The sequence below is a fragment of the Abrus precatorius genome, unplaced genomic scaffold (assembly GCF_003935025.1).
Source record: "Abrus precatorius isolate BTA unplaced genomic scaffold, Abrus_2018 Scaffold8, whole genome shotgun sequence".
Lineage (NCBI taxonomy): Eukaryota > Viridiplantae > Streptophyta > Magnoliopsida > Fabales > Fabaceae > Abrus > Abrus precatorius.
Genome location: NW_020874428.1, coordinates 21,527,483 through 21,632,830, shown reverse-complemented (window position 1 = coordinate 21,632,830; position 105,348 = coordinate 21,527,483). Strand labels below are relative to the sequence as shown.

The window sequence follows — 105,348 nt, the reverse complement described above, 5'->3', positions numbered from 1 at the left end:
AATTCTCGAAATAAGAAATTTGGAAAAGTGTTATTTTGGAAATTTATTTTTAAAATTATATTTTTAAATCAAAAAGCCAAAATAATTTTTAATAAAAAATATTTAACTTATTTTATAAAATATAATTTTAGATTTTTATAAATTATTTATGTTTTAATTACATTTATATAAAAACAATTAATTGTAAAAATTTGAAGAAAATTATTATAAATTAACATAAAAAATTTAATATCATATTAACATAAAATTATTTTTTAATTTGTAATATGTATTTTTTATTGAAAATTCAAGAAGTTAAATAATTTTTTAAAATGTATACTTTGATAAAAAAAAATTTATCATTTAAATATAATTTATATCTTGTTTTATTATTATTTTTGTTTATCTCAAATATTAAATGAGATAGCATAATGTTGTTTATTTTACTATTATAGTATACATTAAATATATAATAAAAAATTATATGATCTTTATTATATTTTATCCTTTTCTAACCCTCATTTAATTATTACCTATCTTACCATATTTATTAAACAATTCTTAAAATGTTCTTATTTAATAACACCTTTAAAAATACTTTATTCAATAATGAGTACTTTTAAATTATATATAAAATTTTATTTTATTTATATATGAAAAAAGGTTTATAAATAAATTTTTAAATAAAAATAGTTTAAAAATAGTTTCTAGTTTATTTTGTAATATAATGCTACTACTTTATAGTAAATTTTTTTATTTTAATTTTTACACATGAAGTAATTTTAGTTAAATTATATACGTTATTCTTATAGTTGGTACATCTATTAATTTGATATTTACACGAGTAAACATTTTTTAAATTATTTTTGTTATTTACAAAAGTGTTGATTGTGTTAAAGGAAAAGATTAAAATGTTAAAAAAAGTACTTATATAAAAAATAAAATAAAATATTTTAATTATAAATATTAATTGATAAATAAATATCAATTATAGATACAAAATATAAATTTTAACTAAAAAAATTAGTAAACTTATTTTAAATAAAAGGCAAAGTACTAAATGAAAAATCACAAAATTTTATGATACTAAAAACTTGTATTTAGGATCGTCTCATATCTAAAAAAAATAAAAATTTATTTCTAATAAAAATGTCTTTTTCAAAGTTCTATAAAAATTAATATACAATAAAATTTATAATAAAGATATTATATCAATATTTTATTTATTCTTTTGAAAGTATGATAAAAAAATATAAATATAAATAAAAAAGTGTTAATTTTATTCATAAAATTGAGTTTAAATAACAAATAATATGAATAGTTTTTCTACATTTTGGTCTCTTTAATCTAATGTCATCAATACATTTATAAATAACAAAGATTAATCTAAAAATATTTATACACGTAAAGATTAAATTATAATTATTTATAAAAATTAAATTAAAAATACGTGCCAAAGATTAAATTTATAATTTTTTACTATAATTAATACGAGCCAAAAGAATAAATAAAAGATGAAAGTTATCAAAGAGGAACTCTAGTGAACTTTCACTCCAACTTCATTCCCACTTAAATGATTACACAAGGAAGATGATGATACCTTTGCATACTATTCCATTGTTTACATTTATCAAACCTTTGGTGATTTTCTTATTCTCCATCACAATTTGCTCACTAGTAACTACCCCAATAAATAAATAACGATATTGGAATTCAATTAACTCACATTCCTTCTTTTTATTTTTTATAATAAAAAAAACAAAAAAAAACATTTTACTTAAATCTCAAATTCTACATTTTACTTAATTCTCAAATTCTACTTTCTTATAATAATCTTTATAATCACTATAAATAATAATCACTTTATTCAAATCTAGTCAACAAATTATCATTTATATTTTATTATGATTCACCATAATTATTAAACACTAAATTATTAATTTTTTTAAATTACTTGAAAGAGTAACAAAAGCATTCTTTTTAGAAAAAAAAATATACTCTTTTTTTTTTTGTTAAAGGAAGGGGCTGAAAGCCCAACAAAACATGTATCATTGATAAATGTATAAAATAAGTGATTTGAGATGGTAACTTGAATACTTTTATGTTAAAAGTTGGATTATTTTGTTAAATTCCCTTCAAACTTGAAACTTTTACAAATACATATATATTTTTAGAAATGAATGCAATTTTAGTGTTTTAATCTCTTTCTAATCTATTTTGTAGCTGGAATCATAAGAGAAACATCACTTAAGGTTGAAAAGATTAGAACAAGACAGAGGAAGAGTAATTGAAGCATAAAGTTGCAGAAAAGTCAACTTCTAGAGGTTTCTCGTTGCAGCGAGAAATACTCGCTGCAGTGAGATTGCGTACTAAAAAGATGATGAATCTGTTCTCATGTCGCTACAGCAAGAAGTGGTCGCTGTAGTGAGAGGCTTTTGTGTCGCTCTAGCGAGAGTTAACGCTACAACGAGAAGAAAACATAATGACTTAATTTATATCTCTATTTCTCGCTACAACGAGGCCATGTCGCTGTAGCGAGAGAAGCTCGAGCAGACTAGTATAAAAAGGCAATTTTTATGTTCAAGTGGGGGGTTACTGTTCCAAAACCATTTTCAGAGGTCTAGAACGGCGCAAGGCAAAGAAAGAGAGTAGGAATACTCAATTTTTTTTTATGTTTTCTCCCTTTTGTATCTCCATTTTTTGTTGATATGGTTGCCATGAGCAGCTAAACCTTGTATGAGATTGAATGTAAATCTTCAAACTTGATGTATTCTCAGTAATCTATATAAATATAATTGTTTCTTCTTCATTTCTAATGATTTGGTGATCTCAATCCGTTTTAATGATTGAATCTAGTTATTTAACGATTTCTGGAGTTCAGATCTAAGTTGTATTTTGGAAGATATTATTTAGATCTAGATCTGATTGTGATTACTCAATAACTGGTTGTTCTAGGAATAGATTTCAAGTTATTGATTGCTTTTAAATCCTGACTTTAATGCTGGATAGTTTATTAACTGTTTGAGGAATCAACATTTGAGAAATTAACTTAGGAATATATTTTCAAGGAATTGAAATATATAACTTTCATATTTTGCATCAGATTTATTAGAAATGGTTGCTATATTTATCATTGGATTACCAGTATATAGAAGGGGAGATAGATGAAATTCAATCCCAGCTTTTTTAACTTGAATTTTACCATATTTTACTTTAGTGCTTTACATTTTAATTGTTGTTTAATATTTCATGAAAATCATTCATCAATTCTATTGTATAAAAGCTCAATTAATTTGTATCTTAGTAATTAATACATTTGAATTGCTCTCTGAGGACGATATTCCAGTACTCTACCGGTTATTACTTGCAATAGACTCGGTACACTTGCCGTGTTTGAAGGAAAAGATCCAACAAGTTTTGGCGTCGTTGCCGGGGAGCAATGTGCAAATTGTATTAGTTTTTAAGTATAATTAGTTGAGTACTGTAAGTAGTTTTAATTAATTTTCATTTATCTTATTACTCTTTGTTGCTAATCTTGTTTCAAGTTCCTTGTTTATGATATTGCGAGGAAAAGTTCCTGCAAAACAATTGCTCTTTGATCCAGAGATTGAAAGAACATCCAGAAGAAATAATAGTACAACAAGGAAGAAAAAGAAGCAAGCACAACAAGGGGCGTTGTCAACTTTACAACCAGTAGAAAATTACTCAGATTCAGAAAAGGAAGAAATGGCAGATCTTGGAGGAAATAACAAAGGTGGCAATGGGAATGGTGGAAATCATGGAGGTAATGAAAGACCAAGAGCAAATCCACCCCCAAGAAGAACTCTTGGTGATTATGCCATGCATCAAGGTTCAAGGCACTATTCAAGTATAGTAGTTCCACCCAATGCAAGGGCTGTAGAAATTAAGTCTGTTTTCTTGAATTTGATAAGTTCACATCAATTCTCAAGAAAGGACCATGAAGACTCATATGCCCATCTTGATACTTTCTATGAGTTGGTATCCTCTATGAGATTTGATGATGATGAGGAAGAGGTAGTATATTTGAAGCTATTTCCATTTTCTTTGATTGGGGAAGCAAAATAATGGTTGAAATCACATCCAAATCAGAGTTTGACAAGCTGGAGTGATGTGGAAAGAAAATTTCTTACTAGGTTCTTTCCACCTTACAAGTATGTTAGTGCAAAATCTGATATCTCCACTTTCAAACAAGGTTAGGATGAAGCATTCAATGAAGCCTGAGAACATTTTCAGTCCTTGCTTAGGAAATGTCCTAATCATGGGTTTGAAGATGTGGATCAGTTGAATATATTTTGTAATGGTCTTCAACTTGACACTAAGATGATTTTGGATGTTGCTGCTGGTGGAACAATGATGCCAGTAGATGCAGAGCAAGGCACAAGAATAATTAATACTCTCTCATCCACTTACAGGCAAGCTCAGCATAATAGGAGGGCAGTGCAGAGAAAAGGAGTTTTAGATTTGAGCATATCAGACGCCATCCTTGCTCAAAACAAAATTTTGACTCAATAGATTGAAGCCCTCACAAAGCAGATGACCAAGTTGCCATAACAGCTTCATTCAGGTCACTCCACAACTAGCCAAGCACTCAAATGTGATTTCTGTGGAGGGGACCATAAAAATGGCAACTGTGCTTACCCAAATTACAATGCAGAGAATGAGGAACTTCATTATATGAGTAACTAGCCTTGGGGAGGTAATTTTTCTAACCCTAACTCTAATTCTTATTCTAACAATTTTTCACAAGGTTGGAGGTAGAACCAAAACCAAGAATATGGGTGGAGACAAGAAGTTGGACCATCCAACAGACCACTTTTTCATCAGCAACCATCATACAACCAACAGCAACAATAGCCACACTTCCTTTCCCTCCAATTCATGAGAGACAATCCAAACTAGAGGACACTTTAGAAAAATTTATGCAGATGTCAATGACCAATCAGAAGAACACTGAGGTGTCCATCAGAAATCTGGAGACACAAGTGGAGCAGTTGGCAAAACAGCTATCAGAACAGCAAACTTCAGGACAATTCTCTGCTAACACACAAACCAATCCAAAGGAGCATTACAAATCAATTACCGCAAGAAGTGGTTAGGAGATTGGAAAATGAATTGGTGGTCATTTAGCAAATAAAGAGGAAAGAGAAGACAAGGAGAAAAAATAGAGTGAAAAAGAAAAGAGTGAAAATGAGGGAGAAGTTGAAAAGAATAATGAGGAAAGTGTACATAGTGAAAAAAAGAAAGAAAAGGAGAAAAAAGAAAGTGAGAAAAAGAAGGATAAGGGTGAGCTTCCACAACTGAATGATCTACCATACCCTAAGATTCCATCCAAGAGAGACAAGGAGAGACAATTTGCCAGATTCATGGACATTTTTAAAAGATTGCAAATCAATATTCCTTTCATGGAGGCTCTGGAGCAGATGCCAACTTATGCTAGATTTATGAAAGAGTTGCTCACAAAAAAAGGAGATTCTCAGAGGAAACTGTGGAGTTAGAAGCATGTTGCAGTGCAATAATTCTGAAATCTCTACCTCAGAAAAAGGGATCCAGGTAGTTTCACAATTCCAGTAACCATAGGTGCATTACCTATGAGAAAGGCCTTGTTGGATTTGGGAGCAAGTATCAACCTGATGCCATTATCCATGCTAAAAAGGATTGAGGAACTGGAAATCAAACCTACAAGAATGACTTTGCAACTAGCAGATAAGTCTATGAAATTTCCTTATGGGGTAGCAGAGGATGTCTTAGTGAAGGTAGATAAATTTGTATTTCCAATTGATTTTGTTATCATGGATATGGAAGAAGATGCAGAAGTTCCTTTGATTTTGGGAAGACCCTTCATGAAGACTGTCAAAGCGATTATTGATGTAGATGATGGTAAACTCAAGGTAAGAGTCCATAATGAAGAAGTTAATTTCAATGTTTTTGAAACTATGCATCACCCCAAAGATAAACAACAATACTTCAGGATGGATGTAATTGATGAACTTTGCATGGTGGAAAAGACACAATTGCATAAGTCCAGTTCATTGAAGAAAACTTTAATTGAAGCTTATCAGAACTTGAATGAAGAAGAGGAAAAAGAGATTGAAGATTGTTTGAAAAATCTTAAATCCTCTAAAGCACTACCTCCATATGAAGCTCACCATGAAAATTTGCCTCAAGAAGAGAAGATAAAGGAGTAGAAGTTAGAGCTGAAAATGCTACCATCACATCTTAAGTATGTGTTTCTGGAAAAAAGAGGAAAGAAACCAGTAGTAATCAGCAGTGCATTATCAGAAAGAGATGAGAAGAAATTGATTTCAATTTTACAAGCAAATGAAGGAGCTATTGGATGGACTTTATCAGATCTTAAAGGTATCAGTCCTTCATATTGCATACATAAGATTCATATGGAAGCAGATTTCAAACCAGTGGCTCAACCTCAGGAGAAAACTGCTTTCACATGTCCATTCGATATTTTTACTTATAGAAAGATGTCATTTGGATTGTGTAATGCACCAACTACTTTCCAAATATGCATGTTGGCTATCTTCTCAAATCTGGTTGAAAAATGCATAGAAGTATTCATGGATGATTTCTTAGTTTTTGGATCATCATTTGAAGATTGCCTAGCAAATTTAGACATTGTACTGAAGTGGTGTGTTGAAACAAATTTGGTACTCAACTGGAAAAAATGTCATTTTATGGTAACTGAAGGTGTAGTGCTGGGTCACAAGATCTCCTCCAAGGGCATTGAAGTTGATAAAGCAAAAATGGAAGTGATTGAGAAACTACCACCACCAATAAATGTAAAAGGAATCAGAAGTTTCCTTGGGCATGCTGGGTTCTACAGGCGGTTCATCAAAGATTTTTCAAAGATTACAAAGTCACTCAGCAACTTACTCAATAATGATACTTCTTTTAATTTTGATGCTGAATGCTTACATGCTTTTGAATTACTTAAGAAAAAATTAATTGCAGCTCCTGTCATAGTCGCCCCTGATTGAAACTTAGATTTTGAATTAATATGTGATGCTAGTGATTATACTATAGGGGCTATAATAGGACAGAGAAAGTATAAAATTTTCCATGCCATTCACTATGCTAGTAAAGTTTTAAATGAAGCACAAGTGAATTATGCCTTTACGCAAAAAGAATTACTAGCAATAATGTATGCATTGGAAAAATTTAGATTTTACTTGATTGGTTCAAAAGTTATAATTTATACTGATCATGCTACAATTAAATATTTGTTAACTAAATCTGATTCAAAGCTAAGACTAATTCGATGGATTTTGTTATTGCAAGAATTTGATCTAGTTATTAAAGACGAAAAAGGTAGTGAAAATTTTGTTGCTGATCATTTATCAAGATTAATGAATCAGGAGGTGACCAGCAAAGAAATAGAGGTGATAGAGGAGTTTCCAGATGAAAAACTCCTCTTGGTGCAAGAAAGACCATGGTTTGCAGATATGGCTAATTACAAAGCAGCAGGCATTGTACCTAAAGACCTTAACTGGCACCAGAAGAAGAAAATTTTCAAGGATGCTCGGTACTACGTCTGGGATGATCCCTATCTTTTCAAGTTGAGAGCTGATAGATTGTTACGAAGATGTGTGGCATCAGATAAAATTCAGAGTATATTGTGGCATTGTTACAATTCTCCTTATGGTGGGCACTTCAATGGAGAGATGGCTGCTGCAAAAGTCCTCCAATCTAGCTTTTATTGGCCCACCCTGTTTAAAGATGCCTACAATTATGTCCAACAATGCAACAATTGTCAAAGATCAGGCAGAATTTCAAGAAGACATGAAATGCCTCTTTCAAGCATTCTGGAAGTTGTAGTCTTTGACTGTTGGGGAATAGACTTTGTAGGACCACTTCCAACTTCATATTCGAATGAGTACATCTTGGTGGCAGTAGACTACGTGTCAAAATAGGTCAAAGCTATCGCATCTCAGAAGGCTGATGCTAAAACTGTAATAAAATTTCTGAAGAAGAACATCTTTTGCAGATTTGGCACACCAAGGGTATTAATTAGTGATGAAGGACATCATTTTTGCGATTCTCAAATGCAGAAAATCCTAGAGCATTATGGGGTAAGGCACAAGGTAGCATCACCCTATCATCCATAGACTAATGGACAAGCAGAGGTGTCAAACAGGGAAATTAAACGCATTCTAGAGAAAACTGTACCATCTACAAGGAAAGATTGATCGTTGAAATTGGATGATGCACTTTGGGCTTATAGGACTGCATTCAAGTTTCCTACATGTCTCTCCCCATTCTAGCTTATTTATGGAAAAGTGTGTCACCTGCCAGTGGAACTTGAGCACAAAGTATTTTGGGCTTTGAAGTTCCTCAATTTTGTTCCAAAGGCTTCAGCTGAAAAGAGAAAGCTTCAATTGCAAGAACTAGAAGAGATGAGACTTACTGCATATGAGTCCTCAAAGCTTTACAAGAAAAAGATGAAGGATTATCATGACAAAAAGATCATTAAGAGAGAATTCAGGCCTGGCCAATATGTATTGCTATTTAATTCCAGGTTAAAGTTGTTCCATGAAAAATTGAAATCAAAATGGTCAGCACTATTTCTTGTGAAGGAGGTCAAGTCTTATGGAGTTATGGAATTGCAAGATCTAGCTACTCAGAGAAGCTAGGTTGTCAATGGACAAAGGCTCAAGCCATATTTAGGTGGTGAAGTGGAGAGACTCACCACTATTATTTCACTGCATGATCCTTAAAGTAACAGGCGTCAAGCTATGAGACGTTAAACAAGTGCTTCTTGGGAGGCAACCCAATATTTGTTTGTGATATTCTACCTTTTATGTTGTTTGTTTGTTTCTTTTTAAGTTCTCACTAGTTGTTTAGGGTGTTAACTTGACATTTTGTGATTTTGTGCCTGATTCACGGTATTCATTTCTATTTTGTTGTGGTGAACTTGAATGTTGTATGTAAAGTGAAATGATTATGAATGACTGAGTGATTAAAGGGTAGGAAAATAAGGGATTATGACAGGGCTAAAAGGTGCTAAACTAAATCTAGGAAAGTGAAACTGTAAGTTTGTCACTACAGTAAAAGAATTTTTGCTGTAGCAAGAGTGGAACGAAAAAAAGGAGTGAAACTGTAAGCTTTTCACTGTAGCGAGACCCTGCTCGCTACAGCTAAAAAACCAGATAAAAATGCACATATTTTTTATATTTTTGCTACAGCGAGAGATCCATTGCTGTAGCAAGAGAGCCTTGTAAATAAACATTGAAACTGTTGCCTTGTCGCTACAGCGACACATGTGTCGCTGTAGCGAGAGTGGCCTGAAATTAAGAGGGGAAGATGTCTTCCTCTCGCTGCAGCGAGAAATAAGTCGCTGTAGCGAGAGGCTCGCGACCTAGTTTTTAAAATGTATAACAGAGGGATATTTCAGCATTTTAAACGAGCCTTCTTCCCCCTAAATCTCTCTAATCCTTTCCCCACCACTAATCGCTCAAGTCTCTCTATTTTTGATTCAAGGTTTTGCACAATGAGTCAAGGGTAATTGTTCTTTTCCTCTCTTGCTGTTATTTTGCCCTTTTTCTTTGTTATTCTTCCCCTAACTCATGAACCCTGGGTTCTTTTGTGTAAAATCATCAGAAATTACTGATTGAAATGCAAATTTAGGGTTGTAAATATGTTGATTTAGTTGTTTTGTTGTTAAATGTGTATTTCTCAAACCTTAGGACCTAAAAATGTGAACTATTGATAGTTATAGTTATAATGTGGTTCTGAACTTGCACGGAAATTAATCACAATTGTAATTTTGGGCATAAAAGTGTAAATTCTCCATGAACCCTAAGTTTTTAGTTAAATTAATCTGAAAAGATGAATTTGAAATGCAGAGAGAAGGTTTGTTAGAAGGAATATTGCTAAGGTTTTGTGAATAATTGATAATGACAGTTCCTTAGGTGTTAAGTTCCCTGAGCTCTTTGATTTTTCTGATTTTGTGAGCCTTAAAATTTGGATTACTAATTAAAGGGAGGTATTTTGGATTGAATGGAATTTTAACATGTTTTGAGCAATAAATGTGCATATAATTTAGTTTAAGCTGAATGTTTATAGTTGATTACAACCTGAGATGCTTTAATTGAAATGTATTGTTTTAACTGTCGAATGGAAGTATTGAGTGAATTTACTGATAATAGAGTAGTTGCTCACATGTAATTGATAATTTTTGATAAGTTATTGAGTTGTGTGGCTGCTGTCTTAGTGATCTTTCAGGAGGATTAAAGTTAGAGCTCACAAAGACCCAGCTCCTCCATCAAAGAAACAAAAAGGAGCTTCCTCTTCACAGCCACCACCATCCGATCCAAGGAAATTCAAAGATAAGGACAGAGACAAATTTAAGGAAATCCAGGATTGGTTGATAATTGAGGAAAGGAGAATTGATTTGAAGGAAGGCGAGCTTGATGACTTCAATAATGAAATTGAGAGGCGCAGATGGAGAATATTGGCTGAGCCAAGAGGATATTATGACCCCGAAATCGTTAAAGAGTTTTATGCCAATACTAAACCAGAGTTTAATTCAAGAAGGATCGATACAAGGTTTAGGGTGAGAGGAGTCTGGGTTAATTATTCCAGAGATGCCATCAATAACTTTTTGGGTAACCCTTTGCAGCCGAAGGAGGGTGAAACATATTTCTTTCATACAAAGCTCACTTCATGCTTTCAGCCATTCAGTGATACTGCCACCGCTCAAGCCTTATGCATTGCAAACAGGAGTTACACTTCAAATCCTGAAGTGAAGACTTTGCAGATCTACAGGAAGAACATGACCACCTTAGCTCAAGTGTGGACCACATTCATATGCCACAACATAGTCCCCAGAGCCCACACTTCATCCATGACCATGAGGTACTGTTACCTTTTATACAACATATTGAGGGGAGGATCTATGGATGTGGCTCGCATCATCACAGATGAAATTTATAGATTTGTGGTTAAGAAGGGAGAGAGTGGTTCACTTGGGTATCCGACGTTGATTACCGCATTATGTCAGGCTCAGGGAGCGAGGGACATTCAATTTGCAGAATCGATTAAGCTTCCCATAACCCTAGCCTATATTCAGAACCATTGCATAGAGGATCAGCCTGCAGCTCCACCATCTCCTCCTCCACCACAGCCACAACCTCAACCTTAGCCTGAAGAGCCACCATTTTAGGAAACACCCAGCAGACCGGAAGACTCAGCATTTGCAGACCGCCTCTACCGTCTAGAGCTCCAACTAGATCATTTGGCTCTCCAGAATTCCGTTATCCACAGGGGCCAAATGCATCAGCAGCATGCTTACCACCATCAAGCTCAGCTACAATATCCGGGCCAGCACATATGGATGAGCTTAGAAGAATTTGAATCATACCAGCAGTGGCCTGGGGACATGCCACATTTCCAGGGGGCAGGCTCATCTGGAGCAGCTGATAAAGATGGAGATGGAAATGGAGATGACGGTGAAGACAGTGGTGCTGAGATGGAAGAAGAGGAATAAAGAGAAATTTTTGTCAGAGAAAGAAAAGAATTCAACAGACACTTTTATGATACTGTTTAGATTTTTGTTTTGTTTATATGTGTTTACGTGGTATTTGACTATTGTTTAATTTCATTTGGTGCTTTAAATTTAGGTATTTCAAGTATATATGGTTATTAGTGGGTTTGAACATGTTTTGATGAGTAATGGATGCAATGATAGTTACATAGTATAGAATTACATGATGAGTACAACTTGGTGGAGTTATTGAAAATTTTATTGTTAGAAAATGATTTAAAAAACTCTTTTTTGTTTTGTTTTTGGAAGTAATACCATTCAATTGTGGAAAGTGGTTTGGAGATACTCAGACAAGTCATGTTCTGAATCTAGGAATTATTATAAAAAAAGAGGTTTTTGTGAATGTGAAAAGTTGAGGTTTGAAGTGAAAGAGAGTTAGGATGTTTTTGTGCATGAAAATGATCAATCAGAAAATTTGAGCAATTCATTTATCTTAATCAAAGAAAAATCATTTCAAACAAAGGAGTGAAAGTGAGAGTGTCGTAAATAAGTGAATAAACTTCACTGAATTTTGACGGTTAACTTTGTTCAAATTTCTAATTGCTATAAAGCACAATTGGTCATAGAGATGATTAGGACATAGTTTGTAAATACATTGTTATAGCTAGAGCCAAAAAACCAACCCATATTCAGGATTTATCCAATCTTTGGAAGCCCTTGAGCCCAAAAGCAATTTTTTTTTGAAAAATGTATGTACCTAAAGCCTTTTCATGAGAATTATTATTTTCCATACCTTTGAGAAGGAGCATTAGGGCATGATAGGTCTTAAATGTTGTTTTTGCAAAAATATGAGTTGGTAAATGAATGATTGAAGTTTTCCTCTAGTAAAAGAAAAGAAGCAATGACAAAAGAAAAGAAAAATGTTGAAATTAGAGGGAAACATCCAAGGGTTAATAAAAATGTGGTGTTAATTAGAGTGAGGAAAAATAGAGATGGAAACTTACTAATGGATGATGATCTTGATTGCATTAATGCTCTAACTCACTTTGAATTCCAGAAAAACAATGAATTATTTGTATTCCTAGCCACATTGCAACCTTTTTGAAAGGCCCTATGATCTTTGTCTTTTGTGTGTACTTAGTTTGATGGGAAGTAAGAGCAAAGTCAAACTTGATGGATTCATTGAAGAGATTGATAGAAACACTAAATTTGTGAGAATGAGAGGATTTTTCTTTTGCTTATTGAATGATGTTACTCTTATTTTCTTGAAAATGAAGTGCACTAATATCCTGATTCTTTTGAATTGATAACCAAAATCCTTGATCACGAACAAATTCCTTTAGTTGAAAAGTTCTGAAAAATCTTAGATGATGAACATGGAAGCAATTATGATTGATTTTATCTCAAATCAATTTCAAAAATTCTTTTTTGTAAAATATTTTTGTGCATTCAATTACTTTGCTTGAGTAACGAAAGCATTCTTTTTAGAAAAAAAAATATACTCTTTTTTTTTTTGTTAAAGGAAGGGGCTGAAAGCCCAACAAAACATGTACCATTAATAAGTGTATAAAATAAGTGGTTTGAGATGGTAACTTGAACACTTTTATGTTAAAAGTTGGATTAGTTTGTTAAATTACCTTCAAACTTGAAACTTTTACAAATACATATATATTTTTAGAAATAAATGCAATTTTAGTATTTTAATCTCTTTTTGATCTATTTTGTAGCTGGAATCAAAAGAAACATCACTTAAGGTTGAAAAGATTAGAAAAAGATAGGGGAGGAGTAATTGAAGCATAAAGTTGCAGAAAAGTCAGCTTTTGGAGGTTTTTCGCTACAGCGAGAAATACTCGTTGCAGTGAGAATGCGTACTGAAAAAATGGTGAATCTGTTATCATATCGCTACAGCGGGAAGTGGTTGCTATAGCGAGAGACTTTTGTGTCGCTCTAGCAAGAGTTAACGCTGCAGCGAGAAAAAAACAGAATGACCTAATTTATATTTCTATTTCTCGCTACAGCAAGGCCATGTCGTTGTAGCAAGAGAAGCTCGAGCAGACCAGTATAAAAGGTAATTTTTATGTTCAAGTTGGGGTTATTGTTCCAAAACCATTTTCAGAGGTCCAGAACGGCGCAAGGCAAAGAAAGAGAGTAAGAATACTCGATTTTTGATGTTTTCTCCCTTTTGTATATCTATTTTTTGTTGATATGGTTGTCATGAGCAGCTAAACCTTGTATAAGATTGAATGTAAATCTTCAAACCTGATGTATTATCAGTAATCTATATAAATATAGCTGTTTCTTCTTCATTTCTAATGATTTGGTGATCTCAATCCATTTTAATGGTTGAATCTAGTTATTTAACGGTTTCTGGAGTTCAGATATGCATTGTATTTGGGAAGATATTATTTAGATCTAGATCTGATTGAGATTACTCAATAACTGGTTGTTCTAGGAATAGATTTCAAGTTGTTGATTGCTTTTAAATCGTGACTTTAATACTGGATAGTTTATTAACTATTTGAGGAATCAACATTTGAGAAATTATCGTAGGAATATATTTTCAAAGAATTGAAATATATAACTTTCGTATTTTGCATCATATTTATTGGAAATGGATGCTATATTTATCACTGGATTACAAGTATATAGAGAGTGAGATAAATAAAATTCAATCTCAGCTTTTTTAACTTGAATTTTACCATATTTTACTTTCATACTTTACATTTTAATTGCTGTTTAATATTTCATGAAAATCATTTACTAATTTTATTGTATATAAGCTCAATTAATTTGTATCTTAGTAATTAATACATATGAATTGCTCTCTGAGGACGATATTCCGGTACTCTACCGGTTATTACTTACACTTGCCGTGTTTGAAGGAAAAGATCAAACAACCATTTAATTAGTGAGGTTTTATAATTTTTTAAAAGTTTAAATATTTTACTTTTCTAAAAATTTCTAATCTTTTCATTTGATCTTTTCTTTTAATTTTTTTAATCTAGTTTCTTAAAGATTATATTTTTTTTAGTTTATTGTAAATGATCTATTAACTTATTTATGTAACTTTAACATGACGTGTTATTAATAATATTATACTATTCATATTTTTAAATAAATCTTAAATTATATAATTAAAAATATGAAATTAAAATGTAAAAATATAAATTAAATTCAATATTATATAGATAAATAATAATAAAATTAAAAAAATTAGAAAATTATTTTTTTAAATGAGAGATCAAATAAAAAGTTATAATTTTTTAAAAATATATGTAGTATTCTTAAATTTTTAATACAGCTCATACGATTTTATCAATGTCAAATATTTGATTTTTTTTTGTTATACATTATAGGTTCAAAGAATTTTTGTTAAATAAATTTATCTTATATATGTGAATGTATTGTGGCCTCAATTTTTATTTAAGTATTTAAATAAATGATGTTTACATAAAACTTGTACGTAATTAAAAAAATTAACTATGACTACTGATCGAAAACTATTTTGGAAATTTATTGAATGAAAGAGTATAAAGATATTGTCATTCTGGTCAAATTCAAACCCCTATTCAAATTTAACAACTTTGACTGCATATTATTTGCCTAATTAATTAATAACAAGTTCCGCAACATGACCGAAGTTGAGGGAATTCAAGGGCTTCATACTCAGTAATAAATCACCTCCTTGGAAAGAAAATTCAAAGCTGTAAGAGATTAAATTAATACTATAATGAGTTCATTTCAACGTTTTATTTTATAGAAGTCAAACCATAGGTTAAAAGTTCCCCAATCTTCCACTTTTATTTTAGCATCACCACGCGGCTTCCAGCTCCTCCCATTCCAACGGTTGCCGGAAAACCTTTTGAACGGTGGTGTTTACCCTCCTTTCTCTCACAATCAACTGGGAATCATTAACCATAGCTCTTTATCTTTCAATCCCCTCCTTTTGGTAAAACCCATATTTCAAGACTTGCTCAATTATTTATTTTTTTGTTTAATTTTTTAGTTTGACACCTTATTTCATTAGTTGGTACTTTCATTTAGCAGAAAGTTACATTTTTTTAACAAAGGGTATGTGGTTCTGTTAAGTTTCAGGTTCTGCTTCTTCACCATATGTTGCTGGCTTGTTGCATTTGCTTTGTGTTGGTTATTGCTTACTAATTTCTTGTAGCATTTATCGATGTTTTGGTCTTGGATTTCTCTGCTGGTGTTATGTTTATCTGCTTGAAACTCTGAACTTTTGATTGACTTTGTAATATTCTTGATTGCAATGTGCTTGTGTTCGAGATCAAGTAAATTGGTTTTCAGTCATGTGGAGTCAATTTGTGTTTAATTTGATACACCCAATTACTTGATTGGATTCCTCAGTTGACCATGCTGCGGGCTCATTTTCTTTTCTTCTTTTTTCATTGAGTTGAATTGAGTATGTTTGCCAATGATAACAGAGCCAGCTCCAAGCCTTAGTAAAAGGGGAGGGTTGTATTATGTAATTGATAGCTAAGATAGAACTTGGTTAAATATTTACGATATGGATAGATGATTTAGACAAGATCAAACAAGAATCCATTGGGTCAAGTACTCAAGTAGGTATAGCACTTACTGAGGAAAGGAAAAGATGATAGTATCTTGCCTACGTTTGGTGTAGAGAAGACCAATAATTGCTTCAAGTAAGAAAACTTGATTGGATGTAAGATAGGTTATAAATAGAGGTTGAGGAGAACCAAGAAAAATCTTTTGCACAGATGGATTTATGCGCTTGTTTTTTCAATTTTCAGATTAGGAAAAAACATTATGATTTTTTTTTATGATCTCCAATGTTTGTAAAAAACTGAATGGTCCATTTAACCCAAGCTACATTTGCAATCTTTCAGAGAGGCAATCTTGTGCATTGATAGTCCCATTTTCATTGAATTCTTTTCACGTCTTCATTGGCTATTTTGTCTTCTGTTAGTATCATACTGATTTATTTTTTCCTCTTTAATTTTATCCATTTGTGCAATTCTCTATGCAGTCCTATAATATAAAAGCTTACCAGTTTCTTATAAAATCAGGTCTTATAGCTTCCTCAAATCTTATTCTATCCTATATAATGCAATATCTGGAGCTATATGCTTGTCCTTTCAGATCTGCATGTGTTAAGGATTCCAAAAACCAATAGTTAGTTACAAGTTAGTCACAATAAATAGTTAGAAGTTAGAACCATTAATTTGTTAGTTAGAGAGGATGGAAGGACAGGGATTTAGCTTTAAATAGGAGGAGCAGAAGGGAGTGGTATTCTGTTTTGTATCAATTGAGAATTGAACATTAGCTCTGTCCTTGAGAGAGGAAATCTTAGAGGAGAGATCATTCTCCTTGTCTTGTTCATTTTCAATCGAGAAATAAAATAATTCTTTTCTCTGTTTTTAGTTTCTGGTTTCCTCATGACATACATTTGAACAAGTTTTTTTTGTTACTGGTGCAGGTCTTATGGAGATATCTTTGTTAAAGGTGCTATCCAATGCGATATCCTCATTTTTGCACTTATCTTTTTCTGGAAAAATGAAATTAGAACCTGTATCAAAGTATTATCAAAAGGCAGAGAGGATTCTTAAATTCTTGCAGTCAATTGTTGATACCACTGTTTTGTCTGATTTAGCTACTGATGAAGTGCTTAGTAAGCTATTCGAGGAACTTGGACTGGCTGTCGATGAGTTGAGGGATCTTATTGAGAACTGGCATCCAATATCTAGCAAATCTTACTTTGTATGTCTCATTATGTGTCTATATTGAACTGGGGGTTTAATTTAACCCATTTTCCACCCTATTTTAGCTCTCAAAACTATATCATGTGTGTGTGTGTATATATATATATATATATCATATTATTACAGTCTTTGTCATTTGCTAAGTTAAGGTCTCCATCTAATTTTAGGACAAAAATATCTTTCTCTATGTTTCTGTTGCAGACTACATGATCATACTTTCTATAGGTGTCCTGTATGGAGGAACACAGTAGTGCAGCCAAGTATTAGTGTGATTTTTCATCTTCTGTCTCCATCTGTCACTTCCTTTCTCTCATCTTCTTTGCTCTTCTGCTCCTCTTCTTTCTACATCATTTGTTCATGTTTCACTCAGTGCTTAATGCTTTTGCTTTGTACTAGATGTTCACCCCCAAGTTCTAGTTTTTTTTTATTGTTTTCTATTTAGCATTACCCTTGTATGCCTTGGTGAGACAAATGTGATGAGGTTAGAGGTGAACAATGTGCTAGTATATTTGCTTGACTTGGATTGTCATCTGGTATAGAAGTATAATTAATATAGTAGTTATCTTGTCTTTTCAGGCGTGCATACCATAGATGTTGTTTGGCTTAATTCTTGGATGTTAAGTATGTGTTGGTTCTCATTCTTTCCTCTTTCTTAATCACTAGGTTATGCAAGTTGATTCCTTGATATTAAGAATTCAGGCTTTGGGGCTCAGTATTTTACAACAGCTGAAGGAATCACCACAATGTCTCCCTGATAATTTGGGACATGAAACCTCATCAGCCATTAAAGAAGCTATTATGGAACAACTGGAAGGTGCAGGACCAAGTTCGGAGGTCCTGGAGAAAATTGCTGAGGAACTCAGCCTACGGTCTAATCGAGAGGTTCTGATTGAGGTTGTAGCCCTTGAAAAATTGAAGGAGAATGCTGAACAAATGGAAAAGACTGCAGAAGTTGAATATATTGATCAAATGATATCTGTTGTAAATCATATGCATCAGCGTCTTGTTATGCTAAAGCAAGCTCAGAGCTCTATCCCAGTGTTGGTACCTGCTGATTTTTGCTGTCCTCTCTCTTTGGAGTTGATGACAGATCCAGTCATTGTAGCATCAGGGCAAACCTATGAGCGGACTTTCATAAAAAAATGGATTGATCTTGGGCTTACTGTTTGTCCAAAGACACGTCAGACTCTGGCTCACACCAACCTAATACCTAATTACACTGTAAAGGCATTAATTGCAAACTGGTGTGAAACAAACAATGTGAAGCTTGTTGATCCCATTAAGTCCACAAACTTAAATCAACCATCTCCCTTGCATGGGTCTGTGGAGTCAGGTTTGACCAAGGAATTGCCTGTTATAACTTCTTTTGGTGGAATCCAACAAGAACAAACATCAACATTGCATCCCCATTCAACTCCTGAAGGTTCCTTAAATGGCATGGTTAATGGGCAGCATGTGGGTTTTGAAAGGATATCACCCACAGTTTCAGATGATGGGTCTGCCAGCTCAGATGAAGGAAGTGTGGATTCAGTTGGCCTATCATTTTCACCATCTAGAAGGGAATCTTCCAACACATTCAGCTCAGAACAATCTCAAACCCATGTTAGAATTGCCTCTGATCCCAGTGCACTGTCCAGTGCAAATTTTACTCAAAGCACACAAGGTGATAACAATGATGCTACTGTGCTGTCATCCAGTTCAGTCCACAGTCGAGATCCTTCTGGGGAATTAAATTCAGGGCCAGATGCTGTTGCCATGTCAACTCAGCGCAAAGAACCTGAGTTTTCACGCCAATTGGTGGTGCCAAGGTCTCAACGCCAAACTGTAAGGCAACGGTCGTCTGAGTGGTTTGCTCATAGCATGGTATCTATTCCTTCTATTGAAACAAGAGCTGATCTATCTGCTGCTGAAACCCAGGTTCAGAAATTAGTAGAACAGTTAAAGAGCAATTCTCTTGATACTAAGAGAGATGCAACAGCAGAACTCCGCCTTCTTGCTAAGTACAATATGGATAATAGAATAGTGATTTCAAATTTTGGTGCCATTAGCTTATTAGTTGATTTACTTCAATCAACTGATATTGCAATCCAGGAAAATTCTGTTACAACACTCCTTAACTTATCAATCAATGATAACAACAAAATTACAATTGCAAATGCTGGTGCCATTGAACCTTTGATTTATGTCCTTAAGACAGGGAGTCCAGAAGCCAAGGAGAACTCAGCTGCCACACTTTTCAGCTTATCGGTTATTGAGGAAAACAAAATCAAGATAGGGAGGTCTGGGGCAATTACACCACTGGTTGATTTATTAGGGAATGGAACTCCTAGGGGGAAGAAAGATGCTGCTACTGCTTTGTTTAATTTGTCAATATTTCATGAAAACAAGGATAGGATTGTGCAAGCCGGTGCTGTGAAGCATCTTGTAGAGTTAATGGACCCTGCAGCTGGAATGGTTGATAAGGCAGTGGCTGTTTTAGCAAATCTTGCCACAATACCAGAAGGGAAGACAGCAATTGGTCAGGAAGGTGGGATTCCTGTTTTGGTTGAGGTCATTGAGTTGGGTTCTGCGAGAGGAAGAGAGAACGCAGCTGCAGCTCTTTTACATCTATGCTCAGATAATCACAGATATTTAAACATGGTGCTGCAAGAAGGAGCTGTGCCCCCTTTAGTAGCATTGTCACAATCAGGCACCCCAAGGGCCAAAGAAAAGGTATGGATTCTTTATGGTTTCATAATTTAGTTTTCTCTTTCTATTTTATTTTGTATTGTTACATAGTTACCGTTTTATTTCTCTATTTAGGCCCTGGCCCTCCTTAATCAATTTAGAAGCCAAAGACATGGTAGTGCTGGAAGGGCTTGATCTCAGATTCCCAACGTCTTGACCCATCCAAAGGTTTTGAATTAACTCTTACAAGACACCGCTGATTTATACATTACATAGTGCACATAATATGTATAAAAGGGTATTTTTTTATGTTCACTCATGCTAGTAATGGGGGAAAACATGTGAGGAGGAGGATTGATTGTCCTTGTGTTAACCCCTCTTTGATGTGAAGAAAAATTATACTTTTAGTCTAACTCTTGTTTAAGAAACAAAAACTTCTGGGTTTTGTTCCTGAGCTAAGGCCAAGCTTTTGTGGACAAATACTTGTATTTGGTTTAATTGGTGATCTCTTAACTGTCCCTTTCAATGAGATAGGGATGTGGATATTGTCTTCATCTTTGGATGGTAGAATAACAAGCAACCATCTCGTAGCTATGCAAAGTTGTTGCCATATATTATTGCACAATGTTTGATGGACTTCTTTTCTAGAAGGAATGGTTGATACTCTGATAGAGTTGGGCGTTTGTTTTTTGTGACCAAATTCTATATTCCTTGCATCTAATTACATTCTCTATTGAGTTTTGGGTCCATCAAGCATACAGAGTATCTTAATTTTTTATCACGTGAATATTTATTTATCATTTCATTTTCTCCACAAAGATGCAAAGGCATTGTAGTGTACTACATGTGTACCTAATATTTTCTCCTGTGAATTTTAAATGTGATGACTATCGACGCTCGTTTGAAATGAAAAGAAAACTTAAAAAAATTAAAATAAATATAAAATTATGATTTTAGAGTTTTTTCTACTTTCGTACTTTCTCTTCAATCAAATAGTATTTGTTTTTTAATGTGGTCTTTCTCTCTATTCAATTTGGTTTGGGAAGAGTTCATATCAATTAAATGCGTTTTAATTCAAATTATTTTGGATGTATAATAACCCATTTTCATCAATTTGATATAGTTTGAAAAATGAAGCAGGAAATAAGCTATTTCTTTAAATCGTGAAAAATAAGCTATTCTGTAATATCAACTGAGAACGTTTGAATTGGCTCAATTCATGTTTAGGAAAGCAACTCAATAAAACTCAAATTCGAGTGGATCATTAGATCAAGGTATATTTCTATTTTCAAAAGAAATTCTATTTGGAAAAAAAATGAAAAATATAATAATCAAAATAAAGTATTAAAAAAATATATTATTAATTGGACTTGGTTTTAAAAATTTCCAATCGCAAGACCCAATATTATACAAATCGGAATTGATATCCTGTCCTGCCAAGAAGAGAAATCGTACAAATCTGTCTTCTTTTTTTAAAATATAGGATTGATTCATCCTAAGTGTGCTCCAACCCTAAATAGTAATTGACAACCTAAATGTGTTGTCTCTATAAATCCACTTAGGATTCTTCTTTGGAGGGGAGCAATTTTTTTACTTTTAAATCAATAGAATTATGTATCCTTTCTTTCTGATAATAAATAATCAATACATCATATTATATTAATTTATCATTTTATTCCTTTAATTTTTAATTTTTTTAAATATTAAATTCAAATTCTTTTATTTAAAATAGAAAGTTATCCACCCCTCATCTTCCCTCCAAAATTTCTTTTCCTAAACAATCCCTCAGACATTAAATAATGAATGTTAAGTAACTTATGTCTAACACTTCTACAAGCACTATAAATAGTTTGTTTTACATTAACCTCCTAGCAAGGGAGACGAAAAAAACAGCATATAATTGCACCTAAGGATTTAGGACTTTAAGAAATGAGGTTCGTGAACGAGTTTTTTTTTTTTTCTTGCAGTTTTGTCATGTATTGCTAAATTATTTTAGCTACAGTTTGATGGATTAGTATTAGACTGTGATGTGATTGACCTATGCTCTTATTAAGTTCTTATTTTAGGTTTAGCAAATCAACTTTTATTTAATGTTTGTAGTTTTGTAGGAAGTATAGCTGGTCATAAATTGAATTGATGGATACTCTTGTCAATAGGGATAGGAATGGATTAAGCCGCTCGTCGAAAACTTATAGTCTAACTTATTTAATATATAATTTGTCTTGATTTATTTATTAAAAAGTTTAAGTTTAAACTTTTGAAAAGACTTATTTAAATAAAAAGGTCAGACTTAAACTTTTAAATTTTTTTTCAGATTTATTAGATCAGCTCAATTAAATAATTATATTATTTTATAATTTATATTTATTTCTAACAATTTAAAATAAATATAATTGTTCAGAAAAATAATATATATATATATATATATATATATATAAAATATGTAATGTATAACATAATTTAGTATTTATATTTTAATAATATAATAATTATAATTATATTATTAGAATATTTAAGATAAATGCACAACTTGAAGTAATCACATTGAAGATTTGATATCTTGCTCAATGACTGATAATTATTTATTGAGTTATACGTTTTAGTCTCATTTTTTATAGTCTCATTTTTTTATTTTTTTTAATAATAAATATCTTAATTGTTAACTTGACATTTATGAAGCTATTTATGTATTATTTTTTTTGCTAAACATAATATTTAAATATAATTATTTATCATATATTTTGTATTTTACTAATAATAGACTTTTTGGCTTGTTAGCTCATTAGTTACTAGTTTATTTGCCTAATGATCCATTAAATTTAAATTATTAGTATTATTTGAAGACTTTATTATTAAATAGGCTACTAAAATAGACTATTGAGCCAGATTAAGTTTCTAAAAAAATATAATCAAACCTAAAAATTTGACCTATATTAGGTTATAGGCCTAAGTTTAGACTTTAATTTTATATAGTAAGTCAGGTTTATTTAACTTTCAATCTAATTTATTTCTATTCCTACTTGTAAATTTAAAAAATATAAGGTGAATTGTACTTCTTATTTAATTGCCTTATCCTTTGAATTAATGACTATATAATTCAATAGTTTTCTAATCTTGTGAATTGTTTGAACCTCATCAATCTTTTTTATATAATTTCAATTAAGGTATTAATTGTGTATTAGATGAGTTATTTTAATAGAATTCAATTTTAAATCATAAATAAATTGCTTAGTTAAATAAATATTGATATCTCAAATGGCAATTTGGTGAAATCTAATCACAATAACTTTGGTGCCTATTAATGTAAATTTTTTTACACTCTCAAGAATATACCATAGATACATTTTTATATTAATTATTAAAAATTAACAAGTTTTTATGATCATATAACAATTTTTGAATAGATGTCAGTGTAAATTTTTTACTCTATTTGTATATTTAAATTAAATTATTTATTTAATTACATTTTTTATTTCGTTTTTTCTTTAGTCATTTAATTATTAAATTTATAATCCTCTTCAATTTTAATAACTTCAAATTAATTTAAATCAGTAAACTAATACATATTAAAATTAATTCTTACAAGAAACAATAATCTACTTACACTGTATTACATTTTTTTGGAATCATTACAACTGTTGTAGGCCTAACAAGACATCCTTAAAGAGACAATACACGTCAAAAACATGCTTTGTAATTATTTCCTTACAATAACTACAATTAAATTCAAATTGAACTTAACAACAAGACAATTTTTCAAGGCGCTAGAAAACACCTCAAAGGATCAACTCACAAAAGAGCGCCCCCCCCCCCCCCCCCTCCCCTTTTTTGGGGTACATGTATCAATAAAAAAACATACCCACATAAACACACATAATTTATAATCCATTTGTTTTATGCCCTCTAATTGGCTCTCCTACAGTGCCTTCTAATCTCTCCTTTTGACCCAGTCAAAGGTTTTATGTTTCCCATCTTAATCATTGCTGTAACAAAGTCAGATGCAAAGGCCCTTGGATTATTGCTGTAAGCTCTAACCAATGAATCAGTAGATCCTCCATTGAAGAGTACTTGATCAGAATGAAGGAGACCCTTTTTGCTAATGAGGTTCTTGTAATAGTTGTTGTCAAAATGGTTTGGAGTTTTGAAGTCTAGCACTGCTACATTATTGTCTTTTATTGAGCCACTAATCCTTGGACAGTTCCTCCTCCTTGCATTAGCAAATAAACTGTTAATGTTTGTGTCATTGTATACACGATCTCTGAAAGTAACACACCTTGCTTTCCCAATTGTGTGGGCTCCTGAAACCACAAAGGAAACATCAAATAAATAGGAGTACTCTAATCTCAAGAACATTTGTGACATAAAATGTTTAACTAGACACTAAATATGAAAGATAATTGAACCTAGTTGAACATTTCTTTTTTATAAATAGAGTATAGTACAATTGATCATGCACTAATAAATTTGATAACAATTTTTTATGTTTGAATTTCACCACATAATACTGGTCAAATAATAAGTATATTTATTAATCTAGTGTATAAATTGAATACGTAACATGAATATACAAATAATGAAACACTCAAGGCAGAGTGATAGGCTGCAAGCTGAAAATGATATATAAATGGTGTGCTTTATTTCTTTGTTTCTTGTTTTTGACTGTGGAAACATTCAAACATGGCCAATCAATAGTTCTTATATTTTCCTAGTTAATTAAACATGCTTGTCTTTTCACTTTACTCTTTCTGTTTAGCAATCACATGGCTTATAGCTGAGAGAAATACACGACATGCAATGTACGTGGTTGTTCAAATGTCACATCCAAGTTCACAGAATCCACCATATGTGTTGAAATGATGAAGGACGATGTTTCTTGAACTATTAAAAGTGGCTTTTTTATATTTTTTTGATTAAGATGTATTATTTTTAGAGATAAATGTGGATATAGAAAAAGAAATAAGTAAGATAATAAAGATAAAAAAATATACAATATTAATTTTTAGTTATTTTAATAACGAAATTAAATTATTAAGGAAAAGCCACTCGATTGTAAAGAGTCGGCCCATCTTCAAAATATATTATTTCAATAATATATTAGTAACAACAAAGACTGTCCCATAATGGATGAAAGAAGATAGATAAAAGCCAAGCTAGAAAAAGAGAAAAGGACATATACCAGACAGGGCAACCATGTCCTTGGCAGAGAGCCCTTGAGCTTGAAACCTTGAGATAAGGTTGCTTAGGGTAGAAAAGGGAGATGGGATCACACCACTGCTTGCATCCTTGAAACTGGCTGTCTTGGAATCCCTTCTTCCAAGTTTAACCTTCCAAAAAGGCCCTCCAAGCTGCATGATAAAATTGAATCAATAAACCAGAAGAATAAATCAATGTTATATATCTATTTAGTGAGAATAGTTTATATTTTAAGACATACTTTTAAAATTTAAACTGTACAATTATACATAAATGATTTAAGTTTAAAAGTCAGTTGATAGGCACGGTATCACTTAAAAAAGTTATATATAAGAAGACCCTTTTGTGAAAGAAACCAGTTTTTTCGAATTTGTTCAGAAATAGTCCTGAAATTCAATGTTTATTATATAATTACATAAACATATACACGTGTGTGTATGTATATGAATATATTGGTTTTGACTCACAATTGCAACAGAGTCACGAGCAGCAATAGCTACAACATCAGCACAAGACACTACTCCGGGGCATACAGCCTCCACCTTAGACTTGATGGCATCGATGACCTCAAAACCTCTCAAAGATTTATTGTTGGGTGGTGCAGTCTTCTCTCCTTTGGAGGAGGAAGTGTCATCAAGCAGTACTGATCCATCACAACCCTGTTTCCAATTATGTAACAACAAATAGTGGTAAGTTGGACACTGAAAATCACTTCAACAAGATGGTGACTCTACTGAAATCCAATTGATAGGCATAAAATATTACTTAGGAGGAACATGCGGATAACTGTATATAAAGTATTAGCAAGTATGTGGATAATTGAACAAGTTGAAAGTATTCATTCTTAAGACAAAATAAAATCAATGTATATCAAGGGGCAATGAGACATTTTGTCATTCAGTCTTTTGCTTAAATGGTATATTAATTGGCATCGTTATGTGTATTGTGTCAAATTAATGTATTGTGCAAAGTAAATTAATGAAAATAAAAATGGCAGTACGAATATATAAGAAAGATTTTACTTGTATATAAAATACTTAATTTGTTTTAAATACAGTGTAATATTATATGATGACTCAAATTCGACTAAGAATATTTAAATATATTATTAAATTCATTCTACTAGATATTCGGACCTATGCTCTTAGGGCCGAAAAACGTGTCCTGAAAAGAAGTGGTGCATGTATGACCATGGAAGCATTTGGATAAGAATATTTTTACTTCATTTTTTTTATTATGCTTGAAAGGTGTCATTATTGGCGAGGTCACATCACCCAATTAGACATGTTGAAAGAGATAGAAACTTATAAAGAAAGGAAAATACGTATAAATATGGTCTAGAACATAACATGTAAAGAGCATAATATTACACTATTAAACACTTGAAATTTAATAAGACGTGTAACATTCTTAGAGGAAGAAATATTATGTGAACGATGTGAAATCTCAACATTGAAAAAATGTTTTGTTTCGATTTATGATCACATGATCTAGCCCATTGGATGCTAAAAAGAACTTCTCTCGATAATAGTATATGGTACGATCAGTTTAGATAAACTATCAAAAAATATTTATTCAAGAAAAAAAATGAATTTCTTTTTATAAATTAACATTAACTTATGTATTTCATTTTTTAATAAAGCTTTTTTATTTAACATTTTTTAAAGTTAAAATGTGTAACTTAATTATATATTTTTTAAAACTAAATTTATTAAATTTTTTATTTCTTTTTTCATAAGTATTTATTAAAAAATGATCTAATCATAAGTTAGCCTATATAACTAAACAAAAGTAATAAAAAACTTTAGAACTTAGGTTAGGAATAATTTACATTGACAAAGCAGTCATGAAAGAAGAGGCGAAGGAGAGATGCTCCCATGCGAGGTTCTTTAGCCACAGCAGATTGAACAACTGATTTTACAGCATAGAAAACCTTGGGACATTTCTTAGCATAGAAGTTCTCAGAGAGTTGAGCCGAAGAACTCCCGATAAGCAAAAACATGCACAAAGCTGTAGAGAAAATGGTTGTTGAAGATGAAGATGAGAAGGGAGAATATCGAGAAGAAGAAAGTGCCATTTTGCCAAGTAAAGATGGATGGTCTTAGAGAGCATGGAGGGAACACGCTACAATATATAGAGAGAAAGTGTGACGCAAAGAGGGTGTGTGAGATGGCAACTCATGCTCACCTAATCATAAAGAACTAGACAAATTAGTGCATGGCACAAAACATTACTCTAAGTCAGGAAAATGTGGATTGAATTGACTGATTGAATGGGATAAATTTTGTAAATTAATAACAACTTGTTTTATATTTTGTAATTTGGGAAACACAAGGTATGGTGAAATGAACTTTATCAGAACATTAGCTTCCATGCATTTGTCATTATTGAAATTGTAGGGTCGACGTTTGTTTGGCTGCTTACGATTAAAGAATATGTCCTTAGGTTGACTATTCAAAAGTTGTAAAAGGACCATGCTATTTGTTTATTATATTATACAACAAAGAGAAATGCTACTTGTATTGCGCAAGATGTGCTATTATATAATATCTAATAAACTAATTGATGAAAATGTGATGATGAACAAAATCGAATCTTAACCAGCTAAGATATATTGTGCCCCACTTATTGGCAAGTTGATTATGAAGATGCCATGCAGGCTCAGGCAAGATAGCCTAGAGAGCTCGACAATTCATGAAGTTACCCTATCAAAATTGCTGCATTTTGTTGTAAGAATAAAAATATATATTCACTGTTGCAGAAGTATTATTTGGGTCTTATCCGCATCAATCATCATCATCATTTAACGTTCATTTCATGAATACATTATAGAAACCAGTGGCGGAGCTTCAATTAAAATCTTAAGGGCATTATAAGTTCATAGAAAGATAATGAAAATTCGTTGCTTGTTCATTGTTTGCATTGTTGTTTCAGTGCTTACACTAAAACACCAGCATCAAGGTGTTGTGGTGCTAATCTTCCAACCATAGCAATCCCACGAAACCTACCACCCATTAGCATCTGTTAATATTCATCTGAGTTTTGCTATGTTACCATTAATTAATTCGCTAGTTTTCTGCCACACGTTTTTATTATTAGAAGTAGAGCATCAGAAATAATTTTGGGTAGCATCTTTGGGTGCATGTGTTAATATTCGCAATTTATTTAAAAGATAGTGACTGATTCATAAGTTTTTTTGAATAAAAAAATTGAGTAGATTACACCGGAAGAAAATCTTCTTCAATGTTTTAAAACAGGTGAAATCAAATACTATCACAAGTTGTTTTTAGAAAGAATAATAATCTAGCTCTTTATATTAAATCATCCATTTTGTCATACACTTCTCTCTCATCTTGATCCTTATGTTTTTTTAATATAAATATTATTGTGAGAAATATTTGTAAAAATAACTACTCTTTTGAAAATATCTTATTTAGTGTATCATATTAATCTTTTCAGTCAATATTTACACGCATAGCTTGAAAGAAAAAATATAAATAAACGATAATTTCACGTATATGCTCTTACAAATTTGCACATTAACCACAATATGTGAATATTGTTCTTTAGAGCGTAATGTTATATTTACAAAGAATAATCTTATAAACACTTTTTATCATTTTTGTTTTTTCTTTATTTCTATCACATTATTTTTATCTCTCATTTCTTCTCTCCCAAACTGTAGAAATTAGAAATATGGTGTGATAATAGAATTATTCTTACCCTCATTATTCACTAGAATAATACCTTCTTTTCTACGTATTGATTCTTATGTAAGATTCACATACATGTTCCCTAAAAGAAAAATATCCTAATCATTAGCAAAAGTTAAAATGATACGTATATTACATAAAAAATTTACCGTGCAAGAATATGGATTATATCTTTAAATGCGTAACATTTTTTGAAATGAAATAATAATGTATCTCTATATACGAAATTAAATCATTTATCACCTTTCTTTTATTCTCAACTACTTTTTTTTCAATGAAAAATATAATATTATTATTTTTTAATTAATCATGTCTCTTGCTTAAATATAACGAAGATTTGGTTTATAATAAACGGATGATCAACAAAAGAGTGATACATCATAAAAAATTAATAATATCAGATTATGAGTTAAATAATAAATACAATATTTTAATATTATCTAATCTCCAATATTTTATATTCCATAGAAATAATGCTCATCTATTGCTTCATTAAATCTCAACAACAACAAAAAACTTACATAACTCTTTAGTTTGTTTTAAAATTTTTGTCTTTTTTAGTTTTAATAAAAAATAAAAGAAAAAAGAAAAAGATAGTGATCAAATATATTTAAGAAAAAAAGAAGTATACAAACGAGTACTAATTCGCCAATTTGGAATGAATAATTCACGAGTTACAGTCAAAGTGGAATAGGAGGCTTTGCAGTGCACGCCACTGTGGTCTGTGGAAACTGTAAAAATAAATAAAGAAAACAAACTCTTCTTCACTCTTTCACGGACCTTAGCAGACATCACTTTTTGCAACCATGCCTGTTTGGGCTCTCTGTTTCTTTTTCTTTTTCTTTTTCGGCAAAAAAAAAATATTGTAATGAAATCCCTTTCTTAAATATTTTTCTTCATTGATGTTAATCTTGATGGCACGTGTCTAGGCTCCATTGCTTTGTAATGAAATACTGCTTTGGTCTTTTATGGAACACAAATGGAATAAAACGTTAAATCAGTAAGCGAAAATTTGACAAGAAAAGAAAGGGAAGCGAGTTAAAAAAATATTACGTACTTACACGTGAAAAAACATCAATCACCACTTTTTCTTTCCTCTCTCTCAGCTGTACTCTGCTATCTCTTTTTCTTCATAAAAGAAAATTCAAAATCAACAAGAAAAACACCTTTTCTGCTTAGATATATAAGGTGTCATCCACGTAGTTTCGTCATCAATAATTAACTAAACAATAATCATTAATGTCAGCATAATATGGAAGGGCTCCGACTCTTTTCGAAGGATACATTATAAGGTTTTGTTATTGTAATCTAAATATCCATTATTTTTTGCTGCAATGAAAACTAAACAAACACAGCCTTATTTGATTATATAAAATTGGCTGCAGTAACGTATGCATGCATCATTGAGTGTCGGCTGAAACAGCAACAAACCTCATCCATAGTTAATAGTTACGTGTCAATTAATTTCTTTAGTTATCCATAATATTGTGACACATGGTTTATATATATATATATATATATATATCCCATCACGCGCGTTTAATAAATATAGGTTTTTGTATGCATACAGTTAATTAGTGTAAACCAAATGAGAATTTAAAATAAAAGATGATATATTTTAAAGTAATGTGCTTCGTGGTTTGCAATAGTCAGCACAGTAGAGTTGTTAGGATAATTAATTATAAGGGTGTTTTTCCCATTTCAATAATATTTATTGTTCCTATTATTTAATTCAGTTAGAAGAATTTTTGCGAGCAATTCCAGTCAAAGAAAGGTAATACAAAAATGATAGCAAGCCTTGACTTTAAAAGATAAGATAGCTGTAGCGTGGACACTAACGTAAATCTGTCTTGCCAATAATATAGTAGAGATAATTTAATTTAATTTAATTTGCGCTTAATACTACGTGTAAAGACATATAACTGCACTTGCATATTATTCTAAACTTTAATTTGATTATTGTATGCTACACACAAACTTTGATATTAGTCTTAATATTTATATGAAGATAATATTTGAAAAATTGGGTACAAATTTACATTTAAATTCTTTTATGTTATTAAATAAATGATATATAATCATGTAATAAAGAGAAAAATTATTTTTTATTAAATTTAATTAAAGAATCAACAATTAATCACAATGAATCTATACTTAATAATATAAGAGGATATAAATTCTGTAAAATTAATATCGAATATGGTGTCTTTATCTTATTATTAGATTTCTGTCTTTATCAAATTAAGGGAAGATGGCTTAATTGGGATCCCTATCTAATACTATATATTTAATACTTGGAGCATTAATGTTGATTTATCATCAAAGAAAATGAAAGTAGGGCAGAAAAATCAAATCTGTAAAGCTTATTTCACGTGAAAATTATGGGTTAGTTAAAAAGTTGCCAGCTCCATATGAATTTGACTAAATTGCACAATAATTTCAAGGAGAAATTGTACCTAATCATGATTTATCATTCCAATTACATTTCTCCCTTTAAATTCTTAATTTTGGGCTATGTAATTCACGCATATATAGGCATACAATTATTAATCAATGGCCTTTTGTCAATCAAAATCTTCATATAAAATGAAATCCGAACAATCAAGCAGTTTCACAAACAATTAATTTAAATTAGTGAGTTTCTTTTACTACAAAGATATTATTTAATTAAAATAAAATTTAAATTATATATATATATATATATATATATTACTTGACAAATCTAAATTTAAGAAATTTTGATCAAATAAAAATATAAATATTTTTGTTATTAATACTAAATTATAAAATATAAAAATTCAACATTTAAATTAAATTTAAATAAAAAATTAAATACAAAATATAAGAAGAATACATAACAAAATAAAAATTATTCCTAAAATTATTCCCATTTATAAATAAGAATTTAAATTCAATATATAGATTTTGATAAATATAAATAGGTTTAAATTACGTTAGCTTAAGCAAGTTGAAAACCAGTTAGTAAATATCAATAATTAACCTTTAATTTGACATTTATATGAGATTAACTCTAATGTATTATTGATGTAAATTTTTTTAATATTATTACAAAAGTCAATAATTTTTATTGACATGAAAATTCATAATAAAATGACTCTAAAAAAATGTTACACCATTAATTCATTCTGTGTAAGTTTTATTTAAATTTTTATAATTGTCTTTATATATAAAGATTAACTCAAAAGTTAGCGTGAAGTATAAAGATAAAAAGAAAGCATTTAAACTTGGTAAAACTCAAATTTGAAGTTAAGTTATTTTAATAAATATATTCAACTGAAACACTTTTTCTCAAACCATATTTATTCAAGAATGACCAACAATATTAAGGAGTACATGCCCTCTCAATTTAAAAAAAAAAAATTTATTATTTTTTATTTTGATCTAATTATTTAAATAATTTTTCCTGTAAAGTAGTACTATATATTACTCCTTCTGGTTTTTTTTATAAAAAATAAAATAGAATATTTTTTTGATTCTTATTATAGAAAATAAATGATAGATTCAAAAAATATTAATTATTAATTTTTTTATATCCTTAGTATCATTAATTATATAAATTACTAATTATAATATTTAATATCATGAATATTTTTAAAATAAAATTTATATTTATAAAAAATATAAATAACTTAATTATTTTTTTATTCTAGAGATTTAATTTTTTATTTCTTGTAAAAAGGATGGAGGTAGTATCTTGCTTTTACTTTCTGAATATGTAGTTTTTATCACATCGTTAATCCATCTGAGCAGAGATTAATGCTGTGTTTGTTTGATCATTTATTTATGACCTGCATGGTTTATGAGAAAACGGAAATTTTTACACGATTTTCAATATATAAAATATCTGTTGAAATGCTGTCTTCTCATGGTATAAAACTCCGTTCCAATTCTCCCAAACAGGCTATCAATCTTGAGTACAAAGGTTACAAAGCCAAAACGTGAAAGCAACAAATTTTTATCCGTATAAACCTCATTATATGTACAAACAAATATACACTAATGCTTTATTAGGACAAGAAGAACGAAAATAGAAAAAGATAGGCAACAATTAATAATTTTTATTCAATTGAAAATAAAAAATAAAAAAAGGGTAAAAAAGGATAAAAATTTATTTTTCTTATTTTTTAATGTAAGTTTTAGTTTTCTTTGCATAAATCCATATTTCTTTCTTATTTTTCTTATCTTGCTGGAGTGCCTTTCTATGTTTCCGTTTGGTCAACTGTGCCAAACAGAACATAGCAGGATATGAATAAAAAGAGCTTTGGCCACCAAAGTTAGGACTCGTAAAAGCATATGATGCTAAAACTCACATGAGATTTAAAAAGGACAAGTTAGTAAAGTTGAAGTCAAATAATTGGAAAGAGAAAAAAAAAAAAAAATCAATTAAGAGGTAAGAAAATATATCGGAGAAAAGGATGAGAGTGACTAAGAACAGTTATACAAGAGGAGCTTTCTTTTATCTTTCCAATAATTTATTTAATAATAATTTTTATTGTAAAAAATACGTTTTAAATAAAAAATATATTTATCATCTTGTAAAAATATTTAATATTTTCTTTATTTACTAATAAAATTATTATAAACATAAAAGTGAAAAGATTTAAAATTATTCACATGAGAGATATTTGCTACTTAAACAATCCACAGTGCAGTGTATGTTCGATACAAAATTTCTATTTAAATCTTTCATCAATTTTATTACATTTTGATTTTGGTTTGAATCACTATTTTAAAACATATTATATTGTTTATCTTGTTTATTTTTATCCAATGCAAAATTTCTATTCTTGCTACTTAAAACTATTATATAAACTTCATTCTTCAAGGACGGTAATTAACTTCACGAGAAGAGGCTGCTTCAATCACATACCAACATTTGCTTTTGTTGAGGCTGAGGAGAAAAGTCCCTCAAACTTGAATTCCAATCAATAAAAAGTTGCTTCAAACGTGGGATTAACTTTAATAATTCTATAAACGCAATCATTGATCGCTTGTCTGCGACAAAGACAATTATTGAACAGATTTGACATTTTAACAAATTACACTTTGGTAGTTTAAAGGAGAGAAAATCCATGGAGAAAGTAATTTGCATCTACCTTTTAGGCATTTCAACATTGAAATAAATAGTTTCAACAATTGTAATAATTAATGTGCTTTTATCATCTAATGCCTCACCTGCATGTGTGGTCATTGTTTTAACAATTTTGTTTAGTCAGGAAGCAAGTAGAGAATAACATATGTGACTAAAATGTGTAATAATGGCAATTTATTTATAAATTCACCATTCTTATCTTGGTCTTCAAGTTTAATTTTTAACAATTCGTCGTATTTGGTTGTCGCATGCCAGAGGGGGTAGAAGAGAAGCAATTGGTTGCTATCACTTCGTTATCGAGGTACCCTTTGGAGTTTGAAAACTTTCACATATTATATGCTTATTCCCTCAATTCAAACAGCACTGTGACAAATTAATGAGCTGGAGATCTGTGCTCTTAATCTAACTCATTTTCATTTACTTTAATTTATTGAAATAAAAAGGGATAGAAAAACAAAGTATTCTACATCTTCGTCCCACTTAGTATAGCATATATATTAATTGATCTACATGACAACTTTCATCATCGTAGTATTAATTAAAAATTGCCTTGGACTATTACCATTCCAATAACAGCAGGCACATGAGGTTGGCCACTTCCACTCTACCAAATACCAACTCTTATATTGCTATTTTCTATTAAAAAAATACATAGATGTTTTCCAAGACTACTGAAAAATAAAGGTCGACCTGCAGTTGTAGACCTAGGTTAATTAGGATAGATATGGATTTGTATGAAGAACTTGGACGCTCATGTGGAAGTTGGAATAATTGTTAACTTAGCAAATTTCAAACCTAGCTATTAAGCTAAGGTTATCTTATTGGAGGAATACATAGATATAATTTTCTTCCTGATTGAATCCAAATAAAAATTTTAAGACTAATTTAATACAGATACTCACTGACATATTAAAAAAAACACTGAATACGTTTCCTAGTTTCATTGTCTGCATTTTATAAAACATCATTTTATTCTAATAGAATTTCTCATTTATTGTTTTTCAAGTCAACATGATATATGTCGATAATATTTAACAACTTAATCATAGGGTAAAAAAAATCATAACTTTAAAGATAAAAGATCAGGTAAAAAAATAATAATTTTACGATAGTTAATTTTTTTAAATTAAAAAATTTAATTAAAATTTAAAATATTTTTTGTTCGTGAATTAAAATTATATTTGAATCATAGCTGTTGTTGGATATGAAGTTTGGGCCCAGTTCTGTAGACAAGACACCTATCTTTTGATCCATGACTTTAGTAATACTATTTCTTCAAATGAGTTCTATTACACACGTACCTGTGATGAACGGAGAGTTCATTTAATGTAAGGAGAATAACTTCAAATAAATAAATATATGTGTAAAAAAGACAATTAAAACTATATTTTAGACATTATCAAATCAATTACTTGTTACAAATTACACATTTAGTGGAGGTTTTGAGTGTCTTTATAGGAAGGGGTGGGGGGCAACCAATGCACACTGTCATATTGGGGAAATTGTCTTCTTAGTATGGTATTTTTTGGGCCATGTCATATTAAGGAAATATTAACTCTTTGATAATGAAAAATGCGAATTTAGCATTATGACCCACTGCAGTAACTCAACACTTTAGTAGTTTGTATTCAAAAGCAAATAACTAGTTCAACCATTAAATAAAATAATAATAATAATAATAGTATAAAATAGATAAATGTATATACTAAAATAGGTATCACTAATATTTTGATGCAGTGGAGGTGTGAGTTTTGGCCCCTTATCATGCATTTGTAGAGTGAAAATTTCTCAACAACACTTTTGATGTATATTTAAGATTTTGTGTTCAAATATACTATATACATATTATTCATATTAAAATGGATAATATACATAGTAACATGAATCGAACCAGTCATAAGTTTGGTTACCAATCTAACTGATCTGCCTAGCTGAATTTAATAACACTAATAATACTTCTTAAATTAAGTACTTTATTCTTTCATACATTGGTTCTATGACTATAATTAATATAATTCAATAAGTCTATGATCGCGTGAATTCTTTCAACCTCATCAGACTTTTTTATTCATGTATGCATCAAGGATTAATTGTATAGGTTTTAGAGGATTTATAAATCAAGAAATCAGATATGAGTTATTTAGATAGAATTCAATATTAAATCATAAATGAATTGCTTTAATGAATAAATATTGATTACGCACATGGAAACTTAATTGGTGAAATCTAGCCACAATATTTTTGCCCATCATTTGATAAAAAGAAATAAGTGTCGAAATAGTTCCTGATTTATTTAATTTCATTACTTAATTGTTGAACCGTTACAACTGTTGCAGGCCTAACAACACATCCTTAAAGAGAATTACATGTCAAAAACATGTTTTGTGATTAATTCCTTACAACAACCCCAGCAAACCTAAAATCAAACTAAACAACAACAAACTTGACAAGGGCGCGAGAAAACAGCTTAACAAATCAATTCATCACTAAAGAACTCCCCCACTTTTGGGTTACATGTGCACCAATAAAAAAACATATCCACACAAACAAAATTTATCAAGACAAAAAAACAAAATATCATAATTATAATCTATTTGTTTTGCCTCATTTAATTGGGTCTCCCACAGTGCCTCCTAATCTCCCCTTTTGACCCAGTTAAAGGTTTGATATTTCCCATCTTAATCATTGCATTAACAAAGTCAGATTCAAAGGCCTTTGGATTATAGCTGTAATGTCTAACCAGTGAATCGGTGGATCCTCCATTGAAGAGTACTTGATCAGAATGAAGGAGACCCTTTTTGTTGACGAGGTTCTTGTAATAACTGTTGTCAAAATGGTTTGGAGTTTTGAAGTCTAGCATCGCTACATTGTTGTCTTTTGGTGAGCCTATTGTTATTGGACAGTTCTTCTTCCTTGCCATAGCAAATAAACTGTTAATGATGGTGTCATTGTATATGCGAGATCGGTAACTTGAACACTTTGCCTTCCCAATTGTATGGGCTCCTGAAACCACAAAGGCAACATCAACTGAATAGGAGTACTCTAATCCAGGCTTGGCAGAAGACCAAGTATACTTGAGACTCCCAATGTTTATAGATAAAAAAAAGTCTAAAAGCTAATATTGATTGTTTTTGTTTATCATTTAAAAATAAATATTATAATATAATACGCATTTTGTTATTTATTATTGTAAATACTGAAAGAAAGCTAAGCAAAGCAACCAACATTGAATTATTATGAATATTAATTACATACTATGCATATAATTCTTATGAAACAATGTCAATAATCATGTTATTTCAGCGTTTAAATCTAAAATTAACAAAATATTACTTAACGTTAACAGTGTTTTGATAAATATTAAATAAATTGACTTTGATATTAATTAAAAAATTCAATAAATTTAATTATAATTATATAGTAAGATATTATGTATCTTAAAAATGCCTAAAATTAAAATCAATTTTAAATAAAATAATTACAATTTTAGTATGTCATTTTAATTAATTTAACAAAATATTTTCAAATTTACTTTAAGCTTAGATATAATTTAAGCCAGCCCCGATATAATCTAATATTAACCTCAATAACATTTGTGACACATATAAGTGTTGACAAGAGACTAAACTTGTTACGCAGTGAAAGCTAGTTGAAAAAGTGTCTTTTTTTGCATACATGCTGTATAATACATTAATTGATGCACTAATAAAATTGATAACTAGTTTAACATTTTTATATTTGAGTTTCACCGTGTAGTACTTGTCAAATAATAAGAGTATTCATCAATCTTGTTTATAATAAACTGAATTTGTGACATAAATATTACAAATAATGAAAGACTCTGGAGGTAGAGTAGCTAGTGGTTAGACTACAAGATGAAAATGATATATAAATGGCGTTCTTCTTCTTTGTTTTTTAACGGTGGAAACATTCAAACATATCCCATCAATAATGCTATCGTTTAATTTTCCTAGTTCGTTAAGCATGCTTTCCTTTTCACTTGGCTCTTTCATGCATGTTTAGAAGTCGCATGGCATTTAGCTGAGAGAGAGCATAACGTCATTAACATGCAATGTATGCGGTTGTTTAAATATCACATCCAGGTCTACAAATCCACAATCAATTGGATTGTGCACAGTCATCTCAATTGTGATTGTTGTACGATAAGGAATCATTTTAGTTGTTCCATTCATCTTTGAGATGTATTAATTTTACATAAAAATATATATAAAAATAAGAGAGAAAAATAATTATACATACGATATCAATTTTGTATTAATGAAAATTAATAATATTGTAAACAATAAATATAGTGAGTGTCATATAATTGAAAAGAGACGAGAGAGAAATGCCAAATTATAAAAAAGAGAAAAAGACATATACCTGATAAGGCAACCATGTCCTTGGCAGAGAGGCCTTGAGCATGAAACCCTGAGATAAGTTGGCTAAGAGTAGAAAAGGGAGATGGAAGCACACCACTGCTTGCATCGTCGAAGCTGGCTGTCTTCGAATCCCTTCTTCCAAGTTTTACCTTCCAAGAGGGCCCCCCAAGCTGCATCATCAAATTGAATAAACCATGTGAATAAATAAATAAATTCAGGTCCCAATTTACCAAATAAAATCATAAATATTTCAGGACCCTTTTATGAGCAACCAATTTTCTGAAATTTGTTTAAGAATTCATTCATATATATAATATATATGTATGTATGTATTAGTTTTGAACTCACAATTACAACAGAGTCACGGGCAGCAATGGCTACAATATCAGCACATGACACTACTCCGGGGCAAAGTGCCTCCACCTTAGACTTGATGGCATCAATAACCTCAAAACCTCTCAAAGAATTTTTGTTGGGTGGAGCAGTCTTCTCTCCTTTGAAGGAGTAAGTGTCATCAAGTAATACTGATCCATCACAACCCTGTTAGCAAGCAATTGGTAAGTTGTATATAGAGAGAGGCACTTTATAGGACAGAACAGTGACTTCACAAAAATTTGATTGACAGACATAAAAAATTACTTTGAAGGAAGCATTTCTTTGCTACATGAGGTACATGTTTAAAGAACACCAAAGTTAAATATAAAGTAGTGGAAGCACTACAAAATATTGATATTTACTGTACTTTAATGTTGGATTAGCTTTGTTAATATATATTTTTTTTAACAAAAATAAAATTGTTTTTATAAACATTTTGAGTTTATACTATGATGTATTATATTGATAAATATTTTTTATGTAAATATACATTCAATATATAAATATCAAGGGGCAATAAGACATTTGTAATTCAAACTGTTATTTCTTGTTAAAAATAGGTTAAATACTCATTTGATTTAAAATTTGATAATTTTTTTTATAAATACAATATAATATTACACGACGACTCAAATTCGACCAATAACATTTGAATATTGTAAAAGTCATTCTACGAGTGGTTCGGGCCTAAGGCATGTTGGCCGAAACACCTATGTCATGAAAACAAGTGGTGCATATATAATGTTAATAACCATGCATGAAAGCATTTGGACAATTACATTTTTACTTCATTTTCTAAATTATGCTTGAAATGTGATATAGGTATTGTCACATCATCCAACAAGACTTGATGAAAGAACCAGAAACTTAGAAAGAATTAAACAAAAATATGTATAAATGGTCAATAACATATGTAACAAAAAGAACATAGTATTACACACTTTGTAATTTAGTAAGATTATCTGTATGCAACGGCTTACGTTCCTAAAGAAAAAGGAATGTGTATGAATGATGTGAAATCTTGTCTTCGAAAATTTTCTTGCCAACGAAAGTTTTATTACAATTTATGACATGAGCTAGTCCACTGGACACTAAAATGAATTATCAGAACAGTAAATGAATAAGTTAGATTCCATTCTCAATGCTTAAATTTGATTTGTGTTAAAAAAAATAATCAAGTTTAACTTATTTATTTAAATAAACTAGGTTTAAAACTTGAGCTTAGCCTGATTAACAATTTTAAAATTTAGTATTTAAAGAATATTTTATGTTAAAAATCAAAGTAAAATAATAATAAAATATAATGTTATACGCATAATGACTTAAGGTTAAAAATAATTTTTTATTAAAAAATAGTATATATATTTCTTTAAAAACTACAGTCACTTATTTAAAATATAACTCTTAAACATTAAAATTAAGTAAATATTGTCAATATTAAATTTGTAAAATTTGAGCTTTAACATATTTAAATAATCAAATTTAACTTAGTCGAGTATTTAATAAATTAAACTGAAATAATTTACGAGCAACTAAAGAAAAGTAAAAATTTAAGGAGTAAAATACGTTGATAAAGCAGTCATGAAAGAGGAGGCGAAGCAGAGACGCTCCCATGCGAGATTCTTTAGCGACAGCAGATTGAACAACTGATTTTACAGCATAAAAAACCTTCGGACATTTCTTAGCATAAAAGTCCTCAGAAAGTGGAGCCGAAGAACTGCCTATAAGCAAAAGCATGCCCAAAGCTATAAAGAAAGTGGTTGTAGATGATGATGTTGAGATGGCAGAATATTGAGAAGAAAGTGCCATTTTGCTTGTAAACTTAATTAGAAGAATATGCGATACAATATAGGGAACATGCTAATCAATTTATAGGGAAGCATGACACAGAAGGACGTTGTGAAATGGCAACTCAAACTCACCTAATCATCAAGAATTAGACAAATTAATGGGGTATTTGAGGTTTAGTTTATATTAAATTTGAGATAAAATATCATCTAATTTTATTATATGATGATTCGTAGGAATGAAATTAATTTTTATATTTACTGGATACGCTAAAAAAACAATAATAATAAGTAGAGTATATGTTTGCTTAATAGGTTTGAATTTGGATATACATAATTATATATCTGTAAAATTTGATACCTACAGATATTATAGTACTTATATCCCTTTACCGTCACTAAAATTAGAAAAATAATTATCTTATAGTTAGATATATAATATATTATAATTTAATATTTTAGATAAATAGTTTTATTAGACTATTTATAAAATAAACTTTATTTTATAATAATATTTATATTTTATCAGTTTGTAAAAAAATATTTAAAGATGTATTTTAATTAAAAAATTGTGAGTAACAAATATGAAATAAGATAAATAATTTTTTAAAATATGTGTATAAGGATAAATACTATAATACTTTATTTAAGCCTTATTTATTATCATTTCTAAAAGTTTGGTTTGAAAAAAATAAAATAAAAGTTAAACAAATTTATTTCAGTTTTTGTTATTTGAATTGGATTGATGGTTTTAGCTTTTGTCTTTTATAGTTTTTTTTTTATGTGACAACACTTTATTTTTAAGCCAATGAAAAAAATGTTTTATCAACTAATTAAAAGTAGAGTTGCAAACTAGTAAAATATGGAATTCATAATACACATATTAAAAGCTTCTTTAGATTATTAAATTTTCTCACAAATTATAACTTTTTAAAATAAAAATATTTTATAAGAAAAAAGCAAAAACATATTTTTAATAAAATAAATTTTAAATTGGTATTTATTGAAATTAAAATAAAATTTTAATATTTTTGCAGTTTATTTTAAACATAAAAATAAAAAATAAAAAATGGATCAAATTAAATAAAAATATAAAATTTAAGATTTTTATTTTCCTATTAATAAAATATTATCACTGGATCTAACTTTTTAAATAATTAAATTTTTATTTAAGAAATAAAAAATACGTAATAGATGATTAAGATTATTATTAACTTGGCGAAGTGAATTAAGTTGATAGCTTGTCATTTGTCCTCAATACTGAAATTCTATGGCAGATATCTGTTTGGCTGTTAGCCTGTTATGATTAAAAAGAATATGTGCCGAGTTTGACTATTCAAAAGTTGCCTAAACCCTGTCCTATTTTTTTATTATATTTATATTATATAACAAAGATAAATTTTGTATAAAATTTAATGGATAATTAATAAAATTTTATAAATAAAATACGGATATTAATATTTATTACTTGACTCGTGATTATATTTTATAAGTAGAATGTAGTTTTTGTAAAATAAATTTTAATTAATTTAATTTTTTATTTGTAATGTTTTTTATTAGGAATTAAATCTTTTTTAATTATATTTTTTAATCAAGTTACATGTTTTAATTTTAACTAATATAACAAATATGATTCACACATATATATACCTAATAAATAAGAATATAAATATTAAAATTACTATTGATACAAATATAAATTTAAGTACAAATATTTTTAAAAAAAATATAATTATAAAGATGAATGTTATAACATTCTGTGGCGTCTAATTCATTACCATTCCTTATCTTAACCGGGTAAGATCTATTATTATACCTACATTTTGGCAAGTTGACGATGAAGATGCCTTAGCTGAGGCAAGAGAGTCAAGAAAGCTCAACAGTTCATAAAGTTACCCAATCAAAAATGCCTGAATCTGATATAATTAATAAGACTACAAATCTTGAGTTTTGTGTTAAGTATTATTATAAATATGTTGTTAAGTGGATCATGATGTAATTTTCAATCAAAATTTACACACTTTTGGATGGAAATAAGAAAAACAATGGTGTAAAGTATGTAAGCTCTAATAAATTACTTCATCAAATTCTCTAAACCTGTAAATTTAACATTCTTATAACAAATTCTTAAATATATACTTTTTATAATTCTTTTTTTTTTTTTCTGTTTTGATCATATTACTTATCTTATTTTATATTTTTTTCTCACTTTTAGCCTAAATTATAAGTATTGCTATAAAAGTGGTGTTAAAATAAAATTTTGCTGTTCACTATAAATGCTATTTTTACATTATCCGTAGTTCTTTTTATAATTATTGATTTGTACTAGAATTCACAAACATGTTCTCTAAAATTTTATTTGCAAGTCTGCAAGGAAAAGAGAGAAAGAGTTTAGAAAAAGAAAGAGAAGAGGGAAAAGAAAAGGAGAAAGAAAGAGATTAAACCATTTCTTTGATTGGATATTTAATATTGAGAGGAGAGGTTAAATGATATTATTATATTTTATATTTTTATAAAAAATAAAAAAATAAATATATTTTTTTAAAAATTAATAATTTTAAAATTAATATTTTTATTTTTTTATATTTTTTTGAAAAAGTTTTCACTTAAAAAATTAATATTTAAAAAATAAATAAAATTCTAATAATGAAAAAAATAAAAAAGTCAGAGAGAAAATTTTATAAAATTTCATATCAAGAGCACTTAAAAACTAACAGTTAAAAAGACTTTGAAAGATTTAAAAAAATCTTTAAAATTTTCTCCTTCTAATTAACAACTCATAAATTAGAGTTAATCTTTCTTTTTTTTTTTTCTTAAACTCAAGTCTTAAACATACTCTAAAAAAAAAAAGTTGTTAACTTTAATTTGTAATATTAAATTTAATAATTAATAAAATTTTATTAAAAAAGTCGTATTGATTGATATGACATGGTAGTGAGCAGTGAATGACTCTTTGTCAAGTGAACATGGGTATGGTTCAAACTTTCTCATGTGTGCCAATTGGATTTTTTTTTGCTATCTAGTCCTTAATGATAATTTTTTTACAGACACTCATGAATAAGAAAACTGCATTTCAATCCTTTTCTTTGATTTGTTAGAGATGTTGTAATGTGGTCTTGGGTGATCGTTAGTGTTCTCTGTGATTGATGGTGGCAGAGAAAGGTATTGCGATGATCTAATGCAAAGGGTACTCCATGAACCATTAAATGATGATTTCAATGCAGCACACACAAAAAACCTTGTGTGTAGTCAAATTCATAAGGGATGGAATTGCAAATCATTATAAAAACCTTATTTTTAAAACTGTAAATGACTAATAAATGGATGCATCCTAACCATTGATTTTAACAAATATGTATCCTACGATGAAATTTACTGGTTCATGCGAGGAACTTTGAACATGGTCCATGTTAGATAAAACCTAACAAAACAATCCAAGTTTAAGAATAGAATGAATGAGAGAAGTGACGTGGGAATGGACGCAGAGGCAAAGGGGTTAGAAGCTTCTCTGCACCAATTGCTTCATCGTCACCACCACAATTCTCTCATCCTTGCCCATCACACAGGTATCTTTCCCCCTCCTTCAAGTTTCGATTTTGTTTCCTTTCCCATTCCTAACACCAAGTTTTTCCATGTGGGTATGCAGAGAAAGCCAAGAAGGATGCAATAAGAAAAGCCGAACGCGTCTCTGATCTGTTGGTGGAAGCCGTCAATGGTGGGGTCCAAGATTCATTCATCAACCAGAAGCGAATTGAGCTCGAAATTCGAACTCTCTCTGCCACCATCACAAGGTTCATGAAGCAAACCGATCAATGGCTTGCTGCCACTCATGCTCTCAACACCGCTCTCAAGGTACTACTACTCACTTCTTATCATTCATATGTGTGTGTACAATGTGCCCCCATTGTTTTTATATCAATCAATGTGTTGTATTTACTGTAATTTGAAATGTGTTTCATTTTAAAATTTAATGTATTTATTATGTGTTGTACATTGACATGGCTTTGGTTAGTTTGTGTGGATTGGGAGGAAAATATAACGAAACAACAACCTAGATTATGATTATTCGGGTGCCATTTATTTGTAAATGATTATTGTTGTTGTGATTTTTTTTATTAGGGTACAGGTTAAGGGCTGTGATTGACATGCCTACTCTTGAATTTATTGTAATTGGGCTGATAAATTGAACTTAAGTAATCCTAGACTGTGATGTTTCTTCTTGCCAAATATTCATTGTGCTTTAGATTAGTGACACTGTTTTTGAGTTTCCTTTTTTCGCATTTTTTAATTTATGAAACATTTGAGAGGTTTGGTTCTATGGTTAGTAAAGGTCCCTGTAATTAAGTTAGTTGTAATTTTAAGGTCGATGGTGGAAATAGGCTTCAATCTGGTAGCAGAGTGACCATACGATAAACAGTTTACTACAATTGTTCTTTTTAGACTCCTTCTGCAGAATCATATGATTGAGTATAAAGATGGCGATGGGAGAAGATTAATGTTTACTGGATGATTGAATTTGGCATATATTATTGTAAGAGTAAATATATAATTTGATCCCCTAGAGTGAAATTTTGTTTATCTTTGATCATTGAAAGTTTCAGTTTAAATAATTTAGTCCCTGAATGTGTTAACTATACTATGGTCTTTTCCCTTACAGAAGATGGAAGCAAATGGAAGTGAAATATAAGAAAAATTAATATATTTAAGATTAGAGCAAACCAAATTATACACATCTACACTTTGAGGAATTTAGTTCTCAAAAAGGACTAAATTGTGAGCAAGTTAACATATTTGATGCCAAGTATACTAACCAAAGCTTTCAGGTTCAAAGGTAAACAGAGTGTCACTTTAAGGTACCAATTTGAATATTTACTCTTATTATAATCTATACTATAATAAGTTCTGTATTTTCTTTGTAGTACCATACCATGTTAATGGTCAAAGTCAAGTCATCTAAATGGTGCTCTATGCTTAACTTATTATTTAGTTATTGTTTTTATAAAATTTTCTTAGCTTATTATTAACTTTCACCTGCCCTCGTAGGAAATTGGAGATTTTGAGAACTGGATGAAGATCCTGGAATATGACTGTAAAAGTATCACTGCAGCTATACAGAACATTCACCAAGAGTGATCTTGTAGCTAGTTTTATTGCACATCACAATGTAATTCTAGTCCCCTTTGATTCATCATTTTTATTCTAGGAATAATACCCAGTATCATGTAGCAGTTTATTAGATGATCATTTGTCTTGTTTTTGCAAAGTAACTGGCTTGAAGTAGCAAAAATATATTGATTAATACAATCTTGATGATAAGTTATGTTTTTTATTATCAAGCTTCATGAAAGTTTAGTTTAAATGCTTTTATACTCACTGTAAAGGAGCACAGGAAAAAAAAAACAGATGCTTTGTCATTGTGCTCTTTCCAGAGTTTGGTGTAACTGGGTAGAGTATTAGTCCCTAATTTTTAGCAATAACTAACTTCCTCAACAATTTCTTTGTTTGGTAAAATTTACCCATGGATTGTTTAAGGGTGTGTTTAGATTAGATTTGCAAAGGAATTTGACCTATGTATTCTCACAATTCCCCCTCTCCCCTTCCCCTCCTTTCCTTTAATGTTTTCTTTGTAACAGATGGACCAAGGTTGTCAAACTTGAGAATCTATATAAACTCGTGGTTCATCAGTGGGGTTGAGTTGTAGTTCAACTTGTAAACTTGTATGAGATTACCGAAAAAAAAATAATATTTAAAAAATCTAATTGGGGGAAATGTTACTACTCAAGCAACATAATTCTGTTCATAACGTAGTTACATAACTTGGTTATTTAACTACAAAAATATTATGTACAATGCATTTAATAAGCTTAACTTTCGTACAACATCCCAAGTTCCCATTGTTTCAAACCATATTAGAAATCAACAAAACAGAATCATCATGCTAATAATTTAACTAAAGGCATAAGAGTTTACATATAAATGAGCACATAAGTGATATAACAGTTTACATATAACACTGATAAGTGATAACAGAACAGACTTGCAGAAAACGATTTGAACTTCAAGAGTCACTGTCTGGATGCCATGAATTTCTGGTTTTCAGAAACCGAACATGTTGAATTCTTTGGTCATGAATGTGCAGCTTTCATCATGTAACAAGCTTGATTTGGACAACCTTGTTTTCCTACTAGAATTGTAAACTTGTACAATTCCACTAGTTATCTTGCATGTTCGACAACTGTGATTTGTACACTTCCACTTTGTTCACTTTCCTTTCACAACTCTTATTTGATAGAAGATCAATCAAATTAACAAGCACGGGCTATTAACCTTAAAAAGTTAAACAGTGATTGTTATATTATTTATATAGGAGGAACAAGAGAGCAAAATAATATTTACATGAAAAGAGCTAAAAGTGTCCACCTAAATCCACCATCTATGACGAGATTGATTACTCGTGTGATTTATGGAATGATGACTGGTTTCTGATGTCGATGTACCGGTAGTTCTTAATTTGGTTTTATGTATCTCTCACAAGAAGAAAAAGAGAACAATTTACGTATCGTGTGTAATTATGAGAGTAAATATTTTTAAGTGATCAGTTTCAACATTATTTGAATAACCCAAGTTTCCTATATTGTCCAATAGGAAATCTTTGATCACTTGTGTCCAAAAGAATTCCAACCAACACTTGTGGGTTTTTTGGTATAGAGAATAGTCTTCCTGAAACAATTAAGATATACAAGTTAATTTTTATTTTACTCAAGAAATTTTACACATTTTACGTACTTTTTTTTTTTTCAATTATAAATAATTATTGAGAAGCTTGTATAAATTATGTTGTGAGCGTGTCTCAAAGCCTGTTCTGTATTTAATTCCGGTAGCTGGTTTGGCAACTATTTCTTCTTTTATTTTTATGCCACATCATAACAGGAGTCACACATGCATATCGAATAGATAATGACAATATACTAACTTTGTTTTAAAAAAAATAAATATAGCCTCGAATTTATTTGTTAAAAGGATTTGGTTTTGGTATAACTCAATGGTGTCGGTTGAATAATATAACATCCATTGATTGGAGTAAGACTCCTTGTCATTGTTGCTGTAATTAATCATCTACAATTTGGGTTAATGCAATGAAAATTAAAGAGCATACTTTATGCATTGGTTTAAAATATAATTAAAATCTCTGTTTGCATTTCATGCCACTTTCTCCATCTTTTAACTTAGAAATTTCCTTACTCAAGCTGGAATGAAGTTCATTGTTGTTATTTGTGAGCATAATCTCAGGCCTATCTCCAAGGTTGCTGTTAATACAAAAAAATAAAAAATAAAAACAAAAATTCCATTCATCAGCATACAAATTAAATTTCTTATGATTAGTTTTATAATTCTTTACAAGAATTATGAGTACAATAATAGGACTTATTCTCGATACAACTACTATTATCATATAAAGTTGACGAATAAGATGAAGATGAATTCATTAAAAACTAGACATGATGGGACAAAAAATTATATCTTATATCTATCGTCCTTAATCGTTTTGTCGGCGGGATGCATTTCTTTCATTATTAAAAACAAAAATATGTCTTGTGGAATCTTGAGTTATATCAACAGTGAACGAACGTGGGTTAACAATGAACTGTTTTAATTAAAGGTTCAGTAATTTATAAAAACAATAAAAATTTTTAAGATTAAATGTCAAAATAATAAATGTATAAAGTACATTTTATATTTATATTAGTTTAAATTTGAACTAATAAAAAAATCATAACTTTTTATGAGTTAATGTTTTAATAAAAATATATTAATTAAATCTTAATTAATATGAGATCAACATCTATAAAATTATGTTCTTTTCTACAAAAATTATGAAGTATAAACAAATTAAAAAAAATTATAAAAATTAGAATTTTAAAATTTATTTTTTCCAAACTCTCTTAGAGTTATGAATAAATTTTAAAAAGTTATATGAAATGAAGATATAATTTACAAAAATTGAAGTTATATGTAAAAAATTATACTCCTTCAAAGTTTACTGTTAAAAAGACTAGAACTTACAGAAATTTAGTGATAATATTTTTAAGATTAGTTGTTAAATAGCTGATATAAAAGATATCTTTTTAAATTAATTTAAATTTTAACTAATGTACAAAGTGTTTTAATATGTAAGATTTTCAGAATTTTGCACCAATAAAACACAAAAAAATCATTAAACAAAATTTGAAAACAATTAACCATTAAGACGATGAACCTTTAAATACATTTTTGAGCTTCTTTTTGCAGTTTGTTACTGTGATTTTTTTCTTCAGCTTCTTAGTTTTAGCTTTTAAAACTGTAAAAAAAACACGGACATACTCATCTTGAACATGGACAAAAATTATCTTTATATTTTTTAGATCAGTTAATTTTATAATTGACATAAATACATTAGCTTTAACTGATTTAAAATGTTTTAACTCACTATAACTTACAATATTAATTGTATTTATATTGAATGTTAACTTATGTAAAATATATTTTTAATTAATATTAAAAGTAATTTCTACACTCGAAAATACACAGTCCGTGTTTATTGTATACTTCTTCAACAACAATGATAGTAAAAATAATCATAACTTAAATGTCCTAATTAAAAAGACTCAATTCTATAGCATGCTATGCATTAGCATTATACTCATAGGATGGGTCATTGAATTGAAGGTAATGATTGATAATTTATTAGTTTAATTATAGTTGGACTTAATAAAAATTAAATATGTAATAAATAATAAATTAATATAAAATTATAAAAAACATAAGTTTGATAAAATTTTAAATTAGCATATAAGAGTTATATTACATGTATTAGATAAATAAATAGTTAAATAAGATTTTTATTTATTCAAAATTATTTTGGAGTAATTTTTTTTAAATATAACACAATTTTAGAAAATAGTTCAGACTGATTTCTTTTAGCTACTTCTTACGTGATCTTTATCAATTTAGTTTTAAATTATTTATTTTATCCAATATTAAAATTAAGATCTTTAGTTAATTTAATTTTGATAAAGCTGGGAGTGAAATTAAAATTTTAAACTGCAGTTTTAATTATATCTTCGAAATAAAAATAAGGTAGTATTTCGACTTTTAGAAAATAAATTTATTATTGTACCCGCGAAAATTAGTACCCCTGATCCCCAACAGAAATGATAGTTAGTGAAAGGAAAGAAAATTAACAAAGAAACACGAAGAAAAACAACTAAGATCTAATCAAATATGCCTTTTGACTATTATTAACTTTGTTTGTTAAATTTGGCCATGTATCCCTACTGTATTATTAGCATGTGTTACATTGACTCATAATCACGAGTAATGAATAGCAACTATGTAATAATGCTCACAACATGAAAGTATTTTAATAATTAAGTTTCTACGTAAACAGATTTACACAAAGAAGAAAAAAATATTTTGCCTTTGGATGCCAGCTCTTTTGCAATATAAAAATGTACTATATAATAATGTAATGAATATCAACTCATCATATAAAAGTTTGAGATTCCTTTCTTCTGTATTTGAAGCAAATGGTTTTCAAGTTGAAGAGAATTGGCTTTGGGCTTCAACATATACGTGGCTTCCCCCTTTTTTATTTGATCTAATAATAACTTATATTTATCAAACTCAAAAAGTTGGCATGTTTTGACCAAAATAAAAAGTTGGCTTGTAATGAACTAAAATATTATACATGTTGATGAAAATAATTGAACTAATGAATAATGAGGCTAGATGGCTAGTGGTTACATTGTACCTTACTCTATAAATCCTCTCTCATGCTAGCAAGCTATGTTGTAACCCACAACACAATATCTTAGCCAGAAGCCTCAAACAAATTAGCATAACAACATGGCTTTTCATAATCTCCAATTATCATTCCCTGTGCTTGTTATTGTAACCTTGGTTACATTAGTGATCCCTAGCAATGCACAACTCTCTCCACATTTCTATGATAAAGTTTGCCCTCAGGCATTGCCAGTCATAAAGTCAGTGGTTCAACAAGCAATTAACCGTGAGCGACGCATGGGAGCATCTCTGTTGCGTTTGCATTTCCATGACTGCTTCGTTAATGTAAGTTGCATTATTGAACATTCTCAATGCTTTCGTTGCTTTCATTGAATATGTAGTACTACTACTACGTACATCAACTTTATCAACAATCACCGTATGTAACTCTTTTTTTTTTTTAATGATATAGATGTGATGTTCATTCAGCTGTATAAGTATAACAGAAATTTCTAACTCTTAAAAACATCTAAAATTCTGCCCATGTTAAATTTATGTACAAAGATACATACTATTTAGACACCATCAAGAGTCATTGTAGTCTAGTTTAATTTCCTACTACATTAAGGTCTCAGAATTATGAATCTATAGTTAGCTATTTGTTCATTCATGTACAACCATGGCTGGAAAAAAATAATTTTAAATTCTTCTATTATAATTTTTTTCTTAATTACTAAATAAAAAATATTAAATATATTTCATGTTTTCAAGATAATAAGTACATATATTTTTCATTTAATATATATTTTATAAAATAATAAAAAGATAATTAAACAGATAACCAAGAGGATATAGAAAATTACAAGAAATAAACAACGTTCAAAGGTGTAACTTTTTGTCTCTCCAACCTGTAAAATAATATTTTTCGACAGTAATTTTTAAATATTTTAAAACTTACACCCATTTTATAATTTTTTATTACATCATTTTTGTTGTGCATTATATATATTCATATATCCCTTTTCATATCACAAAAGTGTGAAATTTCTTTTTATGTTTTTTTTCAAGTTCATTGCATGCATACATCGAAAGGAACATTATACCAATTGAACTACCAATCCTATATATATTATGCTAATTTTGCAATTATTGTTTATATAACCACTTTCGGGCTAACAATAATTAATTGACTCTTTATTATTTTATATGCAAGACACAAACAGACAGAACTCAAGTTAGAAAACAGACAATAAACAAATTTTAAATTGTTCGGAAAATGCTGCACACCTAATTCTTGGATGCTTGCTTCGAATAATTTTTCTAATAAAAACAATAACTCATTATAATTAAAACTTCAAATCCAATTTCAATTTTCATTAATTGACGTTTATTAAAAGAAAGAACTATTGCTAAGGAGTTTTATGTCTTGTGAGCTGTAAAATGATGTATAACATACTAAGTGTTGGTAGTCTAATTAAGCAGGACCCCTCCACATATAATAAAAAAAAATATTCCATGATATTAATTATGAACCAATTAAGATAACATCTATATCACTGTGTCACTTGTACTTTGGAATAATTGACTGAAATATCAATATGAATATATAATTTGAAACAACAGGGATGTGATGGATCAGTTTTGCTAGATGACACACGAAACTTCACTGGCGAGAAGACCGCACTTCCAAATATTAATTCAATCAGAGGTTTTTCAGTGGTTGATGAAATCAAAGCAGCAGTTGACAAAGCTTGCAAACGCCCTGTGGTGTCATGTGCAGACATCTTGGCCATAGCAGCTCGTGATTCTGTAGCCATTGTGAGTGTTACACAAACCATTTATAATTCTCACAGTTCTAGTTACATCATATAAAAATGCCATATACTACAGAACACAACTTATGTATTTCAATTTTTTTGGAAGTTTTCTTATTCAACAAATTCAAAAGTTGAGGTATCTAATATACACCTACAATGTTTATATGAACACCGTAATTTTCATTAAACAAAAGCTATACATACCCAAACAAGCCTAACGATTGAAACTATATACTGGTGTGACATTTTTTTAATTATGTTGGTTATGTTAAAAAAATCTGAGAAGTGACACAATGTGCTACTTTCACTGTTAATAGTTGGGGGGTCCAAAGCTTTGGTACCAAGTGTTGTTGGGCAGAAGAGATGCAAGAACTGCAAGCAAGGCTGCTGCAAACTCCAATCTTCCTCCTCCATTTTTCAGCTTCTCGCAACTTGTTTCTAACTTCAAATCTCATGGATTGGATGTGAAGGACCTTGTGGCCCTCTCTGGTGCCCACACCATTGGATTTGCTAGGTGCACTTCCTTCAGGAACAGGATTTACAATGATACCAACATAGACTCCAAGTTTGCAGCATCTTTGAAGAAGACATGTCCTAAAAGTGGAGGGGATAACAATTTACAATCATTGGATGCCACTCCTGCTAGAGTTGATACTACATACTATACAGCTTTGCTACAAAAAAAGGGTCTCCTCCATTCTGATCAAGAGCTCTTCAAGGGACATGGCTCAGAAAGTGACAAATTAGTGCAACTATATGGTAGAAGCCCATTGGCTTTTGCTAGAGACTTCAAAGCTTCCTTGATCAAGATGGGTAACATGAAGCCTCTTACTGGGAAGCAGGGAGAGATTAGATGCAATTGCAGAAGGGTCAATTAGAATTGCAATTTACAAGCTGGAACACAACAAATGTTGCAGGGAAAGGATTAAGAAATCGTATGATTATATGCCAAAGCCATGTCAATTTTAGCCGGCCATGTGATTGCATGTGTATTGTTCAAGATCAAAATCATGTCAATAATGAGTATATGAAGTGTCAAAATCTAATAATCGGTTAAACAAGAGATGTTGAGTCTCTATGTTAAGATTTAATTGTTTGTGTTTTATGTGACATTTTCAACCCACAATGGATTAATTACTTGCTTTCCACTAATTAGCTTTACATATGCCCACATATTATATCTTGTGTTGTTTTTGCCTTCTGGGTGCAATAATCTTGATCAAATAATCTCGTTTAACTTAATTCGTATGCTAACACATGATGAGATTGAATTGTGATATAGTGAACAGAGTGATAATACCCTGAATTTTAAACCACCAAATGGAAAATCTACTCGTACTAATTAAATTAGCATATACTTTACAATCAAGTGCATTGTGTCAGAGCAACAATTGCAAAAGAACAATTTCACCCAAGCTTATTTCTCTATTAAATATAATTTTGTTGACTTTAATCAACTGACTAATTAATTTGGCTACTGGTTTTCACCATTTTCGTGATAGATTAGTGGAGGGCCAGGTGGATATGTTCCAATGAAGGCTCAAATCCTGTTGAATACAATTATTGTTTCAGTGTTCATAAAAGAAGAAAAAATGAAAATGGCATAAGAAAGAAATGTAATTAATTTAAGTAACAACTAAATTTAAATATGAAACTAATTTTTTTACCATGTATGATAAATTTATTTAAGAGATTTTGTATTAATCATGAGCAAAATATCTTAGTCGATAATTGTTTAGATACTCACCACAACAATTAAATAATATATTTAAAGAAATTAATGTTTATTACGTATGTTGACAGAAATAAAATTCGAACTTATCAAATTAAGAATCAAAATGGAAACACACTTTTTGTTTACAATTTAGTTATATGATTTATCAATTTCTGTTAACGCTCTTTATTGTCACTGTGACTTCCTATAGGGGGTAGAAGGGAGTTCATTGCGACAATAATTAAGTATTGCTAATATACATCACACTGAGTAATATCATCACACAAGAAGAGTTAAAAATCAATTGAGAACACATCAACTCGCTTTACTTGTCCAACAACTACTTGGAAGTTTACCTGTCCCTTTCATATATTTTAAACTCAATAAAATACACATACTGGTCTCCAAGTAATGATTTTAATGTATTATATGTTACTACTAAGGCTGCTTTCATGCCAATGCATTACTCGTATATTGAATTAAGTTCTTATTAAAGATCGTAAACTTAATTATGTAAGCACATCTCTGAAGAGGCTAAGGAGCAACTTCTATAGCTTCGAAATTTTTAAATTTTAATAGGGCGTTAAATTAATCTCACAGCTAGCAAGACTAATAATATATTGTTTTTGGAGGGGTCAGTTTTGTCTTAGCTATAGGTATTTCTCTCTAAGGATTACTTAATTATTAACATGATTAGACATTTTACGAAAACTTTCTTTGCAGTCAAAGATCGAACTTTAGATGCAGTGTATTATATTATTACCTTGTCACTCTTACCAAGTGGGTTAATCTATAATAGTGGCATTTATGACAAAAACACAGAAAAACAAAGCAAAACTACTGGCATATATTTATACAATTACCTCAACATAACTGTATAAAACTGTATTGATGTAAATAAGCTAACTACCAGTGCCCGCCACTCTCAATATTTCTTTCTGCCAAACACGATGCCAGCAAAAATCTTTGACAAAAGTAAAATCATAATTTCCTGTGTATTTTTTTTAGTTGTATTCATGAAAGAGCTGAGTTATCACTTTTTGTATGTGAAAAAATTAGTGTGGCTTACTAGAAGAAATTATAACTCCATTTAATCAAGGAGACATAAGTCGATACCGATCTCAAATAAATTCATAACAAACATCATAAATAGGGAAATTTTTAATATTCTTCAAGTACATATTCTTTTTCTTAAATTAATAATGTCCATTTTTGCATGGTTATTTTTCTCTTGATTTATTTTTCAATATTAAAAATAAAAAAGTTATCAAATAATTAAAGAAAGTAATTACAAGAGCGTAGGAGTATAAAAAAAAATGCATTCCATATTCTTTTTCTTAAATTAATAATACCCATTTTTGCATGGTAATTTTTCTATTGAATTATTTTTTTCAATATTAAAAATAAAAAATAAAAAATTATCAAGTAATTAAAGAAAGTAAGCGTAGGACTATATGAAAAAAAAAATTGCATTCCGTATATAGCATATATTGTTCACGAGAGATGGTAAAAATCCATCGAATTTGAACTGTTAAAAATAAAATTGCAAAAGTATCTAAATTAAGTGTGTGAAAGGAAAGGATAAGTTAAAATAGAGATGTAGAAAATGATCTGAATTAATTCAAACAATTTCAAAAGAGTTTTATGTAACTTGAGATAAGATTCTTGACCCAAATTTAAAATTTCTTTTTATAGAGAATCAAAATTAAATTTTATATTATGCATTTAACAAATTATATTAGAAATTTTAAATTAAACATTTGATGATTATATATATTGAAAATTAAAATGACATTTTATTTAAATTATAGATTATTTTGATAAATTTTTTAAATTATAGGGACTAAAATATTAACAATTATATAAGTTGGAGACTAAAATGAATTTTTACTTAATGTAGAGACTATTTTGATAAATTTTAGAAAAAAGTAATAGTTTATTTGTAACTAATTAATTAATAAATATAGAAGTGTAATTACATGCTCATCTAATGCGAAATCATTTTTAATTTAAGACTAAAAAGTAATAGTTGCAATTTTGATTACTGGGTCAACAACAACTTATCTAGCAAGTATTATAGTAAATTTTCTGATTAGAATAGACTTTTTGGCTTTGTGGTTTGGCATATTTGGTTAGATCACAATTCTCTTGTCTTTCAGCATCTTTCTATTTTTCTTAATCAGTTGATTTACAAAATTATTTGAAATTTTAATTATTTCAATTATTGTCATCATATAGCACTAATTCTGTTTCTAAATCTTCTGGTTTTTTGGTGCAGCATGCTAAGGTTAAATGGGTTCTTCAATAACGGTCAACTCAAATTGAATGTAGATGGATCAGTTAAGGCAAATAGTAGGGTGGCTAGTTTTGGAGGTCTTATTCGAAATGATAAAGGGACTTTTATTGTTAGGTTTTATGGCAACACCTCCTTGTGTACTCCTTTAGAAGCTAAGTTGTGGACTCTTTTTTGGGGTATTACACTTATAAGCAACTTAGCTGCATTTGGATTGAAGAAGACTCTAAAGATGCACTTCAATTTATTTTGAGTGTTTCTTCCAATACTCATAAGTTTTTCTTTCTGATTTTTAACATTAGATTTCTGTCAAAACAATTAATTTTGTTATATTTAACTTTACTCTAGAGAAATCAATCAATCAATGTGCTGACTAGCTTACAAAATTTAGAGTTAAGTATTGTGACCCTTGTATTTGGCTAAATCACCCCTTCCCCTTATTGCCTTTTATGTGTCTGGATGCTTCTGGCTCCTGAAATGTTAGATTCTAGTTATTTAGTTAGATTTCAAGCCCCTTTACTTAAGGGGGAAAAAAATAATAATTACTGTATGTTTGTATATCCGTTGAAAATGTCACAATACGGACATCTATACTTGGAAGTAAAATTATTCATTTTTACAAAATAAACATTTAGAATGAGTGCCAACCACTGTCAATGGATATCCAAAAATGCTTTAAATTAACATTGGCTGATAGGAAAATATAAACATAACTTACAATTAAGTGTATTTGTGTTAAATAGCACAAAGCTACAGTTGACGAAAGTTATAACGTCACGATAAGTCGACGTTGAACAATTGTTTTTAAAGTGCAAGAAGTGTAAGACCTTCTTATTGCTTGGTTCATAGACCTTATAGTTGAACATGGCCTACAGGCACTATAATTTTATTTATCAATTTTTATTCTTCAACTCGATCAACTATGACCCAATTATGTTTATGATTATAGTTATAATTTTAATCTTAAAAATTTACAATAAATAAATGTTTAATAATATAAAATATATATATATATATATATATTTATATTTAATTGAAAATTACACGAATCTATAGATTTGTATATTCTTACATTATAAAAATGATAAAAGTTCACTTAATTTAGAAGAAAATCTTATTATATATTGAAAAGTTCAATCTAACTATATAATTAAAAATATTTTTATTAGATTTTAAAATTAATTATATTTTATTTTAACATTAATATATTATATAAATTATAAATACATTAATTTTATATTTATATACTTATAAATATTTATTATTGAATATGTATATCAATTAGTAAGAGTTGATTTTGCTTAACTTATAATCTTGAATTCGAGTTTCAATAATTGTATTTATCTATAATATTTAGAATAAAAACTTTATTAGTTATAAATTGTTACATATAAAATTTAAAATATATAATTATTAAGATGATATTATATAATATAATAGTTAAATTTATTAAATTTATATTTAATAAAAAACTTATACTATTTAGAGAGAGAATTTTATTACTCGTAATAATTCTATACGATTCAAATAAAATAATCTTCAATGAAGATATTTATAATCTAGAAAAATATTTAAAATTTATTCCATTTCTTGCAAAAAAAACAATTATAATTTTTTAGAGAAACATTTATTTCTTTATATATAATATACATTTCTAAACATGCATGCATTTGATTAAGTCTAAGTTTAAGATTTGAAAGAACCCAGTTTCACTTAAAGCCAAGCAAATTATTAGATGTAACAAAGTCTTGACAGTGTTTTAACACTTGAAAAAGTATAATTTTCAAAATTACAACTTCCTTTTAAAAATTAAAATTGACCCAAACATTGGTAATGAATTAAAAAGGACATTTACATCATCTAATTAATTATACTTCGTAAGATTTTATTTTAAACAATCCAACACTTTGAATAAAATTATTAAATTTTTAAAAATATAAATAGTTGTGTACAAATTATATGAACAATTTGAAATTGCATTTAAGGTATTATAGGATTACCAAATTATAAGAATTAAACAATAGCAATATTATAAACACAAATACGGTCATAGTTGTACTTCAGATGCACCTAGTCATTTAGTGAGAATCAACAGCTCCGATAACAAAATTTAATTATTCAGATAAAATGTTGTTTTAATTTTATAAAAGTAATTTTTTTCATTTTTTTTTATCTATTACCCTTTACCTATCACTTATAAAATTTAAGATGTTATGAATTAATTTTTTTTATTAAATACCTTTAACTTAAAATAAATAAAAATTCAATAAGAGAACTACGGAATATAACAAGAAATCAAGTGATAATTTTAATTAAATAAAAATATTAAACCAATGGCTTAATTCTTGTGAAATAGGAAGTATAAGAAATATAATGAAATTTTTATTATATAAGATGACATCAATATAGTTCTCTTTAAAAAATTGATATTAAGTTCTCTCTCGTTAATCGTACAACGTTTAATGTTTAATTATATAGATAAAATTAATTACTTTAATTATCCAATTTTGAGAAAGGATCAAGTCGTGAATTCATCACTTAATTATTTTTTAATATTCTTTTCAGTATTAAGATATATAATTAAAACGTGTATCTGTATAATATACCCATACGCTAGAGTTAATCATGACTATCTATATCTAAAGAGTTGGTGGGAGCAATGTTTGTGTAATTCTTATGATATTTGTCAACGGCACTGATCGCAAACCAGTTGGTATATTATGTACTAAAATATTACATATGTTGATAACTCAAACAAGTAATCAAACAGGCCAGGATCTAGCTAGTTTATACTTTCCTTCTATATAAATCATCACTCTTGCTAGACTTATTTAGCAATATCTTAACTCAAAACCTCAAAAAGCATAACACAATGGATTCTCATCTCCAATCTTCCCTTGTTCTTGCTATGGTCACCTTGGCAACATTTCTGATCCCTAACTTTGCACAGCTCACTCCTGATTATTATGACAAAGTTTGCCCTCAGGCGTTGCCAGTCATTAAGTCAGTTGTTCAACAGGCAATTATTCGTGAATCACGCTTGGGAGCATCCTTACTTCGATTGCATTTCCATGATTGCTTTGTGAATGTAAGTTACATAAATTCATAATATATACATATACATTGATGTGTGTGTATGTTCAAGTGCCATTAGTTGAATAATTTTGAATATAATTGTTGTCTAGCTTGTTTCCCATTAATTAATTTTTCGGTTCATTCAAATAAATCCAATCATGTGTAAACTATCTTTATTCATATCAAAATAGTTCTATGATTTACTCTTGGCCACTTTTCTTGTCTGTGTTGCTATTCTTAATAATGGGAGTACTCCAACTCATTTACTATCTCATGGTTACTAGCAACAATGCTAGGTGGATTGAATAAGGCTAAGACCCGATTTAAGTAAATGTCTAAAAAAAATTTTATAAAAAAAATTATCATAAAAATATAATATTTTTTAAGTTCAAAATAACTTATCTTCTCGAATTTTAAAGAAGTTAAATAATTTTTTATATAAAATAAAAAATTATAAATTATTATTAATTTGTAAAAGATATATACTAATTTTTTCTCTTATAAACATCTCTTTCAAAATTTACCTTAAATGAGTCTGATACCTCAATAAGAAGAAATTAGGATAGGAGTTGAAAACCAAGTCCTAGATCTTATTTAATTATGTCCAATAGAACTATAGAATTGATCAAATGACTCATTCCTAATTCTGATTCCGTTACGTAACTACTTAAGAGACCAAATAATTGCATGTCATATCAAAAAGACCAACTTAATTATTTAACTTTCTTACCCAAGAAAAATCCCCTTGCAAGGTGCTCTCCAATGTTTGAAGCCATAAATACGATCCAGATTAATATTCATATAAATACGATCCAGATTAATTTAATTTAATTTAAATTATTATATGCTTAAACTAGTTGTTCATGAAAACAATATCCTACCTAATAATATACTCCATATATATAGTGTCAGACTTGGCTAGCTCAAGTTAATTTCTTAATTTCATTATTGTTTCAAACAAATAATTTTAAATGGTGCAAGTTGCAAAATAAAACATGTGATGTAAATTGTAAAATGATGCGTAAGGAAGTCAGAGCTCATAATCACAAAAAATCCGAACACTATAAACGGGCCCATAGCTGAAGGTTAATGGAAACAAGAACATGAATATATATATATATATATATATATATATATATATATATATATGACGTATCACTTTTTATACCATGAACCTGAAATGTCCATGTACAGGGCTGTGATGGATCAGTTCTGCTAGATGACACCCCTTTCTTCGTGGGCGAGAAGACTGCATTTCCAAATATTAATTCACTTAGAGGCTTTGATGTGGTTGATGAAATTAAAGCAGCGGCTGACAATGCTTGCCAACGTCCCCTAGTATCATGTGCAGATATCTTAGCTATAGCAGCTCGTGATTCTGTAGCCATAGTGAGTGTTATCTTCTCCTAATCTTTCATTAATTCTATATGTATGGACAAAATTCAACTACAACATTACAAATGTTTTTCTATTGTACTTTAATTAAAGTTAAAATTTTACTTCAATAATTCATATAATAAAAAATTTAGTATATGTTATTAAAATGAAACTTCAATCTTAATTTGAATACAATACATACATACACATACATACATATATATATATATATATATATGTATGTATGTATATGTATATATTCTTGCTGTATGCAACAACAGCTAAATAAAAATGAAAACTAATTATTTTTGCATGATGTGTTAACTAATAACAGTTGGGGGGTCCACAATATTGGTACCAAGTGTTATTAGGGAGAAGAGATGCAAGATATGCAAGCAGGGATGCTGCAAATCTCAATCTTCCCCCTCCATTCTTGAACTACTCACAGCTTCTTACAAATTTCCAATCTCATGGGCTGGACCTTAAAGACCTTGTGGTCCTCTCTGGTGGCCACACCATTGGATTGGCAAAGTGCAGTTCCTTCAAGGACAGAATCTACAATGACACCAACATAGACCCTGGTTTTGCAGCTACTCTGCGTAATTCATGCCCTCGAAGTGGCAATGACAATAGTTTATCACCACTTGATGCAGCATCTCCTGCAAAATTTGACAATACATATTATACAGCTTTGTTGAATAAAAAGGGTCTCCTCCATTCTGATCAAGAGCTATTCAAAGGTGTTGATTGTGAAAGTGATAGATTGGTGCAACTATATAGCAATGACCCTTATGCTTTTGCTAGAGACTTTGGAGCTTCCGTTATTAAGATGGGTAACATGAAGCCTCTTATTGGGGATAAGGGAGAGATCAGGTATAATTGCAGAAAAGTCAACTATTAGCACTGCATAATTACAAGTCTGGATCACAACAGAAGAAATAAATTAAGGATATCAACAATGGACCAACTGTTTCATACAAAGTTATGTGCCAATTTTTATAATTTCTATACATATGTATATTATCATGAACTGTTTATATTGTTGACAATAAGAACTCTAGGTTCGAATAATGAACCGTGAAGTGTGAAGAAGAATGTTCAATGTGCGATGTGTTGCTATTACTATTATTACTTTTATTTGTTTCATTGTGAGACTAATTGCGTTGTGCCTTGGAAGTGTTTATATTAAAGTTTATGTTTCGCTTGTAACCACGATAATAAAGAAGTGTTTCAAGTTTTAATTTTACATGAAATATGTGTGTATGAATTAAGTTTTGATTCACTAATATATATGATTTATATATATTAATTAGTAGTAGTACGTGCAATATGTATGAGTATTTCAATTTAATTTTTTTTATAAATAATTGTAAAATGATTTTCTTATGAGAAAGTATATGTAAAGAATTTACATACATATTAATTTTATTATATATTTTTAAGAATTTAGAATTTATAATATATACTTTTAAAGCATTTATAATTTATATATTTTTATTAATAAATTTAGATATTTTTAGTTTAAAAACGAGTTACATTCTTAATGTAAATAAGAACATATATTTCACTAAAAAAAATAGTGATATGACATTTTATAAAAGAAAAAAAATCACACATTCACCAAGGGAAGGTTTTTTATTTTTTAGTAACAAAAATATCATGTTATTTTATATTTTTACTGGCACATGGTATAACTATTGTATTTTTTTTGGTAATAATTAGTAGTGCTGATCTACATAACTCTTTTGAGGGAGTAACTCCATCTTGTGTCTTTTTTTTTTTTTTTTTGTCACATCAGCTGTTAATTAACATGTCTAACATAATTTTACCACAAGAACAATAATAAATTAATATATTTTTTAAAAATTCTATTTTACTCAAAATTTTTATCACTTTCTGATCATCCACTTATAACCTAAGCTTTAGGTTAAGGAGTTAGTTTAATAATTAATTAATTGGAAACCATCCGTACTTAAAACTATTCAAATTTAATTTGGGTCAAAGATATAAAAAAATTTCTAATGCCCCAATAAATGTGGCCTAATTAACACCCTTTGTAAAACCTTCCAAAAAGATGCTGCCAATTTAAATTTGGTCCTTAATTACCACGTACTAAACTGAGGTTTTAATTTGGAGGTTGATACATGATAGTCACTCAGCGTCAGGTTGTTTTGGTATAACATCAGATAGGTACATTATAATTCAAACAATTGTAGTTAGTCTCAGATATATGTCTTTAAACTATTGAATTCAAATTTGATTAGATGTGAGAGCTAGTTTGTGGTTAATTAGTTATGTTTGTACAACAATTTCTATCATTCAAGACAATAATATTATTAACTGAAGGATGACACGACTCTAATTCAAATTTTGTAATACTTAATTATTTTCAGTTATTATCATTAAATATTCTTACATTTTATAATTCCTTCCATTAGATGGATTATATTTATTTGATATATTAGCAAACTATATAATATTACACGGGATAATGGGACATGTTTATTGTCAAGATCAGGCAGTGCAAAGATACATATATTTATAATTATTTCTTATTTTCTTAATTGGGAAGTAAAGGAATTCTTATTAATCATAATCCATAGACTATTTCCTTTGACAGTCGTCTCTAAATTTTATATATTCCTGACAGAGATTTTACACACACTTCTCACCTACTTTCTTGCACAGAAAATTTATGTATGTGATGAGAGGCAACCACCCAAAACCTTCCAAATATTAAAATACACCATTTTATATTTATTATTTTATAAAACATGATATAATCCCTTTCAAAACTTATACTTAATTCTCAGTTTGTTTTGCCCAGCCCATGTCAATAACCTTAAGATAACGGACAATTGTAGTTTGTGCATAAACATTATTCTTAATTAAATAATTAATCCTTAAAAATATTATTAATTTTTATTTTATTCTCTACAAAAAAATTTATTTGATTTTAGTCTCTAAATAAATACAAAAAGTACATGATTGCGGTCGTTGATAAGAGACTAAAACTATATATATATATATATATATATATATATATATATATATATATTGTTAAATATGAGAACTAAAATTGAATAATTTTTTTTAGAACTAAAACAAAAAATAATAATATTTTTAGAAACTAATTACTTAATTAAATCAACTTTTTTTATAAGCTTGTGGTTATGGATGAACTGTTTTTATTATTATGGATATGGACTCCTAGAATTCACAAAACCTAAGAAATTAACTAGTAACTGCATTTTGGTCTTGTAAATAAGAAAGGAAAATGAAAATAAAAATGTCAACTTAACACAATTGGCTACTAGATGATAAGTGTATAAAATAAGTGATTTGAGATGGTAATTTGAACACTTTTGTGTTAAAAGTTGGATTATTTTGTTAAATTCTCTTCAAACTTGAAACTTTTACAAATACATATATATTTTTAGAAATGAATGTAATTTTAGTGTTTTAATCTCTTTTTGATTTATTTTGTAGCTGTAATCACAAGAGAAACATCACTTAAGGTTGAAGAAGATTAGAAAAAGACAGAGGAGGAGTAATTAAAGCATGAAGTTGCAAAAAAATTAACTTCTCCAGGTTTCTCACTGCAGCGAGAAATACTTGCTGCAGTGAGAATGCGTACTAAAAAGATGGTGAATCTGTTCCCATGTCGCTACAGCAAGAAGTGGTTGCTGTAGCAAGAGTCTTGTGTGTCGCTGCAGCGAGAAGAAAACAAAATGACCTAATTTATATCTCAATTTCTTGCTACAGCAAGGACATGTCGCTGTAGCAAGAGAAGCTCGAGTAGACCAGTATAAAAGGCAATTTTTATGTTCAAGTGAAGAGTTACTGTTCCAAAACCATTTCCAAAGGTCCAGAACAGCGCAAGGCATAGAAAGAGAGTAGGAATACTCGGTTTTTTATGTTTTCTCCTTTTTGTATCTCCATTTTTTGTTGATATGGTTACCATGAGCAGCTAAACCTTGTATGAGATTGAATATAAATCTTTAAACTTGATATATTCTCAGTAATCTATGTAAATCTTTAATGGTTGAATCTAGTTATTTAACAGTTTCTGGAGTTCAGATCTGAGTTGTATTTGGGAAGATATTATTTAGATCTAGATCTTATTGAGATTACTCAATAACTGGTTGTTCTAGGAATATATTTCAAGTTGTTGATTGCTTTTAAATCCTGATTTTAATGCTGAATAGTTTATTAACTGTTTGACGAATTAATATTTGAGAAATTATCTTAGGAATACATTTTCAAGGAATTGAAATATATAACTTTTGTATTTTGCATTAGATTCATTGGAAATAATTGCTATATTTATTACTGAATTACCAGTATATAGAGGGGGAGATAGATGAAATTCAATCCCAGCTTTTTAATTTAATTTTTATCATATTTTACTTTAGTGCTTTATATTTTAATTATTGTTTAATATTTCATGCAAATTATTTAACAATTCTATTGTATATAAGGTCAATTAATTTATATCTTATTAATTAATATATTTGAATTGTCCTTTGAGGACAATATTCCGTACTCTATCGATTATTACTTGCAACAGATTTGGTACACTTGCCATACTTGAAGGAATAGCTCCAACACTAGAATGCAACAACTGATTCCATTTCCTCTGCAGCTATTTATTTCTGCATATACAAGACTTATATTTGAATATTTATTATCCGATATATAAACGTGGCGGAAGAGTCATTGTTCTGATAATTAAAGTGGGTTTTCTCTGGTTTTGAACTGCAAATTACGTAACCAAAACATGAAACCAGATTCACCTTAATTAGACTTAGATCCACAAAAGTTAAGATTTTTTACAGTTGACTATATATTAAAAGATGTTAGAATTCGATCTGAGATATTGAAACACTGATGAGTTGAAAGTTTTTAATGTTTATAAAAAAAATAAGATCTGTCAGAAATTTAGGGGCAAACTCCAAGGCTTTGACTTTTTCATTTTCGATTGACTAAAATCTTCAGGGCACGTTATAGGAAGTTGCATTTATAAAGTCAAGGTTATATCTGAAAATCCAGGAAAATGATTCAATTTGATTGATGTTTTCGTAGAAAACATATCTCAATTCTGTTCTAGCGAATGAAAAAAGAATCTTATCTAATTGATAAATTCCTAGAAGGTAATAGTGTCCATTTTGAGAGTAGTAGCGATTTTTTTTATCCAATTGATAAATTTATGGAGAAAATAAATTATATCATCTCAAATTTGCTAGTCTGGTTGGTTGCAAGATCGTGTGTTCAAATTATTCATTATTAAGAGATGGGGGTATTTTCTCTGTTTCCCAAAATGATGAAACTCAAAGAAAAAACATCTACCTTATTGAAGGAAAAAGGTAACATTAATGTGGAAAAAGAACCATTCTTCTTTTCTTTTCTCTTTATTTGAGTGATTTAATCACCAAATTTGGTTATCTTTCATGGTGCAAATTGAGGCACGAGGAATGCATTATAGTGGTACAAGTAATACTAGTACAAAAGTTATAAGGTGCTGAAAATTTCTGCTTGCTAACGATGATACAAGACATTAATTAACAAACCACAGAATTTCAATTAATCCATGCCACCACACTTTCCTTTATTCCCCTCTATTTAGAGAGAACTAGAGCTTCTGACCACATGCAACACCTTATACTTCAGATTCTTAGATCATTATCAATAAACATACACACTAGCTAGGAAATACCATAATACATGAACATTCATTATATATTGTGACTGAATGAGCTTGTTTTACCCATCTTATTTTACTTTTTTAATTAACTTTACGGCAATTAGTACGAATCTGGCCACTTTTCCCTGTCAAAGGGCTAAGGTTTCCCATTTTCACCATGGCACTAGCAAAGTCTACATAGAAAGCTGTAGGGTTGTTGCTATAGTCAGTGACCTGAGAATCTGTAGAGCCACCACTGAATAACTGCTGATCCGAATGTAGAAGTCCCTTTTTGTTGATCAGATTCTTGAAATAAGCATTGTCAAATATCACACTTGTGGTGACATCAAGTGGGGAAAGGTTGGTGTCTCCACCAGTGCTTGGACAGTTTGACTTGAGTGATGTTGCAAAGTTTGACTCAATGCTGCTACTTTCATTGTAAATCCGACCTCTGAATAGTTGACACCTGGCTAGCCCCGTTGTATGAGCTCCTGTACATGAAAATTTTGAGGGAGTATAGAGATTAGATTCGTGGTTACAAATTTTTTGACGTGTTTTCAATCACACATCTAATTTACACGACAATACTTAAATCAAAGTCAAGTTCTCCAATTAAAAATAACATGTTAATATTTATTTAAAATTTTATAACACATTCAATAAAAAATTTTGTTATTAAAAAAGAGAATTTGATAACAAAAACATAAGGAACTTATCTAAATATTATCATATTTATATGAATGTTCTCCAAATTTACCTGCAAGGGCTACCATCTCCTTGGTGTTAAACCCTTTATTGTCAAAAGCAGATATAAGGGCACTAAGATCCATTAGTGGGGATGGGATATCCCTAGTGGCAGCATCTTTACTTGCCGTGGTTGAATCTTGTCTGCCTAACCCAACATTCCATGATGGACCTCCCAACTGAGATGTCAAGAGCAAAAATACCAGTTAATTAATTAAAGCTTTAAATAAAATTTTTACTAACTGTAGTGACTTATTATATATAAAACGTTCATGTGCTTTTACTCAGTACTTTATCTAAAATTAAGATTTGGAAATTGTTTCAAAATGTGTTAATATAGGTAGCCAATATATTGTTCTCAACAGCTCATATCTAGAAGTTGTTTCGATTTTACAAACTACAAGAGGGATGATCTATAAGATCGTATAACAAGCTAACAAATGTATATCATTATTATACTATTATATATCTTGTTCATTATTCTTTATTCTATCTGCATTTATTATAGTATTTTAAAAACTTACTGTAACAACGGAATCACGGGCAGCAATAGCTAGAATATCTGCACAAGAAACAACTCCGGGACAAGCAGCCTCCACTTTAGTTTTAATGTCATCAATTACTTCAAAACCTCTAAGAGAATTCACATTTGCACCAGCTGACTTCTCTCCAGTGAAGGTCGAAGTGTCATCCAACAGAACAGATGCATCACATCCCTACAAGTTATAAAGATAAAAATTTAATTTAATTTGTTCTTACAATGCTTCCAATAATGTCATTAAAACGCATACTAAATAGCTTTATTTCCATGACAACTCGAAGATTAAAGAAATGATTTTAGTTAATTTTAAAGATTAATATTTTTTCTTTGGCTGGAGTGTTATTCATCCTCTTGAATAGACAAAATAATATAACTAGGAAGGTATACATCTTGTATATTAACCTGAATATGCGTGTCAACATTTCTTCGTGACAATGAGAAACATCATATGGTAAAAGAAAAGCTACCAACTTCAATAGTAATATGTAGCTATCCTATTAAAATATTAGAGATTCAATTTTTTGCTATAGAAACTACCACGGCACTAAAAAAAAACATTTATTTAGTCTACTTTTCCTTTCTTTGCATTCCACCTACTGCGACAAACAATTTTTCAGTCTCTTACAAAAGCAGTTTGAATTTAAAATTCGCACTCATATATACTTGATTGCATGCATGCTAGTCAGGTTAGACACGGAAACAAGAATCATGCATGAGAACTTACACGTACTCCCCTCCCTTCCCATACGCACATCAAATTGTTAATATGGTGCTACAAATAGAAATTTATTATTAATTTTTTTATTAAATATCTTATACCTACGTTAAAAAGATAATTAAATATAATTTATGAAAAAAATGACAAAGTTTACGATAAAAGAATAAAATGGCCAATTTTTTTATAAGTAGATCGTAAGTTTGCCAAAAATATAGACTCTGGATTTGAGTCCTCCCAGCCATTAATAAGAGTATCAACTATAGAATATGCACGCACAAAATAAATGATATAATATATAAAGTATATTTTCTTGATTTCTAATCAAAGATTGAGATGTCTTATTTTTCTCTTCTAAAACAAATCTCTAAAGAACTAAATATATGGAACACAGAAATGCTTTGACTCTACTAAAATTACCCATTGATCGAACAGGAGACTAAATGCATGCTGATCAAATAAATTTTTTGAATTTAATTTAATGTATTTGTTCATGCATGAGATTGGAAGTGAGAAACATGATAAAGATGAGAAACATGCATTGACGAAACAATCATGGAAATGAAGACGAAGCAAGGACGCGCCCATGCGATGCTCTTTGGCAACTGCACTGATCACTGTGGATCTGATGATAGAGAGAGCTTGAGGGCATGTTGATTCATAGCAATTTGAAGTTAACTGAGAAGAGGCCATGACAAACATGCAAAACAAAATGGAGAAAGAAAATATGTAGCCACAGGAGTGAAAGGCCATGGTCTATATTAAACAAGTGAGAGAACCAAAACTGATAAATAAAGTGACCAACTGTGCTTGTGACGTCTTTGCACTTGTGAACCAAACATTGCTTCATATGCTTTATTTATAGTGAAGCACGCGCTCTCCATTTTGGACCCTATGGAGCAATCATCTATGGTTATGAATTTATGATCGACTTTGGTGTAGTCTTTTATTCCTTTATGAGACAAAACGAAAGACACTACTATACTCATCATTGCTTGTGTTTGTAATTAAATTCGACCATTTGTCTTTTTAATTAGGTAAATTACACTTTGCTTACTTAAAAGAGGTTTACATTATAAAATATTGAGTTGATACTCATTCATAAATTAGTCTTTATATTTAAAATTTTATATTTTAGTTTCTATATTATCGTTAGTGTTTTATTATATTTAAATTCTGTTAAAAATTATTTAATAATGTAACATCAAAAATTAAAAAGCATAACAAAATATTTATATAAAGGCTAAATTAAAAATTAATTTATAAATAAATATTAATTATAGTAATTAAATATATATTTCAATCTTTAAATATTGAACTCTCATTCGTTATGAAATGAATTAAATAATATAATTGACATTTTAACGGTTATGAATAATTATCAACTAGTCTCGATGATAGTTGCTTTTTTAACGGAATGCAACATCATTAACAACTAGTTTTAATTAGTTTTCATATTATCCGCTTAATTTTAGAACAAAATTGAAACTGGAACTCTTATATTATCAACTTTGAAACATAATTAAAAAAATTTATTCTAGTTTCTAAAATTGCGAAGTTGATAATTGAGTTGTACAAATTAAAATTAAACTATCGTCTAATGACTCAATCAAAGAGAAGGGGAAAAAACTAGGAAAGTTCTTAAATGAGTTCATTTTAAAATAGAAAAATTTAAGTGTAATGTATTGTTTATTTTATTAGTAAAGGATAAAGCACTCTGTTAAACTATGAAATTAGAACACTATAATGAGAAAAATATAATTTATCTCTTTCATTTTAAATAGAGCAAAGAGAAATGAGAAGACATTGTAGCTCTGTTTTACCATTATACTATTCATATTAGATTTGGTTCCAAGCTTGACATACAGTTTTGGAAGTCCTATATTTGCTGAAGCTAGTTGGGTCCAGCACGTTTGGACGATTGCCTAATCTTCATTAGTGCATAGTGGTTATAAATGCTACCAAATTTGATTCGTAGTCAAATATTCTTTCACTTTTTCCTCCACTGTCTCGTGATTGGACTTTTAAGGCCAAATGCTGGATTAGGTTATAAGATCTATATTGCTTTCATTGTATGTGATTTTCATATGCAAAATAGTGATGCTATATAAATAAAAATTTATATACTAAACAATATATGCATTTACAACTCTAAGTAAAAAATAAATCATGTACAGTTCGTCACTGCCGAATTCTCTTGTTACATAATCCACATTCAACTCAAGAAATTTACAACTTTTTCTTTTTCATCTCTCACCCATAATTGCTAGTATAGGATATTCTTTTCTTTGTTTTAGGTGCTTAATAGAATTTCCCATTTCATATGACCCGGGCCACACAGATAAATAAAGTGGGGTTCCCAAAGGTTTTCTGTTACTCAGAAGCCAATATTTTAAAATCCATTTTATTCATATTTCATATAAAATTAGAAAAGAAAATGAAGTTACAATTATTTACCATTTAATAAAAGGGCCATGATGATTTCATTTGCAAATAAATGAGTAGTTTGGAGTGTGAACATGCAATAAAAGGAATCAAACTAGTCAACAAAATGATTTGAGAAACTTGGAAACCAAGTTCTGCAAACCTGCCAAACCTCAAAACATTCCAAGTGTTAATTTCAAATATGACTTTCTTAGTGTCTAGTGTCTAGTGTCTACGTCTCAAAATGATAATGATAATAATGATACTAATTCCCAAAAGTAAACGGCATACAATTAAATATGGTTTGTGAAAGGAAGTGAGGAACTAAGCCGGTGAAAATATGCCACAAGTCAATTCTAAACCAAAAGGTGAAGATAATTGTAACCAATTAGCACTTTATCAGCGAGCTTTAGGATAAAAGAAGTTAATAAGGCATAAATTAAGGAATTAATAAATAAAAAGTTTTATTAAGAATCGTACTTGAAATATATATATTGAAAATTATAAGAAAGTACATTGTTATAATTAATAAAAAATATTATTTTTAATCTTCAGCCAATACTATTAATATTTCAAATTAACATTTGCAAACAAGAAAAAGAATAAAAACTTTTCCATCAGTTACCAACATAAAATAAATTTATCATAAAAATATTGTTATTTACTAACAAGAAAAAATATGTGAAGTATTAACATAACTATCGTTAGATATTCGTTGTCTAATAACAATTAAATTATTAGTAGATATTTTGAAGGTCTATATTAATTTATAACGTAGTATACTGATAATGTTTTGATAGCATGTATTAATGTTTGTACCAATAAAAGTATTTATTAATTAGTATAATATATTATCTTCGTTCTTATTTATATATTTGTTTATGAGAAAATAAAAAGTATTTTATTTTTATTTTTAAATAAATATTTAAGATCATATTAATGATTACTTTTTAACTAATATCCCTTTACTTATGTTAAAGTTTTAAATTCAATAAATAAAATATTTACATTAATTGAGTAATTTATAGGTCAAATCAAAGAGAGACTCGTTGATAAAACATAAATTAGAAACAAAAGTAGTATCATAGTGTTAGTAAAAACTAAAAGTGAGATTATACTAACAATAATTTCGGTTAAAGAAAATTATACTAACAAAGGTTAATTTAATGTTAAATGGCTTGTAAATGATATTTATTTTTGGGTGAATTCGTTGAGATAGACATCTTAACGATTGAAGTGAAACCAACCATCTGCACTTCGACTCTCATTTGGATAAGGGGTAATATTGATTGTTACCTTCCCCTACGATGAAAATATTTATGCTGCCTATTAGGCAATGAAACCTCATTAGAATTTGCAAAGAAACAGTTGAATTTTAAATACTATATGTAAGAATACCTACTATGTGTTGAACATCCCACTACACTCTTTCAAGATCCACGTTTGAAACTATAAATGAGTTTCAAGTTGCTATATACTTTCAAACAAAAAAAAGTTAAAGAAGAAATATGCAGTTAACTTCGGATAATATTTGATAAAAGATTGATGTGTATATATCCAAATTGCACTTTTAATGCATAAGAAGGTGAAGTATTTGTTGTGACTTTTGGCTTTGTCAGGGCAAACAGCTATCAGAGAATCAGTTACCAAGACACTGGTGCGATGATAAGTATTGGGTTGGTGGATTCTATACATGTTGACCCTCACGCCACAAATTAGGCTAAAGTATTGTTTTTTCTGTCGGAATAAAAATGTTGGCATGTTTTATTCTGCATGGGAATAGGTATAACTGTTTCTATTCTCTGTTCTGCATTCTTTTTTATAGACAGAGTAAAAATTCTATTGAAGTATTCAACGATGAAAATAATTTGCATCAACAATTATTTCAAATGCTTTAATATTGAAAGAATAAAATTAGTATAATATATTAATTTTGTCTTTAATATTATAAAAATTAATTTAATTTTTTACTTTATTGGTTGCTAATTAATTTGGTTCTTGGAATAAGTAAAATTAACTAAATTTAGTCTTTAATATAATCGAATCAGTTGATTTAATTCCTAAATTTGACAATTATCGTCAATTTAAGCTTCATTTTCCTTTGAGAGAACTTTGTTGAGATGGTTGGGGAATCTTGCGAACTTAGTTTTAACGAGTGCACAAAGAGGCATTTAGTTACTATTGATCACGTTCATTTTACTTTACAAAAACCACATTCTTATTAAAGCCATTGAAGTTACCGTTGCTGGTTAACCACATTGATCTCTTATTTCAAAAACTACATTTTTAACATCCTAGTTTTCAATTTTCTGATAAATAACGAATACACGTAAGATTATCTTTAGAAATGATTGTTTTGCGAAACTTAACCCTCACAGAGCACACAGTGAAACGTGAGCCATTCATGGTCATGAAAGAAAATTAGTAAGATAAACAGAAAACGGAAAATAGTTGATGGTGATGAAATCTTCCCAAGTTCTGTAATCATAACTACAAGAACTTATTTTCATTCATACAAAATAGCAATTGATTAATTCAACTGTCACATACAAATAATATCAGAGATTTCGGCGTCTTACCCTGCACTCACCTCTACTCCAAGAATTATGTATCATGATAATGTTTTTCTTTTACCGCAAAACAAAATGGCAAATAAAAAATGGCAAAAAGGAGACTTGCGGCCTCTCCAATATGCCTAATGCCAAACATTTTATTACAGGACTAGAATACAAAATTCTCTTCCTCTGCAGTAATATTGAGTAATCTATCTCCCATCTCTTGAAGAGCAGCAGCCGTGGAATCATTTATACCCAACAGATACTGCAACCGAGACAATTTCTCAGGAGTTGGATCACTCTTCGAATATATGCTGTATAGATCAGCAAGCTCCTCTGGCACTTCCCATGAAAGCATCTGTGAGGGTACAGCTTTGTCACAAGCCAGCAAGTCATTCAGTGAAGAAATCTGCACAAAAGACGAGAAACAATCACACCTGTTGTCCATGACAACCAGACCTAAAAAATCTGAATAAGTGAATATGAAGCTTAGAATATTACTTACCACGCCTTCGCGATTTCTCTGTCTTAATAATGAGATGGCTTGAACAAGTGAGTTAGATAGTCTAGTCTTGGCAAGCTCATGAACAACACTTATTGCTTTCTCTTTGTTAATGTTGAGGTCTGATGGGATTTTTTCATATACTTCCTCCTCATCAAACTCTCCAGTACCGGATGAGAAAATATCATCTACAGTTTTTTTGAAGAGGATCTCTCTCAAGTTCTCAGATACCATACTGTCTAAATCAACACTGGCTTCCTTAAGTTCTCTAATTTGCTTTATATTCAGCCTCCCTTGAGTTACAGCAGTTTCAATGGCAGCTGCCATTTTTGTAGTGGTTATACTTTTGATTATTTTCTGAGCATATTCTTGAGGTAAGCCTACTTGCTTCTGGAGATTACTAAGCTGCTCCACCCTGGCCTTTGTCAACTGTCCATCAGCTAAAATTACCTCAGCTTGTTGCCTAAAAGCTTGCTCGGCTAGACTCCTATGTACTTCCACTATTTCTTTACCACTCAATCCCAGGATCCCACCAAGCTGATTTAGAAGAAGATACTCAGAATCATCCCTCTTTGTAGTGATCTGGGCACCAAATGGAATCCTTTTCACTTCACCAGTCAGACAGAAAAGCAAGTATATCTTGTAGAGATCAGTCCTATCCCGTTCTGGTAGGTCATCTTTAAGAGTAATTTCCGTCTGACCAGGCTTTCCCAACTTTTCCGTAAGTTCTTTGTTTGGTCTTATTTTCCTGAGTGTCTGAAGTGATTCCCATTCTTCATCTTCAGTTTGTGTAATGTCCTCTTTGACAGGTTCTTCAGTTGAAACATCAGCTGACTCCCCTTTAATGTCTGCCACCAACTCAGTTACAACCAAGGTGTTGAAAGCTATCATCTTCTTCAGTTCTTTTGCAGACTCTGTTCGATTTCCAGCTGCCCGTGCACGTTTTATGAAATTAATAAATATCTTCCTTACCTGTTAAAAGGACAGCAAATTTAAGCCTTTTAAAATCTTCATAAATGAGCATTTTCTTGACAACTTGATACTTACCGCCTTGCTTGCAATAGACATAGCAGTTTCCCTGGTTAGTCGCAAGCCATGTGCCGCTTTTCTTACTGATTTCTTGATTTCAGCATCGTATCCATCAACCCCTGATGCAATTGCATCATTGACACTCTATCAAAGAAAAAACAAGAATTAGAAATAACTCAATAAATTTTTGAACAAGTCTGACAGAGATTGAAAGATATCTCATGATACAGCAAAATAAAAAGAGTAACCATTAACCCCATTTATTTGCATATCAATGTCACCAAGTGTCTACAAAGTGAAAAGACAACCTAAATAAATTTCAAGAATTACAGCCTAACAATTCCAAATGACAAATTAGAAACTCTTCACAAACTCTATCAAAACACTATAACAATGTATCCTATGTATAAGATAGAAAATGCTGGAGAGAGATTCAGTGTCTCCAAATTCATGCTACCAGTAAATGAAAGCATTATCAATTTTATCACGGCATTAAAATGTAACCTCTCATTCTATCAGTTTTCACAAAGAGAAGCAAGAATCTCCAGAGCCAAACCACATCCTCAAACAAGAAATGGATGGTCAGAAACAACAATGCCAAGAACAAAACCCCTCTCTGCCTCCTACAAACAACAAATCACTCTACTAAACATATCAAGAACCACTGTGGACAGCACCATAAACAAGATTGAATCATAATATCAGTTTCTCACAATGCAAGGATGGATCATACTTCTGCACAGCAGGAAAATATGTAATTCCATGACCAACAAATTCGATAGGAAAAATGAAACACCATTACCTTTTCAAACAAACTGCCACAGATATCTGAATGAGCTGCTTCAACAGTCTGCTGAGGTATACAGAGCATCACACGCAACCTTAACAATGCAGCAACATCATCATCATTGAGCTCCCCATCAGTTAAGCATTGCTGAAGCTTTTGCCGGTAAATTTCTTAAAATAACAAACTATCGTTAGATTAATATAATTAAGTAAATATAATATAAAGAAACACAACAACAGTCAAATCATGTAAAAGTTAATCATTTCAACAAATAAGAAAGCATATGCATAACCGAATATTATATTACAACTTTAAAAACCTAAGGTTTAAGAATTGCACATAAATTTAAACTAACAGAACATAAAGCATTTAGTAATCCAGGCCTCAAATATGGTTAAACTATGGTAAACATGACAAATTTTACCTTCATGAAGTTCACTGGCCTTTTGTGCATCAAAATGAAGTTCATCACAGAGATTTTGAAGGAAGGCTGCCTTACTATCTGCCATTTCTAATTCACCATCTGAAACAGCCTGTGCAAGTCTTTTGCGATATACCTTCGATGTAACATCAAGTGAAATGGATTCTGCTTCACGTTTACCCAGTCCAAATATATTTCTTAACTGATTTAGTGCAGCAAGCTGAAATGAATTATAAACATATTAAAAGTCTAATACTTTATATTAAAAAAGTTATAGCAGATCAAGTTTTAAGTTAAAATATTCAGTTAGTCCTTAAAATTAACAATTTTTTACAAATTAGTCTCTGTACTTAAAAATTTATGTTTTAGTCTTTATATGAGTATTTTGTTACATTTTAATCATTATCATTATTAGAACTAATTTATAAGTATCAATCATAGAAACTAAATTTGTCCTTTATCTGATTTAAAAGAATACAGAACACCGATTTTGTCTGTTTCCTTTATCTGATTTAAAAGAATACAGAACACCGATTTTGTCTTTGAAACACATTTGATTCTTGACTAGTAATGAATAATTTTTTAGTAAATATTACCTCAATTAATATATAATATAATTTTTTATATGATATATCAATTTCTATAGAATATTTAAAAAAATATTTTTGCATAGGAAAGAAAAGATTAACGATCTTTAGAATATGAAACTACATCACTACTTAAAACCTTACAGCATCAACTTTATTACATAAGTGAATTTTTAACCTCATCATGAAGATATAACTCTATAAGTGATTTTAATTGTATCGACCCAAAATCTTGTTAATTAATCCTTATGACAATTTCTCAATTAATTAATATTTTATCTATAAAAAATATGTAAACATATTTAGTCTTATTCCGACAAGAATAAAAAATATTTGTCATATGTGAACACTTTTTAGTATTTTATTGATTATAGTTATAATTTTTTTTATTAGTCTATCTATTCATTTTCATCTAATCAATAACAGTTCATTAACTTAAATATATAGGTTTTAATCTTTTAAAAATTTGTGATTTTTTATTTTAAATATTCGGTACTATGTTTTAAATTTTTTCTAAAAAAATCACCAAATATTTTTTCTTTTATGGTTAACATACACACATGTTCCTATACTTGACACTTGTTGACAAATTAATTTTTATAGTTAAAAATTTTACGTTTTAGTTCTTATAGGTGTGTTTTGCTACATTTTGGTTCTTCCCTTATAATAAAGCTAATGGTGACATAATAGTAGAGAACAAAATGTAAAAAAGCACTACTAATATAAAAATTTAAAATTTAAGTTTTTTAAATATAAAAACTAATTTGTATATGAGTGTTAAATTATACAGACTAAATGTATATTTTAACCCAAGTTTTATATTTAATATCAATGACAATTCCTTATAATGATCGATGTCATGGTTTCAGCACATAGTTGGGTGTCTTTACTTATTTGAAAGTTGATTCATGAAAGATACTAGAGAACAAATGTAAACTATATTTAAAGGGGATTCTTATGCCTGTACATCTTAACAGTCAATAAACTATAAACCACCTGACCTAAAATCTTGAATTTCTTAGTGTTAAGCAAGGAGCCAGTACATTGTTTTATAACACTAAAATGAACCAATAAATGAAAATCCAGTAGGCTTGAAACAGTAAACAAATACCTCGTTCTGAAAATAAACAATGCCCTAACTGATACACTTTAAATGAGATTATGGGCAATGACGATTTGGAAGCATACACTGAACAACCTGTTTAATCAGGCTTTGATAATACAAAAAGAAAGATAAAACATAGTAGTTAATAACGCTAAACAGCTAGGCTTCAATATACATGTTAACAATTGAATCTGCACCCATGGGAAGTGTTGGAACTTGGAAGCCAAATTGTAGAATATAAGAAAATATAGGTCACCAATGCATAGTCATACTATATATAATTCATTTGTCTTGTTCAAATATAAATATCCTCCAAATACTCCCATAAATTCATTTTTAAAAAATAAATTATTAAATCAGAACACACCTCAATAAAACACAAACCCAAACTCAACCTCAAAATTAATTAGTTTTTAGAGAAGAGACACATTAACAAGTTCATGGTTCATATTCAATCGTTATGGTCATTTACCTTATTATCTTCCATACGCCCATCAGACAAAGCATCTGAAACATATGCCCTGTAAAGTATTTTCAAGTCCTCAATCCTTCTGTCACCATCATACTCACCACCTATGCCAAAAATGAATTGTAGTTGAAGAATTTACATTAAAACTAGAAAAGAACATAACAAGTACAACAACAACAATAATAATAAAGACCTAGTCTTGACACTTACCCACTAAAGAAATAGGACCAACACCACGAGCAAAGTGATTGACATCTGGATGATTCTTAAATGAGATGAGTAAATTATTAAATGCCAATACCCTATCAAGCTCCTGAACTGCTTGGCTGACTCCAGGACTGAAAATTTAAAGATGATCAGCTGGGGAAAATCCTAATTTTGCAACATTTCAAAAAATGAAGAAATGAATAGTAAATATTAAAGAAACATGGATAGGAAACATGCCCAGAATTCAAAATTTAATATGGAACAAACTTTGGCTCAGTCACTAATGAAAACCTACAATTACCTGGTCCCTAAAAATAAAATAATATTTTAGTCAGAAAAACTATGAATCTTACACTGCTCTGGTGCGAGATTTAAGGATCCCAATTGCCACTGAAATATTTTCCTCAATCAATTTCCTTGCATGCTCTCGAAACAAGTTCTCAGCAAGCTTCAATGGAAATTTTCCCTTAATTAATAAGTAGATTATACTAACCCAAGGAACTTTTTAATGGCAAGAGAAAGGGATTTATCCCAGAGAAGTTGAAAGTTATGACACAAGAAATAAGGAAAATGCACCTCATCAGAAAGGCGACATAAACACTGTGCTTCTCTTAGTTTAACTAGTTGTTCTGCATCAATATCTGGCAAGAGATTATTGGTTAGCACTTAAGGAAGCAAACCCTATTCCAAACTTCTTGAATTTGCTAGTTTGTGTAATAATAACTCTATAAAATTACAGAATAAAGTCCAGCATATCAGATGCAAACAAGCAGAATTTTAAGGCTTTATTTAATAAGAAATGAATGCACAATTAGCAGAAAAGAATCTTATTTATAATCATTTCTCCACCAATAATAATCATTGGACTGTTGAAACTTAAGTGTGCCAAACTATTTCTGCAATAACAATCAAAATTGAAAACTATAAAATTATGGCAACTTGACATGGGGAATTAGGATGAGTTAGTCAATTACTTTTGTTACAGTAAGACCAAATAAAGGCCAAGATACATCACTGACTATACAATTACCTCTGCCAATCGATTTCAGCTTGGAAGCATACAGTTGCTGTGCATTGTCACGTATAGCTACTTCAATCTGGTAAATAATGAAAAATAACAAAAAATGCTAAGATTGAAAGAAATGACAATGAGGAACCATTAAAATTATAAAGAAATGAGACTGTCTATGTCAGCATGTCAGTGTTAACCAACATGGCAAAGCGCAGTTTGTGCAGCAAATTAGTTCTTCCTTTTTCAAGCAAATGCCTATATACAGTTACAAACCTATGCTCCCAGACTCCTAACCTATATATATTACAAATAAATACAATGCACATTGCACAAGCAGGCATAACAATTAACAAATAGGTAATTAAATACCTGGGAATCAGTGATCTTGAAGACACGCTTCCAAGGTAGAAGGAAAGATGAAGCATCTCCAAATACAAGATTTGACACATATATCAACTTTTGAAATGCCTGCACTGGAGATACTAACAATGGTCAAGCTCCGAGTATTTACTCCCATTTATCTATACCTTGAAGGTTTTTCCATCAATTGATTAGGATAATATTACAACTCAACTAACTTACCCGGCGTTGCTCAACATCTGCGTCACGATCCCCAACTTCCAGCCTTTGCCTGAAAATTTTCCTACCAATCTAGGAGGTCAACAAGCAGCAAGCCAGTAAAACAAGAAACTGCTTTCAGTTTCAGTCCTCCCAATAAATCCACTCAATCTCCACAGGTATACACACAACAAAAACAAAAATACCTCCATGTGCATACCAGCAGCATCTGGATCATCAATTCCCAAAGAATTTTTGAAGCTGACGATCCTATCAACCTCATCACCTTTAAGTTCCTCAACACCAGGAGGAAGCACAGAAGATACAAACCTTACCAACAAATCAAAACGCCAATCAATCATTCACCCCAGAAGCAAAACATCCAAATCATCATAACTCATCATCACACATGCTAACAGACAAATCAATTTCAGATATTAAAAAAAAAATCGTCACTCACTCAGAATATATATCACAAATCTCAGCTTTAAATGCTTCATCTTGCTTGTTCACACCATACCTGAAAAATCAACCATTTCATGATCAACCACTCTAGCAGCAACAAAATTAACGGAGAAAAACATGAACGATTCACATTAACAGTTGAGACTAACTTATTGGCAATGGCCTCAATGTCTTCCTTCTTCAATTTGGAAGGATCGTCGAACGCTGCCACGTAGTTGTGCAAATTCACGGCTGCAACTTGCGGAGCAGACGCATTCAAAGCATACGCGGCCGCGCCGCCTGCGGCACCGATAGCCACGGCGCCTCCAAGTGCAGCGTAGCGGCTGCCGCGGAACCGAGAGCCAAGACCGTAGCCGGCGGCCACGGCGCCGGCAACGATGACGGCGGAGGTGGCAAGCCTCACCGGCGGCGACAATTTGTCGACGAGGACCTCAATTCCCTTGAGGTCCTTCGGAGTCCTTTCCGGCGGTGAAGAGGAGGCGGCGTCGGAGGAACAGCGAGGGAGGGAGACCCTGAAACGACGCCGTTTGGTGAGGAAGGGAGAGGGAGAGGGTAGTAAGAGGGAACGGTGTGTGTGAGAAGAGGTGAGTGTGGAAGGGTTCATGGCTGTTCCCTCTTAAACGACGTCGTAAAGAGGGTGCAGAGTGCAGTGAGTAGAGTGGTTATAGGGTTTAACGAAAATGAATGAAGAAGATTGAGAGTAGACAGATTACAGATAACGTCGTTGTTACTTGTTGGGCTATTCCATTTCCTCGTGCTATGAGTTATGATGACGCTGCTAAATAAATATTCAAAAGTTTTAGGTATTCTTCACTATTATGGTGGACTATAAGGGTATCTTTGCAAAATAAAAACTTCTTGGCTCGTGAATCAATCAAAGAAATCTGAAGGGATGGATCAAATATGGAAACTCAAAACAATGACAATGTATTGTTGAGCTTGTTGCCGAAGAAGGTAAGTTGAAGAGGATTATGTATTAATTTTGATTCTACATCAAGTATCTTAGCTTGAATCTTAGAGAGACTATTGCTGTCACAGAAGATGTAGCCTAAAATTTTCTGGAGACAACAATAATAAATTTTCTTATTACACTAGGTTATAAATTATACAGTATTATTAAACTTATTTATCATTAAATTTTTTTGATAATTTTCTAATTTTGTTTTGTCAAACTAAAATTCTTCATTAATATTTTAATAATTTTATTTTATACGTGTTTAGATTATCTTAATCACTTTTTTTCTTTTATTCTAATATTTTTACACATACAATCATTTTTTTTTTCACAATTATTCATCCACATATGAAAAGTAACGTATTAGACACAACTATGAAACACTTTAAAATATTATAATAATATATTAACTAAAATAAATAATAAAAAACAAAAACAATTATCTTTCTCTCTCACGTTTCTAGGAAACTATTTTTTTTGTTACAAGAACAATAGAAAAGAGTGTTATTATCAATTGTCTTCTACATGAACTGGACTGAACTGTGAAGGGCGAAGATGGCTACTTCGTCTCTGCGAGTCCCACTATTTCCTTTGCTAAAAAATGTTCCCTTTACAGTTACACCATATTTTCGGAGAAGGAGTTGGACAAGGTTCTATTGTTCCTCTCCTCCTAACTCATGGCAACCTTCTCGTAAGAAAAAGGTTGTTATGCGCGTCGCCTATGTAGGCACCAATTACCGAGGTCCCTATTTTCTATCCACCGTATGTTGTTTTTCAAGCCCACATCCTCGTGTAGTGTTCCCCTTGTTCTCATGTCTTTTTTTTTTTTTTTGTTCCCTCTTCATTCAGGTCTCCAAATGCAACAAGATGAACATGCACTCTCTAGTACGCACCTTTCTCTTCTCTGCTCTCGTCTGACTACTGTGGCCTAGTTGCTAGTTCTACCTGCTTTGTGTATATGGGTTGGAAAAATAAAGGAAATTCAGTTCAGTGAATCTTTTAAGAGTCTAAGATGTTTGTAGAAATGTACTAGCTGGGGCGGAGCGGGTGAAAATTAGTAAAAAGTTTGTTACTTTTAATCTTTTAATCTTTTACTATTTATGAATTGTACAAATATTTTACATGAGCAGTGATGAATCCAAAATAATGGGCCTGAATTCTGAAAGGCAGGTTGAAGTATTAAAATTGTTTAAGATTGTTATTTAAAAATGTAGCAATAGAAATCTGTTTATGCATTTATGTTAACATAACTATAGAAATGGTTACACTGTTGTCCACACATTTCTGCGTAAATATAGTGTCGGTTCTGCTGGTATGTTGTGGAGTACACATGTGATTCAATCTTCTTAGATATTTTGGATAGAATGCTGCTAAAGTGTTGTAATTTATAAAAATGTAGCTGTTGAGAAAGAACTGGAAAGTGCCATATTCAAGGCTGGTGGCATCCGCGAAAGCAATTTTGGGGATCTGCTGAAGATTGGGTGGGCAAGAAGTAGCCGCACTGACAAAGGAGTAAGTCATGATCCCGGTTTTTTAATTTACGTTGCCTTGTATTATGATTTTGGTGCAAATGCCATCAGGATATGATTGCTTATTTTATCGTATTTAATGTTGGGTGTATATTAGGTTCACTCTCTTGCAACAATTATATCCTTAAAAATGGAAATCCCAGAAAACTGTTGGAGTGGAGACCCTTTAGGCCTTGACCTTGCAAACTGCGTTAACTCTTATCTTCCTTGTGATATCAAAGTTTTAGGCATTTTTCCCTCACAAAGGTAAGGCAAAACCATGCTTGTTTTTCAGTTTCATAATATTGAGTAATCTCTGATGTGGAATGTATGTTGTGAAATTTTTAACGATAATGTACTGTATATTTGTTTATATTTCAATTTAACGGTAGACTCCTGAGTTTCTGCTCCTCTTTTGTCCTGCTCTCTAATTATTTGCTTTTTTTTTTCTCATGGACTCAGGAGCTTTGATCCTAGAAAGGAATGTATTATGCGGAAGTATTCCTACCTTCTTCCAGCTGAAATTATCGGTATTCATAGCCATTCCAGCAATGATGAAATTTATTACCACATATCAGAGTTCAATGACATCCTTAATGCATTTGAGGTATGATATTCTAGCCTCCCTTTTCTCCCATATTTGCTTCATTATAAAGTCTACATTCCTTTTGGTTCTTATTTCCTGATTGTGTTAGTTATGAAACTTTGGTATGACCAATTTCTTTTCCCTGATAAATAATTTCCAATGGTTCATACATGTATTTATGTACCAGTGTTGTTTTTGTACGAAAAATTTTGTATGGACCCAAAAGTCAAGAGAAGATAAAAGCATAACACAAACAAGACATTGACTGATTCTACTTCTTTCTCTTGCAGTTATCAGTTTAAGTAGATTTTTGTAGTTGGACATTAGATCTGACTGGCTATGTATTTCCTGGAACCATGCTAGAATTTTAAATTTATGACCAAATTAGTCTCAGGTTTTCTGATATTTTGTGTTGCTTCTCTGGTGTTTATGGACATGGTTAACTGAAGAATGTTGTCATTTGTGATTTTCGATGTCAGTTACTATCTATAATTTCCTTTGACAGGGAGAACATCCTTTCCATAATTATACAGCTAGGTCCAAGTATAGGAAACATTTTCCTCTTAGACAGTCATCATCAAAAAGTGGCACATCAGCAAGAGACAGTTTGTCACCATATGAGTTTGAATGTGAGAATGGTGATGGGGATGAAAATTCTGAAATTGATGAGGCATTTACAGAAAGTATAGGGTGCCAAAGCCAAAAATGTTCAGAAAGTTGTAATTTTGGTGAACCTGTTGTTGGCACTAGCAATAAAAATGAAAATGGTTTGTATGATGAACATTCTAGATTGGTTGTTCGTGCAAAATGGTTATATGAACCTGATGAAGCAGACAGATTAAGTGCTGCCCATTTCAGAAAAGTTTTTCAGTGTTCTTGTGGCAAGCTGGAAACATCAGGGGGATATAATTACATAGAGATCTACATACAGGGAGAGTCCTTCATGTTGCATCAGGTATTTCTATCCCTCCCTCTTCCCCCATATTATTCTTCTTTTAAACAGCAAATACTCCAGGATTCAGATGTATATGCATAAACACTAGTATGGTTATTTTGTGGTAAACTTATGGAGTAAATTGATGTATGAAAACTCTGGAAAACTTTGCCCCTTTTGATACAAACAATATATCTCCAGAATACTGATTAATCAAGTTGAATATATTTCCTACTTAGAAAATTTGATGGTGTTATTGGAGTACTTAATTTGAATGTTGATATGGTGACAACTGATGAAGTTATATATGCAATTGCAATAAATTTTCACTCCCTTCATTTGTTACAATATCCAATTATTCAGTAATGACCATGTTTTACAATACTAACCTCTATTTTATTGTTTTAGACATGTCCTGATCTGTCAACCCTTATAAATTACATCGTCCATTGTCATTTTGTTTGCTTTTTTTGGTAATGAATTAAACTGGCTACAGATATTTTGCTGCCTTACGATATGACATTTTATACTCTCACCAGATAAGGAAAATGGTTGGGACAGCCGTGGCTGTAAAACGCAAGTTACTGCCAAAAGATATTATAAACCTGTCTCTGTTAAAGTTCTCGCGAATTATTCTACCCCTTGCACCTTCAGAAGTTCTAATATTGAGGGGAAACAAATTCTCAATAAGAACACGACCAGGAAATATAACAAGACCTGAAATGCGGACAATAGTTGAATCAGAAGAAATTAACAAGGCAGTTGATGATTTTTACACATCAATTATGTTACCTCGAGTATCAAAATTTTTGGACTCATCAAGATCTCCTTGGGAAGAATGGATTGAGAAACTGGATGCTCACACAAGCATACCAAATGATCAGTTGGATGAGATCAGGAAAGCTTGCAATTCGTTGAAAGAAAATTTTGAAAATACAATTTGTGCTCATCCGTGATAAGTGAATGAAAAGGTGACAATTACTCTTCCTATTCTGATATTGGTCACTTAACATGAGCTTCCATTTCATAGCACCTGCATTTTTTTAATCCAGCACTTGCCAAAAAGATAGGTTGGTGTATCTATCCCTTGCTATATTGTATGGAGATTCTTATATTTTTCCTGATTCCTCTTGTATTTGTTCTTTTATTCCTTTCATCAATTTCATCTGAATTTGGTCCCTTTATATGCCTTAATTAAAGCTTCCATCCTGCATTTTTTTATTATACGCATGCCAAAACAGTAGGTTAGTGTATATGTCTGTCCCTTTGTGTCCTGTGAAGAAGAAATTGATTCATACTTTTGTTCTGATTGTCCGGCACCATATGCTGGTTTGGGAAAACTGAAAGTGTTCATATCTTTTCTGTTCTAGAGTTAAGTATGTAGCCTACCTGGCCTTGGATCTATCGATGGACAATCATACTGGCTCACAACATGGTATCATGGAAAATTTTGACTTGAAAGATGTGTTTTAATGGCTTGAATATAGCCAGCAGAAATGATTCCTCAAGATTTCGTCAAATAGAACATCTGTGCAGGATATGACAACTTCAGAGGCTGACAAAATTTCACTAGTCAACAATAACCTCAACTTCAGGTTCCACAAACAATTTATTATAATCCTTCCGAAATGGGTTAGATATGGGAGGCTTCAGACTTGTTACAGGCAATCATATACTCTCTGGAACGGATGTATCCTTTCATGTCACATGTTCTTATTTTCTGCTTAAAATAAAATAATAAACCATAGAAAGTTCTATACTAATTTGCTTCTCCAGAATTTTTTATAATATGTAAGTTATTTATATAATTCCCAATAGTAAATAGTGCTAATAATATGACATATGTGTAGTTTCTATCAATTGATTACAGTTAGACCTACTAGAACACCTATATTTTGATTTTTTTAGCTTATGCTGATATTGAGATGAGGTGATGTGGAGTATGGAGACATGAAATGCAAGAAGCAATATTCTGCAATAGTAATACTGGTCTCTGAACCCTCTTACTCGAGCAACCCAACCCAACATAAGCTATTTTGAATGGTTCATATCATGCACATTACTTTATATGGCTTGTGCAATTATCTTTTTCTTATTTTCAAATAGAAATACAATAAATTTTGTGTATTTTTTTTTTACAATATTTTATCTCTAAATATATGATTAATCATTGCTTGTGGTACTGATATTTTCCCTTCATGTGTATTTTTACGTGGATTTAATAGTAAAATCATGTTATATGTAAATTTATAATGAAAAATGTCTGTAATCTATATGAATCAAGGAAAAAAGTAATAAATTATGAGTTAGTTATGAGTGAAGATTCTAGCTATTTTTCCGCCGTTTGATAAGCTTTCTGTTTGTTTTTTTGGAGTTGCAAGTGGAGCCAGGTTTTTTCATTTTAATGAATTTTAACTTTTGTTTAAAAGTTGAATTTATTTAAGGTTAGTTTAATCATTACCAGGAGCATAAACTCAATTACTGAAGCAATTTCTAGTTCCATTGCTATGTCGAAGAATTTCCTATATTTACTGACAGTGTTAGCTGTAGATAGTTGTCCCCTCCCCCCCCCAACCCAAAAAAAAAAACCCAATACATAACTGCACATATCGGAGTACGATATGCTTATTTCTGGTGATCCCTAGCAGAAATAAAAACAAAAGAGAGTTTAGAAGCAAAGAGACCCTATGCAATATCGGGCAAATAATTCGTCATGATATAAGCAGAATGTGGAAAGAAAAATAATTAAAAGGTTAAAATAATATCAAAATTACTTTATCACGTACATTTGTTATATCTTTATCATTATTTTTATTTATTTTGAGTCATTGTCAATGTTAAATTATTCATATAAACCTTGTTCTCATACAAGGATTGCTGATGCTATGTACTCCTTAAGGATCATATCTGTTGTCTCCATTAGGTGTTGGTGGGGTGTCTGCGACCATCCCAATAACGGCCAGTAGAACCTTCATCTTTAGGAACTGGTTCTCTGTCACAAAGCATGCCATCTTTAAAATTCAGTCAACTGTGAAATACAACTTAGAGTGCATTTACAAATATTTTTATTAAACATAAAAGGATTTTTTTTCTAATAAATTATACTGAGAAACTTGTTGTGAATACCAATTTTTTTTTCCTCACAAAGATTACCTCCAATTTTTTTTAAAAAATAAAATAAAATCATTTTACGAAAATAGAAAATTCTTTAAAAGAGAGAAACCAGTTCATGGAAATGGAAGCCTTGCACCGTGTAAACTTAAACTCCAATATCAAAACCGAATTCCATACATAAGAAAAGGGAAAGTTCATAAACTTGTCTCTATGTGAAATCCTAAAACGTGAAAAACTTGACCCATATAAAAGCATGAGTAAGGGATCTAAGAGGGGGGCTTGGAAAAAGGGAGAAGAATTTAAGGGCGGCAAAAAAAAAAATTCAAAAGATCTGGAAGAAGAGAGGGCAAATAAAAATGGGTCTTCAATAGGAAACATAAAAAAGGAGAGAAAAAGGAAAGATAGTAAAAAGATCGCAAGTCAAAGATAAAAGAGGAAGAAGAAGAATACACCGTCACTCACCATTTTAATAGTAGCTGTTCAGATTTGGAACTCTCCACCTTTGCAAAGCTGAAATCGAAGGTATTCTTTTTATTCAGTGCTTGTGTTTTATGCTACCGATTTCGAATGTTGGAATGAATGAGAAATTTAAAATAGTTAAAGTATTAGGTACGAAGAACAGTACTGCTTCATATAAGATGTACCAAGGACAAGTAGATAATGCACATTACTAGTGGGATAACTTTAGACTTATGTCTCTCTCACATGTTCAATCTTTTTTTAGCGGTTTTCTCAGAGATCTTTATCATTAATGCAACCTCCATTTTGCTCATTCATGGAATTGTATTTAGTACCTCTAAGAAATATGATTATCCACCGTTAGTCAGTAATGTGGGCTAGTTGGAGAAAGCCTTACAACTAAGTAAACTAATCGATGGAGACTCTTCCTTCAGATTCCCAAAGGAACGAGTCATAAAAGCCAATTCATGCTGCTAGTACGTGGGATCCATTTAGAGCAGCGGATCGAGGTAGTTTAGATACTCTGGATCGGAATCATGGGGAATGCTTGATCATTTCTACCAACTAAAAGCTCATGTCCCAACGAATCGCACGTAGAGATATTGATAAGAGACAATGTGGCAGTAATAGGTGAACCTCTCAACGCCATAGATGAGATATGCACTCGTGTATCCATAGTGAGTAGTGAGGGAGACTGCTTTTATTAATCATTAAGCTTTTATTTATTTTTATTTTCATGATGTGGAAACTTGGTGCAAAAACTGTGGAACGGCTAGTAAATAGAACACTTGATCTCTGACCTTGATCTAATCAACTTTATTTTTCATATTCAATATTATTATATTACTTGGATGCATTGAACTTTGCTGAGAAAGATTACGGATGTTCAACAGCAAGTATAATAATATATTGACATTTGATTTGACTTTAACTTTCCCTCTTTTGTTTCTTTCTTTTATTTCATTTGATTTCACTTTGAAATCCAATAAAATCCTGATTGGTGAAAAGTTCAATCCGCTGCATGCTCAATGCATATTTGTCGTTCCTTTCTATTTGTTATTATTATCAATATTACGTTGGTTTGAAAATAAAAATTCTTACTTATATTATTTTATTCCATATCTTATTATTATTATTATCTTTTACTATTTATAAATAAATATATTTAACTCTTCATATTTATATTATATTGAATAAATCAATTAATTTCAATCTAAATTATTTTATTAAGAAGTAATTTATAATGCTAATATGTAGCGACTTTACTTTTATGCGTTATAAATTGTCAAAAATTTATGTGTACCGACGTTACCTTATATTTTTATATAATATAAATATATCAAATGAAGTTTTAAGTTTTATTAAATAAATATCTTTTTTAATCAATTCAAAGATTTATTTACTTTTATTAAAATAAAATTAATTTCATATTTTAAAATTTCTTGAATCATATTTTTAATTTTGATAAAGTAAATAACAAATTATTTCTCCATTTTTATGCAAATTTTTGCAATATCGTTGTGTGATTTACATTATTTTCGATTGTCTAAAAATTATAAGAGATTAATGTATAGCTTACGCTATCTTAAATTCTCTTTCAATATTAATCATAATCAAAATAAAAAATTCAAATACTTTATTTACAAATAAAATATTTTAACGATTTGCAGTATAGTTATGTGATCTTTCTTCACTTTCTGTATTGTTTCTCGTAGGGTATATGTATAACCACGTTATCTTGTATTCTAAACATTATAATTTTACAAAAATAATTTTAATTTCAAAATAAATTTCCTTTTACTAAACTTAATTATAATCAACTAATTTCATAATTTTTAAATAGAACTATATGACTTTGAGTTCCTCATTGCACTCGGGATACGTAGGAACAAGAACCATACCCGTCAAGTCAAAATAATTTTTAAAATAACTCAAATAATATCTCAATAAATAATATTTCTTCTTTTAAAATAAAAATAATTAATATTTAGGGGTTAAATAAATATTTTTCAAGATTAAAATGAATTCGCACAATTAATTTAAGGTAACCATTTTTTAACAGACTTTGTAGGTGCTAATACCTTCCTTATACGTAAACGATTCCTGAACTCACTTTTAGTTGCAAAGATCATTTCTTTTAAAAAGTTTTTTCAAAGTTTTCTTAAAATAAATTTTGGTGGTGATCCTCTGATATTTTTAAAAACATTTTTTTCATCGTGCCGTTGCGACCGTCCAGTTGCGACACTTGTTAACAACATTATAAGTTTTTGAAAATGTTTCTTCAGTTAACAATGGTTAATAAAGTGAAGAGTTAATAATTACCTCCGAGCAACGGAAGGATGGATGAGAAGCAAAGCCAGACAGAAAAAGCATTGAAGAAAACAAAAAGGCTTCATGATGTCTGTTTGATTCAAGGAAGCATAAGATATATATATATATATATATATATATATATATATATATATATATTTATTGTGTAGTATCGTTGCCGTCCAAATAACGTTAAGGTAGGGACTCGCATTCAAAATGAGAGAGTCAATGTCATGTAAACCAAGAAGAACACTCTGATAGTTCATTACAAATTAAGAGGTTTGTTTAAAAGTTGCAATAAGTAATTGTAAGAATAAAAAACAATAATTCAAGAAGCAAAATGAATAATATTTTTTGAATGTTAAAATTAACTTAAAATTAAGATTATCTTATTTTACTTCTATTTAAGTATCTATAAAATTTGGGTCTTGCTATGGTAGCTTCTGCTTTATCCTTATAATAACTCATTAGTAAATAAAAAATTATTAAAAAAATATTAGTGGTACATTTGAAATTGTGTGACAAAAAATTTTTATTTCTTAACTAATATTCTAAGGGTGTCACAAAATTCCAATGACTTTATTGTAAGTTGGGACTAAAAATCTTGTCTCAATTAAAAATCTCTTATAATCAAGGGCTAATTCAAATTTTATTTAGTCTATCTATAAAAGTTTTATTTAATTTTAGTGTCTCGTTAAAAATTATAATTACATTTTCTATATTCTTTTAAGGAGTAAAATCCAATAAGTTTTTTTATATAAATTAAAATTAAAAGAGATAATATTTCTTAGGATTAGAATTTTATTTAACCTTCTTGCAATTTAGTTTATTCCTTGTGACTTTTTCTCTTCACATACTCACTGTTTCGATAAATTAATAGGTAATTTTTTATTCCTTTCGCTTTTTTTTGTATCTACAAATTTTTTATCTGTTCTATATGAAATTTTCTTTGAACTATTAAATTTGTTAATTAAATAAACGTTACTCCCTTGCCTTTTTTTTTTTGCATGGGCGAGACCTCTTTATTTTCCCTAAAACTTTACGTGAAAGTCTATTTCTTTATCTAATATTATTCTTTATTTAATATAATATACTATGTTGTTAATTTTGTTATTTCTCTAAATTATTATTTTATTAATCTACTACATATTTTTCTACGAATTCAACCTTTTGTAATCGGATTCATGGCCATAATAATTGCACAATAAACTCTATCATTTTTTTAAACTGCTTTGAATATTTGTCATTTTTCTAAACCTACAATTTATTACAATTGATGAATGTTATTCCCCTTTGAATGCCTTCACAGTGAATCTCAGGAACACTTAGAGTTTAGTAATTATTTTTTTCTCGCCACCTAGACCCTTTGGACCCATTTATATTTGACCATATTGTTTATTTATTTTTTTTACTATTAAGCTTATAAAAAAAATATTTTCGTGTATCATTTGTTGAAACATTCTTATTATAATGATATGTTGATTGAAAGCAAATATTAAAATAAGAAAGGTAAGCTTTTATTTTATCAATTATATTAATTCGATCCATTAATCCCAAATTTTTTCTTCTTTCTAGGCTAATGGTGACAACAATGACACGATGAGTGCAATGTTGGCCAAACAATTCATCTTCATCATGTGTGTAAAGACAAATAATTAAAAGCTTGAGATATTAAATTGTTGATATAAACTCATGCTCTGTAGTGTACTCTTTAAGGATGATGTCTTCGGCCTCCGTTTGGTGTTGGTGGATTCGGTCGACGGAAATCGAAATCACGGCCTGTAGATTTCCCCTCTGGAGCAAATACTCGTCTGTTACAAAATTATTAACTTATATTTATCAATAATTATTTTATTTTCATTCTTATCTTTCTAAACAAATTAGACATAAGTGCAGCTGTGCAGATCTTAAATTCCTTTCCTCATTTAATTTTAATATTATGTTAAAATAACATTAACTATCATTTTTAGTCATTTAATATATTTCAGATACTTTCACTAAATAATTATAATTTAATCATATAGTTGTGAAGTTATAAATTTTCCTGAGTAGAGCAAACATGTCTGCTTAGTTAGTAAACAATGGTTAATAAAATGAAAAGTAATAATTACCTGTGGTCAATGGTAGGAGTAGGAGGAAGGATGAGAAGCAAAGCCAGGCAGAAAAAGCATTGAAGAAACCAAAAGAGTTTCATTGATGTCTGTTTGTCTCTGCTAATCAGAAAATGTATGTATGGAGGCAATTCAAGGAAGCATATATATATATATATAGACTTGTTCTGTTCTTGCAGGCCCAGCCAAGCCTCTTATCCAAATGACGGAGTCAATGTTATGTAAATCAACAAGAACAATCCGAATAGTTAATTACAAATTAAGAGTCCATTTATAAAACATTCAAATAAATACTTATATGACGAACACAAAATAATCCAAAGAGGTAAGATAAATTATATTTTGTTGTATACGTTCAAAATTATCTTAAAATTAAGACTCTCTTATTTTATTGTATGATCACTTCTACATATGTCTAGTTTGTAATCTAATTTGAGTAATTTTTTTTAAAAAAATTTTATTAAAAAATAATATAAAAAATAATTATAACTTTTTTCATAAGTTTTAGAAATAACTGTATCTTTAAATTTTAGAGAAATTAGATGATAAATTTTTTTAAAAATTGTGATGAGATTGTATAAAATTTTATTTTTATTTTTTTAACTAACATTTTAAAGACATCAGTTGATATTTGCCACAAATTTTTAATCTTTGTTGTAAGTTGAGAATTAAAAACATGTCTAGATTAAAAACTATTATTAATTAAAGGCTTATTCAAATCAAGTTTAAAACTAAGTCGTAGTGCTTAAAATGAAAAAAAGAAAGAGATTTGGCTCAATTTGTAAATATAAATTTGTGTTTGACATATTAAAAGATAAGAAATGATTTGATTTTTAAAATATTTTTTTATAGAGAAGATTTTATTTTTAAAACCTATAAATTTCAATGCTTTTGACTTTGTTTTTATAGATAACAAAAATCATGATTTCTAAATCTTGTCATCAAAGAGGATACTTTTTTATTAATTTCAAAATAGGTTTTATCTTGATTTTCCCTTTTATTAAATTGATATCATTAAATTAATATATTTGTTATTTAATCTATATATTAAATAATAAGTACAAGTGCAAGAACTGCAAGAGATAAAATCAAAATGAAGAGAGCAAAACAAAGCATTTGATAATTGGGTTCAACGACCAATCTAAATTGAAAAGGTAAAGCTCAAGCACTAATTTGAAGTAATGCTAAGTACCTTTGTTACTTCAAATTTGCCTAATAATGTTTGGGATTAAATAAAAGAAAAATATTAAAAAATGTGTTATTTATATAAATAAAAATAATTAAAGAAAGTGAAAATATTTTTTTCTTTATTTAGTGAATATGAAAAAAAATCAATTATATAATTTTTATAATGAAAAATTAATTTTAAAAATTAAACCTTTTAATACAAATTTTTTCTTAGCATTTATTTATTAATATTTTTATATATGTATTATTTTAAAAAATTAATATTAAAATAAATTTAAAAGAAAAGGAAGACTCATGGCCCGAATCATATATATATATATATATATATATCCTAAGGCAAGAAATTTTGCTTGTAGGAAAACTAAGGATAATATGCAGAATTGCAGATCCTTTTTAATCTACATATACATGACTATAAGATGTTCAATTTATTTTTAAGTGAAAAATTACTAAAAATTTCCTTTAACAAAAATATCATAAAACAATTACAAAAAGGGTGAATAGAATGAGGATGAAAGCTTTAGCTGAGATCATGAAACTTCTTCATTGGTTTTCATGATCTTGATACGAGAATGGGAGCGTGTGGGATTTAATTCTCATTTGTTGTGATGGTAACTAAACTTCTAGTTCCATTAATTTCAATTTGCTTAAACAAATTGAACTAAAATAATGGAGAAAATGCGTAAAATTTGGTCAAGTGAACAAGAGACAAGAATGAGATGATTTAAAGTTAAACCCAATTTCACAAATACCCTCTACACAAATGCAGGCGGTGCCTTTTTCATTGCTGGCACACTAGGAAGAGAGAGAGAAAAACATTCCGTTTACATGATATTTTCGTTTAAGATTCTCGCTAGAGTCAAAATAAAATTGGATGTTCAATTATTGCACAAACTACAAAAATGTTTAATTTTCGTGTAGATCGAAAAGCATTGAAATTGGATTCAAACTTACTATTATAGTCCATTTGTTGTTTCATATTTCAATAGCAATTTGTTCAACAAATTACTGGCATACATACTAACAACATTTTTCTTCTTTTGTTTCAATTCAATGCGACATTATTCTTTCTCTTTTTTAAAAAAGAAAATTCTTAGAGCTGGTTCTTTATGTTGCAATATAAAAAGAAAGCAATAATGGGCAGGTGACAATAGCTTCAGCAAGAACCATTTAGTGAAACATTCCCATTAAAATGAATGATATGTTGATTGTATATAAATATTAAAGTAAGAAAGGCAAGGTTTTATTTTACGTTCATGTTTCTTCTCAACTCTTTTGAAATGAACTAAGTGACTTTCAATTCTTAATTCAATTGTTATATCAGAATTTCCTATATTTACAGACAGTGTTAACTGGAGAGATAATTGTTCCAAAAGAAAATAAAAGCAACACATAGATGAACACATTGGAGTACGGTATGCTTTTTCCTGGTGATCCTAAGGAGGAAAAAACAAGAGTTCAGAAGCAAAGAGATCCTATCGAGGAACGAAATGTCTAAGCACCTCATGCAATGTTGGGCAAACAATTCATCATGGTATAAGCATAATGTGTGTAAAGACATGCAAAGCTTAAGATAATACTGAAGTTACTTTGTCACATACTTTGTTTTGTACTTTATCATGATTTTAATTTAATTATTTTGAGTTATCATTAAATTGTTCATATAAATTCTGTGCTCATACAAGAATTGCTGGTACTGTATACTCTTTTAAGGGTGATATTTTTTGCTCCCATTTGGTGTTGGTGGAGAGTGCAAGGGATCATCCCACCTACGCCCTGTACGCATTCCTTCATGATTAACCGGTGATCTGTCACAAAACATCCCATCTCCTTAAATTTCAATGAATTCTGAAATATCATTTCCATTGAGTTTAGAAATATAATTTAATTAAATAACTCTTACCACATAAAAAATTGCTATTGTAATGAAAAAATTGTCCTAAAAAATTAAGTTCTTCTGAACGTTTCGTTAGTTAATTATGGTTAACAAAATGAAGAATAATAATAACCTTGGAGGAGGAGGAGGCATGCGAGGAAAGTAGAGAAGCACAACGAGGCAGAAGCAGCATTGAAGAAACCATAAAAGCTTCATCTTTGTTTGTCTATACGAATAAGAAAATGTGTGGAGGCAATTCAAAGAAGCATATATAATAGACTTGCATGTAGTGGATGGACTTGTTCTGTTTGTATATATAATGCGTATATCTAGCTTTCAAGTTTTAATGAAACGATGCTAATATGAGGAAATCATAAACATGTTTCTGTGTGATGTGAGTTTTTGCATATTTTATTGGATACATAATCGTTGCCGCTCAGCCAACAGAGAGAAACCGCGTTGAGATCCTTACTTGGCATCCAAAAGACTGAGTCAATCTCGATGTCATTCAAATCAGTACAAGAACAATCTCAATAGTTAATTACAAACCAAGTGCCGGTTTGAGAAAACATTCCAACAAGTAATTATAATAGTGAAATAAAATAATTGAAAACTTAAAATAAATTATATTTTTTTTGTATAATTAAGTTAAAATTAACTTAAAATTGAGATTCTCTTATTTTACCTCTCCATAAGTATGTATAAATTTTGGATCTTGGTATAATAACTTCTACTTAGTGTTCATAATAACTTACTAATATAAATAAATTATGTTTGGTGTACATTTGAAATTATGATTAAATTGCGTAGTATATTTTGGCATGTTTGACTGAATTGATAAATTTCTTATAGAAGATAAAAATTAATATAAAAATTGAATATATTTTTTTTATAAATTAAAAATAACTTATCTTTTCAAATTTTAAAGAAATTAAATGATAGAGTTTCTTGAAATTTCTAAAAACAAAAATAAAGAAGTATAAATTGTTTTTGCTTTATACAAAAAAAAATATTTATTTTTATACTATTTTTTTTATAAGTACTTTTCGAAATGTTTATTCAAATAGTGTCTTTATTTTTTTTATTTTAAATTTCCTAACTTATTTTCTAAGGATATTATTGGTTGATATTGGTTGATGATGCGTTTTTATATTGTGTTTAAAAGATTTGTCGCAAATCCTCATCAAAATTTAAACAAATTAATGTACTAGGGTTACCCTAGATTGTCTCCCATGAACATTGGCTATTAATCTTCATTAAACATGTTAAAGGCATTAATTGAACAAGCAATTAAAATGGGGAGTTTTGGGGTTTCAAATCAATATAAGGAGCAGCAAGCAAACAAGTTTAATTAATTCAAACAATAGAAAGCAACAATTCTTAGTTCATCCACATAGATTCTATCCTCATTCCACTCAAGATTTAACACTCATCCTCTCTCCCATGAATTAGGTTATTTAACAAGCAAAAATCAACCTTATGGTCCCAACGAAATTACGCAATTTATTAGGCTCTAATCTCTCATCCTAAGATTACGCAACCTTAGAATTAAACCTAGGATTAAGCAATCCCTAATTTAGAATCTCCTTAAAATGAATTAGGGTTAATTAAGCAATGTCCCCCTCATTCACCGTTAACTCAATTTAAGAGGCAAGGAAGAAGTAATTCATGAAAAGAAAAGAGTTATATTATCATTAAAATCAAGGAACTCAAGAATCCATGTGAACTCACTAAGGATTACACAAAAATTTATCCCTCCATGAAAATGGGGGTCAAAAACACAGTTTAAAAATGCAAAAAACTCATTAGCATTAATGTAAAAGCAAGAGAAATGATAAACCAAACCCTAGGTTGAACCCTTGGCTGTCACCCAAGGTTGCCCTAAGCTCTGAAAAATGTCCTAATTTAGTAAAAAAGAGAAAAGGTACAAAAAGTGTAAGAGCTTTCTACCCTAATTTGACAAAAATCTATTTATACTAAGGCTGACACCCTCCAAAGTGATTACTTTCATTCTTTTATAGTAGACACGTGCAGCATCAGTTGGTTTTTTCCTTTCTGTAGTGTTCATTATCAACTTTGATAGTAGACACGCGCAGCACTAGTACATTTTGGGTTCTCTGGAGTTGTCACTATGAACTTTAATAGTAGCTACGCGCAGCACCTTCAATTATGCACGCTCTAGAGTGACTACTATGAACTTTCATAGTAGCCACGCACATGCTTAGTGAATTCTGGGCTACTGTAGTCGTCACTTTTAGCTTTGAAAGTGAATACTTTGGTCCCTTTGCTGGAAGTAGCTTGCTGTAGTGGTCACTATCAATCTTGAAAGTAATTACTTTTACCTCAAATTCCTCAAAATCTAATAATTCTTCAAAATAAGCTTGGAGATTCCTGCCACATTATTCAAATGATCAAAACATGTAAAATAAACTATCTAAATTAATGTAAATTAACCAAAAACTAAGAAACCTATATTATTTAGCCTAATTAGAATATTCATCTTATTTACACTATCTAAGTCTATTCTTTTCTATAAAAAGTAATAAATGATGTATAAAAATTTAGTAAAATGTGGATTCATCACAACTCCAAACTTAAACTTTTACTTGTTCTCAAGCAAACCAAAATTCAAGGACTTAAGTAACAAGGGTTGGACTTATCAAAAAATAAATAATTTTTTTTTTCAAATTTTTTCTGTTCCAATCTTTCAACTCTAATATACACTTCCTTCATTTCAAAATCATGGAGTCATTCAATAAAGAAAGCACACTCATATCAATTAATTTTATGCAAAGTCCTATACAAGTGAAACAAAAATTCAATAAAGTTCATTATAACACAATGCAAAGAAATTATCTAGCTCACAAGGTGGTGTTTCACTATTCACTCATCAGTATTTCAGGCTAGATATTTTCCCTCAATACATGCAAATTGCTCTATCCTACCATATGCTTGCCCATATTCTCAATCTTCTTTGCCTTAATACAATGATTTACCTATCAAAAGGACTTGGTTGGTCACAAATATGGATAAGTAAGGTTCAATTTGATCAAGGAGGGTCAAAAGCTCAAGTGGGTTTTCAAGATAAGAGAATCATTTTGAGTGAGTGAATACAATCAATTAGAATGAAATGCATCAAATGAGGTAGCCTAAGAGGTTCAAGCATTCTTTCACTTTGTTTTTCATCATTTTTCATTATGTGAAGATCTCTTCAATCTCTTGGACCTTGCTTCATTTTATTTTCTTTTATGATTTCTTGGACTTTGGCAACCACTCTTTTTCTTCAAATTTAAGCAATTTTTTTTTCGACATGTATTAGTAACATGTATAATGTCCACCACCCCAAACTTAGTGTTTGCATTCACTCTTGATGTTACTCAAAAGAAATACGTTCTTGATGGAAGAAAAAAAATGTTTTGGCATACTAAGTTTGGTAAAAAAAAAAAAAAGGGAATGTAATACAATAAGGTGCAAGGGTGGACAATGGTGAGTGGGTGTGTGTAAAGAAGGCCTCAATCATCTAGATAAAAATTGCATAATGCATATTCAACTAAGAAGCAGGGCAAGTTCTAGAGGATAGATGCAAAATTACATGGAATATACACACAGAATGGAAATTAGGGGCTCAAGTCTCTACCATGGTAAAAATGGTGATAACTACTTAACATGATGTGAGGATAATTCACCTTGCAAGAAAAGATATTCAGCACGGCATAGAGAGAAAATTATTTACAAAAGTAGAGTGTGCTCATGAATTGAATGAAAATTGCAGTAAGAGTCTAGAATTGAAATTACAAAATTAGATTAATGAAAATGAAAAAGAACAAAGAATTATTTCTGTATTTTGATGTATAATTATGCAGGAAAAAATGAGGTTAAGAGTATATGAAATAGAGGCAAAGAACTTCACCCCCTTTCATGAATGATAGTGCCTCAACTCATAGGCAAAATATGATGCTCCTCTTGATGGAACTGAGGACATTCTCTGCACAAAGAGACAATAGATTCAGCACCAGAAGAAGCAAAATAAACTCAAACTCAGATATATATATATATAGCATAAAATAGTTAACTTGCTGTTCAGAGTAGAAGCAATAAAGGAAAATTGAAAGCAAGGAAAATAAATGGAAAAGTGTACTAATTACAGGGAAATTAGCAAAAAAAAATATGTACAATGAAATAGAAAGGTAAATAAATAACATAAATAGAAATTTAAAACTAAATAGCATCTTCATCAGAGCTGGAGGAGAGGTCATCATCAACTACGTCAGTGTCTGTGTCTTCATCATCCTTCTCCTCTGCTGCTGCAACTGGGTCTGGTACTTGCTCCCCCACTGAGCTGCTATCTTCCTCTTCCTCCTCCTCTTTTGCTGTAGGTGTGAAAGGTGGAAGATCATTCTGAATAGTTGCTCTAAGATAAGGGGCTGAGAAGGTGGGAGCATGGTAGATCTGCTGTGCAGTCATCCCCATCTTCTTCCCTATGTTGAGCAACATAGTCTCTGTGAGGGTCAGAGCAGCCTTCTGACCAACATATATGGCATCTTGTCGCAGAGTTATTTCCTTCAGCTAGTCCTTCATGTTGGGAGGGAAGCCTTTCTTCCCTGCAGCTTGGGGAGGTACCTCTGGGGCTGGGCTCTTCTTAGCCTTAAACAGCTCCTTCACCATAGTTGTGGTGATGCAAGGAGCTGCTCTGATTTTCTGCTAATATTCCCCAAAATCAACTCTAGCATCCTGGCAAAGCATAGTGATGATAGAGGAAAAACCTATAGAATCTTTCTTCCTAGCTAGGATCTCCATGATGACATTGCTGATAACTTCACCAACATGGATGGACATCCCTGTCATAATAGCATAGACTAGCTCTGCTTTCTTCATTGCCAGGGTAGATGAATGCATAACTGGAATGAAGGAACTCAGGATGAAGATGCTCCAGACCTTGGCAGGTGGGAGGAGATGTTTTGTAGTCAGATTCTTGGGCTGGAGCTTCATATCAAATTCTGAGTTCTTTCCAGCCTTGCATATCTCTTGGAGGATTGACTTGTAGTCCTTCTCCTCCAAGTAGCTGAAAGTAGTGTAATCCAACTGCCTAGGCCTCTTTTCAGGAAGAGGAATGTTGAGGATCCTCTGGATGTTGGCAAGGTTGAAGTCTATCACCTTGCCTCTGACCATGGAGTGTATGTATGAGAAATCATCTCCCTTAACCCTGAAGGCATTAGCATAAAACTCTTGGGTGATGTCCTTCCACCCATGCTCAACACATGTGGTAAATAAATCTCACCCCCTCTTCTGGATTTCCTGCTCAAATTGGGGGTAGGTCTCTTTTTGCAGGTCAAAATTCCTGTCCTGAACAATGTGTCGCATGAGAATATTTGCCTTGAAGTAATTCTCGTGGGCCAGGGACCTGAATCTGGGATCATGGGCAAGCTGAGGCCTGGAGGAAGAAGCAGCAGTTGTTTTGGCCCTCTTGGCCCTGGGTGTGTTCTTCCTAGGAGTGTTTGCCATTAATCTGCACATAGAAAAAGGGATAAATCAGTGATAGTGCAGAAATAATCATGTAACAAGAATTTCACACCATTTGGAAATGAAAGAGAGAAAATTCAAGCAATTTACAGCACTGTTGCAGAAGAAAGTAGCTACTATGATGAATGAAAGTAGTTACTTTTTCAATAAGGCATGATAGAATGCAGAGGTAATGATGTGAGCATAATTTCATAGCAAGTGTGCATGAATCAGAGAAAATTGAGGCAAATCAGAGTAGTTCTGCATACAAAAGTAATTACTATAGTAGTTGATAGCAACTACTTTGACAGTTAGGCACATGTAGAGGAAATGAAATGAATCATGCAAGTTTTGGCAATGTTGAAATGATAGAAGTGGTCACTATGAAAGTGGACACTTTCAATGAAGCTTATCAGCATGAAAATAGCATGTAGACACAAAACACTGTTAAATCCAAGCAACAAATTAGGTCCAGTGTAAAAGAAAATAGTTTTCAGTTCAGAGTGATCACTATGTGTTGGCAAGATAACTACTATGAGGTTCACATTCTGCAGCAGCACATTTAGTTTAAAGTCAAGTATTGCAAAATAGAGTCAATGACAGCAAAACAATTTCAAAATGGAACCCATAATTCATGTGTTTAAAATGCAGAAAAACACATATCCTATATTGAATCATGATCTGCAAAAAGGTTTATTTGACAGTAGTTGAATGTAAAATTTAAACACAGAGTACATTTGGATCCAAATAAACTAATTCTCAATTTCTAAATCAATCTGCAACATGTGGAATGCAAAAAACAACTATGCACAAGATGAATGCAACTAAATCAGCTAAAGTAAAAAAAAAAATATGTGTAGCAATATGGGTCCAATTCAGTTCAAGTTTCCAAAATTTAGAACATGGGGTGAGTGAAAATATGATTACATAGTAATGCAACTGAATCAGATCAGCAATAGAGTATGGAAAGTGAGCAGAACACAAGGTATTCACAGAGAGTGGTCACTATGAATGTTGATAGTGACTACTCCAGAGCAAAAACACTTTAAATTCACAAAGGAAAAATGCAAATCGATTTCTAATCATGAGAATTGGAATTTCAATGCATAGAAATCACATTCAAGATTAAAACGAACCTAGGGAGAGCAGAATTTCAGCATTACACACAAAGTAATCACTACGAATTATGAAAGTAGCTACCCTAGAGTTCAATCATGTCAATTTGCACAAAATGAATCAAATTAATCATCCCACTAACTTTAAATCATGTAATTATCCTGACAGAAATCGATTCTAACCAGTAATTTCAACAGAAAATAGTCCTAATAAAAAATTTCCAATTTAAAAATGAAGAACCCTAACGTAGAGAGTAAGGAAGAGGAAATTACCTGGATTGGAGTTCAAATCAAGTGCAAAGGTGCAGGAAAGTAACGTTCGAATGCAAGGAATTAAATTCAAGGGAGTGGGTGCTCAGAAAATTTGAAGGGGAGTGAAAAATTCTCAGAAATGAAAGTGAGAATGAACATGAGAGGGACCTTATTTATATGAAAATGATAGGCATGGTCACTCTCAAGAACCATAGTAGACACGCGCAAGGGGTTTTACAAAAATGGGGTGCGCGTGGCTACTATGAAATTTCATAGTAATCACTATAGGGGCGCCTTTTCTCAGTTATTTCAAAAGAGGTTGCACATGGCTACTATGAACTTTCATAGTAGTTATGCGCGTCAAGTGTTCAAAAATGTGTTCTGTAGTGGTTACTATGAAAGTTCATAGTAACCACTACAGAGGCGCCTTACATGTGTGTTTATGAAGTTTCATAATAGTTACGCGCAGATCAACAAATTCAAAAGCCTTCAAAGTGGTCAGTATGAAATTTGAAAGTGACAACTACAGAGAGTAAATTCACATACCTTGGTGGAAAGTGACCACTATGGCTTGGGAAAGTGATTACCTTCATGGCAAACCTCAAAACTCTTTCCTAAAGTGAATGCTTAGTGCCATGGAAATGATTATTTCTCCTTCTCCACTTGGACTTCCATGAATATATGCATAAATTAAGTCTAAATAAAGCAATTTTTCCTCTAAAAAAATTATGAACAAATCATCAATCAAATAATGAGTCAAGTGTAGAATAAAGTGTTTGTGCAGCATGAACTAAGCAACATGACTAGTAACACAACTCAAATGAAAGAATGCTTATTGAAATCAAAAGAGAACTAGAAAGTGCTATAAAAACTGTGAGTTATCTCTCACAAAGCGCTTCTTTAATGTCACTAGCTTGACGTTTTATGGAGCTCTCACTCCAAAATAATCAAAGAATCAAGAACAGCTGAAGGTTGCTCTAGGAAAACTTCCTCCACATTAGCCTCAAGTGTAGGATTCCCATGGAAAGACTTTAGGTGATGGCCATTCACTTTAAATACCTTGTTTATGGATTCGCTTTTTACTTCCACTGCTCCATAGGGAGAAATGGTGGTCACAATGAAAGGTCCGATCCATCTAGATTTGAGTTTTCCAGGCATAAGCTTTAAACAGGAATTGAACAACAAAACCTTTTGACCTATGAAAAACTCCTTCCTTGTTATCCCTCCATCATGAAAGGTCTTTGTTTTCTCTTTATAAATTCTGGAGTTTTCATATGCTTCAAGGCGAAGTTCTTCTAATTCTTGCAAGTGTAGTTTCCTTTGTTCCCCAGCTTTGTCTAGGTCCATATTGCAGACTCGCACTACCCAATAAGCATGATGTTCTACTTCCACTGGCAGGTGACAGGCTTTTCCATAGACAATCCTGTGAGGTGACATTCCCAAAGGAACCTTGTATGTTGTTCTATGAGCCCAAAGAGCATCATCAAGATGCTTGCTCCAGTCTTTCCTATTTGGCTGAACAATCTTTTCCAAAATCTTTTTACTTTTTCTGTTGGAGAGCTCAGCCTGCCCATTGGTCTGAGATGATAAGGTGTGGATACTTTGTGTACTACTTCATACTTTCTCAGTAGAGTCTCAATTGTTCTATTGCAGAAGTGGGTACCCTGGTTACTAATTAAAGCTTGGGGTACTCCAAACCTACAAAACAAATGAGTACGCACAAAATCTGCAACTACTCTTGAATCATTAGTTCTTGTGGGCTTAGCCTCTACCCACTTAGAGACATAGTCCACAGCAAGTAAAATATATAAGAAACCAAAGGAAGGAGGGAAAGGACCCATGAAGTCTATACCCCAAACGTCGAATACATCACAGTATAGAATGGATTGTTGAGGCATTTCATGCTTCAAGATGATCACCCCTCCAGTTCTTTGGCATCTCTCACATGTAGAACACACTTGTCAAGAGTCCTTGAAGATTGTAGGCCAATAAAAACCTGCATCCAATACTTTCCTTGCAGTCCTTTGGGGCCCAAGGTGGCCTTTGCTCATCAAGGAAATCATCTTTTAGAAGAGTGAGTTCAGGAACTCCTTCTATCTTGCTCAAATGATCTGCCACCAAATTTTGTGCTCCACTTCTATCCTTTATCTCCACATCAAATTCTTGAAGTAGAAGCATCCACCTTATTAGCCTTGGCTTCGAATCTGTCTTCTTCAAAAGCAACTTAAGAGCATAATGATCAGTAAATACCACAACTTTTGACCCTAGCAAGTATGATCTAAATTTATCTAAAGCAAATACTATGTCCAATAGTTCCTTTTCAGTTGTAGTATAGTTACACTGTGCAAGATCCAAAGTCCTAGATGCATAATAAATGACATGTGGATCCTTACCAAACCGCTGTGCTAAGACAGCACCCACAACAAAATTGGATGCGTCACACATGAGCTCGAATGGAAGTGTCCAATTTGGTGGCTGAATGATGGGAGTTGTGGTCAAGGCTGTCTTTAGGCAATCAAATGCCTCCTTGCACTTGGCTCCAAACTCAAAATTAATATCTTTCTGCAGTAACTTGGAAAGAGGAAGGGCTATCTTGGAAAAATCCTTGATAAAGCGCCTGTAGAAACTTGCATGGCCAAGAAATGCACGCACCTCTCACACACAAGAGGGGTAAGAAAGCTGTGAAATGACATTAAGCTTAGCAGGATCTACCTCAATTCCCTTCTCAGATATTATATGTCCTAATATTACCCCCTGCCTAACCATAAAATGACATTTTTCAAAGTTTAGAACAAGGTTAGTCTTTATACATCTTTGTAAAACTCTATCCAAGTTTCCTAAGCATGCAGAAAATGATGACCTATACACAGTGAAGTCATCCATGAAGACTTCAATACAATGCTCAATCAAATCAGAAAATATGCTCAACATACATCTTTGAAATGTACTGGGAGCATTGCAAAGCTCGAATGGCATTCTCCTATATGTAAATGTACCGAATGGGCATGTAAAAGTGGTCTTCTCCTGATCCTCAGGAGCTATGCATATTTGAAAATAACCAGAAAATTCGTCTAGGAAACAGTAGTGAGACTTACCTGTCAGGCGCTCCAGCATCTGATCAATGAAAGGTA

At 30.4% G+C, this 105,348-nt stretch overlaps 9 protein-coding genes across 17 annotated transcripts; 5 read left to right on the top strand and 4 right to left on the bottom strand.

The window, feature by feature from the left end:
- Positions 1-15,153: 15,153 nt before the first annotated feature.
- Positions 15,154-20,649, top strand: LOC113846475 (U-box domain-containing protein 4-like). Of its 4 annotated transcripts, none has more exons than XM_027474806.1 (4): positions 15,154-15,200; positions 16,956-17,236; positions 17,902-19,950; positions 20,041-20,586. In XM_027474806.1, the coding sequence occupies exons 2-4, from the start codon at positions 16,961-16,963 to the stop codon at positions 20,098-20,100; spliced, it is 2,385 nt and encodes a 794-aa protein (XP_027330607.1). In that variant the 5' UTR covers positions 15,154-15,200; positions 16,956-16,960; the 3' UTR covers positions 20,101-20,586. The 4 variants fall into 4 exon arrangements, with proteins under 4 accessions (XP_027330607.1, XP_027330606.1, XP_027330608.1 ...); XM_027474805.1 differs by lacking the exon at positions 15,154-15,200 and adding an exon at positions 15,239-15,443 and having other exon boundaries at positions 20,041-20,649; XM_027474807.1 differs by lacking the exon at positions 15,154-15,200 and adding an exon at positions 15,584-15,636 and having other exon boundaries at positions 20,041-20,534.
- Positions 20,650-23,628: 2,979 nt separating this feature from the next.
- LOC113874931 (peroxidase 4-like) lies at positions 23,629-27,214 on the bottom strand. The gene is made up of 4 exons (XM_027513236.1): positions 26,930-27,214; positions 25,566-25,757; positions 25,082-25,250; positions 23,629-24,203 (listed from the first exon to the last, which is right to left on the bottom strand). Exons 1-4 carry the CDS (start codon positions 27,173-27,175, stop codon positions 23,809-23,811), a joined length of 1,002 nt encoding a protein of 333 aa, XP_027369037.1. The 5' UTR covers positions 27,176-27,214; the 3' UTR covers positions 23,629-23,808.
- LOC113874932 (peroxidase 4-like) lies at positions 23,763-40,537 on the bottom strand. 2 transcript variants are annotated; one of them, XM_027513239.1, is made up of 6 exons: positions 40,248-40,537; positions 38,655-38,846; positions 38,308-38,476; positions 36,508-36,927; positions 26,674-26,691; positions 23,763-23,786 (listed from the first exon to the last, which is right to left on the bottom strand). In XM_027513239.1, exons 1-4 carry the CDS (start codon positions 40,488-40,490, stop codon positions 36,533-36,535), a joined length of 999 nt encoding a protein of 332 aa, XP_027369040.1. In that variant the 5' UTR covers positions 40,491-40,537; the 3' UTR covers positions 23,763-23,786; positions 26,674-26,691; positions 36,508-36,532. The 2 variants fall into 2 exon arrangements, with proteins under 2 accessions (XP_027369040.1, XP_027369039.1); XM_027513238.1 differs by lacking the exons at positions 23,763-23,786; positions 26,674-26,691 and having other exon boundaries at positions 36,196-36,927.
- A 3,363-nt stretch (positions 40,538-43,900) lies between these two features.
- On the top strand, positions 43,901-46,722 carry LOC113874936 (biogenesis of lysosome-related organelles complex 1 subunit 1). 4 transcript variants are annotated; one of them, XM_027513246.1, is made up of 3 exons: positions 43,901-44,034; positions 44,115-44,320; positions 45,126-46,152. In XM_027513246.1, the coding sequence occupies exons 1-3, from the start codon at positions 43,920-43,922 to the stop codon at positions 45,153-45,155; spliced, it is 351 nt and encodes a 116-aa protein (XP_027369047.1). In that variant the 5' UTR covers positions 43,901-43,919; the 3' UTR covers positions 45,156-46,152. The 4 variants fall into 4 exon arrangements, 3 of the variants coding, with proteins under 3 accessions (XP_027369047.1, XP_027369044.1, XP_027369045.1); XM_027513243.1 differs by having other exon boundaries at positions 43,920-44,034; positions 45,512-46,152; XR_003506116.1 differs by having other exon boundaries at positions 43,928-44,034; positions 44,115-45,428; positions 45,512-46,152.
- Positions 46,723-50,353: 3,631 nt separating this feature from the next.
- Positions 50,354-52,925, top strand: LOC113874933 (peroxidase 4-like). Its single transcript, XM_027513240.1, has 3 exons — positions 50,354-50,575; positions 51,854-52,048; positions 52,365-52,925. Exons 1-3 carry the CDS (start codon positions 50,354-50,356, stop codon positions 52,923-52,925), a joined length of 978 nt encoding a protein of 325 aa, XP_027369041.1.
- A 6,001-nt stretch (positions 52,926-58,926) lies between these two features.
- LOC113874934 (cationic peroxidase 1-like) lies at positions 58,927-61,407 on the top strand. Its single transcript, XM_027513241.1, has 3 exons — positions 58,927-59,142; positions 60,324-60,518; positions 60,841-61,407. The coding sequence occupies exons 1-3, from the start codon at positions 58,927-58,929 to the stop codon at positions 61,405-61,407; spliced, it is 978 nt and encodes a 325-aa protein (XP_027369042.1).
- Positions 61,408-66,291: 4,884 nt separating this feature from the next.
- Positions 66,292-68,942, bottom strand: LOC113874935 (cationic peroxidase 1-like). The gene is made up of 4 exons (XM_027513242.1): positions 68,730-68,942; positions 67,458-67,649; positions 66,947-67,112; positions 66,292-66,680 (listed from the first exon to the last, which is right to left on the bottom strand). Exons 1-4 carry the CDS (start codon positions 68,940-68,942, stop codon positions 66,292-66,294), a joined length of 960 nt encoding a protein of 319 aa, XP_027369043.1.
- A 4,125-nt stretch (positions 68,943-73,067) lies between these two features.
- LOC113874930 (protein TIC110, chloroplastic-like) lies at positions 73,068-81,069 on the bottom strand. Of its 2 annotated transcripts, none has more exons than XM_027513234.1 (15): positions 80,460-81,069; positions 80,306-80,365; positions 80,052-80,175; positions 79,870-79,938; positions 79,657-79,755; positions 79,306-79,372; positions 78,852-78,916; positions 78,629-78,723; positions 78,279-78,406; positions 78,072-78,172; positions 75,911-76,127; positions 75,502-75,656; positions 74,718-74,843; positions 73,674-74,642; positions 73,068-73,577 (listed from the first exon to the last, which is right to left on the bottom strand). In XM_027513234.1, the coding sequence occupies exons 1-15, from the start codon at positions 80,912-80,914 to the stop codon at positions 73,335-73,337; spliced, it is 2,973 nt and encodes a 990-aa protein (XP_027369035.1). In that variant the 5' UTR covers positions 80,915-81,069; the 3' UTR covers positions 73,068-73,334. The 2 variants fall into 2 exon arrangements, with proteins under 2 accessions (XP_027369035.1, XP_027369036.1); XM_027513235.1 differs by having other exon boundaries at positions 80,066-80,175; positions 80,460-81,066.
- Positions 81,070-81,802: 733 nt separating this feature from the next.
- Positions 81,803-86,476, top strand: LOC113847987 (putative tRNA pseudouridine synthase). The gene is made up of 8 exons (XM_027477330.1): positions 81,803-82,007; positions 82,115-82,150; positions 82,665-82,777; positions 82,892-83,040; positions 83,236-83,380; positions 83,865-84,314; positions 84,833-85,264; positions 85,664-86,476. The coding sequence occupies exons 1-7, from the start codon at positions 81,821-81,823 to the stop codon at positions 85,247-85,249; spliced, it is 1,497 nt and encodes a 498-aa protein (XP_027333131.1). The 5' UTR covers positions 81,803-81,820; the 3' UTR covers positions 85,250-85,264; positions 85,664-86,476.
- The last annotated feature ends 18,872 nt before the right edge of the window (positions 86,477-105,348 follow it).

Coding starts and splice junctions, on each gene's coding strand:
- LOC113846475 (XM_027474805.1), top strand. CDS start 16,961: ATGGAGATATCTTTGTTAAAGGTGCTATCCAATGCGATATCCTCATTT. Junction 17,237..17,901: donor TATCTAGCAAATCTTACTTT/GTATGTCTCATT, acceptor CTTAATCACTAG/GTTATGCAAGTTGATTCCTT. Junction 19,951..20,040: donor CCCCAAGGGCCAAAGAAAAG/GTATGGATTCTT, acceptor TTCTCTATTTAG/GCCCTGGCCCTCCTTAATCA.
- LOC113874931 (XM_027513236.1), bottom strand. CDS start 27,175: ATGGCACTTTCTTCTTCTCGATATTCTCCCTTCTCATCTTCATCTTCA. Junction 25,758..26,929: donor TTCATGACTGCTTTGTCAAT/GTAAATTATTCC, acceptor AATTGGAAACAG/GGTTGTGATGGATCAGTACT. Junction 25,251..25,565: donor CTCGTGACTCTGTTGCAATT/GTGAGTCAAAAC, acceptor TTTATCATGCAG/CTTGGAGGGCCTTTTTGGAA.
- LOC113874932 (XM_027513239.1), bottom strand. CDS start 40,490: ATGGCACTTTCTTCTCAATATTCTGCCATCTCAACATCATCATCTACA. Junction 38,847..40,247: donor TTCATGACTGCTTTATCAAC/GTATTTTACTCC, acceptor GCTTGCTAACAG/GGTTGTGATGGATCAGTATT. Junction 38,477..38,654: donor CCCGTGACTCTGTTGTAATT/GTGAGTTCAAAA, acceptor TTGATGATGCAG/CTTGGGGGGCCCTCTTGGAA.
- LOC113874936 (XM_027513243.1), top strand. CDS start 43,920: ATGAATGAGAGAAGTGACGTGGGAATGGACGCAGAGGCAAAGGGGTTA. Junction 44,035..44,114: donor CATCCTTGCCCATCACACAG/GTATCTTTCCCC, acceptor GTGGGTATGCAG/AGAAAGCCAAGAAGGATGCA. Junction 44,321..45,511: donor CTCTCAACACCGCTCTCAAG/GTACTACTACTC, acceptor CTGCCCTCGTAG/GAAATTGGAGATTTTGAGAA.
- LOC113874933 (XM_027513240.1), top strand. CDS start 50,354: ATGGCTTTTCATAATCTCCAATTATCATTCCCTGTGCTTGTTATTGTA. Junction 50,576..51,853: donor TCCATGACTGCTTCGTTAAT/GTAAGTTGCATT, acceptor TTGAAACAACAG/GGATGTGATGGATCAGTTTT. Junction 52,049..52,364: donor CTCGTGATTCTGTAGCCATT/GTGAGTGTTACA, acceptor CACTGTTAATAG/TTGGGGGGTCCAAAGCTTTG.
- LOC113874934 (XM_027513241.1), top strand. CDS start 58,927: ATGGATTCTCATCTCCAATCTTCCCTTGTTCTTGCTATGGTCACCTTG. Junction 59,143..60,323: donor TCCATGATTGCTTTGTGAAT/GTAAGTTACATA, acceptor GTCCATGTACAG/GGCTGTGATGGATCAGTTCT. Junction 60,519..60,840: donor CTCGTGATTCTGTAGCCATA/GTGAGTGTTATC, acceptor AACTAATAACAG/TTGGGGGGTCCACAATATTG.
- LOC113874935 (XM_027513242.1), bottom strand. CDS start 68,942: ATGGCCTTTCACTCCTGTGGCTACATATTTTCTTTCTCCATTTTGTTT. Junction 67,113..67,457: donor CCCGTGATTCCGTTGTTACA/GTAAGTTTTTAA, acceptor TTGACATCTCAG/TTGGGAGGTCCATCATGGAA. Junction 66,681..66,946: donor GGAGATGGTAGCCCTTGCAG/GTAAATTTGGAG, acceptor TTTCATGTACAG/GAGCTCATACAACGGGGCTA.
- LOC113874930 (XM_027513234.1), bottom strand. CDS start 80,914: ATGAACCCTTCCACACTCACCTCTTCTCACACACACCGTTCCCTCTTA. Junction 78,917..79,305: donor GCTGAAATCGATTGGCAGAG/GTAATTGTATAG, acceptor ATCTCTTGCCAG/ATATTGATGCAGAACAACTA. Junction 78,407..78,628: donor AAATCTCGCACCAGAGCAGT/GTAAGATTCATA, acceptor TTAAATTTTCAG/TCCTGGAGTCAGCCAAGCAG.
- LOC113847987 (XM_027477330.1), top strand. CDS start 81,821: ATGGCTACTTCGTCTCTGCGAGTCCCACTATTTCCTTTGCTAAAAAAT. Junction 82,151..82,664: donor AGATGAACATGCACTCTCTA/GTACGCACCTTT, acceptor ATAAAAATGTAG/CTGTTGAGAAAGAACTGGAA. Junction 84,315..84,832: donor AGTCCTTCATGTTGCATCAG/GTATTTCTATCC, acceptor TACTCTCACCAG/ATAAGGAAAATGGTTGGGAC.